We start from the raw sequence: 124591 nt of genomic DNA, 5'->3' as shown, positions 1-124591 counted from the left end.
CAAATGTGCTTTTGCATACCTCAGGCGACTCTGTTTGTGGCGTGCTTGCAGAAACGGCTTCTTTCACATCACTCTCCCATACAGCTTCTCCTTGTGCAAAGTGCGCTGTATTGTTGACCGATGCACAGTGACACCATCTGCAGCAAGATGATGCTGCAGGTCTTTGGAGGTGGTCTGTGGATTGTCTTTGACTGTTCTCACCATTCTTCTTCTCTGCCTTTCTGATATTTTTCTTGGCCTGCCACTTCTGGGCTTAACAAGAACTGTACCTGTGTTCTTCCATTTCCTTACTATGTTCCTCACAGTGGAAACTGACAGGTTAAATCTCTGAGACAACTTTTTGTATCCTTCCCCTGAAAAGCTATGTTGAATAATCTTTGTTTTCAGATCATTTGAGAGTTGTTTTGAGGAGCCCATGATGCCACTCTTCATAGGAGAATCAAATAGGAGAACTACTTGCAAGTGGCCACCTTAAATACCTTTTCTCATGATTTGATACACCTGGCTATGAAGTTCAAAGCTCAATGAGGTTATAAAACCAATTTAGTGCTTCAGGAAGTCAGTAAAAAGTAGTTAGGAGTGTTCAAATCAAGAAAATGATAAGGGTGCCCATACTTTTGCACCGGTCAAATTTTGTTTAAATGCAGATTGCACATTTTCTGTTAGTACAATAAACCTCATTTGAATCCAGAAATATAACTGAGTCCATCAGTTATTAGATATATGAAACTGAAATACCTGTTGCAAAAACCAAAATTGTTATAAAGAAAAAAGGTTAACATTAATAGGGGTGCCCAAACTTTTACATATGACTGTATAATGCACAGCCCATAGCCCTATATGTAGTATAACGCACAGCCCATAGTGCTACAAGCAGTATAATGCACAACTCATTGTCCTCCATACAGTATAACGCACAGCTCATAGTCCTACATGTAGTATAATGGACAGCCCATAGTCCTCCTTATAGTATAATGTCCAGCCTATCCTGTCTCTTATCCTGATATATGTCCCCATCATGGTATAAGTCCTCCATCCTGGAATATGTCCCTCATCTTATATGGCCCCATTCTGGTACATGCTCCCCCATCCTGGTATATAGCCCCCATCCGGGTATATGGCCCCTCCATCTGGTTATATAGACTCCATCCTGATATGTCACCCATCCTGGTATATGTCACCAACCTATTATATGGCCCCACTGTTGTTCATTTGGCTGAAAAAAAAACGCTTCTACTGACCTTCCCAACATTCCGTTCCTGCGTGTCGTCCACTTCTGAAACTGGCAGCTGATTTTGTCATGTGGTAGAAGTGCATGATATTACTGCCATGCGCCCAGTCACTGTGCATGCCGACGTCAGCTGCTGGCCTCTGATTGGCCTGCAGTGTGTATTGCGGTGCACAGACCTGATGGATCCGTATGCTGTAATACACTACAGCTGAAAGTGCGTCTCAGGATGCACATTCAGCTGGAGTAGGTGCTGGCGTTAACGGGCCCCTAACCCACCGGGCCCAGTCACAGGAGCGACTGCTATCGTTGCTCCTCTGTCTATCACTCCAAAAAAGCATTCACATTTTTTGCTGGGTTAAATTTCTCAGCCATACAGTATTCTGTAGTCTGAGCTACATTTTTGTGCTCTTTAAAATTCCAAAAAAAAGCGTTTAAATAAAAATTTTGGTGGGTTAAATTTTTCAGCCATACAGTATTCTGTGGTTTGGGGTACATTTCTGTGATACATAGCACTACAAAAAAAATCAATTAAAAAATTTGTGTGAAAGATCTCACTCATAGTGTTCCGTGGTTTGGAGTACTTTTTTGTGATATACAACACTCCAAAAAAAGCATTTTTATATTTTCCTTTGTTAAATTTCTCAGCCACACACTATTTCGTGGTCTGGGGTACATTTCTGTGATATATAACACTCCAGAAAAGTGTTAAAATTTTTGCTGCATTCATTTAGTCATCCATACAGTGTAACTTGCTGAGTGAGCGACAAAGGAGGCTGAACCACACGAGACTCCCGAGGGAGTGACTGGAGGAATATTGGAGTCAGAGGAAGCTGGCACAACAGCAGAGGTAGCAGGAGCTTGTGGTCCAGATCCAGGCGATTACATGGAACCACCAAGGCCTGAACCTAGGCAGCATCTTTTACAGTTGGGGTTCTTGCAAACTTCAGATGGGAGAGCCAGGATTCAGGAACCGGTAAGCAGACTGTGGGGCCTAGGCTGGTCGGTAGAGACAAGGTGAGCCAGGACTAGGTCTGTAAAAATATTATCAAGCAAGCTAGCCGCAAGGTTCCAAGAGTTGGGTTTGATCGTTATTTACAACCGTCAGTGGAAGTGGGTCCATTGAAAAGTTTGGGACCCATCGTCACATCTTGTTCAACCATCGGGCAGTAGAGATTTATTTGTGGATTCAGTTAGTCATCCATACAGTTTAATATGGCTATTGGTACATTATAGTGGTATGTAAAACAAACAAAAAAAAAAGCAGCAAAAAATTTGGATGGGTTTAATTTCTCAATCATGCACTATTCCATGGTCTGGGATAAATGATATTTTACCCTCCAAAAAAGTTAACATTTTTTTCCTGTGTTAAACTTTTCACACATACACTATTCTGTGAAATATAACACTCACAAGTGTTAAAATTTTTTGCTAGGTTGACCCCTTTCTGCCATGAGACGTACTATCCCGTCCATGTGCCCTGGGACTTAATTCCCAGGGATGGGATAGTACGTCATAGCGATCAGCAGCGCTTACGTGGTGAGCGCCGCTGATCGAGGCCGGGTGTCAGCTGATTATCACAGCTGACACCCGGCACAATGTGTCAGAGGCGGTCACGGACCGCCCCCGACACGTTAACCCCTTGTACACCGCGATCAAACATGATTGCGGCGTACCGGGGGTTAAAGGGAAGCATCGGCAGGGAGGGGGCTCCCTCCGTGCTTCCCTGAGCCCCCCACGGCAGCGCAATGTGCAGCGCTGCTGCGGGGGGCTCTTTCTCTACTGGCCCCCGGATCCAAGATGGCGACGGGGACCTTCGGGGGCCTGTAGGGAGCTAACTTCCTCACTGCCTGCAAAGCGCAGGCATGAGGAAGTCTGCAGCAGTGCCTGTGACAGATCGCTGATCTGTGATGTGACAGATCAACGATCTGTCACAGGACAGTGATGTCCCGCCTGGGACAATGTAATAAAGTAAAAAAAAAAAAGTGTAAAAATAATTTTAAAAAAATCGCTAAATAAATTAGAAAAAAAAAAAATATTCCCCAATAAATTCATTTTTTGAAAATAAATAACAAAACAACAAAAAAGTACATATTTGGTATCTCCGCATCCGTAACGACCCGCCCTATAAATCTGTCCCATTAGTTAACCCCTTTAGCGAACCCCTTAAAAAATATAAAACGAAGCAAAAAATAATGATTTATTATCACACCACCGAACAAAAAGTGCAATAATGCGCGATCAAAAAGACGCATATAAATATCCATGGTACCGCTGAAAACGTCAGCTTGTCCCGCAAAAAACGAGCCGCCATACAGCGTCATCTGCAAAAAATAAAAAAGTTATAGCTCGCAGAATAAAGCGATGCAAAAATAATTATTTTTTATGTAAAATAGTTTTCATTGCATAAAAGCGCCAAAACATAAAAAAAGACCTAAATGAGGTATCGCTGTAACCGTACTGACCCGAAGAATAAAACCGCTCTATCAATTTTACCTCACACGGAACGGTGTAAGCGCACCGCCCCCAAAAGAAATTCATGAAACGCTGGTTTTTGTTCATTCTGCGTCCCAAAAATCAGAATAAAAAGCAATCAAAAAATGTCACGTGCCCGAAAATGGTACCAATAAAAACGTCAACTCGTTCCTCAAAGAATAATACCTCACATGACTCGGTGGGTCAAAATATGGAAAAATTATAGCTCTCAATATGTGGTGATGCAGAAACTAGAGTTGAACGAATTTTGTTTTTTTATGGTCGAGTTTCGTTTCGTGAAACCCGACTTTTCCAAAAGTCGGGTCGAGCAAGATCGGCCGATTCTAGGGAAAAGTCGGGGTCGTCCCGAAACACGAAACCCAATGTAAGTCAATGGGGAATAAAAGTCGGCAATGAGAGGACAGGAAACACACCTACAGTGCTCATTTGAATGCCAAAAGCATCAATTCTTCTTACTTAAGCTGGTCAACCTTAATTAACTTCATAATACAAGTTACGCACTGAAAAATGGGGGTTATTTGGCTAAAGTTGTGGGGGGGGGTAGGGCTGGCCCCAGGTTTTCATGTGCCCTGGGCGAAAGAGCGCCCCTTTAACACATACCACAACTCATCATGCTCCGATACGGCAGAGAAATAGCGGTATAGTACAATGAAAAATACTTCACTTTTTACATCTCATGACGAGGCCCATCTATTTCTCCATACAGAATCATTGGTCCCATATAATGTTTGAAACAGTATATGATGAGCTCCACATAATGCTACAGTATATGTTGGTCCCCATGGATGAAGCTCCACTGTCTTATGGGCCCAAATAATGCTCCAAACATAATGGGCCCCATTTCTAATGCTCTAGTGTATAATGGGCCCTGTAAATGCTGCTCCAGTGTCTGATGTCCACCTTTGGAATGTTCCAGTGTATGGTGGGCCCCATCTATCATTCTCCAGAGTATAGTGCTCCCCAAAAATTGCTGTCCCAACATTGAAAACAATCAAATAAGTCTCCTCGCTAGGGAATCCCTGTACTATTCTGGACTCCTCGTCTTCCCCATCTTCCATCTCACTGCACAGTATTTCAACCTTGCAAGTGCTGTGATCCTGAGCAAGCAGGGGGGGCCCACTCGTTGGCGACGGCACTGGCACAGGGCCCCTGATAGTACGGTGGTGTGTCTGATGGCGGGTGGGCCGAACCTGCACTTTCATCTGCAGCTTCCTCTTTGTCACCGTGTAAGATGGAACTGTATATGGGAAGGGTAACCTGAGTTTCATCAGGGTCAGATTCAGGCCGTGTAGCGTGCGAGGGGAATGTAGTGGTCTGGGTCAATGTACCTGCAGATTCATCGAGCAGTGGCTGGGCATCAGTGCACTTGTGTCGCCCCCAGGAGTACGGTCGCCACAGTGGCATTACCTTCCTCCTAGGGAGTGTGATGTCATGCTTGGGAGCAACGAAGGATCTCTCTAGCAGGTTAACTGATTGGGCGGCGTTATTCCCACGAGTCATGACCCTCCAAACAGCGTTCATGAAGGCAAAGTGTTTGTTTTACGTGGGCAGTATGGTTGCAAAGCTGAACCTTAAAGGAATGTCCAGAAGGGCACCACCAGGAGTGGAGCCTACGGCGTAATTTGACTCAACACGGGCAACCTCAACCATGCCAGCTACAGAACAGATGCACACATTGCAAGCTTAATTCCGTTAACGAACGAGACTCCGTCATGCCCCGCGGTCCGAGTCCGGCTTACTAGAGGGACACGTGAGGCTCTGGCACATGAGATTGGCCAATAACTGGTGTGTCATGCCCTTACATGTCCGTGGCTGCATGTGCGCTACACTGAAAAGGCCAGCGTTTGTCGCTTACAGGTGCAGATAACCCGCTGGACAACGTTAGTGATGGGGATCACTGATTACAATTATTACTCGCGAACGATGATTTCCCAGTAAGTGCAGGTCAACCGCAGTTCTGGAATTAGGCCTAACCGTCATTCCTGAAAAAAATGAAAAACTTACGTGTGCAAACCACAGGTGCTGTAGCTTGCTTAACAGCTCGCCAGCCGTTCTCACGCCCAGTATGGGTTACATGTGATTGCACAAAGGTGAGAAAGGGTACCGTATCCCCGGATAACATGTATGGATAGCGTACACATTCAAAAGATATGTCTATACATCAGGAGGCAGGCTCAGACGGTGTAAGGCCCAGTATGGCTTGCAAGTGATTGCACAAAGGTGAGAAAGGGTACCGTATCCCCGGATAACATGTATGGATAGCGTACACATTCAAAAGATATGTCTATACATCAGGAGGCAGGCTCAGACGGTGTCAGGCACAGTATGGCTTGCAAGTGATTGCACAAAGGTGAGAAAGGGTACCGTATCCCCGGATAACATGTATGGATAGCGTACACATTCAAAAGATATGTCTATACATCAGGAGGCAGGCTCAGATGGTGTAAGGCCCAGTATGGCTTGCAAGTGATTGCACAAAGGTGAGAAAGGGTACCGTATCTCCGGATAACATGTATGGATAGCGTACACATTCAAAAGATATGTCTATACATCAGGAGGCAGGCTCAGACGGTGTAAGGCCCAGTATGGCTTGCAAGTGATTGCACAAAGGTGAGAAAGGGTACCGTATCCCCGGATAACATGTATGGATAGCGTACACATTCAAAAGATATGTCTATACATCAGGAGGCAGGCTCAGACGGTGTCAGGCACAGTATGGCTTGCAAGTGATTGCACAAAGGTGAGAAAGGGTACCGTATCCCCGGATAACATGTATGGATAGCGTACAAATTCAAAAGATATGTCTATACATCAGGAGGCAGGCTCAGACGGTGTCAGGCACAGTATGGATTTGACGGCCCAGACTACACAGCGGAGGAGCAGGGAGAGGTAAAGATTGCAAATGCTGGGGCCCTGCCCAAGCAAGGGGGGCCCACTCGTGGGCGTCGGTACTGGCACTGGGCCCCTCATAGTACAGCGGTGTGTCTGACGGCGGGTGTGCACCACCACCGTCAGAGACACTTGATTACACTATGAGGGACCCTGTGCCAGTGCCCGCGCCCAAGAGTCGGCCTACCTACCTGTCCAGGGCAACGGCACTCGCACGGTGTCGTGCGCTAGGTGGTGACCCCGGCCATGGGGGGGGGAGGCAGCACAGTTAGGGAGTTTTAGAAAGTGGCATATGTTGATGTTGGACATTCAGCTGATGCAAAAGGCGAAATAGGTCAAGTCCCAGGAAGAGGTGGACCAAAGCAAGCCATTTTTCTGTCACCCTATGTGTCATCAGGGGAAGGTGGGACAAAATCCTTGGAAACCCATGCATGGTACATTTTAATGAAGGTTAGATCATCCACATTTTGGGTTGACAGACGGGTCCTTTTTTCTGTCAGGATTGATCCAGCTGCACTGAAGACTCTTTCCGATAGCACACTTGCAGCTGGGCAAGCGAGCTCCTGTAAGGCATATTGTGCCAATTCAGGCCAGGTGTCCAGTTTAGCAGCCCAATAGTCAAAGGGGAATGACCTGTGTGGGAGAACATCGATATGGGAGGAAAAGTAGTTTGTAACCATAGTTGACAACTGCTGTCTCCTGTCACTTTCCATCGATGCTGTATTACCAGTTGTGTGAGCGGTACTTGAAAAATCAGTCCACAACATTGTCATGAAACCCCTGTCTCCAACGCCACTTCTGCTGTGTGCACCATGAACACCTCTGCCAAGCTGCCCCCGGCCCGTACGGCTCGTGTGAGAACCATCACCGCTGCTGTGTGCTGGGAATGCCTCAAGCAACCGATTTACCAGAGTTGCTTGTTTATTAGCCAATATTAGGTCAAGGTTCTCCTGTGGCATGATGTTTTGCAATTTGCCTTTATAGCGTGGATCCAGGATGCTGGCCAACCAGTAGTCGTCATCGTTCATCATTTTGGCAATGCGGGGGTCCCTTTTTAGGATCCGCAAGGCATAATCTGACATGTGGGCCAATGTTCCCGGTGTCAATGATGCACTGCGAGTGTTGGTTGGAGGAGCACTTTCTGGCAAATCCACATCCCTCCAGTCACGCACAAACCCTGTACCAGACCTTGCCACGCCAACATTTTCACTTGCCCCACGAGATGCATCCTCCTCCCCTAAGTAATCATCCCCATCATCATCCTCCTCCTTTTCTTCCTCCAACTCGTCCAGGAGAGGTCCCTGAGCAGACAATGGCTGAATGTCATCAAGGATTCCCTCCACCTCTTCCTCCTCGTCAACATTGGCTGCAGACGCCTGCTCCTTAAGGTGCGTCAAAGTTTGCATGAGCAGACGCATAAGTGGGATGCTCATGCTTAGGATGGCGTCGTCTGCGCTTACCAGCCATGTGCATTCCTCAAAACACTGAAGGACTTTACAGAGGTCTTTCAGCTTCGACCACTGCACACCTGTCAACTCCATGTCTGCTCTCAAAGTGCCTGGCCGTGTATCCTCCCACAAATGCATTATGGCCTGCCTCTGCTCGCACAGCCGCTCCACCATGTGCAGGGTGGAGTTCCACCTTGTTGCAATGTCGATAATGAGGCGGTGGTTGGGAAGGTGGAGCAATCGCAGCTTCTGCATACGAACGGAGTGTACAGGCGACCGGCAGATGTGCGCGCACAGTCTTCGCACCTTATGGAGCAGGGCTGTTAACTCCGGATAATTTTTGAGGAAGCACTGCACCACCAGGTTCAAGGTGTGAGCCAAGCAAGGTATGTGGCTGAGTTTTTAAAGGGCTATGGCTGCCACAAAATTACGGCCGTTATCACTAACTACCTTGCCTGCCTCAAGATGTACACTGCCCAGCCATGACTCAGTTTGTCGCTTCAAGTACTCGGCCAGCACCTCGGCGGTGTGTCTGTCGCCCAAACACATCATCTGCAACACAGCCTGCTGACGCTTTCCACTAGCTGCTCGATAGGGGGACACCTTGTGTGCAACAGTGGCAGCTGCAGATGGAGTGCTCGTACGACTGCGCTCTGTGGACGAGCTTTCGCTTCTGCAGGAGGAGGGTGGAACGCCTACAGCCAACTGTTTCCTATACCGTGGGCTAGGCAGCACTGTCCCACCACCGCTGTCCCCTGTGGACCCTCTATCCACCACATTAACCCAGTGCGCAGTGATGGACACGTAACGGCCCTGGCCATGCCGACTTGGACCATGCATCAGTTGTGAGGTGCACTTTTCCACTCACTGACTGCTTGAGTGCATGGACAATGCGGTCTTTCACATGATGGTGGAGGGCTGGGATGGCTTTGCGAGAGAAGTGGCGACTGGGTAGGTCATAGCGTGGTACTGCATAGGCCATGAGTTCGCGGAAAGCTGCGCTTTCCACCAACCGATAGGGCATCATCTCAAACGAGATTAGTTTGGCAATGTGGGCGTTCAAACCCAGTGTACGTGGATGAGAGACTGAGTACTTTCTTGACCTACTCATAGTGTCTGGGAGGGTGAGCTGGACTTGAGAGCTGCATATGGTGGAAGTAGCGGTGGACAGGGCGGACTGAGAGAGGGTTGATGATGGTGATGGAGTTGGTGTTCTTTCTGATGGCCTAGATTCAGTATTTCGTTGATATAACAGTGGGATTCCCTGACTGCTGTGGCCTTGCAACGACACCTCAACATTTGCTGCTGTGCTAACCGGTGGGCTTACAGTGGGGGAAACAATGTAGCGTTGCTGACTACCTTCTTTGTGATCAGTTGCACATGTGGCACTTGAGGTTTGGTGTTGTGTCCACGCTTGCAAGTGCATGCTGGTTAAATGACTAAGCATGCAACTGGTATTCAAATTTTTCCCTCGGCTAAAGGTCTTTGCGCACTTCTTACAGATAACCTTGGCCTGATCATGAGGATTTTGTTCAAAAAAGTGCCACACTGCACTCTTCCTACTTTGGCAGACATTTTGCGGCCTAGCACGCTGTGATGTTTTGACCCTCTGGACAAGCTGTCCAGCAACTCTTTTGATTTTTGGAACCTGTCTTTGGAGTGCTCCGGGCCTGCCAGATAACAGCTGTTGCGATGTTGATGTCTGCTGTGGATGCTCCTCATCTGAGCTATTGGAAGCAGCACCCTCTTCCCCCAATGGATGCCAATCTGGGTCAACAACTGGGTCATCCATCACCTTCTCTTCAATGTCATGTGCACCTTCCTCTGTGTCACCGTGTATGGTGGTATAGTGTGTGGGAAGGGGCACCTGAGTCTCATCAGGGTCAGAATCTGGCTCTGTACACTGCGAGGACAATGTAGTGCTCTGAGTGAATGTACCAGCAGAATCATCTATCAGGGGCTGTGCATCAGTGCACTCCATGTCAGATTCATCTTGGCCTGGGTAATTCACCATTTCACTTGATAATCCAGGCATGGTATGTGAAAACAGCTCCATGGAGTAATCAGTAGTATGGCCTGCGTCATCCTTCAATCTTGGTTGTGGTGAAGGACACAAGGAAAGGTGTGGTTCATGAACATGAGCCTCCAATGACGACTCAGTGCTTTTACTTTTTACAACTTCAGAAGAGGAGGCGATAGAGCTGGAGGCTGAGTCAGCAATGTAAGACAAAACTTTTTCCTGATGCTCTGGCGTTAAAAGCGGTTTGCCAACTCCTAGAAAACTAAGCCTTCGAAGCCTTATGGAGCCAGATGATGATGCAGGCTCAACACCTCCTGCATTCGGGCCTATTTTGCTTTTGCCACTACCATCAGATCCACCACCAACACCATCATTACCAGCTGCCAACCCCCGCCCAATTCCACGGCCTCTTCCACCAGCCTTCCTCATTTTTGGTAGAAATGTAGACAAAATCCTACAAACTATATAGTAATGTAAAACAAGGTACAAGGTGTCTATAGGACAGGGGAGATTTAGATTTTCTGCAGACACTTGTGGACACTGGACACTTGGATTGTGTGAGGCCCACTGAATATCACAGCGCTATGTCACAGGCTCGATGGCACAGGTGTGAAAAAAGTGACTACAGGATAAGGGAGATTTTGAATTTCTGCAGACACTTGTGGACACTGGACACTTGGATTGTGTGAGGCTCACTGAATATCACAGTGCTATGTCACAGGCTCGATGGCACAGGTGTGAAAAAAGTGACTACAGGATAAGGGAGATTTTGAATTTCTGGGAGATTTTGAATTTCTGCAGACACTTGGATTGTGTGAGGCCCACTGAATATCACAGCGCTATGTCACAGGCTCGATGGCACAGGTGTGAAAAAAGTGACTACAGGATAAGGGAGATTTTAAATTTCTGCAGACACTTGTGGACACTTGGATTGTGTGAGGCCCACTGAATATCACAGCGCTATGTCACAGGCTCGATGGCACAGGTGTGAAAAAAGTGACTACAGGATAAGGGAGATTTTGAATTTCTGGGAGATTTTGAATTTCTGCAGACACTTGTGGACACTGGACACTTGGATTGTGTGAGGCCCACTGAATATCACAGCGCTATGTCACAGGCTCGATGGCACAGGTGTGAAAAAAGTGACTACAGGATAAGGATTTTAAATTTCTGCAGACACTTGTGGACACTGGACACTTGGATTGTGTGAGGCCCACTGAATATCACAGCGCTATGTCACAGGCTCGATGGCACAGGTGTGAAAAAAGTGACTACAGGATAAGGGAGATTTTGAATTTCTGCAGACACTTGTGGGCACTGGACACTTTTGGATTGTGTGAGGCCCAATGAATATCAGAGCGCTATGTCACAGGCTCGATGCATGTGTGAAAAAAGTGACTACAGGATAAGGGAGATTTTGAATTTCTGCTGACACTTGTGGACACTTTTGGATTGTGTGAGGCCCAATGAATATCAGAGCGCTATGTCACAGGCTCGATGCAGCAGGTGTGAAAAAAGTGACTACAGGATAAGGGAGATTTTGAATTTCTGCAGACACTGGACACTTTTGGATTGTGTGAGGCCCAATAAATATCAGAGCGCTATGTCACAGGCTCGATGCAGCAGGTGTGAAAAAATTGACTACAGGATAAGGGAGATTTTGAATTTCTGCAGACACTTGTGGACACTGGACACTTTTGGATTGTGTGAGGCTCACTGAATATCAGAGCGCTATGTCACAGGCTCGATGGCACAGGTGTGAAAAAAGTGAATTGTAGAATTGGGCAGAATAGGAATCTCCCTAGAGTGTAGGTCTGTAAGAACGGAACAAGTCCTCCACTTATCCTTCCACAGTGACACACAGATAGCTTCACTGTGGCTGTGATAACAGCCGTTACACGGTACTGTGTGAGGAGCGTACACCGCTGTATGGTGTGAATAAATGCACGCTCAGTACCTTAGCAGGACAAAAAAAAAATTGGGATTGCTTTTAAAAAAGCAGTTTGCAGAGCAGTGGGGAAACAGCAATGCAGCTGTCAGGAAGCCTTAGAAGGCAGCCTAACAACCAACACCGCTGATCCACCACAATATAGCCTCCCCTTGCACTGCACACACAGTGACTGGTGTGTTGCACAGGCAAAATCGCTAGCAGCAGAAGCAGTTTTTTTGTCTTCTTCCCTGCCTAACGCTTTCCCTACAGAATCAGCAACCTCTCCCTATGCTAAGATCGGCAGAAGTAAGATGGCAGTCGGCGTGCACGCCCTTTTATAACCCCTGTGACGCCCACCAAAGCAAGCCAATCACTTGCATGCCCTTCTGAAAGATGGTGGCGACCCCTGCCTATGTCATCACGTTGCCCACAGTGTCCGTGGATCCTGATTGGCTGAAAAAGAGCGCTAAACAAACTTTTGAAACGCGACCTCGTGGCCGACCTCATCCTAGGGTCTGGTTTCGTTTCACGAAACCCGACTTTGCCAAAAGTCGGCGACTTTTGAAATTGTTCGACCCGTTTCGCTCAACTCTAGCAAAAACTATTTTTTACAATAAAAAGCGTCTTTTAGCGTATGACAGCTGCCTAAAAATAAAAACCGCCATAAATAGTAAATCAAACCCCCCGTTATCACCTCCTTAGTTAGGGAAAAATAATAAAATTAAAAGAAAATGTATTTATTTCCATTTTCCCATAAGGGTTAGGGCTAGGGCTGAGATTAGGGTTAGGGGTGTGTTGGGGTTAGGATTGGAGTTAGAATTGGGGGGTTTCCACTGTTTGGGCACATCAGGTGCTCTCCAAATGCAACATGGCGTCTGATCTCAATTCCAGCCAATTCTGAGTTGAAAAAGTCAAATGGTGCTCCTTCCCTTCCAAGCTCTGCCATGCGCCCAGTGTTTTACCCCCACATGTAGGGTATCAGCCTACTCAGGACAAATTGCAAAACAACTTTTGGGGTCCAATTTCTCCTGTTACCCTTAGGAAAACAAAAAATTGGGGGCAAAAATATCATTTTTGTGGAAAAAAAATATTATTTTCACGCCCGAGCGTTATAAACTTCTGTGAAGCACTTGGGGGTTCAAAGTGCTCACCACACATCTAGATAAGTTCCATAGGGGGTCTAGTTTCCAAAATGGGGTCACTTGTGGGGTTTCAATAGTTTAGGTACATTAGGGGCTCTCCAAAAGCAACATGACACCCGCAGACCATTCCATCAAAGTCTGCATTCCAAAACGTCACCATTTCCCTTCCGAGCCCCGACGTGTGCCCATACAGTAGTTTTCTCCCACATATGAGGTATCAGCGTACTCAGGACAAATTGGACAACAACTTTTGGGGTCCAATTTCTCCTTGAACCCTTGGGAAAATAAAAAAATTGGTGACTAAAAGATCATGTTTGTGGAAAAATTACGATTTTTTTATTTTTAAGCCCGGGCGTTATAAACTTCTGTGAAGCACTGGGTGGGGTTCAAAGTGCTCACCACACATCTAGATAAGTTCCTTGGGGGGGGGGTCTAGTTTCCAAAATGGTGTCATTTGTGGGGGGTTTCTACTGTTTTGGTACATTAGGGGCTTTCCAAACGCGACATGGTGTCCGATCTCAATTCCAGCCAAAAACGTCAAATGGCGCTGCTTCCCTTCCGAGCTCTGCCATGCGCCCAAATAGTGGTTTACCCCCACATGTGGGGTATCAGCGTACTCAGGACAAATTGCACAATATCTTTTAGGGTCCTGTTACCCTTGGAAAAATAAGAATTGAGGGTGAAAAGATCATTTTTGTGGAAAAAATGATTTTTTTAATTGTACCGCTGTACGTTATAAACTTCTGTGAAGCCCTTGTGGGTTCAAAGTTCTCACCACATATCTAGATAAGTTCTTTGGGGGGTCTAGTTTCCAAAATGGGGTCACATGTAGGGGGGTTTCCACTGTTTGGGTACATCAGGGGCTTTCCAAACGTGACATGGCGTCCGATCTGAATTCCAGTCAATTTTGCATTGAAAAAGTCAAACGGCACTCCTTCCCTTCTGAGGTCTGCCATGCGCCGAAACAGTGGCTCCCCCCCCACATATCAGGTATCAGCGTACTCAGGACAAATTGCACAATAACTTTTGCAGTCCAATTTCTCCTGTTACCCTTGGTAAAATAAAAATTGACCCTGAAGTTTTTTTTTGTGAAAAGTTAAATGTTCATTTTTTTTTAAATATTAAAAAAAATTCCTGTGACGCACCTAAAGGGTTAATAAACTTCTTGAATGTGGTTTTGAGCACCTTAATGGGTGCCGTTTGTAGAATGGTGTCACTTTTGGGTATTTTCTATCATTTAGACCCCTCCAAGTGGCTTCAAATGTGATGTGGTCTGTAAAAATAAAATGGTGTTGCAAAAATGAGAAATCGCTGGTCAATTTTTAACCCTTACAACTTCCTAACAGAAAAAAAATTTTGGTTCCAAAATTGTGCTGATGTAAACATGTGGGAAAAGTTATTTATTAAGTTTTTTGTGTGCCGTATTTGTGATTTAAGGGCATAAAAATTCAAATTTGGAAACTTACGAAATTTTTGCCAAATTTCCGTTTTATTCACAAATAAACGCAAGTTATATGAATGAAATTTTACCACTAACATGAAGTACAATATGTCACGAGAAAACAATGTCAGAATCACTGGGATCCATGGAAGCATTTCAGAGTTATAACCTCATAAAGGGACAGTGGTCAGAATTGTAAAAATTGGCCCGGTCATGAACGTGCAAACCACCCTTGGGGCTTAAGGGGTTAAATTTCTTGGCCACACACTATTCCACGGTCAGGGGTAAATTTCTGTGATATGTAATCCTCAAAAAAAAAAGTTCAAAAATGTATCCGAATTCAGTTACTCATCCATAGTGTATTACACGTTCTGGGGTACATTTCGGTTGTATGTAACAATCCAAAAAAGCATCACAAATTTGTCTACTAGATTAAGGCCCGATGCTATCGCATTGGGAGGATAGTGACACCCTCTTGCCATGTTAACCTTCAACACACATACTCCTCTCACCATCTCTACTCTTGTCCCCCCCCCCCTTTCACTCCACATACGACCCTTTCTCTCACTCCGTCTCTCATATTGACGCCGACATCACCGCTGCTCCACGATCGCCGACATCTTCCGCCGGCGCCATCCTGGATCCAGACGTCGTCCACGCCGGCAACATGTTCTTGCGGCGACGCCGTCTGGATCCAGGATGGCGCCGGCGGAAGATGTCGAGGATCGTGGAGCAGCGGCGATGACGGCGTCAGTATGAGAGACGGGAGTGAGAAAGGTTCGTATGTGGAGTGAAAAAAGGGGGGGGGGGGATGGGGACGTGAGTGGAGCTGGTGAAAGGTGTGTGTTGAGGAGTGGTGTGTTGAGGGTTAACATGGCAAGAGGTGTGCTGTGACGTCACCAGTTACAACTGGACGGAAGTTGTTACAACCCGGAAGCTGCTTAGCATATTTGTCTTACTAGATTATGGCCCGATGCTAGCGCATCGGGAGGATGCGATAGCATCACACCTCTTGCCATGTTAAGCCTCAACACACACACCTTTCACCATCTCCCCTCACTCTTTCACTCCACATACGACCCCTTCTCTCATACTCACGCCGTCATCGCCGCTGCTCCACGATCCCCAATAGCTTCTTCCGCCGGCCCCATCCTGGATCCAGACGTTGTCCACGCCGGCGACATGTTCTTGCGGCGACGCCATCTTGAGTATCGTGAAATCCCGCGATACTCAAGATGGCGTCGCCGGAAGAACATGTCGCCGGCGTGGATGACGTCGGGATCCAAAATGGCATCGGCGAAATCTCACGAGTTTTCACCGACACCATTTTGGATCCCGACGTCTTCCTCGCCGGCGACATGTTCTTGCAGCGACGCCATCTTGAGTATCGCGGGATTTCGCCGATCCAAAATGGCGTCGCCGCAAGAACATGTCACCGGCGTGGAGGACGTCTGGATCCAGGATGGCGCCGGCGGAAGATGTCGGAGATCGTGGATCAGCGGCGATGACGGCGCGAGTATGAGAGAAAGGGTCGTATGTGGAGTGAAAGAGTGAGTGGAGATGGTGAAAGGTGAAGAGTGTGTGTTGAGGGTTAACATGGAAAGAGGTGTGCGGTGATGTCACCGGTTACAACCGGAAGCTGCTTAGTGCATTTATTATAGATATACTGTAGAACCCACTTTGTGTGACATTTTATTGGATTGAAACAAAACCCAAAAATGGCCTGCTTCAGGTGTACACTCTCAATATTTTAATTAGGCCTTCCAGTTGTTGACTTCAAGACAATGCTTGCAGTTTTTGGCAGGCTTTGCACTGTGCAGAACCTTTTTGAGTGGAGAAGTACCATAACACTACTTTGCGCACAATATTTGTATGAGGCACTACAGTTGGTGCCTTCAAGGGTGTATTGATTACCCCGCTGCTAATTTCTGGCAGGTTTTGCACTTAGTGCATAGCCTTTGAGTCTAGGAGTACCACTACATGATAATTTGAACAGAATGAGTATGAGGCCTTCCTTTATGTCTAAAACAGGGTGTATCCGAGTCCCTCTTACATCACATTTTGACAGTTTTTGGTTCCTTCATAAATTACAGTAACATTTATTTTTTTTTACTAAAAATGTCAATTAGTTTTCTTACATTGAAAATTTTTTTTTTTTTTTTTTTTTAAATTGTGCCTTATATAAAAGTCATTATACATGAAAGAACAGGCTATCAACGCTAAAGCAGTGGACCTCTCTAAGGCCTCAGTCACACATCAGTATTTTTGATCAGTATTTCATCAGTATTTGTATGCCAAAACCAGGAGTGTCTCCAAAACAAAGAACAGGAGTCAGTCTTTCAATAATATATTTTCTCGGTAAGTTATTATTATAGCACCATTTATTCCATAGCGCTTTACATGTAAGGGGGGGGTATACATAAAAACAAGTACAATAATGTTAAACAATACAAGTCATAACTGGTACAGGAGGAGAGAGGACCCTGCCCACGAAGGCTCACAAATCTACAAGTTCCATTCCTGGCTTTGGTACACAAACACTGACGCAAAATACTGACGTGTGAATGAGCCTTAAGAGATACATTATTTCCTTTAAAAAAATTGCACTAGTTCTTCACAATAACGAATTTGTGGTTTTCAATATTATCTATTTATGCACTTCAGTACAATGTAATTTCTGCAGTTTTGTATTCTGCACCTAATATTCTGTCATTTAATAAAATTATTTTTTTTAATTGTCAAGCATCACCCATTTAACACTGTAGATTTTCCTAGCTTGAGTAAGGCACATTTTACTTCCCATGCACTACTTCTGAACATGAGGTCCAATTAATTTAGACTGGTATTGCACATCAGTCTTAATACTGTATGTAGTGGAGAACACACCTGGACGATTTTCCATTTTTTTTTACCCACATAACTGTATGAGAGCTTGTTATTTACAGGACAAGTTGTACTTTTGAAAGACATCATTTTATCATGCGTTAAGAAATTCTCATCTTGTTGGTGTGTCCAATGAGGCAGATGTGACATGAAGGAAACTTGTGCAGCCATATAAACAATATATTGGCAGGGAGCATTAGGACGCAGTGATGAGCAGAGGCTGAGTATGCATTGTTTATTAGTTTACCACTGACTTGTGCAATATTTTATGTAACTTTGACAACCCCTTTGTTTTTAAAGAAAAAAAACCCTCACCAACTGACCATAAAGTGTTACATTTATTGTAAAGATACAGGTATCCAAGAGATGATTTTAGTAAACAACTTTCCCCTTATGGTTTCCCAAATACCTTTTTTCGTGTAACATACGTTTATTAAAGTACAAACTGTGGCTCTCTAGTTACTACAATATACCCTTCTCACAACAATTTTCATTCACTGTGGTTGAAATAATCACAGTGTAATAACTAAAATCAATCAACCCATCCAAGTAGATCCCTTACAACACATCTAAAACAGCAAAAAAGGAATGGTTAACATTTATTGAAAATAAGCAAAACATTTATATTTCAATAGAAAAAAAAAAACCCCCTCTAACCCTCCAAAGCTTAAAAAATTCCCAGCCGTTGCAATGCAGAACTGGCTTCTTTGAAGCCAAAACGCAAAACTGGTTACAATCCTAATGCCGGGCTGTAACTCAGATGGGAAGTCAAGCAGATTCCAGAGACGTGAAGTTCACATCCATGTTTGATGGTTCAGTTAGACAACCTTCTGTTGTTCTTTCTTGCCAATCAAGGATTTATGAATATGAGGAATGACACCTACAAGGAAAGCAATTAAATGGATGTTTAGTAACCGCAACACATTTAGGCCAGCGATCACTGTTACTGACCAAGCCATCAGTATGATATATAATACAATAGTTAACAGTTTATAATTTTAATTGATCAAATTAGTCATAGCAGAGGATTTTACAATACATAAAAATGAATGGAACTGTACTCAAGCATACATGCTACTTTAATTGTGTGGAGGTCATAGAGCTTGGACCATCAGCACATAGATATATCCCCTTTGCCTGCAGATTTTTCCCTCTCCAGCAACAACTAGATCCCATGATGAGTTTTTGGTGAGTGTAATGGTATCGCCGCGTCCATAACGACCCGCTCTATAAAACTGTCCCATTAGTTCCGTGGGGGGGGGGGGGTCTAGTTTCCAAAATGGGGTCACTTGTGGGGAGTTTCAATAGTTTAGGTACATCAGAGGCTCTCCAAACGCGACATGACACCCGCAAACCATTCCATCAAAGTCTGCATTCCAAAACGTCACTACTTCCCTTCCGAGCCCCGATGTGTGCCCATACAGTAGTTTTCTCCCACATATGGGGTATCGGCCTACTCAGGACAAAATGGACAACAACTTTTGGGGGCCAATTTCTCCTGGTACCCTTGGGAAAATAACAAAAATTGGTGACTAAAAGATCATGTTTGTGGAAAAAAAAAAAAAAAATACGAATTTTTTATTTTCACGCCCGGGCGTTATAAACTTCTGTGAAGCACTGGGGGGTTCAAGTGCTCACCACACACCTAGATAAGTTCCTTGGGGGGGGGGTTCCACTGTTTTGGTACATCAGGGGTTTTCCAATCGTGACATGGTGTCCGATCTCAATTCCGACCAAAAACGTCAAATGGCGCTGCTTCCCTTCCGAGCTCTGCCATGCGCCCAAATAATGGTTTACCCCCACGTGTGGGGTATCCGCGTACTCAGGACAAATTGCACAATAACTTTTAGGGTCCTGTTACCCTTGGGAAAATAAAAATTGGGGGTGAAAAGATCATTTTTGTGGAAAAAAAATATGATTTTTTTTTTTTTTTTTAATTGTACCGCTGTACATTATAAACTTCTGTGAAGCCCTTGTGGGTTCAAAGTTCTCACCACATATCTACAGTCATGGCCAAAAGTTTAGAGAATGACACAAATATTATATTTTCACATGATCTGCCTCCCTCTGGTTTTTATGTGTATTTGTCAGATGTTTTTATCACATACAGAAATATAATTGCAAATCATATTCTGAGTAACAAAAGGTTATATTGACAGTTAGAATGAGTTAATGCAACAAGTTAATATTTGCAGTGTTGACCCTTCATGATCTCAGCAATTCTCCCTGGCATGCTCTCAATCAACTTCTGGATCAAATCCTGACTGATAGTCAATTCTTGCAAAATCAATGCTTTTATTTTGTCTGAATTTGAAGGTTTTTGTTTGTCCACCCGTCTCTTGATGATTGACCACAAGTTCTCAATGGGATTAAGATCTGGGGAGTTTCCAGGCCATGGTCCCAAAATCTCTATGTTTTGTTCCCTGAGCCATTTAGTTATCACCTTTGCTTTATGGCAAGGTGCTCCATCATGTTGAAAAAGGCATTGTTGATCGCCAAACTGCTCTTGGACGGTTGGGAGAAGTTGCTCTTTGAGGACATTCTGGTACCATTCTTTATTCATGGCTGTGTTTTTAGGCAAGACTGAGAGAGAGCCCATTCCCTTGGCTGAGAAGCAACCCCACACATGAATGGTTTCACGATGCTTGACAGTTGGCATGAGACAAGACTGGTGGTACGCTCACCTGGTCTTCTCCGAATAAGCAGTTTTCCAGATGTCCCAAACAATCGAAAAGGGGATTCATCAGAGAAAATGACTTTACCCCAGTCCTCAGCAGTCCACTCCCTGTACCTCTTGCAGAATATCAGTCTGTCCATGATGTTTTTTCTGGAGAGAAGTGGCTTCTTTGCTGCCCTCCTTGAGACCAGGCCTTGCTCCAAGAGTCTCCGCCTCACAGTGCGTGCAGATGCACTCACACCTGCCTGCTGCCATTCCTGAGCAAGCTCTGCACTGCTGGTAGCCCGATCCCGCAGCTGAAACACTTTTAAGAGACGGTCCTGGCGCTTGCTGGTCTTTCTTGGGCGCCCTGGAGCCTTTTTGGCAACAAGAGAACCTCTCTCCTTGAAGTTCTTGATGATGCGATAGATTGTTGACTGAGGTGCAATCTTTCTAGCTGCGATACTCTTCCCTGTTAGGCCATTTTTGTGCAGTGCAATGATGACTGCACGTGTTTCTTTAGAGATAACCATGGTTAACAGAAGAGAAACAATGATGCCAAGCACCAGCCTCCTTTTAAAGTGTCCAGTGGTGTCATTCTTACTTGACAGATTGATCTCCAGCCCTGTCCTCATCAACACCCACACCTGTGTTAATGGAGCAATCACTGAAACGATGTTAGTTGGTCCTTTTAAGGCAGGGCTGCAATGATGTTGAAATGTGTTTTGGGGGGATAAAGTTGGTTTTCTAGGCAAATATTGACTTTGCAAGTAATTGCTATTAAGCTGATCACTCTTAACATTCTGGAGTATATGCAAATTGCCATTAGAAAAAATGAAGCAGTAGACTTTGTAAAATTAATATTTGTGTCATTCTCTAAACTTTGGGCCATGACTGTAGATAAGTTCCTTGGGGGGGGGGGGGGGGGGTCTAGTTTCCAAAATGGGGTCACTTGTGGGGGGTTTCCACTGTTTAGGTACATCAGGGGCTCTCCAAACGTGACATGGCGTCCAATCTGAATTCCAGCCAATTTTACATTGAAAAAGTCAAACGGCGCTCCTTCCCTTCTGAGCTCTGCCATGCGCCACAACAGTGGTTCCCCCCCACATATCAGGTATCAGCGTACTCAGGACAAATTGCACAATAACTTTTGCAGTCCAATTTCTCCTGTTACCCTTGGTAAAATAAAATTGAACCTGAAGTTTTTTTTTTGTGAAAAAAAGTTAGATGTTCATTTTTTTTTAGGGTAACAGGACCCTAAAAGTTATTGTGCAATTTGTCCTGAGTACACTAATACCCCATATGTGGGTGTAAATGACTATTTGGGCGCATAGCAGAGCTCGGAAGGGAAGCAGCGCCATTTGACGGTTTTGGCTAGAATTGAGATCTGACACCATGTCGCGATTGGAAAACCCCTGATGTACCAAAACACTAGAAACCCCACACAAATGACACCATTTTGGAAACTAGACCCCCCAAGGAACTTATCTAGATGTGTGGTGAGCACTTTGAACCCCCCAGTGCTTCACTGAAGTTTATAACGTCCGGGCGTGAAAATAAAAAAAAAATCGTATTTTTTCCACAAACATCATCTTTTAGTCCTCATTTTTTTATTTTCCCAAGGGTAACAGGAAAAATTGGACCCCAAAAGTTGTTGTCCAATTTGTCCTGAGTATGCTGACACCCCATATGTGGGAGAAAACTACTGTATGGACACACGTCAGGGCTCGGAAGGGAAGTAGTGACGTTTTGGAATGCAGACTTTGATGGAATGGTCTGTGGGTGTCATGTTGCCTTTGGAGAGCCCCTAATGTACCTAAAAGGTAAAAACCCCCCACAAATGATCCCATTTTGGAAACTAGACCCCCTGAGGAACTTATCTAGATGTGTGGTGAGCACTTTGAACCCCCAAGGGCTTCACAGAAGTTTATAATGCCCAGGCATGAAAATAAAAATATCGTTTTTCCACAAACATGATCAATTAGTCCCCAATTTTTTTATTTTCCCAAGGGTAACAGGAGAAATTGGACCCCAAAAGTTGTTGTCCAATTTGGCCTGAGTACGCTGATACCTCATATGTGGGAGAAAACTACTGTATGGGCACACGTCGGGGCTCGGAAGGGAAGTAGTGACGTTTTGGAATGCAGACTTTGATGGATTGGTCTGCGGGTGTCATGTGCGTTTGGAGAGCCCCTGATGTACCTAAACTATTGAAACTCCCCACAAGTGACCCCATTTTGGAAACTAGACCCCCCCACGGAGCTTATCTAGATGTGTGGAGAGCACTTTGAACCCCCAAGTGCTTCACAGAAGTTTATAACGCCTGGGCGTGAAAATAAAAAAAACATTTTTTTCCGCAAAATTATATTTTTGCCCCCAATTTTTTATTTTCCTAAGGGTAACAGGAGAAATTGGACCCCAAAAGTTGTTTTGCAATTTTTCCTGAGTAGGCTGATACCCTACATGTGGGGGTAAAACACTGTTTGGGCGCATGGCAGAGCTTGGAAGGGAAGGAGCACCATTTGACTTTTTCAACGCAGAATTGGCTGGAATTGAGATCAGACGCCATGTTGCCTTTGGAGAGCACCTGATGTGCCCAAACAGTGGAAACCCCCCAATTATAACTCCAACCCTAACCTCAACACACCCCTAACCCTAATCTGAGCCCTAGCCCTAACCCTAGCGGGAAAATGGAAATAAATACATTTTCTTTTAGTTTTATTATTTTTCCCTAACTAAGGGGGTGATAACGGGGGTTTGATTTACTATTTATGGCGGTTTTTATGTTTGGCGGCTGTCGCACGCTAAAAGACGCTTTTTATTGTAAAAATAGTTTTTGCATCACCACATATTGAGAGCTATAATTTTTCCGTATTTTGACCCACCGAGTCATGTGAGGTCTTATTTTTTGCCGGACGAGTTGACGTTTTTATTGGTACCATTTTCGGGCACGTGACATTTTTTGATCGCCTTTTATTCCGATTTTTGGGACGCAGAATAAACAAAAACCATCATTTCATGAATTTCTTTTGGGGGGGTGCGTTTACACCGTTCCGCGTGCGGTAAAATTGATAAAGCGGTTTTATTCTTCGGGTCAGTACGCTTACAGCGATACCTCATTTAGGTCGTTTTTTTATGTTTTGTCGGTTTTTTGCAATGAAAACAATTTTATATAAAAAAATAATTATTTCTGCGAGCTATAACTTTTTTATTTTTTGCGGATGACGCTGTATGGCAGCTCGTTTTTTGCGGGACAAGATGACGTTTTCAGCGGTACCATGGATATTTATATGTGTCTTTTTGATCGCGCGTTATTGCACTTTTTGTTCGGTGGTATGATAATAAATCATTATTTTTTGCTTCGTTTTTTATTTTTATTTTTTAAGGGGTTCGCTAAAGGGGTTAACTAATGGGACAGTTTTATAGGGCAGGTCATTACGGACGCGGCGATACCAAATATGTGTACTTTTATTGTTTTTGGGTTTTTTTATTTTGAAAAAATGGATTTATTGGGGAATATTTTTTTTTTTACTAATTTATTTAGCGATTTTTTTTTAATTATTTTTAACACTTTTTTTTTTACTTTATTACCTTGTCCCAGGTGGGACATCACTGTCCTGTGACAGATCGCTGATCTGTCACATCACAGATCACTGTGACAGATCAGCGATCTGTCACAGGCATTGCTGCAGACTTCCTCATGCCTGCGCTTTGCAGGCACTGAGGAAGCCAGCTTCCTCAGGCCCCCGTCGCCATCTTGGATTCGGGGCCTGGAGGAAAGGAGCCCCCCGCAGCAGCGCTGCACATTGCGCTGCTGTGGGGGGCTCAGGGAAGCACGGAGGGAGCCCCCTCCCTGCCGATGCTTCCCTTTAACCCCCGGTACACCGCGATCGCGTTTGATCGCGGTGTGCAAGGGGTTAACGTGTCGGGGGCGGTCCGTGACCGCCCCTGACACATTGTGCCGGATGTCAGCTGTGATAATCAGCTGACACCCGGCCGCGATCAGCGGCGCTCACCACGTGGGCGCCGCTGATCATGGTGACGTAATATTCCGTCCATGGTAATTAGGTCCATGGTCACATGGACGGAATATTACGTCAATTGTAGGTAAGGGGTTAAATATTCAAAAAATTCCTGTGACGCACCTAAAGGGTTAATAAACTTCTTGAATTTGGTTTTGAGCACCTTAAGGGGGTACAGTTTAGAATGGTGTCACTTGGGTATTTTCGATCATATATACCCCTCAAAGTGGCTTCAAATGTAATGTGGTCCGTAAGAATAAAATGGTGTTGCGAAGATGAGAAATCGCTGGTCAATTTTTAACCCTTATAACTTCCTAACAAAAAAAAAAAAAATGTTGGTTCCAAAATTGTGCTGATGTAATGTAAACATGTGGGAAATGTTTTTTGTGTGCCGTATCTCTGTGATTTAAGGGCATAAAAATTCAAAGTTGGAGAATTGCGAAATTTTCAACATTTTCGCCAAATTTCCGCTTTTTTCACAAATAAACGCAAGTTATTTGAATGAAATTTTACCACTAACATGAAGTACAATATGTCACGAGAAAACAATGTCAGAATCACCGGGATCCATGGAAGCGTTCCAGAGTTAGGACCTCATAAAGGGACAGTGGTCAGAATTATAAAAATTGGCCCGGTCATGAACGTGCAAACCACCCTTGGGGGTGAAGGGGTTAAAGCTTGGGCATCAAGGGAGCTCCATAATGACAAACATGGAGGTCTTCAACAGACCACCTGCTGTCACATCACAGGACTCCCGTTGGTCGCATTGAATGACGTACCACCATGCTGGTGTTTGTTAATGCTACATGTATGTACGGCAGATGTCGGTATGTGATTAGTGGGTGCAGAAAAACTGCAACATTAAAAAAACAAAAAAAAAAACAAAAAACAAAACACCTCATCAAAAACTCATCATGGGAACATAGCTTGGTAGAGTTTTAAGAAAATTTCTACTTGTCTACTCAGCTCAGTATACTATAGAAATAATGGTCAAAGGGGAAAACTAAAGAGGACTAGAGAAAAGAATTGTTGGGATATTGTTTGGAGGTACAGTGCTCCAGTCTGCGAGCATACTGTTTCAGTGGTAGGTCATTTTTTGGTACCATTCCACAGTTACTATCTACAAAGCTAATCCCTCATAGTAATCTGCTGTAGACCTGCAAGGAAACATCAGCGTACTTACCACCACCAGCAATAGTAGCCTTAATGAGGGCATCCAGTTCTTCATCCCCTCTTATGGCGAGCTGCAAGTGACGTGGTGTAATACGCTTCACTTTGAGATCTTTTGAAGCGTTTCCTGCCAATTCAAGTACCTTAAAGTGAAGAGCAAAAAATGTCAAACCATGTATCTGTACGACTCAACAAAATCAGCATGCCTTGTAGAAAGTGTATATTTCTTTTTGAACTTCACATTCCACCTGGTTGGAGTGAGCCATAGAAATAAATAGTGCAGATTCTCTTATCACTTGTGCACAGACACCTTTCTGTCCAAAAAGACTATGCACCAACAAAAACAATCTTACTTAGGAAAGGTGTCCAATACCACAGGAAATGTGTCCCATAACAGTAGTAATTGCACTGCACAACAAATGCCATCAATAACTGGTCTCAGACACATACAGCACTATTTCTACCATATTGTTCATCTGAACTAAGATTGCGCAGTGGGCTAGTCATCACTGACCAGTTATCAGTCACTAACCAACATCACAAAACTGCATTGTAATAGCTTTAAAAGTAGTATTCTCCCCCCCCCCCATTCTGTAGTGAAGACTAAGAGACAATGTTTCTCCTTGAGGAGAGCGACATACCGGCTCTGAAGTGCCAAGGAAACGAGGATTTTTTGCCGTGCAATGCTCCTCTGGGAAACTTAATATGCAAACTGCCTCTTCAGAGAGGAAGAGGACTTGAACTCTATAGCACCATCTGTTAGAAGCAGTAATCCTACAAGTCACTATTGACCTTTTAACGGGCCTTGAAGTTTGACCTGTAGCATTGCTGCTTCCAACAAGTGGCGCTATAGAGTTCAAGTCCTCTTCCTCTCTGAAGAGGCAGTTTGTGTAGTGATTACGATTTACTTGCAGATATACACTGTTACTCTGCAGGTAGAAAGTGTTAAAATGCTCCCTGCCGCCTTATGGAAAGATACAGGGAGGAAATGAATTTATAGCCTCCTGGGAGTGGCTCGCCTTCAGTCACAGGTGCACAAGAGCAGCTACAGACACTGCTCAGTACTCAGTATACTGTAAGTGGCAGCCATCATCACTCCCTGCCACTGACTGCTCTGGAGGATGTGTGCGGAGCAATATGTCAAACAAAGGTATTGGGGAATGATTTTTTTGCTACTGCACACAGTATACTAAGCAGTGACAGGTGTATGCACAGAGTATCTAGAGTGCCAAAGTCAACCGCTGCCTGGAGGATAAACGCATTTCCTTACAGTAGCTTTCAGTAAAGTGGCAAGGGAGCATTGTACTACCACCTACATGCAGATTAACCTTATATCTGCAAGTAAATCACATTTTTAGAGTACAACAGGCTCCCCTTAAGTGGAATAGAAAGGAGGGAAAGTCCTTTAAGGCTTACCTCAGCAGTAAGATACTCCAGGATTGCTGCTGTGTAAACTGCAGCCGTTCCACCAACACGTCCATGACTGGTAGTTCTATTTTTCATAAGACGATGGATACGACCCACTGGAAACTAAAGATCAAAAGTAAAATCAGATGTCTAGGTAAACAAGTATAAAACATTTTCAAAGATATGCGGGACAGCGTAACCAACCTCAGACTGATATTTGCTTAATTTAATACCAGAAATAGATGTAAATTAAGTTATAGTAAAATATTACAGTAGCTGGACTCTTAAGCAAGCTTCTGCCAATATTTGAAGATTTGTTTACCATCATCTAGTAAAAGTTACTATTTACTGATAAATAGATTTTGGCACTTTAAGGGTACGTGCACACGCTGCGGAATCCGCTGCGGATTAATCCGCACGGATTTTGCAAAAACCGCAGATAATCCGCAGGTCCAAAGACCTGCGGATTATCTGCGGTTTTGTCCTGCGGATTCACTATCTCCACAATGGTGGAGATAGGAACCCGCAGCGGTTTCCGCAGAAAGAATTGACATGCAATTCTTTCTGCGGATTCAAAACCGCAGCAAATCCGCACGGTTTTTTCCGCAGCGTCGGCACAGCGTTTTTTTTTTCCCATTCAAATGAATGGTACTGTACACCGCAGCTAAAACTGCTGCGTGTCCGCAGCGGCCAAAACCGCTGCGGAAACGCAGCGGAATCCGCAGCGTGTGCACACAGCCTAAAGTATTCAGATAAAACGGATTGAACTGACTCACTATCACGGGGATAAGGTGACAGAGGGCGCATAAGGCCATGGAGTCTGGTTTCATGCTCTCCTGCATTGGTTAGAAGTACTTCACTATTGTATCAAACAGTGCATTTTTTCCCTTTTTAGCAGTCCAAGGGTTAGTCTGTTCAGTTGAAGCTCCTGGAGGGTTCCTACCTGGATTGTCTCAGCTGTTCAGTGTTGGCCACTCCCCTCTGGCATTTAGGGATTGCGAGTGTTCGTTCTAAGGGCCCCGTTACACGCTTCAATGTCGCAGCGATCCCAGCAACGATCCGACGTGGATTGGATCGCTGGGACATAGCTAATCGCTGCTGATTTGTCACAGAGACTCACAAGCGATCAGGAAGCAAGCTGGTATCCAAGGTAAACAGTGGGTATCTAAGAGCCGCGCGGCTTGGATACCAGCTCCCAGCGTCGCCGATCATTGGTCTCTCGCAGCGATGCGCGCTGGCCAGCGGGAGGACCAACGATCAAAAAATGGCCCAGGACATTCCTGCACGATCAGCGATACCCGTCAGGAAAACTGGAAGAGTTGGGGGGGGGGGGGGGTTGTGTGTGTCTTATACGCCGGAAAATATGGTATATTTACTGCGGCAATGCCCGGCAGCCAAAAGATACACCAAATTCATTAGTGAAAGTCCGTCTCTTAATTAACTGTGCGCACCAATAGGATGCACCAAATTCATTAAGACTGGCATGCAAGACACTAATCTTGATGCCCCAGAGTTCATATTTATATATATCTTATACTGAAGCACAAATGTCCAACAGATAGTTGCAGGTCCCAGAGATTAGGATCTATCTGTGAAATTAGGTACAATGCTGCTGCTTGGTTATTTCCATAATTCCCATAGCTGTTAAAACCAAAAGAATTAATTGATGAATTTTTTGGGTCAATATGGCCATGTGATGGAGTTTCTTGCGGGACAAGTTGTACTTTTGAACACCACCTTTGGTTTTTAACACATCGTGTACTGGAAAACGGGAAAAAAATATGCCATTTTCAGATACCCATAGCGTCTCCATTTTTCGTGATCTGGGGTTGGGCGAGGACTTATTTATTCTGCACCAAGCTGACGTTTATAATGATACCATTTTGGTGCAGTTACGATCTTTTGATCACCCGTTATTGCATTTTAATGCAATGTCGCGGCGACCAGCGAAACAATTCTGGCGTTTTGACCTTTTTTTCCCCCGCTACGCCGTTTAGCGACCAGGTTAATCCTATTTTTAATTGATAGATCGGGCGATTCTAAAACGTGGTGATACCAATTATGTACATGTTTGATTTTTTATTTTTTTGAATGGGGACAGAAGATGGGGGGGGGGGGGGGGGGTTTTGGAGAGATTTGAACTTACATTTTTTTGTGTTTTTATCATGCTTCAATCTCCTAGTCTCCATGGGAGGCTAGAAGCTGCCATAACCCAATCAGCTCTGCTACGTGGCGAAGATCAGATCGACTGTATGTAGCAGAATTGCTATGAGTGGCGACCGGGTGGCGCTCATAGCAATCCAGCAGTGACAACCATAGAGGTCTCCCCGAGACTTCTGGTAGTCGTGCCAACCCATCGGTGACTCGCGATCATGTGACAGGGGGTGGTCACTGATGGGCTGCTTTCCAGCCGATGGCAAGAAGCACGAGTAAAATGCCGCTAAGTTTGACAGCGGCATTTAACGGGTTATTAGCCGCAGATGGAATCCACCCGCGGCTACTCCGGGCACACATCAGCTGTTCAAAACAGCTGACATGTCCCAGGAAAGACTGCCAGAGCCTGCAAAGGGAGGAAAGTCTGACATTGGTGTAAATTTATACCCGATGTCGGAAAGGGGTTAATAAGCAACATAAAAAACCTGCACTCACCAGGTTAAGGCCAAGTTCACACTGAGAGCTTTTTTAAGGCCAATTTCAGCTGCATTTGACAGTACCAGCTATGTGTATTAGATTTCAGAAGTCTCATCCACGCAACTTTTTTTTTTTTTTTTTATCATCAGCATTTTGTGGTTTGCTTGGTTGTTTGGACAGAGCATGGTCACGTGTCTTTTTTCACCCAATGAATTGACTGGAGAAAAACGCATGAAAAAAAAAAAACAAAAAAAACCAAACACGCAGCAAAAATACCTAGTATTAACTTAAGAACCCTTACTTATTAGACATTTCTGGTATAAGGATATATTGGCATATTCTTATGGATACAAAACTAAACCACTCAAGACAGTTTAATTCCAAAACAGGAAATGTAAATATGTATACATACTGTGAGGTAGCGCTGTCATAAGTAGGGGATCACTCGCTTGGCAGCCACAAAATAAGATCCAGCACAGGTTTTCCATAAACCAGTATAGTCCATGCGGTTTATTAAACATCATAAACCATGACCAGCAATATATAAACGGCATAGCGTCCATGACAGAGCTTCACTCTGTTAGCAATGTCCAATATGCAGGCTTTTCAGCCACACAGTTATATCTCACCCAGTCAGGGTTCTCTCATGGCTGCTTCTCCATACTCCCTCCAGGGAACTCTCAGGCACCTGCAGCCATTACAGCGTCCACACAAGCCGTCAGGCAGGAAGCCCCATCTCAGCGGGACCTTTCACACTGGACCAACCGGGTCCAAGCATTCACCACGTGACCTACCCTGGCCACTATATATGGTTCATAGCCACATGACTGATCTCATCACAGGTCCTTCAAGCACTTACACACTCTTTACAACAGTGTTCTTGAAACACACCCCCTGGGTGGGTTTGTAGGCAACTGGCCCACCCATCTCCCTAGTTACCTGGAGACTTCTCCCTGTCACATTAAAGCAGCACCTCAGCAGTATCACTGCTGATCAACACAAGTCTCCATGTCAAAGCCACCCACTTTGAGATAGGATTAATGGCCATTCATACTTTCTCCTGGGACATCCACACAGCGCCCCCTAGCGGACACAGTGGTCATTACACCACAATACACAGTTATTTCAAGAGAAAGGTGTTAACCATTGCTTACCTGAAGTCCTGCTCTTGAAGAGCGAGTAACAGAAGTCGCTTTGGATTTGCCAGAATCTTTACCAGCTTTGCCACCAGCCTATAAAACAAAAAAAAAAATAAAAAAAATCCACCAGTTAATGTAAAGTTTCAGTACATTTAGTTGCAATGTTAGTGGCATTTGATAATACAGCTATTGTTCTGCAGACTAATATGTAATTATATTCATAGGACTATTATAAGCAACTGCTGAAGGGAGGCATTGTTATAGCACAACATTAGGGTCATACATGGGGGTGACCGGCATGTGAGAAACCTGTAGGACGGGTCACTGGATGCCAGAACCGACATTTACTATGTATCGTAAATATACTCCAAGAGTTTGGTAAATCTCTAACATAGCATAGTCATTCAGCAGATATGGAGAACACAATACAGCGCACTTGTGTGAACACCCAGCAAGAAAGGTATATTAACCCAAGTCCCCACTGTGTATGGAGGTCTGCAGACCAGAGGCTCCTTCATTATAGCTACTGGTTTCATTCCCCATATTACTGCAAATGCTGAACTTGTTTACTCAGCAATTTTTTTCTTTTAACGCAAAAAAAAATAAATATCACAATAATAAAATGCAAAGCAGCGTGGTGCCCTGATGCGTGTTTATACAGCTACATGTATATTGGCATGATGGTGGTGCAAGTTTAGTGGACCCATATTATTTAACCCCCCCTTAACTGCTTGTTGACCACAGACATTTGATGGTTGGCGGTCTTGCAGTGCTTAAGGACCCCCCAAACACGTCCAAGTGTTGGGAATATGGTGCAGAAATGTAGTTGTGCACCAACGATATCAAGAGCCGATTGGCTTGGGACCTAATTATGGTAATCTTTTGTTATCTTCTAGATGCTGTTATCAATATAATGATCATTGTGAAGAGAAAGAAAAAAAAAATAGGATGGCACTCACCATTCATGTGAATCAAATCACTTTATTTTACATAGACAAGGCATCGGCATAGGCACGGGAGCAATGTGCTGGAAGATGGACAACCGCCGTTTCGCGCTCAATACGCTTCAACAGGTTCTGTTTTTTCAACATGTGATTGAGCACCCCTTCCAAGTGGGATTAAGGTGTCTTTTTATTAATGTGAAAAATATATGTGCAGACATCCAGGGTATTTTTCCACACAACGGTGCCGGATATCTATTTTCTCAATTTGTGGACAATATAATGATCACGACCTCTATGGTTGCTGATGCTGGATTGCTATGAGCACCACCCTGTGGTCAGCGCTCATAGCAATGCTGTAATTCTGCTACATACAGGCGATCTGAGCATCTCTTGTATTTAGCAGAGGCAATCAAGTTGTGGCAGCTTCTATCCTCCCATGGAGGCTATTGAAGCATGCCAAAATAAAATTTTAACCCCTTCATGACCCAGCCTATTTTGACCTGGCCATTTTTTTTTTTTTTAATTCTGACCAGTGTCCCTTAATGAGGTAATAACTCGGGAACGCTTCAACGGATCTTAGGCCTGTTTCACACAGTTTTTTTGTGTCAGTTAAAATCCGCAAAAATGGTGGAAAGCGGATCTGTTGTTAACTGACGTGAACGGATGCCACCGGACCGTTTTTTTTGACGGATCCGCCAAATGAAGAATTTTAAAGGAACCGCTGGGAGAGGGAGATAATTTTTTTCTGTCCGCCAGAAATGATTTCAGGGTTAAATTTCCACCTGACTTCATTCCTCCGGGCATGCGCACTATAAAAATGCGGATCCTGCAGCACAAAAAACGTTACATGGTCCGTCCAGGCATCTCGGCGGAAACAAAAAAAATTAACGGATCCGCCAATAAAATGGATCCAACGAATGGCCATCCGTCAAGATCCGCCGGTAATGCAAATCAATGGGGAAAAAACAGATCCGCAAAAAAAAAAAAAAAAAAAAATGGCGGATCCGTTTTTTTGCAAAAACGGTGGATTTTGACCGATTGTCAAAAACGGAAGTATGAAACAGGCATTAGCGATTCTGAGATTACTACAAAGAAACTGGCTCACATGAGGACCGCCCCAGGAAAGGAAGACCAAGAGTCACCTCTGCTGCGGAGGATAAGTTCATCCGAGTCACCATCCTCAGAAATCGCATGTTAACAGCAGCTCAGATTAGACACCAGGTCAATGCCACACAGAGTTCTAGCAGCAGACACATCTCTACAACAACTGTCAAGAGGAGACTTTGTGCAGCAGGCCTTCATGGTAAAATAGCTGCTAGGAAACCACTGCTAAGGACAGGCAACAAGCAGAAGAGACTTGTTTGGGCTAAAGATCACTAGGAATGGACAATAGACCAGTGGAAATCTGTGCTTTGGTCTGATGAGTCCAAATTTGAGATATTTGGTTCCAACCACCATGTCTTTGTGTGACACAGAAAAGGTGAACGGATGGACTCTACATGCCTGGTTCCCACCGTGAAGCATGGAGGAGGTGTGATGGTGTGGGGGTGCTTTATTCAAAATTTAAGGCATAGGCCTGTTTCACACTTCCGTTTTTTCAAATCCGTCAAAATCCGTTGTTTTCCGTAAAAAAACGGATCCGCCATTTTTTGCAGGATCCGTTTTTTTTGTCCCATAGACTTCCATTACGGTTACCGCGGATCCGTCAAAAAAACGGATCCGTTTTAAAAAAAACGGATCCGTTTGCATCAGTTTCCGTCAAAAAAACGGAAACGGATCCGTTTGGCGGACACAAACGGAAGTGTGAAACAGGCCATACTGAACCAGCATGGCTACCACAGCATCTTGCAGCGGCATGCTATTCCATCCAGTTTGTGTTTAGCTGGACCATCTCATTTATTTTTCTACAGGACAACGACGCCAAACACACCTCCAGGCTGTATAAGGGCTATTTACCAATAAGGAGAGTGATGGGGTGCTACGCCAGATGACCTGGCCTCCACAGTCACCAGACCTGAACCCAATCGAGATGGTTTGGGGTGAGCTGGACCGCAGCGTGAAGACAAAAGGGCCAACAAGTGCTAAGCATCTCTGGGAACTCCTTCAAGACTGTTGGAAGACCATTTCCAGTAACTACCTCTTGAAGCTCATCAAGAGAATGCCAAGAGTGTGCAAAGCAGTAATCAAAGCAAAAGGTGGCTACTTTGAAGAACCTAGAATATAAGCCATATTTTCAGTTGTTTCACACTTTTGTTAATTATATAATGCCACATGTATTAATTCATAGTTTTGATGGCTTCAGAGTGAATCTACAATTTTCATAGTCATGAAAATAAAGAAAACTCTTTGAATGAGAAGGTGTGTCCAAACTTTTGGTCTGTACCGTATGTAATCGATATTATACAGTGTATTACATATTTACAATTTCTTAGTTTTTTGTGTTCTAAAGTTGTATTCCAATAAATAGATATTATGTTCTAAATATCTTGATTATTGAATCATAGAAATTATTAAATGTCTGATGTTCACATTGTACTACAATAAATTTTTCACTTAAATATAAGCAATATATGTGGGAGTCGGAGTCGCAGGTTTGGCTTACCGACTCCACAGCCCTGGTTTGGGCACACGTCGTGGCTCGGAATGGAGGGAGCACTGTTTTGACTGCAAAATTGGCTAGAATCAATGGTGGCGCAATGTCGCGTTTGGAGACCCCCTGATGTGCCTAAATAGTGGAAACCCCTCAATTCTATCTCAACTAAAACCCCAACTCTAACCCTAGCCACAAGCCTAACCCCAATATAACATTTTTTCTTTGTTACCATTTCTCCCTACCTATGGGGGTGATAAACGGGGGGAGTGGAGGGCAGGGCAAATACTGACGGTGGCAGCAGATCGCTGCTGTCAGTCGGTGGGGGTCAGATAGAGGTTTCCAGCCATGGTCGATGATATTGCAGCATTGGCTATGGCTAGATTGTATATTTCACCAAATTTCATTGGTGAAATATTACAATTGCTCTGATTGGCTGTTTCACTTTTAACAGTCAGAGCGATCGTAGCCACGGGGTGCCAAGCCATACAAAGGGTTTTGTACCTGCGGGTCGGGTGACCTTTCAGTGACCCCGGTCACTCGACCCTCAGGAACGCGATCAATTCATGCCGTCACATAGGCGTCACAGGCCGGATTGGCACGACTTTCCATGACGCCTACGTGGCAAAGGTCGGGAAGGGTTAAAAACCCAACCCGAGATCACAACATGCGGATCTTGGAAAATGACTTTTTTTTTTTTTTTTTAAGCAAACATTGGACTTTTTTTTCCTTCTTGACATAAAAATAAAGTTATGACTCTGGGAAGAAGGGGGGTGAAATACGCAAAACTGGAAAAAGCTCCGGTCATTAAGGGGTTAAAAAGTACACAGAATGTAGTGATGCAAAATTTCTCTCTTCTAATAAGTTGTATAAAAGCCAAACAAAATAGCTGTAGTGGCACCAACTCGGAGAATCAAATCATTTAATCACTTCTTCTAAATGGTGAAAGGCATGAAAAAATAAAACCAAGTTCTTCACCTGCTATTGATTTGTTCATTCTGCCTCTCAAACCGCAGTGAGGCTCAGCACACATTTATCCTGCGCTCACAGGTTTTCATGTACATCTCTGAAATACGTGATCAAAGCTGTACCCTCGGTGGAAGGTTCCCTATAATGAGGCAGATGGAGGCACTGTGGACGCCGTCTGACCTGTGATCCGTCGGTGTCCGTCTTTTTAGGATTGAAGAAAAGTGCCATCAGCCACAGTTTTGTGCATTTCTGAAAAGGGTAGCACTGAACAGAGGCCAGACAGAGAGCATCCAGAGTAACTCTGCTGCCTCACTGTAGTGAATGGATGGGTTCATCTGAATCACATCACTGATTTAGATGGAAACCTTGATGAAAGTGATCAGTAATTAAAATCCAAATGGTTAGGTCGAATGTTCCCAATAGAAGACCCAACTCAAGCCATTGAAAAAAAAAAAAATAATTCTAAATATATATTCTGATGAAAATCACTTCAAATGTGATAAAGCCCCTTAAACAAATTATTAACCTTTACTTGCTTCCCACCACCCCACAATCCCCGCACAGGGCCCGGCACAGTTCCCGCTCTCTGCTCTCCATTCCAGGAGGCCGCATGTTCTGCTCTACGTGTCTCCTTCAGAATAAATGAACGCTCGTCTCCCCCCGTGATCCCAGCAGCACAAACCCCTGCGAGCTGCCTGTGTTTGGGCAACAACCCGCCAAGAAAGCGCCACAAAGAAAGCAAAAGCCCTGAGCACATGGGGGAGGGGAGCGGGCTGGAAAGAAAGGGGCGAGCAGAGGGCTTCCTTCTCCAGCAGCTGAGGAGGGGCCCAGGGGCTCCTATTACATGGCCGGATCACACACTGAGTGCGGCCATGGCTGCTCTGCACAGGGAAGGCTGGAAAGCATCATGTACACTGCGGAAACCTACAGCAAGACTTTCCCTCAGGCGGGAAACATGGCGAGAAATGACGCGGGGAAGACACAAGGCTGCGCGCTCCCACCCAGGCCTGCAGGAGGCCGCACACTCACCATGACTGGAGCTCACACGATCCACAAAGCCTCGTGCGCTCACTGCCACCATTTATAGGGAGTTCCACACATTCAGGAACTGGAGCTCAGAGGCGACCAATGGCGGGCGGCCTCATTGTTTGGAGGCGGAGAGGAATGGGGCGGGGGGAGCAGGAGAAAGAGGCCCGGGAAACCGAACGGCCCCGCAGCAAAGGCCGGCACGGTTACCACACCGCCAGTGCCGTCCTTCAATAAAATGGATGGTGATGGCCGAGAAACACCTTTGGTAACATGGTCACTGTGAGGCGGCCATGTGCATCCACCTCACACACACACACAAGTGAGTGGGGGCTTCCACCGTCATCCCCAAACCGCATGTGGGAATGTGAACAGTGGCATCACGCCTTGGCCTCATCCCACACGGCCATGTCCACACAGGGGCAGCGGGGACTGGAAAAGAGAAAATCAGACCACACAAGTCTAGTTTCATAGGCATAGATGTAGGAGGATGAAAGGTCCTGGTTACTATACAACCTGGACATCGTTTATTAAATGCATGTCCAAGGCGTGGACCCCAGAGTTGCCATCATGTCTCTTGGCCACCAGCCATCTCTCCCATACATAGTGCTATACTCAGATCCTGTGTAGTGTTGAGCGATACCATCCGATACCCTAAAATATCGGATCGGATGGCATCGGCCCGATACGAAAAAAGGATCGGGTATCGCCGATTCCGATACCGGAAGTCCCATTCAAGTCTATGGAACTTCCGGTATCGGAATAAGAAAAACCCTTTTCTGTCCTTGTAAGCCTCTCGGGGGGTGTACAGACCTTCCGGGGGTCTGTGCCGGCCTGCCGGGGGTCTGTACCGACTGTCCAGGGGTCTGTGCAGGCTGCGGGGGTCTGTACCGGCCTGCCTGTGGTCTATACTGACTGCCCAGGGGTCTGTACCGGCCTGCCGGGGGGCTGTGCCGGCCTGCCCGTGGTCTATACTGACTGTCCAGGGGTCTGTGCAGGCTGCGGGGGTCTGTACCGGCGTGCCGGTGGTCTATACTGACTGTCCGGGGGTCTGTGCAGGCATCGTCCGATGGGACTACAAGTCCCATCGGGCGATGCCTGCTACCATGACGGTGATTGACACATTAGCCAATGATGGGACAGTAGTAGTCCCATCATCCGGCCTATGTGTTGAATGTACAAAAAAAAAAAAAAAAATACATACATACTACATATATACTACATGCATGCAACATACATTCTACATATATACCACATATACAGTGCCTACAAGTAGTATTCAACCCCCTGCAGATTTAGCAGGTTTGATAAGATGCAAATAAGTTAGAGCCTTCAAACTTCACACAAGAGCAGGATTTATTAACAGATGCATAAATCTTACAAACCAAAAAGTTATGTTGCTCAGTTAAATTTTAATAAATTTTAAACATAAAAGTGTTTGTGGAATAACCCTTGTTTGCAATTACAGCTAATAATCGTCTTTTATAAGACCTGATCAGGCCGGCACAGGTCTCTGGAGTTATCTTGGCCCACTCCTCCATGCAGATCTTCTCCAAGTTATCTAGGTTCTTTGGGTGTCTCATGTGGACTTTAATCTTGAGCTCCTTCCACAAGTTTTCAATTGGGTTAAGGTCAGGAGACTGACTAGGCCACTCCAACACCTTGATTTTTTGCCTCTTGAACCAGGCCTTGGTTTTCTTGGCTGTGTGCTTTGGGTCGTTGTCTTGTTGGAAGATGAAATGACGACCCATCTTAAGATCCTTGATGGAGGAGCGGAGGTTCTTGGCCAAAATCTCCAGGTAGGCCGTGCTATCCATCTTCCCATGGATGCGGACCAGATGGCCAGGCCCCTTGGCTGAGAAACAGCCCCACTGCATGATGCTGCCACCACCATGCTTGACTGTAGGGATGGTATTCTTGGGGTCGTATGCAGTGCCATCCAGTCTCCAAACGTCACGTGTGTGGTTGGCACCAAAGATCTCGATCTTGGTCTCATCAGACCAGAGAACCTTGAACCAGTCTGTCTCAGAGTCCTCCAAGTGATCATGAGCAAACTGTAGACGAGCCTTGACATGACGCTTTGAAAGTAAAGGAACCTTACAAGCTCGTCTGGAACGAAGACCATTGCGGTGGAGTACGTTACTTATGGTATTGACTGAAACCAATGTCCCCACTGCCATGAGATCTTCCCGGAGCTCCTTCCTTGTTGTCCTTGGGTTAGCCTTGACTCTTCGGACAAGCCTGCCCTCGGCACGGGAGGAAACTTTCAAAGGCTGTCCAGGCCGTGGAAGGCTAACAGTAGTTCCATAAGCCTTCCACTTCCGGATGATGCTCCCAACAGTGGAGACAGGTAGGCCCAACTCCTTGGAAAGGGTTTTGTACCCCTTGCCAGCCTTGTGACCCTCCACGATCTTGTCTCTGATGGCCTTGGAATGCTCCTTTGTCTTTCCCATGTTGACCATGTATGAGTGCTGTTCACAAGTTTGGGGAGGGTCTTAAATAGTCAGAAAAGGCTGGAAAAAGAGATAATTAATCCAAACATGTGAAGCTCATTGTTCTTTGTGCCTGAAATACTTCTTAATACTTTACGGGAACCAAACAGAATTCTGGTGGTTTGAGGGGTTGAATAATAAATGACCCTCTGAATAAACTTTTCACAATTTAAAAAAAAATTAAACAAAGAAATAACATTCTTTTTTGCTGCAGTGCATTTCACACTTCCAGGCTGATCTACAGTCCAAATGTCACAATGCCAAGTTAATTCCGAATGTGTAAACCTGCTAAATCTGCAGGGGGTTGAATACTACTTGTAGGCACTGTATACTACATGCATGCAACATACATTCTACATATATACCACATATATACTACATGCATGCAACATACATACCACATATATACTACATGCATGCAACATACATACTACATATATACCACATATATACTACATGCATGCAACATACATATATACTACATGCATGCAACATACATATATACCACATATATACTACATGCATGCAACATACATATATACATGCAACATACATACTACATATATACTACATGCATGCAACATACATACTACATATATATACTACATGCATGCAACATACTACATATATACCACATGCATGCAACATGCATACTACATATACCAAATGCATGCAACATGCATACTACATATATACCACATATATACTACATGCATGCAACATACATACTACATATATACTACATGCATGCAACATACATACTACATGCATGCAACATACATACTACATATATACTACATGCATGCAACATACATACTACATATATACCACATGCATGCAACATACATATATACTACATGCAACATACATACTACATATATACTACATGCATGCAACATACATACTACATGCATGCAACATACATACTACATATATACCACATATATACTACATGCATGCAACATACATATATACTACATGCATGCAACATACATACAACATATATACTACATGCATGCAACATACATATATACTACATGCAACATACATATATACTACATGCAACATGCATGCAACATACATACTACATGCATGCAACATACTACATATATACCACATATATACTACATATATACCACATGCATGCAACATACATACTACATATATACCACATACATACTACATATATACTACATATATACCACATGCATGCAACATACATACTACATATATACCACATGCATGCAACATACATACTACATATATACCACATGCAACATACATACTACATATATACTACATGCAACATACATACTACATATATACTACATGCAACATACATACTGTATATACTACATGCAACATACATACTACATACATGCAACATACATACTACATATATACTACATGCAACATACATACTACATATATACTACATGCAACATACATACTACATACTGTATATACTACATGCAACATACATACTACATACTGTATATACTACATGCAACATACATACTACATATATACCACATGCAACATACATACTACATATATACCACATGCAACATACATACTACATATATACCACATGCAACATACATACTACATATATACCACATATATACTACATGCATGCAACATACATATATACTACATGCAACATGCATACTACATATATACCACATGCATGCAACATACATATATACTACATATATACTACATGCATGCAACATACATATATACTACATATATACTACATGCAACATACATATATACTACATATATACTACATGCAACATACATATATACTACATATATACTACATGCAACATACATACTACATATATACTACATGCATGCAACATACAGTGCCTACAAAGTAGTATTCAACCCCCTGCAGATTTAGCAGGTTTACACATTCGGAATTAACTTGGCATTGTGACACTTGGACTGTACATCAGCCTGGAAGTGTGAAATGCACTGCAGCAAAAAAGAATGTTATTTCTTTGTTTAATTTTTTTTTAAATTGTGAAAAGTTTATTCAGAGGGTCATTTATTATTCAACCCCTCAAACCACCAGAATTCTGTTTGGTTCCCCTAAAGTATTAAGAAGTATTTCAGACACAAAGAACAATGAGCTTCACATGTTTGGATTAATTATCTCTTTTTCCAGCCTTTTCTATTTAAGACCCTCCCCAAACTTGTGAACAGCACTCATACATGGTCAACATGGGAAAGACAAAGGAGCATTCCAAGGCCATCAGAGACAAGATCGTGGAGGGTCACAAGGCTGGCAAGGGGTACAAAACCCTTTCCAAGGAGTTGGGCCTACCTGTCTCCACTGTTGGGAGCATCATCCAGAAGTGGAAGGCTTATGGAACTACTGTTAGCCTTCCACGGCCTGGACAGCCTTTGAAAGTTTCCTCCCGTGCCGAGGCCAGGCTTGTCCGAAGAGTCAAGGCTAACCCAAGGACAACAAGGAAGGAGCTCCGGGAAGATCTCATGGCAGTGGGGACATTGGTTTCAGTCAATACCATAAGTAACGTACTCCACCGCAATGGTCTCCGTTCCAGACGAGCCCGTAAGGTACCTTTACTTTCAAAGCGTCATGTCAAGGCTCGTCTACAGTTTGCTCATGATCACTTGGAGGACTCTGAGACAGACTGGTTCAAGGTTCTCTGGTCTGATGAGACCAAGATCAAGATCTTTGGTGCCAACCACACACATGACGTTTGGAGACTGGATGGCACTGCATACGACCCCAAGAATACCATCCCTACAGTCAAGCATGGTGGTGGCAGCATCATGCTGTGGGGCTGTTTCTCAGCCAAGGGGCCTGGCCATCTGGTCCGCATCCATGGGAAGATGGATAGCACGGCCTACCTGGAGATTTTGGCCAAGAAACTCCGCTCCTCCATCAAGGATCTTAAGATGGGTCGTCATTTCATCTTTCAACAAGACAACGACCCAAAGCACACAGCCAAGAAAACCAAGGCCTGGTTCAAGAGGCAAAATATCAAGGTGTTGGAGTGGCCTAGTCAGTCTCCTGACCTTAACCCAATTGAAAACTTGTGGAAGGAGCTCAAGATTAAAGTCCACATGAGACACCCAAAGAACCTAGATAACTTGGAGAAGATCTGCATGGAGGAGTGGGCCAAGATAACTCCAGAGACCTGTGCCGGCCTGATCAGGTCTTATAAAAGACGATTATTAGCTGTAATTGCAAACAAGGGTTATTCCACAAAATATTAAACCTAGGGGTTGAATAATAATTGACCCACACTTGTATGTTTAAAATTTATTAAAATTTAACTGAGCAACATAACTTTTTGGTTTGTAAGATTTATGCATCTGTTAATAAATCCTGCTCTTGTGTGAAGTTTGAAGGCTCTAACTTATTTGCATCTTATCAAACCTGCTACATCTGCAGGGGGTTGAATACTACTTCTAGGCACTGTATACTACATGCATACTACATATATACCACATGCATGCAACATACATATACAACATATATACTACATGCAACATACATACAACATATATACTACATGCATGTTGAATACTACTTGTAGGCACTGTACATATATACTACATATATACTACATGCATGCAACATATATATATATACTACATGCATGCAACATACATACTACATATATACTACATGCAACATACATACTACATATATATACTACATGCATGCAACATACATATATACTACATGCAACATGCATACTACATATATACTACATGCATGCAACATACATATATACTACATGCAACATGCATACTACATATATACCACATGCATGCAACATACATATATACTACATGCAACATACATACTACATATATACCACATGCATGCAACATACATATATACTACATGCAACATACTACATATATACTACATGCATGCAACATACATATATACAACATATATACTACATGCATACTACATATATACTACATGCAACATGCATACTACATATATACTACATGCATGCAACATACATACTACATATATACCACATATATACTACATGCATGTAACATACTACATATATACCACATGCATGCAACATGCATACTACATATACCACATGCATGCAACATGCATGCAACATACATACTACATGCATGCAACATGCATACTACATGCATGCAACATGCATACTACATATACCACATGCATGCAACATGCATACTACATGCATGCAACATACATACTACATGCATGCAACATACATACTACATGCATGCAACATACATACATACCACATGCATGCAACATGCATACTACATATATACCACATGCATGCAACATGTATACTACATATATACCACATATATAATACATGCATGCAACATACATACTACATATATACTACATGCAACATACATACTACATGCATGCAACATGCATACCATATATATACTACAGTGTTGTTCAAAAGTCCTGCATAGGCGTGAAGAAAACTATACGTTTCATACTTCTGCATCTCTACAGTGAAACTGGTGGAACATATGTTTTTGTAATCCCTCATTGTATGCCATACTCATTTTTGAATGTCCCAAGTGTATAAATTGTTATGGTATGCGCATTTTTGATAATTTTTTTTACAGCATAACCATACCTACACCAGTACAGTGTGTAGAATGGTGAACAGGTTTCTAATTTCATTAACTTCCAATGCAAGTTCACACAGACTTAAATTTTACTTTTTAAGATTTATTATTTTTTATTTAATTCAGAGCCCTGAGAAGGGCCTTTTGAGTGCATCTTTAGCTTCTAATACTTTTTTGGCCAGCCTTTGCTCTTGAGCACCAGCTTGCATCTCTGTGGCATTGAGTGAACAAGCTTCTGCAGATGTTCACGAGTGATGATGTGGTTCCAGGCCTGTATCAGAGCCTCAATCAACTCACTCTTGGTCCTTGGCTATTTTCTAGATATCTCTAATGATACCTTGTGCCACAAATTTTCAATTGGATTGAGGTCCGGGGACTGAGCTGGCCAGTCAATAGTAGCCACCTTGTTCTTTGTTTTCCATTCCGTTACTGTCTTAGCTCTGTGACAAGGAGCATCATCCTGGAAGATATAATCCCCTGAAAACAGGTGTTGAGCAGAAGGCAGCATTTTCTTATTAAGGATGTCTATGTATTTTTTTGCATTAACCATACCCTCCACAATATGAAGCCTTCCAACACCATTGGCTGCCATACAGCCCCAGACCATTACTTTCATCAGATGTTTCACAGAGAAGCTCAAACACTCTGGCTTGTACTCTTCATGTGGGAACCTTCTCACATAAGACTTGCCATCATTTCCTAAAACGCAAAAAGTGCCTTCATCACTAAATAGCACTTTTTCCCACTCCTCCTTCCACCATTTTAAATATTTCAATGCCCACCGTTTTCGCCTTTGTCTTTGTATGGCTGTCATCAATGGCTTCTTTCGGGCCTTGCACCCTCGCAATCCTGCTTCCAAACATCTCTTCCTAACAGTTGATGTTGCTACCTCAATATTGCACTTTCCTTGCCATTCTCGCAGAAGCTGAGGAGAGGTGAGCTTTCGATTGACAAGGGATGTTCTTATCAGTACTCTAGCCTCCCTTTTAGTAGACTTTCTGAGCCGACCAGATTTCAATTCCCATATTGTTGCAATAAATTCAGGCAAAACTGCTTCAAAAGCTAAAAATATTACAGGGAGAGAATGCAAAATTGTATTCTGAACAAAACCATATATAATATGTCATATTAGCATCGAAGATATTCGACAGAAAACCTTTAAAACTTGAAAAATCAATTTATCCTATGCAGGACTTTTGACCACCACTGTACATGCATACTACATATATACCACATGCATGCAACATACATACATACTACATATATACCACATGCATGCAACATACATACATACTACATATATACCACATGCATGCAACATGCATACTATATATATATACACCACATACATACTACATGCATGCAACATACATATATACTACATACATGCATACTACATATATACAACATATATACTACATGCATGCATACTACATACAGTGGGGCAAAAAAGTATTTAGTCAGTCAGCAATAGTGCAAGTTCCACCACTTAAAAAGATGAGAGGCGTCTGTAATTTACATCATAGGTAGACCTCAACTATGGGAGACAAACTGAGAAAAAAAAAATCCAGAAAATCACACTGTCTGTTTTTTTTTCATTTTATTTGCATATTATGGTGGAAAATAAGTATTTGGTCAGAAACAAAATTTCATCTCAATACTTTGTGAAATATCCTTTGTTGGCAATGACAGAGGTCAAACGTTTTCTGTAGGTCTTCACAAGGTTGCCACACACTGTTGTTGGTATGTTGGCCCATTCCTCCATGCAGATCTCCTCTAGAGCAGTGATGTTTTTGGCTTTTCGCTTGGCAACACGGACTTTCAACTCCCTCCAAAGGTTTTCTATAGGGTTGAGATCTGGAGACTGGCTAGGCCACTCCAGGACCTTGAAATGCTTCTTACGAAGCCACTCCTTCGTTGCCCTGGCGGTGTGCTTTGGATCATTGTCATGTTGAAAGACCCAGCCACGTTTCATATTCAATGCCCTTGCTGATGGAAGGAGGTTTGCACTCAAAATCTCACGATACATGGCCCCATTCATTCTTTCATGTACCCGGATCAGTCGTCCTGGCCCCTTTGCAGAGAAACAGCCCCAAAGCATGATGTTTCCACCACCATGCTTTACAGTAGGTATGGTGTTTGATGGATGCAACTCAGTATTCTTTTTCCTCCAAACACGACAAGTTGTGTTTCTACCAAACAGTTCGTTTGGTTTCATCAGACCATAGGACATTCTCCCAAAACTCCTCTGGATCATCCAAATGCTCTCTAGCAAGCTTCAGACGGGCCCGGACATGTACAGGCTTAAGCAGTGGGACACGTCTGGCACTGCAGGATCTGAGTCCATGGTGGCGTAGTGTGTTACTTATGGTAGGCCTTGTTACATTGGTCCCAGCTCTCTGCAGTTCATTCACTAGGTCCCCCCGTGTGGTTCTGGGATTTTTGCTCACCGTTCTTGTGATCATTCTGACCCCACGGGGTGGGATTTTGCGTGGAGCACCAGATCGAGGGAGATTATCAGTGGTCTTGTATGTCTTCCATTTTCTAATTATTGCTCCCACAGTTGATTTCTTCACTCCAAGTTGGTTGGCTATTGCAGATTCAGTCTTCCCAGCCTGGTGCAGGGCTACAATTTTGTTTCTGGTGTCCTTTGACAGCTCTTTGGTCTTCACCATAGTGGAGTTTGGAGTCAGACTGTTTGAGGGTGTGCACAGGTGTCTTTTTATACTGATAACAAGTTTAAACAGGTGCCATTACTACAGGTAATGAGTGGAGGAAAGAGGAGACTCTTAAAGAAGAAGTTACAGGTCTGTGAGAGCCAGAAATCTTGATTGCTTGTTTCTGACCAAATACTTATTTTCCACCATAATATGCAAATAAAATGAAAAAAAAACAGACAATGTGATTTTCTGGATTTTTTTTTCTCAGTTTGTCTCCCATAGTTGAGGTCTACCTATGATGTAAATTACAGACGCCTCATCTTTTTAAGTGGTGGAACTTGCACTATTGCTGACTGACTAAATACTTTTTTGCCCCACTGTATATACAACATACATACAACATATATACGACATGCATGCAACATACATACTACATATATACTACATGCATGCAACATACATACTACATGCATACTACATATATACCACATGCATGCAACATGCATACTACATATATACCACATATATACTACATAGTGTTGAGCATTCCGATACTGCAAATATCGGGTATCGGCCGATATTCGCTGTATCGGAATTCCAATACCGAGTACCGATATTTTTTCAATATCGGAATCGGAAGTTCCCATAATGCAAAGAGCCACTGCTGTGGCTCTGATTGGCTGCCGAAATGACGTCATCATGATGCGCGGTCTGTATGTTGCATGCATGTAGTATATATGTTGTATGTATGTATGTTGCATGCATGTGGTATATATGTTGTATATATGCATGTTGCACGCATCTAGTATATATGTTGTATATATGTATGTTGCATGCATGTGGTATATATGTAGTATGCATGTAGTATATATGTGGTATATATGTAGTATGTTGCATGCATGTAGTATATATGTAGTATGCATGTTGCATGCATGTAGTATATATGTTGCATGTGGTATATATGTAGTATATATGTATGTTGCATGCATGTAGTATATATGTGGTATATATCTAGTATGCATGTAGTATATATGTATGTTGCATGCATGTGGTATATATGTAGTATATATGTAGTATGTATGTTACATGCATGTAGTATATATGTATGTTGCATGCATGTAGTATATATGTAGTATGTATGTTGCATGTAATATATATGTAGTATATATGTATGTTGCATGCATGTAGTATTTATGTAGTATGTATGTTGCATGCATGTAGTATGCATGTATGTTGCATGCATGTAGTATATATGTATGTAGTATATATGTTGTATGTATGTTGCATGCATGTAGTATATGTGGTATATATGTAGTATGCATGTTGCATGCATGTGGTATATATGTTGTATGTATGTTGCATGCATGTAGTATATATGTAGTATGCATGTAGTATATATGTATGTTGCATGCATGTAGTATATGTTGTATGTATGTTGCATGCATATAGTATATATGTAGTATGTTGCATGTAGTATATATGTATGTTGCATGCATGTAGTATATATGTAGTTTGCATGTGGTATATATAGTATGTATGTTGCATGCATGTAGTATGTATGTTGCATGCATGTAGTATATATGTAGTATGTATGCTGCATGTAGTATATATATGTTGCATGCATGTAGTATATATGTGGTATATATGTAGTATGCATGTTGCATGCATGTGGTATATATGTAGTATGTTGCATGCTGCATGTAGTAGATATGTATGTTGCATGCATGTAGTATATATATGTAGTATGCATGTTGCATGCATGTAGTATGCATGTTGCATGCATGTAGTATATATGTTGTATGTATGTTGCATGTAGTATATATGTTGTATATGTATGTTGCATGCATGTGGTATATATGTAGTATGCATGTAGTATACAGTGCCTAGAAGTAGTATTCAACCCCCTGCAGATGTAGCAGGTTTGATAAGATGCAAATAAGTTAGAGCCTTCAAACTTCACACAAGAGCAGGATTTATTAACAGATGCATAAATCTTACAAACCAAAAAGTTATGTTGCTCAGTTAAATTTTAATAAATTTTAAACATACAAGTGTGGGTCAATTATTATTCAACCCCTAGGTTTAATATTTTGTGGAATAACCCTTGTTTGCAATTACAGCTAATAATCGTCTTTTATAAGACCTGATCAGGCCGGCACAGGTCTCTGGAGTTATCTTGGCCCACTCCTCCATGCAGATCTTCTCCAAGTTATCTAGGTTCTTTGGGTGTCTCATGTGGACTTTAATCTTGAGCTCCTTCCACAAGTTTTCAATTGGGTTAAGGTCAGGAGACTGACTAGGCCACTCCAACACCTTGATTTTTTGCCTCTTGAACCAGGCCTTGGTTTTCTTGGCTGTGTGCTTTGGGTCGTTGTCTTGTTGGAAGATGAAATGACGACCCATCTTAAGATCCTTGATGGAGGAGCGGAGGTTCTTGGCCAAAATCTCCAGGTAGGCCGTGCTATCCATCTTCCCATGGATGCGGACCAGATAGGCAGGCCCCTTGGCTGAGAAACAGCCCCACAGCATGATGCTGCCACCACCATGCTTGACTGTAGGGATGGTATTCTTGTGGTCGTATGCAGTGCCATCCAGTCTCCAAACGTCACGTGTGTGGTTGGCACCAAAGATCTCGATCTTGGTCTCATCAGACCAGAGAACCTTGAACCAGTCTGTCTCAGAGTCCTCCAAGTGATCATGAGCAAACTGTAGACGAGCCTTGACATGACGCTTTGAAAGTAAAGGTACCTTACGGGCTCGTCTGGAACGGAGACCATTGCGGTGGAGTACGTTACTTATGGTATTGACTGAAACCAATGTCCCCACTGCCATGAGATCTTCCCGGAGCTCCTTCCTTGTTGTCCTTGGGTTAGCCTTGACTCTTCGGACAAGCCTGGCCTCGGCACGGGAAGAAACTTTCAAAGGCTGTCCAGGCCGTGGAAGGCTAACAGTAGTTCCATAAGCCTTCCACTTCCGGATGATGCTCCCAACAGTGGAGACAGGTAGGCCCAACTCCTTGGAAAGGGTTTTGTACCCCTTGCCAGCCTTGTGACCCTCCACGATCTTGTCTCTGATGGCCTTGGAATGCTCCTTTGTCTTTCCCATGTTGACCATGTATGAGTGCTGTTCACAAGTTTGGGGAGGGTCTTAAATAGTCAGAAAAGGCTGGAAAAAGAGATAATTAATCCAAACATGTGAAGCTCATTGTTCTTTGTGCCTGAAATACTTCTTAATACTTTAGGGGAACCAAACAGAATTCTGGTGGTTTGAGGGGTTGAATAATAAATGACCCTCTGAATAAACTTTTCACAATTTAAAAAAAAATTAAACAAAGAAATAACATTCTTTTTTGCTGCAGTGCATTTCACACTTCCAGGCTGATCTACAGTCCAAATGTCACAATGCCAAGTTAATTCCGAATGTGTAAACCGGCTAAATCTGCAGGGGGTTGAATACTACTTGTAGGCACTGTATATGTGGTATATATGTAGTTTGCATGTTGCATGCATTTGGTATATATGTAGTATGTATGTTGCATGTATGTTGCAACACTACTGTTTTCTATGGGAGCCGCTGCTATACTCCACTGGTGGGATCAGCGGCAGCAATGAGCGAGCATGCTTGGGAGTTAACCGAGTGACTTTGGCGAGCTCGAATAGCCTATGTGTTAAGCAATCCCCACGTGTTGTGGCAGTCGAACAGCCACGGAGGGGTGGGGACTCAATCACTTTTCGAGCACACCGCAGACACTCGCTTAGCACTGGAGGATGCTCGGATAACACTTTACCTAAGAACATTCACTCATCACTAATCAGCAGGCTGCCATACCAAAAGAGGCAGGTTCAGACAATGTGAGTCTATGACTGTATGGGGGTGTCTGTCGATCTGGAAGACATTACTGTAGAGGTGAGGTGGGGCATTGTTCCTTTCCTCCGCTCTTGTGGGTGAAAATGGGAAACTGAGGTCAGATCAGTGATTTACATCAGTGTAACATAAGCAGAGAACACGCAGAGGGGAAGATGGGCTTGGATCTGAACCTTGTTTTGAGTTCTGTAAGTTTAATGATGGAAAATTATCACGTATATTAAGTGGGCCTTATTGTTCCCCCTAGTAATTTTGTACTCTCTGATAACCCCTACTGTGAAATACATATGCAATTTTATAGTTAAAGCTTTATATAAAAGCATGTGTGGAATATTAACCTCTTTACCCCCCAGGGTGGTTTGCACGTTCATGACCGGGCCAATTTTTACAATTCTGACCACTGTCCCTTTATGAGGTAATAACTCTGGAACGCTTCCATGGATCCCGGTGCTTCTGACATTGTTTTCTCGTGACATATTGTACTTCATGTTAGTGGTAAAATTTCATTCTTATAACTTGCGTTTATTTGCGAAAAAAACGGAAATTTGGCGAACATTTTGAAAATTTCGCAATTTTTCATCTTTGAATTTTTATGCCCTTAAATCAGAGATACGGCACACAAAAAACTTAATAAATAACATTTCCCACATGTTTATTTTACATCAGCACAATTTTGGAACCAAAATTTTTTTTTGTTAGCAAGTTATAAGGGTTAAAAGTTGACCAGCGATTTCTCATTTTTGCAACACCATTTTAGTTTTACGGACCACATCACATTTGAAGCCACTTTGAGGGGTCTATATGATAGAAAATCCCCAAAAGTGACACCATTCTAAAAACTGCACACCTCAAGGTGCTCAAAACCACATTCAAGAAGTTTATTAACCCTTCAGGTGCTTCACAAGAATTTTTGAAATGTTTAAAAAAAAAAAATGAACATTTAACTTTTTTTCACAAAAAAAATTACTTCAGGTCCAATTTTTTTATTTTACCAAGGGTAACAGGAGAAATTAGACTGCAAAAGTTATTGTGCAATTTCTCCTGAGTACGCTGATACCTGATATGTGGGGGGAACGACTGTTTCGGCGCATGGCAGAGCTCAGAAGGGAAGGAGCGCCGTTTGACTTTTTCAATGCAAAATTGGCTGCAATTCAGATCGGACGCCATGTCATGTTTGGAGAGTCCCTGATGTACCTAAACAGTGGAGACCCCCCACAAGTGACCCCATTTTGGAAACTAGACACCCCAAGGAACTTACCTAGATGTGTGGTGAGAACTTTGAACTCACAAGGGCTTCACAGAAGTTTATAACGTACAGCCGTACAATTAAAAAAATCATATTTTTTCCTCAAAAATGATCTTTTCACCCCCAATTTTTATTTTCCCAAGGGTAACAGGACCCTAAAAGTTATTGTGCAATTTGTCCTGAGTACGCTGATACCCCACATGTGGGGGTAACGACTATTTGGGCGCATCACAGATCACTGTGACAGATCAGCGATCTGTCACAGGCATAGACGCAGACTTCCTCATGCCTGCGCTTTGCAGGCACTGAGGAAGCCAGCTCCCTGCAGGCCCCCGTCGCCATCTTGGATTCGGGGACCTGCATGGATGGAGCCCCCTGCCGCAGCGCTGCACATTGCACTGCTGTGGGGGGCTCAGGAAAGCTTCCCTTTAACCCCTGGTACACCGCGATCATGTTTGATCTCGGTGTGCAAGGGGTTAACGTGTCGGGGGCGGTCCGTGACCGCTCCTGACACAGTGTCGGGTGTCAGCTGTGATAATCAGCTGACACCCGGCCGCGATCAGCTGCGCTCCCCCCGTGAGCGCAGCTGATCGCGCTAAACGTACTATCTCGTCCATAGGCATAGGGGCCCGGGTCCCATGGACGGGATAGTACGTCTGATGTCAGAAAGGGGTTAAATAAATTACACAATTGCAAATAATGTTCCAGTAAGGACAGCATAGGTGATCACTTCTTCACCGACAGAGCGGAGGTCTTTTATCCAGTTAGTATGAAGCAGCAATGTGCATGCTTGACCCTTAGGCCAAGTGAACACGATGCGGATTCTGCTGCGGATCCGCAGTGTTTCAGGCTCTGCGGGTCTGCAGCAGATTTAGATGTGTTGTACAGTATCATTGTTTTCAATGGTAAACTGAAAAACGCTGTGCACATGCTGCGGGTTCAAATCCGCAGCCTGTCAATTCTTTGTGCGGAATCCACAGCGGTTTCACACCTTCTCCATTGTACAGGTGTGAAACCGCCGGGCTAATCCGCAGGTTAATCCGCAGGTCTTTTGACCTGAGAATTTACCTGCAGATTTTTTCAAATCCGCATGTAAAAATCCGCAGCACCTAAAACTACGTGTGCACATAGCCTTATTTACTCCATTCAGTTGTTACCTATCCTATACATAGGTAATAAGGGGTGTTCTCTGGTGACTGCAGGCGCAGTTACACTGGAAATTCAATAAATCAGTTTGGAACAGTCACAAAGGCTGCAGAGTTTTGTTTTCTACAGGTAATGTACTTATGTCAGACATAAGAAAAATCACAGCAGGAGGTGAGAAAAACAGATCTATTCAGATGTAACTGAGCCACAGAGGATGAACTGAATAGAACAAATTGTAAATTGATACAGCATTGTATATATGCTGTGCGCAAAAAAAAGCTTGCAGCTACTAAGTGCACAAATGTCAGAATGAGTAACAAATACCCTATCCCTTTAGTTTACCATAGCTTTTTCACTGAGGAGACAGGCAGGACTGAATTAAGAGGCTGGTAGGTTTGTAAAAAGTCACCCTGAGGTTACATTCCCAGGATCAGTGTTTCTAGCATTCTGTTCTGCACGCTACATACTGTACTTTCGTACTTTCACTGCCTTTTAGGGTATGTGCACACTTTGCGGTTTCTGCTGCGTTTCCGCAACGTTTTTGGCTCTGCAGAAACGCAGCAGATTCTGCTGCGTTGTACAGTACCTTTATTTCCTATGGAAATAAAAAAGAAGCTGTGCACATGCTGCGTTTTTTTCCGCGCGGTTTTGCTGCGGTTTTCAAAACGCAGCATGTCAATTGTTTGGTGCAGAAACGCTGCAGTTTTACACCTCATCCATTATGAAGTGTAAACCGCAGGGCAAAACCGCAGAAAAAGCGCAGATAAACCGCAGAAAAACCGCAGCACTTTGTCCTGCGGATTTCCTGCAGTTTTCTCAACAAAATCCGCAGAGACAAAAAACTATGTGTGCACATACCCTTACAGTACAAGCAAAATGGATGGTATTAACATAAATCACATGCCCACTAAGCTGTATTACGCTGCATAAACTTGCCTGCGATGCATTTTTCCAAGACGCATGTCAACTTCTCTTGCGGGTACTCTGAAGTCTTCTGTGTAGAGAGTGAATTTGATTGGGTCCCTGCTTATTCGGCAAGCTATAGTGCTTACCGAATAAACTGCAGAGGGAACCCGGATACATAGAGTGCGCCGGCTGATCAGCTGTTCGGTGCCGTATCTGCATGTGTAGCGCCTGTGTCAGTCACAACACATGCATGGGGTGCCCAACACACAGGCTATCCATGCATGCATTGTGACTGTGACACAGCCCGCGACACATACAGCTGCGAAGCTGAGCAGCTGATCAGCCAGCACGCTCCATGTATCCAAGTTCCCTCTGCAGTTTATTCGATAAGCGCTATAGCTTGCCGAATAAGCAGGGACCAGATCAGATTTGCTCATCTCTATTCCTGACGTCACAGAAATCACCAAGTCTCACGTGATGTTTGCACACACCGATTCAGGGATGTTGTCCTACGCCTCCATACAGATGATGTCCCGATCTTTGAGGTTTCGGGACTGTCACTGGGCAACATTTGTGTTTCAGCTTTTCCAAAGATTTTCTATTGGGTTCAGGTCTGGAGACTGGCTAGGCCACTAGAAGACTGAGCCACAACCCATCTTCAATGCCTTTAATGAGGGAAGGAAGTGTTGGCCGATATATCACAAAACATAACCCCATCCATCCTCCCTTCATTACAGTGCAGTCATCCTGTCCCCTTTGCAGAAATGCTCCCTCAAGATATGATGCTTCCCCCACGGTTGGGACGGTGTTATTGGGGTTGTACTTCTTCCAAACACGGCGAGTGGAGTTGATACCGAAAAGTTCTATTTTGGTCTCATCTGACCACCTTCTCCCATGCTTCCTCTGGGTCATCCAGATGGTCATTGGCAAACTTGGATATGTGCTGCCTTGATTTTAATTCATGACTGAGTCGTGTGTTACTAACGGTAATGTTTGAGTCTGTGGTCCCAGCTCTCTTCAGGTCATTGACCAGGTCCTCCTGTGTAGTTCTGGGCTGATTTGTGTCCTTTGTCAGAATCATCCTTACCTTACGAGGCGAGATCTTGTATGGAGCCCCAGACCAAGGAAGATTGATAGCCATCTTCTGTTTCTTCAATTTTCTAATAATTGTGCCAACAGTTGTTTCCCTCTCACCAAGCTGCGTGCCTATTGTCCTGTAGCCCATCCCAGCCTTGTGCAGGTCTACAATTTTGTTCCTGGTGCAATTAATACAGTTAATGAGTGCAGAGTAAAAGGGCTTCTTATTGAAAAACTAATAGGTCTATGAGAATCTGAATACTTGCTGGTTAGTAGTTGATCAAATAATCTCATACAATAAAATACAATTTAATTAAGTATTTAAAAATCATACTGTGATTTTCTGTTTTTTTTTTTTTAGATTCTGTCTCACAGTTGAAGTGTTCTTTTGATACATACAGCTCTGGTAAAAATTAAGAGACCACTGAAAATTTTCAGTTTGTCTGATTTTTCTCTTTATAGGTATATTTTTGAGTAAAATGTAAACTGCTCTTTTATTCTATTGACATGTCTTCGAATTTCCAAGCACTAAATTTTATATTTATTTTCAGAAAATGAGAAATGGTCAAAAAGATCAAAAAAAAAATTCAGTGCTTGCCGACCTCAAATAGTGCTAAGAAAACAAGTTCATAATCATTTAGAAACAACAATACTAATGTTTTAACTCAGGACTAGTTCAAAAATCAATATTTTGTGGAATAACCATGATTTTCACTGCTTTCATAAGTCTTGGCATGCTTTCCACCAGTCTTTCACACTGCTTTTGGGTGACCTTATCCCACGCCTGATACAAAAATGTAAGCAGTTCTTGGTTTGATGGCTTGTGACTATCCATCTTCTTCTTCATTACATTCCAGAGGTTTTTAATGGGGTTCAGGTCTGGAGATTGGACTGGCCATGACAGGGATTTGATGTGGTGGTCCTTCATCCACACATTGAATGACCTAGCTGTGTGGCATGGCGCATTGTCCTGCTGGAAAAACCAGCCTTCTGATTTGGGGAACATTGCCTGAGCAGAAGGAATCAACTGTTTTTTACAGGATAACCTTGTATGCAGCTTGATTCATACATCCTTCGCAAAGTTTAACCTGCCCAATTCCAGCCTGGCTGAAGCATCCCCAGGTCATCACCGATCCTCCACCAAATTTCACAGGGGGTGCAAGACACTGTGGCTTGTATGCCTCTTCAGGTCTCCACCTAACCATTAGACAACCAGGTGTTGGGCAAAGCTGAAAATTAGACTCAGCAGAGAAGATTACCTTACTCCAGTCCGCTATAGTCCTATCCTTATGGTCTTTGGCAAACTTCAGCCTGGCTCCCTTTGCTTCTCATTGAAAGGCTTTTTTCTAGCTTTAAATGACTTGAGCACTGCCTCTATGAGCCTGTTACGAACTGTTCTTGCCATATACTTCACCCCCAGCTGCCATTTGCCATTCATTTTGAGGGTCACTTGATGTCATCCTGCAGTTGCCGAGTGACATTCGAATAAGATGACGGTCATCCCGGTCAGGGGAGAATCGTTTTCGCCCTCTGCCGGTCTGTAGCTTTGTTGTCCCCAATGTCTGCTGCTTGACCTTGACCTCGTGGTAATGGACTGCTGTCTTAGAAATTTTAAGAATGGAGGCAACATGACGCTCACTGTATCCCTCTGCTAGTAAAGCCAGAATTGAGCCCTTCTTTTCCTTACTCAAGACTATTCTTTTCAATTCCTTTGGCATGGTTAAAAGTTTTTTTTCATTCCTGTTACTTTTGCGATATTACTAGCACTTGTTTTGCCATCCAGCTTGTCCTATTGCAAGAGGATTGTGAACACCACAGCAGGGTTTTTTTTATACTTTCCTTCGTTAAATAAGATTTGGTTCAGGTGATCACCTAATCAGAAGCACATTAAGTAGAATGAGGTGTACTCTGGTTAGAATTCAACTGACACTGGAATGGAAGCCAGACATGTAGAGAAGCTGATTTTTATAAAATTGTGCAGAAGTCTCTAAATTTTTGTCAGAGCTGTATTTCAGATCTCTCCATTCTTGGTAGGTGGGAAAACTTGTAAAATCAGAAGTGTATCAAATACTTACACTACTGTTGAAAAGCTTAGGGTCACACAGAAATTTTCTTATTTTTGAAAAAAAAGCACATTAATTAAATTTTTCAGTTCAGACTCCAGTTTTTTATTAATTTCATTGTGCATTCTGTACATATATGGGTGTGACCGCCCTCTTTATGAGCTGGGAAAACCATCCTGTCTGGCCTAAGCTTTTACTAGTGGTTCAGTCGCTCGATCCTTGTTCACATTCACGTCACTTGGCAAGTGAAAAGGTTTTAACCCCTTAATGTCCAATGACGGACACAGTCCGTCATCAGACATTTCCCCTGCTTTGATGAGGGCTCCGGCGCTGAGCCCGCATCAAAGCCGGGACATGTCAGCTGTTATGAACAGCTGACATGTGCCCGCAATAGGCGCGAGCGGAATCGCCGTCCGCCCGCGCCTATTAACTAGTTAAATGCCGCTGTCAAAGCTGACAGCGTGCATTTAAATAGCATTTCCGGCCGCCGGGCCGGAAATGACGTCACCGCCGACCCCCGTCACGTGATCGGGGGTCGGCGTCATGTTGCCTGGACAACCAGAGGTCTCTATGAGACCTCTATGGTTGTTCCAGGCATATGGCTTTCAGCACCAACCGGTGGTCGGCGCTGAAAGCACAGCAGTAAATCTGCCACATATGGGCGATCTGCTCATCGCCCATATGTAGCAGAGCCGATCGGGTTGCGCAAGCTTCTAGCCTCCTATGGAGGCTATTGAAGCATGCCAAAAGTAAAAAAAAAAAAATGTTTAAAAATAAAAAAAAATTAAAAAAAAACTAAAAGTTCAAATCACCCCCCTTTCGCCCCAATCAAAATAAAACAGTAAAAAAAAAATCCCACATACACATATTAGGTATCGCCGCGTTCAGAATCGCCCGATCTATCAATAAAAAAAAAGCATTAACCCGATCGCTAAACGGCGTAGCGAGAAAAAAATTAAAAACGCCAGAATTACGTTTTTTTGGTCACCAAGACATTGCGTTAAAATGCAATAACGGGCGATCAAAAGAACGTATCTGCACAAAAGTGGTATCATTAAAAACGTCAGTCCGGCACGGAAAAAATAAGCCCTCACCCGACCCCAGATCATGAAAAATGGAGACGCAACGGGTCTCGGAAAATTGCGCAATTTTTTTTTTTTAGCAAACTTTGGAATTTTTTTTCACCACTTAGATAAAAGAGGACATAGACATGTTTGGTGTCTATGAACTCGTAATGACCTGGAGAATCATAATGGCAGGTGAGATTTAGCATCTAGTGAACCTAACAAAAAAGCCAAGCAAAAAACAAGTGTGGGATTGCACTTTTTTTGCAATTTCACCGGACTTGGAATTTTTTTTCCCGTTTTCGAGTACACGATATGGTAAAACCAATGATGTCATTTAAAAGTACAACTCGTCCCGCAAAAAATAAGCCCTCACATGGCCATATAAACGGAAAAATAAAAAAGTTATGGCTCTGGAAAGAAGGGGAGGGAAAAATGAAAATGTAAAACCAAAAATACCCCTGGTCATTAAGGGGTTAAATACTAGAGTAGGACTGTCCCACAAGGGTTGCCGTGACGTGGCGGGATGGCTTGTACATTATTTTGATCAAAATTATGTGCGCAGGCACCAGGAAAGGTCAGAAAGGCCCAGCGCCTGCGCACTGCAGTACTTTGCTCTGCCCTCAACAGGGCAGATCAGTACGCCTGCTCAGGAGCATGGCACGAAGCAAGCAGGATGATGACATCGCATGAAGATGGGAGGCGCCGGACACGGGACCTGCGACACCCATCGGACCGGGTGAGTATAATAAAACTTGATTTTCATCTCTTTCAGGTCAGACCGGGGACTTATCTACAGCATTACAGAATGCTGTAGATAAGCCTCAAAAGGGCAGTGGCCGCATCTTATAGCGGCAAAACGAAGTGACAGGTTCCCTTTAAAAGCATTAGAACATTAAAGGAAAAAGGGATATCAATAAGGACACTCCATTCAGCCTAAAAGTCCCCATGCACATTAGTTGTACATTAAGCCAACTACCCCATTCACACGAAGGCTCCAGTTGGCAGAGTGCTTCCGTGTTTTCTGAAGGTCCGTTTACACGTACAGATGGGATGCATGATATGACCCCTGATCGGTAAACCTTTAACAATTGACGATCATTTATTAGCCTGTTTACGCAGGCAGGCCGATTTTGTGACGCAGCAGCGATATCACTAGCGATCTCGCTACATGTGACACTTACCTCCGACCGGCTCCCCCTCTGGCTATCGCTGATCGCGCGAAATCGACCTGGTCCATTTCTCGTCGTCGGCTTCCTGCTGGCGCCGACGAGCGAGTCATGGACGCAGGCGGAAGACGGTCACCCTCGCCGCGTCTTACAGGTGAGTACGACCGCTGCTGCATTGCTAGTGAGATCAACCTGTCTGGCAGCTCACTAGCGACCATTTAGCGATGCACCAGCGATCCTGACAGGGTCAAATCGTGGTCGGGATCGCTGGTGCATCGCTAAATGTAACGGGGCCTATAGACTCTGCCATAGTTCGACAGAGTTCCGTTTACAAAGGACGACTCACTGCCGAGAACGATGATCTTTTGCGCTTCAGCCTATTTACAATAAAAGGGAATCGTTGAAATGAGTGTTACTGAGAACAATCTTTAGCCATTATCTTTCAGTGTGAATTCAGCTTAAAAAGGTGTTGTCTGGTGTAAAAGGTACTTGTGAATTTGCACACTGCGTGTATTGCGAGCTGTGAGGATTCTCCGATGCTGGCGCCAGTAGTGAGTGCTCATGTGAAGGCAAATATGCAATATGCATACTACTGGTCACATTCCGACTTGCTGCGGGGTACATGCTCATTTTGTTTTTAGCTTAGAAACAAATTTACTGACAAGACTCATCATGTAGCTTGTATACCAACTTAGATTCAGGCTCATTTTTTTTTATTTTAGTCAGAGTGAGTACAGACTTATACAGTGGAGAAAAAAGTATTTAGTCAGACACCAAATGTGTAAGTTCTCCCACTTAAAAAGATGAGAAACACCAGTAATTGACGACATATTTAGACATCTATGAGAGTCATAATGAGAAAACAAATCCAGAAAATCACCTGGTCTGATATGGCAAGATTTATTTTGCATATTATGGTGGAAAATAAGTATTTGGTCACCTAAAAACATGCAAGATTTCTGGCTCTCACAGACCTGTAACTTCTTCTTTAAGAGGCTCCTCTGTCCTCCACTCATTACCTGTAGTAATGGCACCTGTTTGAACTTGTTATCAGTATAAAAGACACCTGTCCACAACCTCAAACAGTCACACTCCAAACTCCACTATGGTGAAGACCAAAGAGCTGTCAAAGGACACCAGAAAGAAAATTGTAGCCATGCACCAGGTTGGGAAGACTGAATCTGCAATAGGCAAGCAGCTTGGTGTGAGGAAATCAACAGTGGGAGCAATAATAAGAAAATGGAAGATATACAAGACCACTGATAATCTCTCTCGATCTGGGGCTCCACGCAAGGTCTCACCCCGTGAGGTCAAAATGATCCCCCTTGGCAGCAGAGGGAATGGCGCCTCAATCGCCATGTCTTCAGGGACACAATAGCTCTATGGGGGGCAACCTCAAGTAGACATGTTTGCCACGAGAGAGAACAGACAAGATAAAACATTCGCCTCCCTGTCCTTGATGGATCATCCAGACATACTAGATGGCACAATGCTGGTATGGGCAGGATGCCGGGATCGTGGAGTCTGCTGAGCAGGATCCACTGCGGATGGAAAGGAATGGGAGACCAATGATTGCGGATTCCCGCTGTGCAGCGCCTGGAACCCGATGCCTATCAGTTTCAATAGGTTATAAACCTAGCATATGCCTTCCCTCCGATAATCCTCCTACCACTGGTCATTCGGAAGATCAGAGAGGACAGGGCAAGGATAATTTTGATAGCATCGTTCTGGCCCAAGAAACCGTGGCTCTTATGGCTACGAACCATGTCCATATCAGATCCCTGGGTCCTGCCGTCAATCCCCAACCTACTCTCCCAAGGCCCTTTTTCTCCACCCCCAAGTGGACAGCCTACACTTGTCGGCGTGGAATTTGAGAGGCAGCTACTAAAAAACAAGAAGGTTTTCTGAGACACTAATTGCTACGCTTCTACAGAATAGGAAGCAGTCTACTACTCAGATTTATACAAAAATATGGAAAAAAATTTTCTGCAGTTCCATACAGCCTCTCACTCCACGGAAATTCCGATAGTTCCTATCCTGGAATTTCTACAAAAAGGTAAAGAACGGGGTCTAGCAGTAAATACACTAAAGGTTCGAGTGTCTGCATTAGGAGCACTCTACGGCCATAATATAGCCGGAATAGGTGGGTGTCCCGATTTATTACAGCTTGTGAACGAATGACCCCTGTTCACATACCTAGAATCCCTTCCTGGATTTAAATTTGGTTCTAGACGCCCTAACGGAAGGCCCTTTTGAACCAATAGACAATACTTCTCCTAAATACTTGTCACTCAAACGGGCCCCTTAGTAGCACTAACATCCGCTAGGAGAGTTAGCGACATTCAAGCCTTATCCATAGATCCACCCTTCCTACAAGAGGATCAGGATAGGTTGATCAAAAAACCAGATCCCTTATACCTTCCTAAGGTATCAGCAAAAGTCCATGGGTCACAAGAGATACTTCTCCCCACTTTTTTCAGGGATCCCTCCACTCCTGAAGAACAGAAATTTCACCTTAGACGTTAAAAGAACGGTCTTAAAATACATCAAAAGGTCCAGGAGCTGGAGGCAGTGTAGGGCTCTGTTCATATCTTTTCAGGGCTGAAAAAAAGGGGTACGGAGCCACGAAGCGCACCTTATCCCGATGGATCAGGGATGCCATCCAATTAGCTTACTCCGCGAGAAATGAAGATCCTCTGGAGAACATCAGAGCTCATTCTACTAAAGCAACGGCATCATCTTGGGCCAAGAGGGGAGACGTTCCAATCGAAGCCATGTGTAAGGCGGCAATTTGGTCAACCTCTTCTACTTTCTATAATCACTATAGACGTGACCTCTCATCAAGCTGTCCGACCTAAGCTTTGGCAGGACTGTCCTTGGCACGGTGGTCCCACCCAGGTGATGGTCTCTGGAATCTCTCCAGTGGGTGCTGTCGTGGCGAAGGGTAAAAAGCCGGATTACTTACGGTAATGCTCTTTTAATGAGTCCACGACAGCGCCCGCTCACTACCCTCCCTATAAAGATAACAGCGATAGATACACCATGTATTAATAGAGTGTATTCCCTAAATATGAAGTAAATAGGTTAAACTTAAAGTGCAATAACTTTGCCTAACTATTGGCGGTTCTCCTGATACTCTGAAATACAACTGAGGAGGAGAAGCGGACTGCCCCCTTTTATGTCTCTGTAGGATTCCTGTTCCTTTGGGGCGGATCCCGCTACCTCCAGTGGGTGCTGTCGTGGACTCATTACAAGAGCATTACCGGTAAGTAATCCGGCTTATTTATAGTGTGTGTGTGTATATATACACACACATGTGAATTAGACCTTTTAAAAGGGTCCTAGAGTCATTTCTGCATGTAACAATATCACATCTTATTCACCACCCATAATCGCATGTTCAACTGTATCGACATCCTGGATGCCAGTACAGTTGAAAGCAATGATGAAAAAGGGAGAATCAGTTGATGCTTCCTCCCCCATCATTCTTCCCCGGAGTCTGATGTCTCAGCATAGCGGGCATGATGACGTCACTACATGGTGCCCCCTGAACTGAGATGTGCGATGCTTCAGAACGCTTGCTGCAAAGACTGGAGCAGTGGAAGAACGAGGAGGAGAGGTTTTTTTTTTTTTTTAAATCAGTGAAAATGTTGCAGTGGCCATAATAATATATGGAGGACTATGAGGAGTAGATTATACTATACGGAGGACTTTGGGGAGTACTTAATACTATATGGAAGGCTAGGTAAGAGCCTTTATACTGTATGCAAGAAATTATAGTGTGAAGGTTTGTGTGGGGTCCATTATACAGTGTGGGGCTATTATACTGCATGGAGGGCTGTGTGGATGTCATAGTTTGGAGACCATATTGTGTTGGTGTCACGATACTTTTCTGCAGGAATTGAGGGGTGGTGTACAATAGGGACATCATACTGTGTGTGGTACCTTACAGAGTTTGTAAGGAGGTGGTGGAGAAATTAATTTCTCCTTCTAATCTGTTGCCAGCGTTTATCACACTGCACTTGAATGATATCCGAGTGCAGTGCGATGTTTCATTCGCACCCATATAAATCTGAGTGAGCCAAGTCTCGTTGCCAATTGCAGCATGCTACGATTGTGCTCTCATGCCGAATCGGCATGAGAAAATAATTGCAGATCTGAGCTGCCCCACAGAATAACACTGGGTCGAGTGCTATGCAATGTTTTGTCACCTAGCACTCGACCATGTAAGGCTATGTGCGCACGTTGCGTATTTGATGTGTTTTCCTGCGCGTAAATGGTCCAAAAAATACAATGGAATACTTATGCAAGCCTATTCAATTACAATAATGAAGTATTGTGCATATGATCAGTAAATTTCCACGCGCATTAGCAGTGCGCTTTTTTTTTTTCTGCAGCTTGTCAATTCATTTTGAGTTTTTGCTTGCGTTTTTAACCCATTGAATGCACAGGAAAAATGCATGCAAAAATGCGGCATATTTTTCCGCAGCGTTTTTGCTGCCAAGAGATGCAGAAACTTTGCAGAAATTTCTGCAAGGAAATACACAACGTGCACACATAGCCTTATATGTTAGTGTGACTCCGGCATTAACATCATACTTTAAGTGCAATGAAAGGGCAGCCTATGGCTCTAGTAGAAGGAAGATTACTTTGTAAAGGCCACAAAGTTGTGAGATATGCTCTTCTGTGAGACCCTGCCAAATGTTTTTTTTTTCTTCTATTGGGCAGGGGCATTGCTTCTGCTAAGGGACCCCCTTGAATTCTATTAAACCCCTCCCCCCGGATTATTTGGAATAGTAATGGAATTTTCCCTCTTAAAAATACATTGCTTCTGGTTCGAGGGGGTCTTTGCCTTCCTCTGGATAGGAGTCCCTGTATACATTCAGTTAAACGTGCAGATATTGATGGCATCAGTGGACCGTCTAAAGCAATGGTTCCCAAACTCCAGTCCTTGCGGACCCCAATAGGTCATGTTTTCATTTCAGGATTTCCTTAGTATTTCACAGGTGATGGAAGTATCATCAAGGCATTAGGAATTCTCTCACATGTGTAACACTATGGAAATCCTGAAAACATGACCTGTTGGGGTCCACGAGGACTGGAGTTTGGGAAGCGCTGGTCTAAAGTGTATGTGAGCTTCCTGAGAGTGAATGATTGTGACAGCTGATCTTCAGAATTTACTTGTGTTCTCCATGAAGATAAGCTGCTGCTAGAGGAGTCTATTAAAGGGATAGCCTGATCTAAAGTTACAGTGGGTAAAAAAGTACTGTATATACTGGAGTATAAGCCGACCCGAGTATAAGCCGAGGCCCCTAATTTTGCCACAAGAAAACTGGGAAAACTTATTGACTCGAGTATAAGCCTAGGGTGGAAAATGCAGCAGCTACTGGTAAATTTCAAAAATAAAAATAGACAACCCCTTAAAGGAAATCTGTCACCAGGTTTCTGCTACCTCATTTAAGAGCAGTCTTATGTAGACAAAGAGAAGCTGACTCCAATGAAGTATAACTAAGGCTAGTTTCACATTAGCGTTTTTTTGCGCAGCGCATCGGGCGCATAAAAAACGCAAAGAAAAACGAAAAACAAACGCGCGTTTTTTTAACGTCATGCGCATGCTGATGCGTAAAAAAAACCGCAGCGTTGCTTGCGTTTTACATGCGTTTGCGTTTTTTTATGCACATGCGTTTTTAGGTGTGACATTTTTTCCATTGTCTAGAGAACATTCTAGACTTGTTTAACTCAAAAACGCATGCGCAAAAAAAGCAACCGTGCGCAAGACCATGCGCACGCATGCGTTCCCATAGACTTCAATGTGTTGTTTTTGCGCATTCCGTGCGCAAGCGTGCACATGCGTTTTTTTGCCAAGACAGGGCGCACCAAAAAATGCAACATGTTGCGTCTGGCGCGAAAGACAAAAAAACGCATGTGCACGAAAACGCAAGTGTGCGCAAGACTATGCGCACGTCATGTTAAACATAGGTGCACGGGTGCGCACGATGCGCTGCGCACAAAAGCGCAAATGTGAAACCAGCTTTAGATTACTGTTGTCACACAGAGTTTTTAGATTTAGCAATGAAGCAGAGGTCAGAGAGCTAACCCTGCCCACACGAGGCTCTCCATATACAATGTCCATAGACAGTGAGCAGCCTGTCACAGGAGGGGGCAGAGTCAGACCAGGAACCTGGAGCTACTGTGTCCCAGCAGTGATATACTCCTTGTGCTAAAACAATAATAATAAATAATAATAAATTTTATTTCTATAGCGCTGACATATTCCGCAGCACTTTACATTTCAGAGGGGACTTGTACAGACAATATACATTACAGCATAACAATAATCACATAGATCATAACAGATACCAAGAGGAATGAGGGCCCTGCTCGCAAGCTTACAATCTATGGGGAAAAAGGTAGACACGAAAGGTGGGTGGTAACAGTTGCCCTGATTGTATGGACCAGCCATAATGTTAAGTGTGTAACAGTACGGATGCAGAGGGCTAATGGATGCATAAAGCATGTGGGAACATGACGCGGGGAACCTGGTTATGGTAAAACTTTTGGCTGTGCCACCCAGGGATAGATTAGGTTAATATGTTGAGGCGGTAGGCCAGTCTGAATAAATGCGTTTTCAGGGCACGCTTAAAATTGTGGGGGTTGGGGACTAATCATATTGACCTGGGAAGTGCATTGCAAAGAATTGGCGCAGCACGTGTATAGTCTTGAAGACGGGAGTGGGATGTTCTGATTATTGAGGATGCTAACCTCAGGTCATCAGCAGAATGGAGGGCGCGGGTAGGGTGGTATACTGAAACAAGGGAGGAGATGTAGGGTGGTGCTGAGCCATGGAGGGCTTTGTGGGTGAGGGTAATAAGTTTGTACTGGATTCTGGAGTGGATGGGTAGCCAGTGTAATGACTGGCACAAGGTAGAGGCATCGGTGTAACGATTGGCGAGGAATATGATCCTGGCAGCTGCATTCAAGACAGATTGGAGGGGGGAGAGTTTGGTAAGAGGGAGACCAATTAGAAGGGAGTTACAATAGTCGAGACGAGAATGAATAAGAGAAACTAAGAGTTTTTGCAGAGTCAAAAGTAAGAAAAGGTCGAATTCTAGAAATGTTTTTGAGGTGCAGATAACAAGAGAGAGTCAGTGATCGGATGTGGGGGACAAAGGAAAGCTCAGAGTCAAGTATGATCCCAAGATAGCGGGCATGTTCCTGGGGAGTAATAGTAGAACCACACACGGAAATGGCAATGTCGGGTATAGGTACATTAGTATCAGGAGGAAACACAAGGAGTTCAGTCTTTGACAGGTTCAGTTTCAGATATAGTGAGGACATGATGTTAGACACAGCATTTAGACAATCGCCGGTGTTTTCTAGAAAGGCTGACGTGATGTCAGGAGAAGAAGCATATAATTGGGTGTCGTCAGCATAGAGATGGTACTGGAAACCAAATCTACTGATTGTTTGACCAATAGGGGCAGTATACAAAGAGAAGAGGAGGGGGCCTAGGACTGATCCTTGAGGAACCCCAACAGTAAGGGGAAGATGAGAGGAGGAGGAGCCAGCAAAAGATACAGTAAAGGAGCGGTCAGAGAGATAGGAGGAGAACCAGGAGAGGATCTGAGTCCTTGGAGGCGTAGTGTGTTACTGATGGTAGCTTTTGTTACAGTGGCCCAAGCTCTATGTAGGTCATTCACTAGGTCCCCCCATGTGGTTCTGGGATTTTTGCTCACCATTCTTGTGATCATTTTGACCCCACGGGGTGAGATCTTGCGTACAGCCCCAAGATCAAGGGAGATTATCAGTGGTCTTTTTATTGCTCCCACAGTTTATTTCGTCACACTAAGCTGTTTGCCTATTGCAGATTCAGTCTTCCCAGCCTGGTGCAGGGCTACAATTTTGTTTCTGGTGTCCTTTGACAGCTCTTTGGTCTTCACCAGAGAGGAGTTTGGAGTGTGACTGTTTGAGGTTGTGGACAGGTGTCTTTTATACTGATAACAAGTTCAAACAGGTGCCATTACTACAGGTAATGAGTGGAGGACAGAGGAGCCTCTTAAAGAAGAAGTTACAGATCTGTGAGAGCCAGAAATCTTGCATGTTTTTAGGTGACCAAATACTTATTTTCTACCATAATTTGCAAAATAAATCTTGCCAAATCAGACAAGGTGATTTTCTGGATTTGTTTTCTTATTTTGACTCTCATCGTTGTGGTCTACCTATTATGTCAAATACAGGCCTCTCTCATCTTTTTAAGTGGGAGAAATTGCACAATTGGTGGTTGACTAAATACTTTTTTCCCCACTGTAATTATACACACAAAACAGATTTCAGGGATGTCTCAATAATCAAGCGCTGTGGTTGTGTTTGCCTGCAATGATTGTTTTAGCACAAGGAGTATATCACTGCTGGGACAGAGCAGCTCCAGGTTCCTGGTCTGACTCTGCCCCCTCCTGTGACAGGCTGCTCACTGTCTAAGGACATTGTATATGGAGAGCCTCGTGTGGGCAGGGTTAGCTCTCTGACCTCTGCTTGATTGCTAAATCTAGAAACTCTGTGTGAAAACAGTAATCTAAGTTATACTTCATTGGAGTCAGCTTCTCTTTGTCTACATAAGACTGCTCTTAAATGAGGTAGCAGAAACCTGGTGACAGATTTCCTTTAAGGCCTGTTTCACACTTCCGTTTTTGTGTCCGCCAAACGGATCCGTTTCCGTTTTTTTGACGGAAACTGATGCAAACGGATCCGGTTTTTTAAAAACGGATCCGTTTTTTTGACGGATCCGCGGTAACCGTAATGGAAGTCTATGGGACAAAAAAAACGGATCCTGCAAAAAATGGCGGATCCTTTTTTTTACGGAAAACAACGGATTTTGACGGATTTGAAAAAACGGAAGTGTGAAACAGGCCTAAGGGGTTGTCCAGTAGTGGTTTATCCCATACACTAAACACCATATGGTGGTTAGGAGAAAGACAGAATTCCAGTTTGTCACATTAATTATTTTTGTTAGAGTTAAAAAAGTCATAAGTACCCCAAAATGGATGGTCATGGATGGATGATACTGTTTTACTTATTACCAGGTCCATCTCTGAGTCTCTGACTACTGTTCCAGTCTCCAATATTTGGCGGCAGTGATGACATCATTTCACCATAGCTTCATGCCCATAGCCACTCAGCTGAGTGATTGGCTGCATTGATGATGCCACAGACATCACTGCAGCCAAATAGAGAAAGAGGCGCCGATATTATGCTGGACCCCAAGATGGCAAGTAAAGCACAGTTTGTTTTTTACTAAAGAACAGTGTACATATAGGGTTAAAAAGTTTTCTGAATGGGGACAACCCCTCAAGTGTTCCACATACCCTACCAATGTTCTTATGCTAGGCCACATTTGCTGAAACATCACTAAATCACACTACTCGGCCGCGGCCAAAGCTTGGATTAAATCAGTTCCACTTCACCCAAAATATTGATCCCTGCCAGTGTTCCCTAAATGACCACGTCCATTGTGTTTTTATTTTCTTTCTTCCCTAAAGCTTAGTGTATATTAGATCTTGCACTGTAGTGATCTTTCCTCAGTGGACTTATTTCACTGCATCTAAATGACTGCCTAGTTTGGGGATTGGCAGTTGTTCTAGCACACTTAGGCTGGAGTCACACTAACCTGCGCAAAATGCGGTCAGTATTTTACATGTGTAATACGGATGACAGACCCCTAAACAGTGCTCCGTATGTCATCCGTAATCAAGGTGTGGTCGCGTATTTTGCGCATGTCAGCATCCGTATGTAATCCGTATGGCGAGATTTTCTCGCCGGCTTGCAAAATGGACATATAATGGAGCCCTATGACAGTTTTAATAAAGAAATGAAAGAATAGATATACACACATAGAATGCATATATATATATATATATATATATATATATATGTATTCTATGTGTGTATATCTATTCTTTCATTTCTTTATTAAAACTGTCAGTGTGAGTTTACTGTATAGCGCACTGAATTGCCGGCTTTGCTAAAAGACACCTGGTGCGTATTTCTCGCAAGTCACATGTGTGGTCCGTGTGTAATCTATATTTTTTGCGCACCCATAGACTTGCATTGGCGTATTACGGGCGTAGTACGCTGACAATCGCAGCATGCTGCGAGTGGCACGGAGCGTAGGATACTGAGGAGAAATATACGCCTGGTGCGAGTGACCCCATAGAGAATCATTGGTCCGTGTCTAATGCGTGCTTTTTGCGCCTCTCACTCTCCCATATTCCTCGCCAGTGTGACCCCGGCCTTACACAGACCGATCTGGCTTCAGATGAGCCCCGAACCATCTGCAATAGATCGTTCATTGCCCATAGGCTGCCATTCTTCTGGGCACATTGTGTCTTGTTTACACCATACGATGCCCGGATGAGAATCAAGCTGTGTACCCATGTAAGCGGTTTTTCCGCTTTTAAGCGTTTTTTACCAGCAGAAACGCTTAAATAACGCTTACAAGAAGCTTCCCGTTCATTTTAATGAATTCCGCACTTTTTGTGCATATTGATGTTTTTTTTTCCACAAAAAAACGCATCGCGGTAAAAAAACGCAGCATGCTCATTAATTTTGTGGAAAAATCCGCATTTCTAACTATATTCTATGAGGAGGATGCTCCTGTCAAAAACGCATAAAAATCGCACAAAAAAAACGCGCGTTTTTCCTGGGAAGGAGTCCGTTTTTTCTGCATACGTGGGTGCATAGCCTAAGGATCTTTTATGCAGCATAAAAAAAAACATTTCACCAGACAAATTGTGAGTTTTTCTCCTTTCATCAGGTGGTCGGCAGCCTGTTTAGACAGGCTTTCTAATAGACATTGTGGAAAAGAGAACTCAAAATTTGATTAAAGGGAATCTGTCACTACCCTGGACGTATATGACCTATTAACCCCCTTTCCGACATCGGGCACAATAGTACGCCGATGTCGGACACCCTCCCTTTGAGGTTAACAGCCACAAGTGGAATTGTGATCCACCCGCGGCTGTTAACCCGTTAAATGCTGCTGTCAAACTCTGACAGTGGCATTTAACTCTGGCTTCCGGCAAGCACGCTGGAAATCCTGCCCATTGGTGACCCCCGTCATGTGATCGCGGGTCACTGATGGGTTGGCATGACAACTAGAGGTCTCCTGCAAACCTCTATGGTTGTCATAGCCGGATTGCTTAGAGCACCACCCAGTGGTCAGCGCTCATAGCAGGTGAGTAATTCTGCTACATACAGGCGATCTGATCATCGCCTGTATGTAGCAGAGCCGATCGGAAAAGTGAAGCTTCTAGTCTCCCATGGAGACTATTGAAGCATGCATGAAGAAAAAAAAAAAAAAAAAATATAAGAAAAACTTTTTTCAAGATCTCAATCTACACATGTGCCACATTTTCCTGGAGACCAATGCATTACAGCAATGGAAGTGTGAGGGCTCCGGGCTTTCACAAAATGTTGGCGGAGCCCCCGTACCACCGAGCATCTCCAAAACTGCCGCGCACCAGCCTGGGATGGATGTGTGGGGGCTCCGGGATTTCACAAAATGTCTGCAGAGTCCCTGCACCACCGAGCATCAGCAAAACTGTCACGCATCAGCATGGGATGAGACTCCTGGTAAGTACATTCGGACTATAAAATGCACCCCCACATTTTTGGGGAAAAAAGTGCTTCTTATAGTCAGAAAAATACAGTATATAATGAGGATGTTCGCGAGCAGCAATGTATGTGATTTGTCTGAAGGAGGGGAGAGAAGTCAGCACTGATTGTTATGTCATGTGACCCCTGCGGCCAATGCTACGGGGTTCCCAGGAGAGCCAGTGCCGATTCCGCTGGACCGGCGTTGGAGGAGAGTACAAGTATTATTTTATAAGGTGTTGTCAGAGTTGTAGACATTTGCTAAAATAGTAGTCGGCTCATTGAGTTAGCTACAGAAGCTGAAACAGGTCCTCAGGGTGACTGCTTTTACAGTACATTTAGGGTATATGCACAAGTTGAGGATTTGTCTTCGGATCCGCAGCAGTTTTCTAAGGGATGTACAGTACCATGTTATCCTATGGAAAACAAACCGCTGTGCACATGCTGCGGAAAAATCTGGATTCCGCAGTGTTTTTACACCTATTCCATTCTAGGAATCTGCAGGTGTAAAAACGCACTAAATGCGCAGGTAAAACGCAGGCATTTTGACCTCCGGATTCTAAGCGGAAAAATCCGCAGACGAATCCGCAACGTGTACACATACCCTTATTCTATTAGATGTGATAATTTATGTGGCCAGTAGATGTCACTGCAGAACTTATTTTAGGATGTTCCGAGGTTGCAGGTTTAAATCTAGCTTCACACTAGCGATTGGCAGGGCTGCGAATGGCAGCCTACTTCCTTTTTTCTTCCTCTGTTAAGCCCTGCCCACTGCCGCACCTCTTCCTCCAGCTCCGCCTACGTCCCCTATCTTTAACATTGGGGAACGCAGGCCACGTGGATGTATGCTGATGCATCTGCATGCGCCGTTTTGACGGGCCCGCCGAGCGCAACAAAGTGCAACTTGTTGCGTTTAGTGCAGCTCGGCGCAGCGTCAAAACGACGCATGCGGATGCGTCAGCATACATCCACGTGGCCTCTGTACCCAATGTTAAAGATAGGGTACGCAGGCAGAGCTGAAGAGATGCAGCAGTGGGCGGGGCTTAACGGAGGAAGAAAGAAGGAAGTAGGCTGCCATCTGCAGCGCTACACAACATTAGTGTGAAGCTAGCCTTATGTGATTGCCGCTAGATGTTCTCAGTGTGGTTGTTTTTAATCGGCTCTAAAACTTACCGTATTTCCAGAAATAAAAACGTCCAAAGCATTTACTCTAAGACAGGGCATATCAGCGTTTTGGACGCAGTGTATTTTGGCTCCCTCAAAAAAGCTGCATTCCAGTCACGCAGTTACTTAGCGAACTATAACGCATCTAATGATTGGCTATGGGGGAAACTATGCAGGGAAGACTAGCGTCTCCGCTGTCAAAATTAACATGCTGTGGCTTGTACATCCACACAGCGGGTGAGTTTACGCAGTGGGCACAGGATTTCTATGAATCACATCCACTATGCTTCTAAAGTAGAAACACAAATGTGTTGTGTCCAAAACGCTGCTATTCCTGATCGTGTGCACGCAGTTTAAATAGACAAAAAAGGGTGGCAGACTAAGAGTCAGCTATACATGTACCATACTTCTCACAAAATTAGAATATCATCAAAAAGTTAATTTCAGTTCTTCAATACAAAAAGTGAAACTCATATACAGAGTCATTACAAACCGAGTGATCTATTTCATATGTTTATTTCTGTTAATGTTGATGATTATGGAATACAGCCAATGAAAAACACAAAAGTCATTATTCCAGTAAATTAGAATACTTTATAACAGCAGCTTGAAAAATTATTTTAAAATCCAAAATGTTGGTCTACTGAAATGTATGTTCAGTAAATGCACTCAATACTTGGTCGGGGCTTCTTTTGCATCAGTTACTGCATCAATGTGGCGTGGCATGGAGGCGATCAGCATGTGACACTGCTGAGGTGTTCAAAAAGCATTAAATAGATCACTCTGTCTGTTATGACTCTATATAATATACGAGTTTCATTTTTTGTATTGTAGAACTAAAATAATTAATTTTGTGAGAGTTTCTAATTTTGTGGGAAGCACCTGTATATGATCCAAAAGATACATTATTCAAAGAGTAGCCATCAAGCAATATCTAACCGCATATAAATGGCTTAAAGCAACGCCAAAGACGTATCAGCAGAAGGGAGGACACAAGGGGTTAATGCTTAACTCCTTTCCGACATCGGGTGTACATTTACACCAATGTCGGACTTCCTCCCTTTGATATGGGCTCCAGCGGTGAGCCCACATATTTCCCGGGACATGTCTGCTGTTTTGAACAGCTGACATGTGCCCGCAATAGCCGCGGGTGGAATTACGATTCACCCGCGGCTATTAACCTGACAGTGGCATTTAACAAGCGCTTCCAGCAATCACGCCAGAAATACGCACACCGGTGACCAGTGTCTTGTGATCGCAGGTCACCGGTGTGTCGGCATGATGATCGGAGGTTTCCTGGAGACCTCTATGGTTGTCAGTGCCGGATTGCTAAGAGCGCCACCCAGTGATCAGCGCTCATAGCAAGTGAGCAATTCTACTACATAGAGGTGATCTGACCATCGCCTCTATGTAGCAAAGCCGATCAGGTTGTGGCAGCGTCTAGACTCCCATGGAGACTCTTGAAGAATGCAGAAGTTAAAAAAAAGTGTTTAAAAATATAAAAGTTCAAATCACCCCCCTTTCGCCCCATTCAAAATAAAACAATAAAAATAAACACACACATTCAATATCGCCGCGTTCAGAATCGCCTGATCAATAAAAAAAAAAAAAAAAAAAAAGGATTAACCTGATCGCTAAACGGCGTAGTGAGAAAAAAAGTCAAAATGCCAGAATTACATTTTTTTGGACTCCGTTACATTGCATTAAAATGCAATAACGGGCGATCAAAAGATCGTATCTGCACCGAAATGGCATCATTAAAAAATGTCAGCCTGGCACACAAAAAATAAGGTCTCACCTAACCCAAGATCACGGAAAATGGAGACGCTACGGGCATCATAAAATTTCTCAATTTTTTTTTTTTTTTTTAGTAAAGTTTGTAATTTTTCTTTACCACTTACATAAAAAAGAACCTAGACATGTTTGGTGTCTATGAACTTGTAATGACCCAGAGAATCATAATTGCAGGTCAGTTTTAGCATTTTGTTAACCTAGTACAAAAGCCAAAACAAAAAAGTGTGGGATTGCACTTTTTTTGCAATTTCACCGCATTTGGAATTTTTTTTCCCCGTTTTCTAGTACACGACATGGTAAAACCAATGGTGTCGTTTAAAAGTACAACACATCCCGCAAAAAATAAGCCCTCACATGGCCATATTGACGGAAAAATAAAAAAAGTTATGGCTCTGGGAAGGAGGGGAGCGAAAAAAGCTCTGGGGGTTAAATTGGAAACTCTATTGAAATACTGTAGATTATCCAAGTGAAAAACTTATAAAATAGTTTAAAAACAGAGGAAAGGTTGTATAATAAGGTGAATCCCTGGTCTGGATCTCCCTCTGATGAAACATTATACTTAGATTGGGAAGCGCGCATTGGGGGACCTCTTTGAGGTGGTTCTGATCATTGGCACTTCGGGTATGAACCCATGACATCCATGTTGGTCTTTCCCTCTGGTAGCTGAAGCACTCTTAGCACTTTAAACATAACACCCTTCACAGACGCCATGTAGAGGAGAGGATTACACCATATTGGTGCTTGTTTATGTGCAGTACTGAGATTGTGGTATATACTACTGTAGTCACGCTTGTAGCTATGTATATCTGTACACGATTTATAGCCATCAGTGGATACGATGCACCTTATACCAACTTTCCTGTTTTTTTTAAAAAAAAAAATTGTTTTCTATATTTTTCACTTGGATAATCTACAGTATTGATTCTGCTAAGAGAGTAAGCCTGAAAAGTAGATCGAAAAGTACAATGATGCGGAACTATGATACCAGTCTTATTGCCATCTAGAACTTTCGCTTCACTAAAGCCCTAATCACAACATCCATTCCCCTAGCAGACTAAAGCACCACTGACCCAGCAGCTCCAAATGTAACCACGCTCCGCATCTGTGCTGCCATATTACAGCACATAAGTCACCCAAACCAGGTGAATCATTTCACATCAAAGAACATCTAATGTGCCAAAGGAGGTATGTTATATGCCTGCTAGATCGTCCATGTCAACGACAGTACGTTGGCAGGATTCTAAAAATGCTACATGGCAGACTAGATAAACATCATACACCCATCGATCATACGTGTGCATACAATAGATCTGAGATCCTGAAAAACAAAGTAAGTCTTCAGGATGGTTAAACTCTGCACTTTATAACCACAAGGACGAAACACAACCCGAGGTCATTCCATAGTTCAATCACATGGATAAGGATTGAAGGATTTATTGCATCAAATCAGCTAAAAGGACTATGCCGAGGACCTCTAGTGGCAGGAATGCTGGAACTACACCTGTCGAACACCCCATTATATGGACTCCTCCATACCCAGCTCATCCATCAGTCACCATCATTTGGACACAGCAAGGACAATAATGCTCATCGTTCAAAATCATAATGCCTTCTTATACTGTGCATCCCGTTTAACAAGTAACTATTGGTAAAACTATATATCGTCCAGATGATCATTTATAATTTAGACTTTAATTTTTTACACTTCCATTTAGTCATGCTCTGCAAGAGCAGTATTATTTAAATGGAATGTATCATAAAAAAAGTATTGTTTAAATTTTTTGAATTTTTTTTTTTAAATAATTGTACTATATATGAGAAATTTAAAAAGGTTTGGGATTTTTAACTTGAACATTAAGGGCAGCAGCTGCTGACATCTGACATGAAAATTTAGTATAATGCAAGTGAATACGAATCAGTGTCTCGCGCCACTCCGGCTCCTAATCTGGGAGTTTGCTAAAGGTGGGGAGGTAAGAGGGGGGATAAAGATTTGGATCATAGTGTAGGGTCATTTTGCTGGTGACTAAAATGTGAGAGTGACATGTAGACAGTGTAATACAGGACTGTTGGCTGGGGGCGGATTTAGCCTTTTCTAGCAGAGACAGACACTGAAATGGTGTCTCCCCACAGTGCAATAAAAGCATGCAGTAAAGCAATTTCTTATTTTAAATGGAGTGCATTGTATGGTAATAATGACCTGATAAGCAAGGCTGTGGAGTCAGTAAGCCAAACCTCCAACTCCTCAATTTCCATGACTCCAACTCCATAGCCCTGCCTCACTACTGAGCATGCACATAAAGTGCAGCACAGATTTATCTCACCTGAAAGCAGAGATCCTTAGATCAGGAAAGGAACACAGACATTTATAGGATAATTCATAACTTCTTACCAAATTCTTATGAAAACATTTCATTTACAGCCCATCCTGCATTGCAATACTGTGTGTGTGTGTGTGTGTGTATATATATATATATATACACACACACACACATATATATATATTGATGCAGTGACCCCTGTGACAGCTAGGGGGGCGCTGTATGGGCTCCCCAGGACATGCATGCAGGCGTTTCCTTTATTGTGATGGGGAAAGGGTGAGCGGTAGGATTGTAAATCGCCGATATGTATCACAAGGGTGGGTGCCTTGTGATGGAAGCTGGAACGTGTATTGATCAGCAGAGTAACTGCTGAGGGTTTGTTAGTGTGTATCAGGAAAGCTTCCAGGTGACTTGGTGAGATGGGTGAACCAGTCACCTTTCCAACCCACCCAGGGGCATGTGTCTGAACGCCTAATGTAAAGCATGTATGTGTGTGGCTGTGTGTGGAATAGGACCTGTAGTGAGGTCATGACCATGTGATCCATACCTCACCTGTGGGTGTGGTTATGTACCATATAATGTGCCTGAGGACTGGTCACATGGAGAGTGTGTACCTTAATGGTTCAGGGTGCAAGGTCCTGGAGGGTCAGTGTTGGGAGAAGGATCGGATCCTTGGACCTGGTGAGGCGTGAGTGTTGGACGGTCTCAGGAGAGGACGGACGTCCTGGAAAGCACCCGCTGAGGCCCTGGACCTGGTGGCCGGTGTGTTGGGAGACCCTGGGAGGAGGGTTGGATCCCTGAATAGCACCCGGTGAGGCCTGTGTGTTGGACGGTTCCAAAGTGGGGACGGACGTCCTGAATAGCACACAGACAGGCCACGTGTGTTTGCAGAGTCAGTGACGGCACTGCATTGGGGGAGCTACTGTCCGTCTGTGGATCTGGACTGTCAGGTGGCCTGGTGAGCGAGGCGTTGTCCGGGATGGTGATCCCAGTTCAGCAGCTTCCCTAGGAGAGAGAGTACTGACGATTCCATGTGCGGAGCAGGAGCTCCTAAGAGGTATCCCCGGACAGGGGGGGAAATAACAGTTGGTGCTTTTGAGGTTCTATGAACATTAATGAACTGTTTGGCGTGCGGTCGCCCACGATCACTGGACAGAGAGGTCCAGCATGCTTAGGGACTGCAAGGAAAAGCCATAACCTGTAAATGATCTGGACGATGTGTTAAGCCTGTGAAGTGTAACATGTCTTACAGCGGTTTATGATGCTTGAATAAACAAAAATGGACTGTTTATGTGAAAAAAACCTGTCCCTGACCCTATTAATCTGCTGCCAAGTGAGTGTCCCCCAACACTAACAATAAGCTACTTTACTATATATATATATATATATATATATATATATAGAGAGAGAGAGAGAGCGCTGTGTGTGTCAAGCCACGTCCACTTCACAAAAGCCCCACCAACTCCATAGCCAATGGAGAGTGGCGGTGGATTGGAAGGGGCCGGGACTGACCATGGGGGTATTTCGGGTGACAGTTGACATAGGAATGGTGGATTTGGTGCTCGGGCGGTGGAGGACAGAGTGGGAGTCGGGCACAGGTGATCATCGCACAGGGGGGCCGTTGAGGGGGCAGTGGGAGCTCCAAGGCAGGAGGCAGCAGCCGCAGACAGGAGGGAATGGGGGCACAGACCACTTCTCCGTGTCCTCCCCCTCTCACAAAGCGCAGGTAATCACCGCACAGGGGGCCATAGAGAGGGCAGCAGGAGCTCCGAGGGAGGAGGCAGCAGCCGCGGACGGGAGCGCAGACCACTTCTCTGCATCCTCCCTCTCTCACCGAACGCACTCTCCCCATGTCCTCACATGACTCCGCTGCCCTCAGCCTGTCACAGCCCTGTCATGGGCTCTCATTCTCTTCTACCCCTGATGAAGTCACGACGGTGACAATACGCGTCGGGTTAAGGGAGCGATACTATGCCCCTCCATACTAATCTATGCATAATGGCTACCTATACTGAATGACTGACTATCTCCTATTTCAGCTTGCTGGGGTGGTAAAGTATTCTAGGAAGGGTTGCTAATTTTATTGCTACTGGCGCTATTTTTTAGCCTTTGGTACCGTATATTGATTTATTTATTGGATACTGGTTGGTGTTCCAACCTCCACCCTAATGGACTGTTATTTGGTGCCTTAACCCTATCCCCACTAGCCATAGCTGTGATTCTTTGCTTCAGCAATTTTGTACACTTTATCTGCATATTATCATCGGCTGCAGCAAGGAATTTAGGCTCACACTCTGGTGCAAAAATACTCTGCAGTTTATTTGTATAGGTCATTTTATTGTATTTCTTGTGTATATAAATCATATTTACAACTAGGAATTTCTCCTGTACTTTAACACAAGACCTCTTCTTATTATAATGGTATATATTGCGGACATGCTGCATGTGACATTCTGTGCATAATTAGTGGATTTTGTATAGGGCTTGTGTTCGCTCCCATATATACAGCTTATGGTTATTAACCACTGTATATTTTAAATGTTTTTAGCATCTTTTTGTGCTTTGTGTGTTCTAAGAATTAAATTTGTGATTGTTTTCATGGTGATCCCTGCTGTTTGTGTATGTCTTCTTTGCCTCTGGTTGTGTACTATTTAATTAAGACATACGGTGGTTGGATCCCTCTCCATTGGTTTGACTTCTTGATGGTGCCCTCCGTGTTTCTGTAATACAACAGCTCTGTCATGGCTGGCACGCAAGCTGGGCTCACAATACATGGGGGGGGGGGGGTGTCTCAACACAGAAGGGGTCTCACACTGCAAGGGAAGGGTGCATAAAATACGCGGGGGGGGGGGGGGGTTTCTCGCAATACACAGGGGTTTTCACACTGCAAGGGAAGGGGTACTCAAAATACACAGGGGGTCTCACACTGCACAGGGGGTGTATGCCCGGCTAGTGTATTCTATATTTTAGGAGTCGGTCTATTTTATTCCGACTCCACAACTCTGATGGTAACAGGATTCTCCTGGTCAATGTGATGCTGGTAATACCAAACTTGTACAGATTTTTATTTTTTATTGTAAAAATTTATATAATACTCAGAAATGTGTAAAAATAAATGTGGTAAATAGCAGCTTTGTGGCAATTTCTCATGTACAGCACCATGGAATCAATGGTGCTATATAAATAATAATAATAATAATATGTTCCAAAACCTATGGAGTTTTTATTTTTCCATCAATTGAGCTCACCTCGCCCCCTATCTGTCAGAGTCCCTCAAGGTTCAGTCCTAGGGCCCCTGTGCTTCTCCATTTACACCTTCGGCCTCGGACAGCTCATAGAATCTCAAGACTTTCAGCATCATCTCTATGCTGATGACACACAGATCTACAGTACATTTCTGGACCAGATATCACCTCCCTACTAAACAGAATCCCACAATGTCTGTCTGCAATTTGATCCTTGGGCTATGTGCACATGCTGCGGTTTAACTGCAGCACTTCTGCAGACAGTGTACAGTAGCATGTTATCCTATGGGATTTACATTCTGCTGTGCATATGCTGCAGATTTTTAACTGCGGAAAAGCTGCGGTTTTAAATCCGCAGAAAGAATTGACATGTCAATTCTTTCTGCGTATTCTGCTGCGGTTTGCCACCTATTCCATTGTCCAGGTGGCAAACCGCAGGCCAATCCGCAGGTAAAACCGCAGGTCATTTTACCTGCGGTTCCGCATATAAAAATCCGCAGACCAATCCGCAGCGTGTGCACATAGCCTTATTTCTAAAACTTAATATAGATAAACCAGAATTCATCATCTTTCCCCCATCTTACTCGACCCCCCCCCCCAAACGAACCTATCAACTAAAATAAATGGCTGCTCACTCACCCCAGTCTCACAAGCTCGCTGCCTCGGTTTAATTCTTCACTGATCTCTACTTCAAGCCACATAACCAAGCCCTTTCCACTTCCTGCAGACTTCAACTTCAAAACCCCAAGCATGGCATACAAAGCCATCCACAACCTGTGTCCTTCATAAACTGTGACCTTGTCTCCGGGTACTTACCTGCACGCAACCTCCGATCCTCACAAGACCTCCTTCTCGACTCCCATCTTATCTCCTCTTCCCACAATGCCATACCAGATTTCTCCTGCGCATCACCCCTACTCTGGAACTCTCTACCACAGCATATCAGAAACTCGCCTACCGTGGAAACCTTCAAAAAGAACCTGAAGATAAAACGATTTAAGCTCCCACTACCCTTGCCTTAGTTGATTGCAGATTAGGAAGACCGCCTAGTCGTTCCCTTTTCCTCTTACATGGAGAGGTCAAAGAAAGTAGATGACCCTCCGCTAGTTGGAATAAGCAATCTTCCACCTCCTTCAAGGGTTTGGATCTGGTTTTCCCCCCGTGATTTATGTACGCCACTGACACGTGACTGAGAAGATTCCGACATGATGACCCTGTAGGGATACCTTGTTTCCTTACTGCACGCCCTACTGCTAGTAATTCTTTTGAGTATGATGGAAGTGTCTTGTTCCCTGTCCAGACCCCCTGGACCATTATATCCATTAGATGAGCTCCCCCACCCCCTGGAACTAGCATCTGTGATGACCACCTGCATAACTTTATTTACCCAGGGAACCCCTTTGGACAAATTTTATACATTAGCCACCAATGGAGGAACTGCATTTTCCTTAGGGTTAACATCATTCTCCCTTCCAAGAGCCCCTTAAGTGAAATCTCGCTCTCCAAAACATCCCATTGCAAGACTCTGGAATGGAAGTTGGCCTTCAGGACAGCAGAATTGCACAAGGTCAAAATAACTTCGGAGGGACATTGCGCTTCTAACGGACATGGCGTGGACTTAAAGGCTTCTGAAATAGGATGCTCTCTATTTTGTTTTCTGGGAGATAACACTTCTGCACCCTGAGGTATTTTTGGTGATCCAGGTGTATGGGCACATGACAGTATAAGCATCTTTCAGATCCAAGACTACCATGAAGCAATCTGGGAAGAGCATCTTTATTGTTGGCTTAATATGTTACAATTTGAATGATAGAATTTGCAAGAATTTATTTAGGCCTTTCAGATTATAGCCCTAAAAAGAATTGTCTGGCTTTTTTTTTTTATTAGCGAGGAGTCAAAGCACTTTCCCCCATTGGAACTTCCAGGAGGACTGCCTTCAAAATCAGATCCAAGACTTCAGCTTCTAGGTCCCATCGCTTTCTCGACGAAGACCGAGGGGAATCAAAATGAACTTCCTTTGTGGGATTGGCTGGAATTATAACTTTAATCCAGATCTTATCAGAATAAGAATCCAGCTGCTATCAGCTATTCTTTCCCAGGCAGGGAAGAAGGTGGAAAGCCTTCCCCCACCTGAGACAGGAGTCATTGGCCTGGTTTTTTGGCAGCCTGTGAGGAGATTCCAAAACGTGAAGCCTCTAGATTTACTTTCAGTCCTCCCATCCATCCTGCTCCCTGGAGGGTTTCCTTTGGTTAACCTTCTCTTCCAGAGAAAATCGCTTGTAGGCTGGGACAGATAATTAGGGAATCCCTTCTTAATATTGCTTTGAATGAAATTCTGGAGAAAGATGGCAGCGTTAAACAGATATATTCTCTTTCACATGGAATGGCACACAGCCTTGCTCTCACCTGAATATCTCCTGGCCAGCACTTCAACCACAAAGCCCTAATAGGCATGTCTGAAAGGGCTGCCGAGCTTTCCACGAATCGTCAGCTGAGGCATCCAATAGAAAAGCTGCTGCTGCACCTCCTCCTCGCATAAGCAGGATAGTGGCCAAAATATTGTCCCTTGACACCTTGTCCTTCAACTAGGCTTCTAGATGATGCAGCTAGATTAAAGATCTAGCTGTACAAGTTGTTGCCACTGCAGGTTTTAGGGCTCCGGTTGACGACTCCCACATACCTCTGAAAATATCTAATTTCTATAGAGGGGATCTTTCAGTATCCCCATGTCAAAGAAGAGTGAAGATTTCTAAGAAGCTTTTTTTTTTTTTTTACAGCCACAACGAGTTTTCGGGCTTTATCCCAGCTAGAAAAGAAAGGCTTATCAAAAGGATATTTCCTCTTTAATGACGGGGGAAGAGAACCTCTCTTGTCTTTCCATTCCTTCTGGACTAGTGCCTGGATCTTTTCATTTAATGGAAATGTCCTAGGTTCTTTTAATCTAAGCCCCCCAAACAATGTCTTGCACCGACCTCTCTGGTTTGGAATCCACTATCCCCATCGTGGCTCTCACAGCTTTTTAGTTTATCAGTCTTTTCCATAGGGAAACAGACGCCCTGTGTTGCCGTCTGAAGAGGCTAATGAGCAGGAATCAGAGGAATCGTCATCGCTATCTGATTTACTAGCGTCTGACACTGGGGATAACTGCATAGCCCTTCTATCCTTTCTTTTATGAAGCCCTTTTTGAGAGAAGGACCTTAGGCATTGTTTGACTTCTGCCCCGATGATGGATATCAAATCAGTGGCGAAGTTACCGTCCAGGCTGAGAACTACTGGTGAATGAGCTGCTGCGAATGCGGCGTCAGTGACTGGGAGTGACGTCGAGGTTACCTCCGGTCACAGACTCTATACCCAGCCGGGTTATTCTCACGGTGCTAGCAGGGATCTCACCGAGGTCACGGCCGTTCAGCCCGGCAGGAAACGCAGCATTAGTGACCAGTGGTAACCTCGATGAAATCACCAGCAGTCACTGACGCCGCGCTCGCAGTTCAGTTACCAGTGGTTCTCAGCCTGGACGGTCACATCTTGGCACCATCCAAGATTGAAAAACGTTTATCCCCCAGACATGGATTATGGCCTGGGACAAAACGACAGACAGGTATGGTATATTGTTTTATTTTTGGTTTATTACTGGAGAACGAGGTGTTTGGTGAGTAGAACTGTTGTTTTTAAATAAAAATGGAAAACTGTGTTTTTTTTTTATTTCTAATAAAAGACTTTATTCTGGCTGTGTTTATTTACCATGTAACTATAGGCTTAGTGATCGGTGTCTTATAGATGCTTCTCCCTTACTAATCCATGGGCTTGATGTCACCTGACAATACCAAGGTGACATGAACTCCACAAATATGAACCCCACTTGCCACCACTATAGGGCAAGTGGAAAGAGCCGGGCAAAGAGACAGAATTGGCGCATCTAACAGATGTGCCATTTCTGGGCAGCTGCAGGCTGCTATTTTTAGGCTGTGGGGGCCCCAATATCCATGGCCCCTTACCAGCCTGAGAATACCATTCCTCAGCTGTCTGCTTTAGCAAGGCTGGTTATCAAAAATACTGGGTGACCCACGCCAGGTGTTAAATTATTTATATACAGAGCAGGAGCGGCTGATGAATACTCCCATCAGCCGCTCCTGCTGTCACTGTTATTATCGGCTGCAGGTGTCAGATGATGGGAGCGGTAGTCCCATCAGCTGACCGCAGAGACCGGAGGTAAACTTTATACCTCTGATTACAGCTGAGCGCTCACCGTAGCTCTCTGGCCGGTGGGGATGATTTCACCGCCGATCAGAAGCGGTATTTGCCGCGCTGTTATGCACATAACAGCATGGCAAACACTGGATGTTCGGGCACTGTTCTAGTACCTGAATTTTTTTACCGTTCGGATGAATCCGCTGGACCCGAACATCCAGAAGTCCGGCCATCTCTAATCTCTAACCCATAAACTTGCATAGTGGATATTGATATGTGACACGAATCAAAACGGAGCACGTCTTTATACTATTTTCTTTGTGCAAACATGGTACAAAGAAAATAAAAAGTAAAAACACAGACACGTTAGCAGCACCATTGACTATAAATATGCGTTTCATCCATGAAAACCATGGATACATGCGTCAAAACCAAATGTCTGAATGAGGCCTAAAATTTAACATCATTGTGCACCTTAAACTACAAGACAATGAAAATGTCAACTAACCAGAAGGGACCTCCCCACACTTTTCATTATAGCTAAAAAGTCAGTTATCCCTCCGGATACAAGGAGATGGGGCCAGAATCAAAGCTTACACAGCAGAATTATGGCCTAAAAGCTTTGCAAAAAAAGGGAGCAAAATTTAGGTGCAATTTGGTGTCACAAAAATGTGGGCACGTTTTCACACCAGTTTCTTCCACCTCTGACAAAATAGGCAGAGCTGGGTTGGACAGGCTTGTGTGTGATTGCCGTTTGTCAAATTCATGATGAACGTTTGCTATACCACAAATCTTACTCCAGCATGGGAGAGGCGCACACAGGTGTACACCGGTCGTCCAACAGTCCTGAATCATGAAGAGGCAAGGAGCGCCTGACTCCAGCATGCTTCCTCATTAAGACGGGCATGAATGACTGTTTTGATAACTCCGGCCCATGGTGTAAAACGAATCCGTCACCAGGTTCTTGCTACCTGATCTGAGAACAGCATAATGTAAGGGGAAGAGACACCAATTCCAGTAATTTGTCCCCTATTTTATCTTAAAAAATTAAGATAGGTCATTATTATATATTTCTTTAAAGGAGTGCACCGCTCCCCTGAGCCAGCTTGCTGGAGGCAATGTTTTCCTGCAGATTGATAGTTTGGAACAGCAGAACGAGCGCACTATGGGTCCAAATTGAGCAACCTCATGTCAGCATAGGAAATGTTGCCTCTGCAGCATCAGAGAAGCTTAGGGGACTTAAGCTGACCAATTAAGCAAGCTTTAGAGCAGTACTTACAGTCATTAAAGAAGAGAGACTTCAAGCAGCATATGCTCCTTGCCAGTCACAGTGACAGTGCCCTCTGTTGCCGACTTTTCATTTCTAATTAGACTCGGTGAGGGAGCGTAATGTCACTGTGCACGGAGAAGAATTTTGCACTGCAAGAAGGGAACAGGTACTGAACATACGTCGGGATTGACAACCGATGCATCCTCAGTAGAGCACGGACTAGCCCAAGCCCCGAAACAGGTGTCAATAATCACTCTTCGTTTAAGGGTGGGGATAGAGGCTGTGGCAGTGACCACAGCCACTGACCGCAGATGACGTCTTGTTGGGTATCCCAGCAAAAAAAAAAAAAAAAAAAAAAATGTTAAACAAGAATTAATTCAATCAGTAAGGTTAGAGAGGGAAGAATATGGACTTTATAATTAAACCACATTAATAAAACTATTAAAATGGAGAGACATTTGAGATGGAAAAGCAATATTAGTCTCAGAGCACCCCTTTCACCAGTCAGCCGATGACTGTTCCTGTTGAAGCCAGATGGAATCAATATACGAGTCAGAACTCTGCAGCTCCATATATTGTTTAGTGACCCATTCATATAATTAGATGGGATGCCAAGTGTCAGACTGCCACTAATCTCATATTGATAACTTACCCTACAAAAGTCATAAATGGTAGTTCAGGACAAAACCTTTAATATCTAGCCAACCTGGATGTTGGCCACACATCCTTAAAATGCCCAATATTGGATTCAATTTTGCGGCAAGTGTAAAATAGAGAGTAAAATTGAGATAAAATGGACCCGCTTGGAAGTGTGAACAAAGCCAAAAAGGTACTCACCCTCCCAGTGTTCACGCTGCCACTGCTCTGGATATTGTCTACAGCAGTGACATGTTGACATCACACATTACGCCTGCAGCCAATTGCAGAGCTCAGCAGCATTTAGGGTCAACTTCCCCAAAAGCGGAAAACACCTTTAAATGGGCACTAATAGATATTTAGATTAAAATTTATTTGACCTTTGGACCACCCCTTTAAGGCCACGTCTGTGTTTCATGCACTAGTTCTGTCTGACTTTCAGTGACAGAGCACATACCCATTATAGGCTATGAAGCTGTTTTTTTTTGTTTTTTTTTTTTAAATCAGGATCACCGATGAAGAGAACCAAACTAATTTATTGCTCTGTGAAAAGTCACGAGCGGCAACAGGGTGCAGTCTACGATTAACATTGTAATAGGAGAGGCTTTTTGTAGCTTATTTATCAATATGGGAGAAAAATCACTGATATTAAAAACAGACACTAACCAAACACTAAAGGAACACATTTTGTTTACATGAAAAATCACAAGTCTGAAACAATCTGACATTTACAGTTACAAGATTGTGACACCACTGATAACGGACGTGTGTGTGACCACACACACAATGCAAGTCCGTTATCAGTGGTGCCACACACACACAATGCCGGTCCGTTATCAGTGGTGCCACACACACACAATGCCGGTCCGTTATCAGTGGTGCCACACACACACAATGCCGGTCCGTTATCAGTGGTGCCACACACACACAATGCCGGTCCGTTATCAGTGGTGCCACACACACACAATGCCGGTCCGTTATCAGTGGTGCCACACACACACAATGCCGGTCCGTTATCAGTGGTGCCACACACAATGCAGGTCCGTTATCAGTGGTGTCACACACAATGCAAGTCCGTTATCAGTGGTGTCACACACACACACAATGCAGGTTCGTTATCAGTGGTGTCACACACACACACAAAATGCAGGTCCGTTATCAGTGGTGCCACACACAATGCAGGTCCGTTATCAGTGGTGTCACACACACACACAATGCAGGTCCGTTATCAGCGGTGTCACACACACAATGCCGGTCCGTTATCAGTGGTGTCACACACAATGCAAGTCCGTTATCAGTGGTGTCACACACACAATGCAGGTCCGTTATCAGTGGTGTCACACACACAATGCAGGTCCGTTATCAGTGGTGTCACACACACACGTCCGTTATCAGTGGTGTCACACACACACAATGCACGTCCGTTATCAGTGGTGTCACACACACAATGCAGGTCCGTTATCAGTGGTGTCACACACACACACACACAATGCAGGTCCGTTATCAGTGGTGTCAAACACACAATGCAGGTCCGTTATCAGTGGTGTCACACACACACGTCCGTTATCAGTGGTGTCACACACACACACACACACACAATGCAGGTCCGTTATCAGTGGTGTCACACACACACACACGTCCGTTATCAGTGGTGACACACACAATGCAGGTCCGTTATCAGTGGTGTCACACACACACACACACAATGCAGGTCCGTTATCAGTGGTGTCACACACACACACACACACACGTCTGTTATCAGTGGTGTCACACACAATGCAGGTCCGTTATCAGTGGTGTCACACACACACACGTCTGTTATCAGTGGTGTCACACACAATGCAGGTCCGTTATCAGTGGTGTCACACACACAATGCAGGTCCGTTATCAGTGGTGTCACACACACAATGCAGGTCCGTTATCAGTGGTGTCACACACACACGTCCGTTATCAGTGGTGTCACACACACACACACGTCCGTTATCAGTGGTGTCACACACAATGCAGGTCCGTTATCAGTGGTGTCACACACACACAATGCAGGTCCGTTATCAGTGGTGTCACACACACACAATGCCGGTCCGTTATCAGTGGTGTCACACACACACACACAATGCCGGTCCGTTATCAGTGGTGTCACACACACACACACACAATGCCGGTCCGTTATCAGTGGTGTCACACACACACAATGCCGGTCCGTTATCAGTGGTGTCACACACACAATGCCGGTCCGTTATCAGTGGTGTCACACACACAATGCAGGTCCGTTATCAGTGGTCACACACACAATACAGGTCCGTTATCAGTGGTGTCACACACACACACGTCCGTCATCAGTGGTGTCACACACACACACACACGTCCGTCATCAGTGGTGTCACACACCATGCAGGTCCGTTATCAGTGGTGTCACACACACACACACAATGCAGGTCCGTTATCAGTGGTGTCACACACAAAATGCAGGTCCGTTATCAGTGGTGTCACACACACAATGCAGGTCCGTTATCAGTGGTGTCACACACACAATGCAGGTCCGTTATCAGTGGTGTCATACACACACAATGCCGGTCCGTTATCAGTGGTGTCACACACACGTCCGTTATCAGTGGTGTCACACACACACACACACGTCCGTTATCAGTGGTGTCACACACACAATGCAGGTCCGTTATCAGTGGTGTCATACACACACAATGCAGGTCCGTTATCAGTGGTGTCATACACACACAATGCAGGTCCGTTATCAGTGGTGTCACACACACACACGTCCGTTATCAGTGGTGTCACACACACACACACACACGTCCGTTATCAGTGGTGTCACACACACAATGCAGGTCCGTTATCAGTGGTGTCATACACACACAATGCCGGTCCGTTATCAGTGGTGTCACACACACGTCCGTTAGCAGTGGTGTCACACACACACACACGTCCGTTATCAGTGGTGTCACACACACAATGCAGGTCCGTTATCAGTGGTGTCATACACACACAATGCAGGTCCGTTATCAGTGGTGTCACACACACACACACGTCCGTTATCAGTGGTGTCACACACACACACACGTCCGTTATCAGTGGTGTCACACACACACACACACAATGCAGGTCCGTTATCAGTGGTGTCACACACACAGGTCCGTTATCAGTGGTGTCACACACACACGTCCGTTATCAGTGGTGTCACACACACACACACACACACACACACACACACACACACAATGCAGGTCCGTTATCAGTGGTGTCACACACACACACACAATGCAGGTCCGTTATCAGTGGTGTCACACACACACACAATGCAGGTCCGTTATCAGTGGTGTCACACACACAATGCCGTTATCAGTGGTGTCACACACACAATGCCGGTCCGTTATCAGTGGTGTCACACACACAATGCCGGTCCGTTATCAGTGGTGTCACACACACAATGCCGGTCCGTTATCAGTGGTGTCACACACACAATGCAGGTCCGTTATCAGTGGTGTCACACACACACGTCCGTTATCAGTGGTGTCACACACACACACACAATGCAGGTCCGTTATCAGTGGTGTCACACACACACGTCCGTTATCAGTGGTGTCACACACACGTCCGTTATCAGTGGTGTCACACACACACAATGCAGGTCCGTTATCAGTGGTGTCACACACACACAATGCAGGTCCGTTATCAGTGGTGTCACACACAATGTCGGTCCGTTATCAGTGGTGTCACACACACACACACACACACACACACAATGCAGGTCCGTTATCAGTGGTGTCACACACATACACAATGCAGGTCCGTTATCAGTGGTGTCACACACATACACAATGCAGGTCCGTTATCAGTGGTGTCACACACAAAATGCAGGTCCGTTATCAGTGGTGTCACACACAAAATGCAGGTCTGTTATCAGTGGTCACACACAAAATGCAGGTCCGTTATCAGTGGTGTCACACACAAAATGCAGGTCCGTTATCAGTGGTGTCACACACACAATGCAGGTCCGTTATCAGTGGTGTCACACACACAATGCCGGTCCGTTATCAGTGGTGTCACACACACAATGCCGGTCCGTTATCAGTGGTGTCACACACACAATGCCGGTCCGTTATCAGTGGTGTCACACACACAATGCCGGTCCGTTATCAGTGGTGTCACACACAAAATGCAGGTCTGTTATCAGTGGTGTCACACACACACACACACACACATGTCCGTTATCAGTGGTGTCACACACACAATGCAGGTCCGTTATCAGTGGTGTCACACACACACACACATCCGTTATCAGTGGTGTCACACACACAATGCAGGTCCGTTATCAGTGGTGTCACACACACACACACAATGCAAGTCCGTTATCAGTGGTGACACACACACAATGCAGGTCCGTTATCAGTGGTGACACACACACAATGCAGGTCCGTTATCAGTGGTGTCACACACACACAATGCAGGTCCGTTATCAGTGGTGTCACACACACAATGCAGGTCCGTTATCAGTGGTGTCACACACACAATGCAGGTCCGTTATCAGTGGTGTCACACACACAATGCAGGTCCGTTATCAGTGGTGTCACACACACACACACTGCAGGTCCGTTATCAGTGGTGTCACACACACAATGCAGGTCCGTTATCAGTGGTGTCACACACACACACACACACACACACACTGCAGGCCCGTTATCAGTGGTGTCACACACACAATGCAGGTCCGTTATCAGTGGTGTCACACACACAATGCAGGTCCGTTATCAGTGGTGTCACACACACAATGCAGGTCCGTTATCAGTGGTGTCACACACACAATGCAGGTCCGTTATCAGTGGTGTCACACACACAATGCAGGTCCGTTATCAGTGGTGTCACACACACAATGCAGGTCCGTTATCAGTGGTGTCACACACACAATGCAGGTCCGTTATCAGTGGTGTCACACACAAAATGCAGGTCTGTTATCAGTGGTGTCACACACATGTCCGTTATCAGTGGTGTCACACACACAATGCAGGTCCGTTATCAGTGGTGTCACACACACACACACAATGCAGGTCCGTTATCAGTGGTGTCACACACACAATGCAGGTCCGTTATCAGTGGTGTCACACACACACACACACACAATGCAGGTCCGTTATCAGTGGTGTCACACACACAATGCAGGTCCGTTATCAGTGGTGTCACACACACACACACAATGCAGGTCCGTTATCAGTGGTGTCACACACACACACAATGCAGGTCCGTTATCAGTGGTGTCACACACACACACGTCCGTTATCAGTGGTGTCACACACACACACACACACAATGCAGGTCCGTTATCAGTGGTGTCACACACACACACGTCCGTTATCAGTGGTGTCACACACACAATGCAGGTCCGTTATCAGTGGTGTCACACACACAATGCAGGTCCGTTATCAGTGGTGTCACACACACAATGCAGGTCCGTTATCAGTGGTGTCACACACACAATGCAGGTCCGTTATCAGTGGTGTCACACACACACACGTCCGTTATCAGTGGTGTCACACACACAATGCAGGTCCGTTATCAGTGGTGTCACACACACAATGCAGGTCCGTTATCAGTGGTGTCACACACACAATGCAGGTCCGTTATCAGTGGTGTCACACACACACACGTCCGTTATCAGTGGTGTCACACACACAATGCAGGTCCGTTATCAGTGGTGTCACACACACACACACACAATGCAGGTCCGTTATCAGTGGTGTCACACACACAATGCAGGTCCGTTATCAGCGGTGTCACACACACACACGTCCGTTATCAGTGGTGTCACACACACAATGCAGGTCCGTTATCAGTGGTGTCACACACACACAATGCAGGTCCGTTATCAGTGGTGTCACACACACACACGTCCGTTATCAGTGGTGTCACACACACAATGCAGGTCCGTTATCAGTGGTGTCACACACACACACACAATGCAGGTCCGTTATCAGTGGTGTCACACACACAATGCAGGTCCGTTATCAGCGGTGTCACACACACACAATGCAGGTCCGTTATCAGTGGTGTCACACACACAATGCAGGTCCGTTATCAGTGGTCACACACACGTCTAATGAAAGCCTGCTACCACCGCTCATACACATATCATGTCGCCCGCTTACCATTGGTGGCAGTGATGTGAACAGCTAGGTCAGAAGCGCGGGTTGAAATATGGTTATGGCTGCTTTCAATGAGGGTCACGCGACGATCGGGTGTTACGTCATCACATAGTCGTATGCTTCTCTAACGCTGTGCACGTCGCCTCGTCCATCTTGGTGTAGTCCAAGGAGGTCGCCATGTTGTTGGTGACTGGGGGCTGTTACTTCCTATGCTCTCTAATTGAGTCGGTAGTGGGCGGCCATTTTTATGAAGACCAGTAAAGAAAGCCGTCTTAAGTATATAAGGTTCTCATGTAATTGTGACGGTAGTGGTGGCCATTTTCTTGAAAACCATGGAGGTTGCCATGTATGTATGGCTGCACGCATAATAGAAAGGTTGCGGCAGTGGATGGATAGGAGGAGCGTCTCTGCCGTCGGTGATCCTGCCTGTACTGCACGCTAGAATGGAGTGGTCTTCCTGTCTATGAGATGACTTCCCATCCCCTCAGTGGCAGCCATTTTGAGCTTAGTGACTGAGCCCCATGTTATCAGTTTTTGTGGTAATAGCTCTGTGAAGCTTTTAGATGGCTCCCTGATTCTGACATTTCTTTCCCACGTTGTGCTTTATGGTACTGGTAACTTTAGGTTGCTATGTTTTATGGTTTGTTAGGAAATTTGTAATTTTACAAAAATGTAGGAAAATTGTCAGTTTTCAAACTCTGAATGTTTTACACCTCTAATGCGGTTGTGTGAAAAGTAATAGCCAACCTAATGCTGAATGTCTGACTAAGGCCCCTTTCACACTTCAGTTTTTTTAAAAGGAATCTGTCACCCTTTTTTTCCCCTATTAGCTGCCGGCATAGACATCGGGGGCTAATCTCCAGCAATCTGTAATGCTGTAGATAAGTCTCCGATTTAACCTGAAAGAGAAGAAAAACACATATTATACTCACCGAGGTGGGCGGTCCGGTCCGATGGGTGTTGCGGTCCTGTCCGGTGCCTCCCTTCATGCGATGACGTCCTCTTCTCCCGTCCTGAAATGGCTCCGGCGCAGGCGTATTGCTCTGCCCTGTTGAGGGCAGAGCAGAATTCTGCAGTGCGCAGGCGCCAGACCTCTCCCGACGCCTGCGCACTGCAGGACTCTGCTCTGCCCTCAACAGGGCAGAGCAATACGCCTGCGCCGGAGCCATTTCAGGACGGGAGAAGAGGACGTCATCGCATGAAGAAGGGAGGTGTCAGACAGGACGACGACACCCATCGGACCGGACCGCCCACCTCCGTGAGTATAATATAACGTGTTTTTCTTCTCTTTCAGGTTACATCGGAGGCTTATCTACAGCATGACAGAATGCTGTAGATAAGCCCCCGATGTCTATGTCGGCAGGTGAAAGGCCAAAAAAAGAGTGACATTCCCTTTAAGGTCAGTCACAATCCGTCAGCTCACCGGATCCGTCGCATCATTTTTTTTCATCCATTTCTTCCATTTTTCGATGGATCCGTTTTTTAAAAGCCGGCACTTCAGTGCGCTGTACAGTAAAGTCATACTGGCATGAATAGAAAGAATAGATATATTCACATAGAATATATATATATATATATATATATATAGTTCATCGAGTTCTACATAGAAAATCAATTGCCAGCTTCAGTAAAATCATTCCCGAACCCGACATGATATGACACATGGTTTACATATAGTAAATCATGTCATATCAAAATGATTTATATATGTCAGTGTTTAATCAATTTAGTAGTTTGTGTTAGGAAAAATGTGGAACTCTACGGGTTAAATGTAAGGCTATAATCGCGAAAAAAAATAGCGTGGGCTCCCGTGCATTTTTCTCTGCCAGAGATCCTGGTCTCGGTCTGCTCAAGCACCTGTGATCTGTCATGTTTGCCGGCAGTCTGGTCACCTTGCCAACCAGTGCCCACAGCGGTCGGGAAAACGCTCGCTTCTAGTGAACATAGGAGAGAGTTCACTAGAATCAGTGGCGTTTTCCTCCAAGCTGACCTTTAAGGGAACTCTTGAGGTCGGTTCATCCACTCTGGCGGTGGAGGTTTGCGTGGACTCCGGAGCGGAGGGCAATTTCATGTCTTCTGCCTTTGCTCAACGGCACGCAATACCTCTGGTCATGATGGCCAAGCCAGTCACCGTCAGGGTGGTGAACGGTGCAACTCTACCCTCACAAATTACCTACCAGACCGCCCCGTTGATACTCTTGGTGTCTTCATCTCATCAGGAGACGATATCCCTCCTCGTCATGCCCGAGGGTATCGATGAGGTCCTTTTAGGGGTTCCCTGGTTGCAGTTCCACTCTCCCCATATTGAGTGATCCTCGGGGAGGATTCTCAGTTGGGGTAAAGCCTGTGAGGGTAGATGTCAGAGGGAGGGCGTTCAGGTTGCTTCCACCAAAGTCCCCGCAGATCTTTCCTCTCTCCCCAAACACTATCAACAGTACGCAGACGTGTTCTCCAAGAAGGCAGCGGAGACCCTTCCGCCGCACCGCCCCTATGACTATCCTATTGACGTCTTGCCTGGTGCTGAGCCTCCCCGGGGTCGAGTCTATCCCCTATCTCTCCTGGAGACAGAGGCCATGTCTCAATACATCAGGGAGAATCTGGCAAGAGGATTCATTAGGAAGTCAGTGTCACCAGTGGGGGCGGGATTCTTCTTCGTCCAAAAGAAGAATGGGGAATTACGTCCCTGCATCGATTACATGGGTCTTAACGCCATCACCGTTAAGAATAAGTATCCTCTTCCCCTGATATCGGAGCTGTTTGATAGGCTACGGAGAGCGAGAGTGTTTACCAAACTTGATCTGCGGGGGGCTTACAACCTGATTAGCATCCGTGAGGGGACGAATGGAAGACGGCATTTAACACCAGGGATGGGCACTATGAATACCTGGTGATGCCCTTCTGGCTCTGTAATGCCCCGGCCGTTTTCCAAGACTTTGTGAACGATATCTTCTGGGATAAGCTTACCACCTCGGTAGTAGTCTATATGGATGATATCCTCATCTATTCCCCAGATATTGACTCCCACCAGAGAGATGTTTGCAAAGTTTTCGACCTCCTGTGGGCAAACTCCCTCTATGCCAAGTTGGAGAAGTGTGTGTTTGAGCAGGAGTCCTTGCCTTTCCTGGGCTATATCATCTCCGCCCAGGGATTGGCCATGGATCCTGCCAAGCTACAAGCGGTGATGGATTGGCAGGAACCCCATTCTCTCAAAACGGTGAAGCGCTTTATGGGGTCATAAATTACTATCGCTAATTCATCCCCCACTTCTCGACTTTGGTAGCCCCCTTGGTAGCCCTCACCAAGAAGGGTGCAAACCCCAAGTTGTGGTCGGAACCTGTCTCCAAGGCCTTCTCCTCTATTAAGTCCCATTTTGCTAGCGCTCCCATTCTACATCGCCCCAATGTGGATAAACCCTTCATTCTGGAGGTGGATGCCTCTTCCGTCGATGCTGGAGCGGTCCTGTTCCATAAGGACTCGCAAGGCCGGCGTTAGCACCCGGCGTACCTGCGCAAGTGCCAGGGCCCTGGTGAGATGGGGGGCCCACTCGGCACCTGAACAAGTGTTTTTTTTTTTTTTGTTTTTTTTTTATTCATAAGTCCGGGGTTGGTCCCCCGCCCTCCGCAAAACATCATACTCACCACTATCTTTTATCCTGTGAGAGCGCGCAGTCCACATGTTACCGCTCATTAAGGTAATGAATATGGACGCCACTCCTCTCCCATAGGCGTGACGCCCATATTCATGACCTTAATGAGCGGTATCACGTGACCGCACACTCTCACAAGGAAAAGTTACCGGCGCCTGGACTCAGGTGAGCGGCGTTGAGAATGTGAGGGGGGGGATGAGTCCAGCGGGGGAGATGAGAGTGAGTGGGGAGGGAATGAGCCCAGCGGAGATGAGAAGGAACCCAGCAGGGGAGATGAGCCCCTTATTCTCTATGGGGCATTATATGGGGCCCATTCTATATGTATGGAGCATTATATGGGGCCCATTCTATATGTATGGAGCATTATATGGGGCCCATTATCCAGTATGGAGCATTATATGGGGCCCATTATCCTGTTTGGTGCATTATATGGGGTCCATTATCCTGTTTGGAGCATTATATGGGGCCCATTATCCCAATTGGAGCATTACATGGGGCCCATTATCCTGTATGGAGCATTATATGGGGCCCATTCTGTATGAAGTATATGTTGTCCATTTTTCTGTATAGAGCATTATATGGGGCCCATTATTCTGTATGGATCATTATATGGGGGCTCATTATTCTGTATGGAGCATTATATTGGGCCCGTTATTCTGTATGGAGCTTTATATTGGGCCCGATATTCTGTATGGAGCATTATATTGGGTCCGTTATACTGTATGGAGCATTATATAGGGCCCATCCGGTATGAAGTATTATATGTTGTCCATTATTCTGTATGGATCATTATATTGGGCCCATTATTCTGTATGGATCATTATATTGGGCCCGTTATTCTGTATGGATCATTATATTGGGCCCGTTATTCTGTATGGATCATTATATTGGGCCCGTTATTCTGTATGGATCATTATATTGGGCCCGTTGTTCTGTATGGATCATTATATTGGGCCCGTTATTCTGTATGGATCATTATATTGGGCCCGTTATTCTGTATGGAGCATTATATTGGGCCCGTTGTTCTGTATGGAGCATTATATTGGGCCCGTTGTTCTGTATGGAGCATTATATTGGGCCCGTTGTTCTGTATGGAGCATTATATTGGGCCCGTTGTTCTGTATGGAGCATTATGAGGCCCATTTTCTGTATGGAGTTCTGTATGGAGCATTGTATGGGGCCCATTATTCTGTATAGAGCATTATATGATGCCCGTTATTATGTAAGGAGCATTATATGAGGACCCTTTTTCTGTGTGAAGCAATATATGAGGCTCATTATATTGTATGGAGCAATATTTGGGGCTCATTATTCTGTATGAAGCAATATTTGGGGCTCATTATTCTGTATGGAGCATTATATGAGGCTCATTAATCTGTATGAAGCAATATATGGGTCCCAATAAACTGTATGGAAGACTATGTGATGCCCAGAGTACTGTATGGAGTTCTATACTGTCCGGTCTTAAATGAAAACTTTTGAATCCCCACTAGGGCACGCACTGTGCTCTGCGAGGATTTGCTGGTTTCTGAGCTACTGTAGAATTTACAATAGAGATCACTCATGTAATGTAAGAAGTAAGTGATATCTTTGGCATTGTACTATACCCAGGGCCGGTTTTAGGCAAAGTGGGGCCCTAGGCAAAGTTTAAAATGGGGCCCCAAATGCTAACATATTGCACATCACTGAAGCATTTCGATTGTATTTACATGCGCTGAGTTCAGGCCGCTAAATGAGTGTGATCGACAAAATTGAAGAAGTCGTTCAACACTTGTTTCCCGGCCTCTTTCCACCGTCTGAGAAAGAATGATGGGAACAGAACGATCACTAATGGATCACTAAGGGTGTGTACACTTGCGGTTTTTGCTGTGCATCCGCAGCGGATTTGGTCCTGCAGATCCGCAGCAGTTTCCATGCGGTTTACAGTACCGTGTAAACCTATGGAAAACCAAATCTGCCGTGCACATGCTGCGGAAAATTCTGCGCAGATTTGCTGCGGTTTATTTTTCGCAGCATGTTACTACTTTTTTGCGGAACCGCAGCTGAAGTGTTCCTTCCGGGACATACAAATCAATCAATCTCTCATTTGCACTATAGAATATAATGTAAAATGTACCCCCCATGGTATATAACACAGCCGCATAGTATATAGTCCAGCACCACATGGTATATAGTCCAGCACCACATGGTATATACCCCAGCCCATCATGGTATACAGCCCACCATGGTATACAGGCTGTATGCCATGCTGGGCTGTATAATACAGCCCAGCATGGTATAACACAGCCCAGCATGGTATAATACAGCCCAGCATGGTATATAGCCCCCCCAGAATGGTATAATACAGCCCATCACAGTTTAATCCAGCCCAGCATGGTATATAGCCCCCCAGAATGGTATAATACAGCCCATCACAGTTTAATCCAACCCAGCATGGTATATAGCCCCCCAAAATGGTATAATACAGCCCAGCACAGTATAATACAGCCCAGCATGGTATAATACAGGCCATCACGGTATAATACAGCCAAGCATGGTATATAGCCCCCCAGAATGGTATAACACAGTCCAACATGGTATAATACAACCCAGCATGGTATATAGCCCCTCCAAAATGGTATAATACAGCCCAGCACAGTATAATACAGGCCATCACGGTATAATACAGCCAAGCATGGTATATAGCCCCCCAGAATGGTATAACACAGTCCAACATGGTATAATACAACCCAGCATGGTATATAGCCCCTCCAAAATGGTATAATACAGCCCAGCATGGTATAATACAGCCAAGCATGGTATATAGCCCCCCAGCATGGTATAATACAGCCCAGCACGGTATAATACAGCCCAGCACGGTATAATACAGCCCAGCATGGTATAATACAGCCCAGCATGGTATATAGCCCCCCCAGAATGGTATAATACTGCCCATCATGGTATAATACAGCCCAGCATGGTATATAGCCCACCCAAAATGGTATAATACATCCCAGCACACTATAATACAGCTCAGCATGATATAACACAGCCCATCACGGTATAATACAGCCCAACATGGTATACAGCCACCCCAGAATAATATAATACAACCCAGCATGGTATAATACAGCCCAGGATAGTATAATACAGCCCATCATGGTATAGTAACATAGTTTTGAAGGCTGAAGGAAGACCTTATGTCCATCTAGTTCAGCCTATTTAGTGCAGCTGTTCTGCATTGTTGATCCTGGGGAAGGCAAAAAACCCACAGAGTAGAAGCCAATTTTCTCCATAGGGAAAAAAATTCCTTCCCCTACGCTGGGTCAACCATCTACCTATAATATTCTGTTATTCATAACCTTCTATACTGTTACTCACAAGAAAAGCATCCATTCCTTTCTTAAATTCATTCAGTGAGTTGGCCATCACCACTTCCTCAGGAAGAGAATTCCAGAGCCTCACTGCTCTAACCGTGAAGAACCCTCTTCTATGCTGGTGCAGAAATTGTCTTTCCTCCAAACGAAGAGAATGACCCCTGATTCTTTTGACAGTCCTTGGTACAAACAGTTCATTGGACAGATCTCTGTATTGCCCTCTGATATACTCGTACATATATATTAAGTATTCTCTTTTCTAGAGTAAATAGACCTAGTTTTGATAACCTTTCTGGGTATTGTAGTGAACCAACTCCATTTATCATTTTAGTAGCCTGGCTTTGAACCCTTTCAAGTTCAGTAATGTCTTTCTTGGGCAACGGCGTCCAAAATTGCACACAATACTCCAAGTGTGGTCTGACGAGTGATTTGTACAGAGGGAGAATTATGTTTTCATCTCGTGTCCCCAGACCTCTTCTAATGCATCCCATGACCCTATTTGCTGCCTGACACTGGGCACTCCAATTTAGCTTCTTATTGACTAAGATGCCTAAGTCTTTTTCCATGTCTGATTTCCCCAGCAGTTTCCCATTTAGTAAGTAATTATAGCATCTGTTTCTCCTTCCCATGTGCATAACCTTACACTTATCTGTGTTAAACCTAATTTGCCATTTTTCAGCCCAATTCTCCAATTTATGCAAATCTGTCTGTAGTTGCAAACTGTCCTCCTTTGTGTTAACTACCTTACATAGTTTTGTATCATCTGCAAATACTGATATTTTACTGTGTAAGCCATCCACTAGATCATTAATAAATATATTAAATAGTAGGGGGCCCAATACAGAACCCTGTGGTACCCCACTAGTAACCCTGGCCCAATCTGAGTATGCACCATTAATAACCACTCTTTGTTTTCTATCACTAAGCCAGCTACCTACCCATCTACACACATTTTCCCCTAGCCCAAGCTTTCTCATCTTACTTACCAATCTTTTATGTTGGACAGTGTCAAATGCTTTAGAGAAGTCGAGATAAATGACATCCAATGATTCTCCTTGGTCCATTTGAGAGCTTACATCCTCATAGAAGCTGATCAGGTTAGTTTGACAGGAGCGATCCTTCATAAATCCATGTTGATATGGAGTTAAACATTTATTAACATTGAGATATTCCAAAATGGTATCCCTTAGAAACCCTTAAAAAATTTTACCCACAACAGATGTTAAGCTTACCGGCCTATAGTTTCCAGGTTCCCTTTTACACCCCTTTTTGAATATTGGTACCACATTTGCTTGCCGCCAATCAAAAGAAACAGACCCTGCTTCTATAAAGTCTTTAAATATAAGGAATAGAGGCCTGTCTATCACATTACTTAACTCCCTTAATACCCGAGGGTGAATGCCATCAGGGCCTGGTGATTTGTCAATTTTAATCTTACAAAGGCGGTTCTGCACTTCTTCCTGGGTTAGGCAGGTAATACTTAATGGGGAGTTTACATTATCACTCTGCATTTCCCCTGGCAAATCCTTTTCCTGTGTGAACACTGTTGAGAAAAAAGTATTTAAAATATTTGCTTTTCCCACATCGCTCTCTATGATTTCACCCTCATTGTTCTTTAAAGGGCCGACACCATCAATTTTAATCTTTTTACTGTTTATATAATTAAAGAATAGTTTGGGGTTTGTTTTACTTTCCTTAGCAATGCGTCTCTCAGTTTCCACTTTTGCTAAATGTTTTTGTTTTTTACACATTTTATTTTTTCTCTATAACCTTTTAATGCTTCTTCATTGCCTTCTTGTTTTAGCTTCCTAAATGCCTTGTTCTTGTTATTTATTGCCCTTTTTACATCCTTATTAGCCACATTGATGTTCTCCTGTTCCTAGCCCTTTTATTTCTGTACGGTATGGCTAGCTCGCAGTGGGTGTGTAAAACTGATTTAAATATTTCCCATTTATTTTCTGTGCTCCTATTTTTGAGGACCTTGTCCCAATCAATTTGGCGAAGGTCCTCTCTAAGCTGATCAAACTTTGCTTTCCTGAAATTCAGCGTTTTCGTAACCCCCTTCCAGGGCACCTTACTGAAGGACAAGTGGAATTGTATTATATTGTGGTCACTGTTCCCTAGGTGCCCATCGACTCGTACTTCTGTTATTCTATCTGGCCTGTTGCTTAAAATTACAGTGCCTACAAGTAGTATTCAACCCCCTGCAGATTTAGCAGGTTTGATAAGATGCAAATAAGTTAGAGCCTTCAAACTTCACACAAGAGCAGGATTTATTAACAGATGCATAAATCTTACAAACCAAAAAGTTATGTTGCTCAGTTAAATTTTAATAAATTTTAAACATACAAGTGTGGGTCAATTATTATTCAACCCCTAGGTTTAATATTTTTTGGAATAACCCTTGTTTGCAATTACAGCTAATAATCGTCTTTTATAAGACCTGATCAGGCCGGCACAGGTCTCTGGAGTTATCTTGGCCCACTCCTCCATGCAGATCTTCTCCATGTTATCTAGGTTCTTTGGGTGTCTCATGTGGACTTTAATCTTGAGCTCCTTCCACAAGTTTTCAATTGGGTTAAGGTCAGGAGACTGACTAGGCCACTCCAACACCTTGATATTTTGCCTCTTGAACCAGGCCTTGGTTTTCTTGGCTGTGTGCTTTGGGTCGTTGTCTTGTTGAAAGATGAAATGACGACCCATCTTAAGATCCTTGATGGAGGAGCGGAGGTTCTTGGCCAAAATCTCCAGGTAGGCCGTGCTATCCATCTTCCCATGGATGCGGACCAGATGGCCAGGCCCCTTGGCTGAGAAACAGCCCCACAGCATGATGCTGCCACCACCATGCTTGACTGTAGGGATGGTATTCTTGGGGTCGTATGCAGTGCCATCCAGTCTCCAAACGTCACGTGTGTGGTTGGCACCAAAGATCTCGATCTTGGTCTCATCAGACCAGAGAACCTTGAACCAGTCTGTCTCAGAGTCCTCCAAGTGATCATGAGCAAACTGTAGACGAGCCTTGACATGACGCTTTGAAAGTAAAGGTACCTTACGGGCTCGTCTGGAACGGAGACCATTGCGGTGGAGTACGTTACTTATGGTATTGACTGAAACCAATGTCCCCACTGCCATGAGATCTTCCCGGAGCTCCTTCCTTGTTGTCCTTGGGTTAGCCTTGACTCTTCGGACAAGCCTGGCCTCGGCACGGGAGGAAACTTTCAAAGGCTGTCCAGGCCGTGGAAGGCTAACAGTAGTTCCATAAGCCTTCCACTTCTGGATGATGCTCCCAACAGTGGAGACAGGTAGGCCCAACTCCTTGGAAAGGGTTTTGTACCCCTTGCCAGCCTTGTGACCCTCCACGATCTTGTCTCTGATGGCCTTGGAATGCTCCTTTGTCTTTCCCATGTTGACCATGTATGAGTGCTGTTCACAAGTTTGGGGAGGGTCTTAAATAGAAAAGGCTGGAAAAAGAGATAATTAATCCAAACATGTGAAGCTCATTGTTCTTTGTGTCTGAAATACTTCTTAATACTTTAGGGGAACCAAACAGAATTCTGGTGGTTTGAGGGGTTGAATAATAAATGACCCTCTGAATAAACTTTTCACAATTTAAAAAAAAATTAAACAAAGAAATAACATTCTTTTTTGCTGCAGTGCATTTCACACTTCCAGGCTGATCTACAGTCCAAATGTCACAATGCCAAGTTAATTACGAATGTGTAAACCTGCTAAATCTGCAGGGGGTTGAATACTACTTTGTAGGCACTGTAAGTCCAGAAGGGCTGTCCCTCTAGTTGGGCCCTGCACAAGCTGTGACAGATAATTATCCTTGGTCACTGACAGAAATTGGTTTCCTTTCTGAGATATGCAGGTTTCAGTTTCCCAGTCTATGTCAGGGTAGTTGAAGTCCCCCATAATAATCACCTCATTGTGATTTGCTGCTTTGTCTATTTGTTTCAATAATACATTTTCAGTGGTTTCTGTTATATTTAGTGGCTTATAACAAACCCCTATGAGGATTTTATTACTTTTCTCTCCTTGTATCTCCACCCATAGAGACTCCACCTCTTCATTTCCCTCTTGTATATCTTCTCTTAGTGTGGGCTTTAAAGTGGACTTTATATATAGACAGACTCCACCCCCTTTCCTTTTTTTACGATCCCTCCTAAACAAATCATATCCTTGCAAGTTAGCCGCCCAGTAATAGCTGTCGTCTAACCATGTCTCAGTTACTCCTTCTATGTCACACCTGATTGTCTTTAGCTGCACATATATTCACCACCATAGGTCTGCTCCAGACGTAGTTGGCTCCATCAATTTCGAAGTATGCATTGCTGAATTTCCACCACTTTCTCATGCTCCTGAATGCCCTATGTGAACTGCATTGTATTTTATATGGTATGCATAGCTTACCCATCTTCTTGTATCATAATTGTACTCCATCTTGTTATCTTTGCCACACATCTAAGTGGTCTGTATAACCCCTTCCCCCTTTTATGACCTCTGCTTAACTCTGTGCATTTGGCCTGGGCAGTCACACCCCACTTTCACTCACACCTGATTGTCTTTAGCTGCACATATATTCACCACCATGGGTCTGCTCCAGACGTAGTCGGCTCCATCAATTTCAAAGTACTAATTTCTAAGTACTTTGAATTAGACTTGAATTGGACTGGAATTGACTGAAAGGTAACGGACTATAACACCACAACAATGTTTCGCCTTTTTACTATCACCCCCATACTACTCTATTTCTCCCTAACTCCTGCAATCCCTCCACCCAGTAAGGAACTTGTCATTTCCCCCTCCGTCCTTCCCTGCCATCTCACCTCTTCGTCACAACTGTTCCTCCACATACAATCCTTTTTCTCCAGACCCACACGGCCACCTTCTATTGCTCTGTCTACTACTCCTTATTGCTGGCGAGGTATCCCCAAATCCTGGCCCTCCTCAACACCTCCCTACACTCACTTCTACCACCCTGCCACGATCCTCTACACGTCTTCGCAACCATGATAACCTCATACACATTCATCCAGCCCCCACTCCCTCAATCCCCTTACCTGGAGCCCTATGGCATGCACGCTGTGTCTGCAACAAGCTATCATTTATCCATGACCTCTTTATCACCAACACACTCTCCTTCCTCGCCATCACTGAAACCTGGCTCACTCTCTCTGACACAGCCTCTCCAGCTGCGCTTTCCTATGGCAGATTCCATCTCTCTCACACCCCTCGCCCCAGCAACAAACGTGGTGGAGGAGTTGGCTTGCTCCTGTCTGATACCTGCTCCTTTACCCCAATTCCTTTGCCACTCTCTGTTACTCTTCCCTCATTCGAGGTGCACTCCATCCGCATCTATTCCCTCTCCAACCTCCAACTGGCTGTCATCTACCGCCCCCCAGAACTAGCCATCTCCACCTTTCTCGACCACTTCACCACCTGGCTACTCCATTTCCTTTCTGCTGACATCCCCACCATCATCATGGGCGACTTCAACATCCCCATTGACACTTCCACCCCGGCTGCCTCTAAACTTCTATCACTCATGGCTTCCCTCGGCCTCACTCAATGGTCCTCTGCGGCCACTCACAAAGATGGTCACACGCTGGACCTTATCTTCACCCGACTCTGTTCCCTCACTAATCTCAATAACTCACCCCTCCCCCTGTCTGACCACAACCTACTGACATTCTCCTCCCTCTCCTCTCCTACTACGCAACCCCCGCTCCATAAACTCACTCACCCTCGCAGGAATCTCAAACACCTCAATTTACAATCACTCTCTGAATCCCTTCTCCCTCTTACAGACATAGCTTCCCTTCATGACTCAGATGCTGCTGCCATCTTATATAACACCACAATAACAGCAACGCTTGATTCGGCTGCCCCCCTCATGCAGAGCAAAACTCGAACAATCAACAGGCAGCCCTGGCTCACCAGCCTGACCAAAGAACTGAGACGGGTTTCCAGGGCCGCTGAGCAGAGATGGAAGAGAACCCATTTTACTGAGCACTTCAACGCATACAAGCAGTCCCTTGCCAGCTTTAAGTCCACGCTCTCTGCCACAAAACAAACTTACTTCGCATCTCTCATATCCTCCCTGTCTCACAACCCTAAACAGCTCTTCAACACTTTCAATTCTCTACTCCGTCCCACAGCACCTCCTCCCCCTCCTCTCATTTCTGCCGAAGACTTTGCCTCCTTCTTTAAGCAGAAGATCGACATGATCAGACAAAACTTTGGCCCTCAATGCCCCTCTTAGCCGCTCAGCCCTGTCCTGCAAAAGCCAGCTTCTCCACCATGACAGAAGATCAGCTCTCCACCCTTCTGTCAAGATCACACCTCACCACTTGTGCCCTCGATCCACTCCCGTCTCACCTCATCCCTAACTTGGCCAGTCCTCATCCCATCTCTAGCACACATTTTCAATCTTTCACTTACAAATGGTGTCTTTCCCTCATCCTTCAAACATGCCTCAATCACACCCATTCTCAAAAAGCCCTCCCTTGACCAATCCTCTGTGTCTAACTATCGCCCAATATCTCTTCTCCCTTACGCCTTAAAACTACTGGAACAGCATGTATATCTTGAACTGTCCTCCCACCTCTCCTCCTGTTCCCTCTTTGACCGGTTACCATCTGGCTTCCGACCGCATCACACAACTGAAACTGCCCTAACTAAAGTCACTAACGACTTACTAACCGCTAAGAGAAAGCGACACTACTCTGTCCTCCTTCTCCTGGACCTGTCCTCTGCATTCGACACCGTAGACCATTCCCTCCTGCTACAGACTCTCTCATCTCTTGGCATCACAGACCTGGCCCTATCCTGGATCTCATGATACCTAACAGACCGAACATTTAGTGTCTCCCTCTCACACACCACCTCCTCACCTCGCCCCCTGTCTGTCGGTGTTCCCCAAGGCTCTGTCCTAGGACCCCTACTATTCTCCATCTATACCTTCGGCTTGGGACGGCTCATAGAATCCCACGGTTTGCAGTATCACCTCTATGCCGATGACACGCAGATCTACCTATCTGGACCCGACCTCGCCTCCTTACTGACTGAAATCCCACAATGTCTGTCTGATATCTCAGCCTTCTTCTCTGCTCGCTTTCTCAAACTGAACATGGACAAAACAGAATTCATCATCTTTCCCCCATCTCACTCTACCCCTCCACCAGACCTATCCATAAATGTCAACGGCTGCTCTCTTTCCCCAGTCCCGTGTGCTCGGTGCCATGGGGTGATCCTCGACTCTGTGCTCTCTTTCAAACCACATATTCAAGCCCTCGCCTCCTCCTGCCGCCTCAAACTCAAAAATATTTCCCGGATCCGCTCATTCCTCCACCATGAAACCACAAAAACACTAGTGCATGCTCTTATCATCTCCCGCCTCGACTACTGCAACCTCCTACTCTCTGGCCTCCCCTTTAGCACTCTGGCTTCGCTCCAGTCCATCCTACACGCTGCTGCCCGACTAATCCACCTGTCTCCCCGCTATTCCCCAGCCTCCCCCCTATGCCAGGCCCTTCACTGGCTTCCTATCGCCCAGAGGCTCCAATTCAAAACCCTAACCATGACATACAAAGCCATCCACAACTTGTCTCCTCCATACATCTGTGACATGGTCTCTAGATCTCCTTCTCTACTCCCCCCTTATCTCTTCTTCCCACAACCACATATAAGACTTCTCCCGTGCTTCCCCCATACTCTGGAACTCCCTGCCGCAACACATCAGACTCTCACCATCAACGGAAACCTTCAAGAAGAACCTGAAGACCCACCTGTTCCGACAAGCCTACAGCCTGCAATGATCCTCGGTCTACTGAACCACAGCATGACCTGCTCTACCCTCTCCTGCTGTATCCTCACCCATCCCTGTAGACTGTGAGCCCTCGCGGGCAGGGTCCCCTCTCCTTATGTACCTGTGTGTCCCTTGTCTTACACATGTTTACTATACTTGTCTATATTTCCCCTTTTCACATGTAAAGCCCCATGGAGGTAATATGTCGTATTTTTTCCTCATACATTACCAACTCCAGATCTTCAATCTTATTGGTCAGGCTTCTTGCGTTGGTCAGCATGCATAAAGAAGTTTTGCTTCATTTTTCTTAGCTTCCTTCTGAGTACCCTGTCATGGGTCCGCTTTACCACATCTAGTATCCTTGATTAGTTTGTCCTTCTGCTGCATGTTGTTGTCTGCTGTTTTTCCTCCCATCCCCTCTTCTTCTAGTTTAAAGCCCTCCTGATGAGTGTGGCAAGTCTTCTGGCGAATGTGTGTTTCCCAGGTTTTGTGAGGTGTATCCCATCTCTTGCGAGAAGTCCATCGTAGAGGTAATTCACGCCATGGTCCAAGAATCCAAATCCTTGCTGCCTGCACCACTGTCGTAGCCAGTTGTTCGCCTCTAGTATCCTATTCCATCTTCTGATGCCATGGCCATCGACTGGGAGGATTGATGAGAAAACAACCTGTACGTTCCGTTCCTTTATTTTCTTCCCCAGAATTTCAAAGTCTTCGCAGATAGTTGGTAGGTCATTTCTTGCTGTGTCGTTTGTGCCTACATGTATCAGTTGGAAAGGGCAGTCGTCCTTGGATTTGAGGATAGTTGGTATCCTGTTGGCCACATCCTTGATTTTTGCTCCTGGGAGGCAGCATACTTCTCGTGCGGTTATGTCCGGCCTGCAGATAGCTGCCTCCGTGCCTCTTAGTAGTGAGTCACCCACAACTACCACTCTTCTTTTCTTGCCGGACGCACTGCTTGTTGCTCGTGAGTGTTTTTGAGTGTCATTTGTTTCCGCTTTTGTTGACAGAGTAACTTTTGTTGATAGTGTGTCTTCTCTTGTAGATACAGTATCATCCTGAGCTGTGCCATTTTCGTTCTCCAGCATGAGGGCTTCATATTGGTTGCTAAGCTGTGTGGGTGGTGATGACCACTTGATCCTTTTGCTTCTTTTCGTCAACATGGCTCCACTTTTCAGCCTCTGTATGTGCTTTGAAGCTTTTCTCACTTTCCAAATCCTGAATGGTTGCTTCTGCTTCATCCAAGAAGTCCTCATGTTCTTTAATTACCTTCAGTGTTGCTATTTCTTCCAGTCCCTGCACCTTTTCCTCTAAGAGGGCAACAAGTTTGCACTTCTGACAGGTAAAGTTGAGTTTTTGGGCCGGAAGATCCGTAAACATGTAGCATGTGTTGCAGGTGACCATGTGGATTTTCTTCTCTTCCATATTGCTGATACAGGCTATGATGGGTGGAAACGGCGCGCGGTTTTGCGATGTCCTCAAACAGCGAGACCCGGCAAGTCCCAGCGATCGATCAGCTTAAGGCGACTCTTCTCTTCCCAGAATGCACTGGAAATATGCAGATGAGCTTCCTGCTTCTCCAATCCAATCTGTATCAAGGAATATGGGGAATACATTAAATTAAGAACTATGGGGTGCATTATGCTATGGGAAGTGAATTGTACTATGTGGGTGACTATGGCGGTGCATTATACTATATGGAGAACTATGAGGAGTGTATTATACTATATAAAGGACTATGGGGCAGATTATATTATTTGGAGGACTATGGGGTGTAAACTGTGTGCTGCTGATAACATGATACTGTATGGTGATCTGTTAGGGTGTTTGCACACGTTGCGGAATAGTCTGTTGCTTTTTCTGCAGAGAATCCATATCTCTTGGCAGAAACCGCAGGGTAAAACACATGCATTTTTCCTGCGGATTCCCAGCATGTGTACAGCGGATTTGATCCAGGTTCTAGTGCGGTTTGGCAGTGCGGATGAGAGATTGATTGATTGATTTGTATGTCCCTGAAGGAACACTGCAGCTGCGGTTCCGCGAAAAAGAAGTAACATGCTGCGAAAAATAAACCGCAGCAAATCTGCGCGGAATTTTCCGCAGCATGTGCACGGCGGATTTGGTTTTCCATAGGTTTACATGGTACTGTAAACCGCATGGAAACTGCTGCGGATCTGCAGGACCAAATCCGCTGCGGATCCGCAGCAAAAACCGCAATGTGTGCACACACCCTTAGTGATCCATTAGTGATCGTTCTGTTCCCATCATTCTTTCTCAGACGGTGGAAAGAGGCCTGGAAACAAGTGTTGAACGACTTCTTCAATTTTGTCGATCACACTCATTTAGCGGCCTGAACTCAGCGCATGTAAATACAATCGAAATGCTTCTGTGATGTGCAATATGTTAGCATTTGTATCCCCATTTTAAACTTTGCCTAGTGCCCCACTTTGCCTAAAACCGGCCCTGGGTATAGCACAATGCCAAAGATATCACTTACTTCTTACATTACATGAATGATCTCTATTGTAAATTCTACAATAGCTCAGAAACCAGCAAATCCTCGCAGAGCACAGTGCGTGCCCTAGTGGGGATTCAAAAATTTTCAATTAAGACCGGACAGTATAGAACTGCATACAGTACTCTGGGCATCACATAGTCTTCCATACAGTTTATTGGGCCCCATATATTGCTTCATACAGAATGAGCCCCAAATATTGCTTCATACAGAATAATGAGCCCCAAATATTGCTCCATACAATATAATGAGCCCCATATATTGCTTCATACAGAAAAAGGGTCCTCATATAATGCTCCTTACATAATAACGGGCATCATATACTGCTCTATACAGAATAATGGGCCCCATACAGTGCTCCATACAGAACTCCATACAGAAAATGGGCCTCATATAATGCTCCATACAGAATAATGGAAACCATAAAATGCTCCATACAGAATAACGGGCCCAATATAATGCTCCATACAGAATAACGGGCCCAATATAATGCTCCATACAGAATAACGGGCCCAATATAATGCTCCATACAGAATAATGGGCCCAATATAATGATCCATATAGAATAATGGGCCCAATATAATGATCCATACAGAATAATGGACAACAAATAATACTTCATACCGGATGGGCCCCATGTAATGCTCCATACAGTATAATGGGCCCAATATAATGCTCCATACAGAATAACGGGCCCAATATAATGCTTCATACAGAATAATGGGCCCAATATAATGCTTCATACAGAATAATGGGCCCAATATAATGCTCCATACAGAATAATGGACAATATATAATACTTCATACATCATGGGCCCCATATAATGCTCCATACAGGATAATAGGCCCCGTATAATGCTCCAAACAGGATAATGGGCCCCATATAATGCTCCAAACAGGATAATGAGCCCATATAATGCTCCATACTGGATAATGGGACCCATATAATGCTCCATACATATAGAATGGGCCCCATATAATGCACCATAGAGAATAATGGGCTCATCTCCCCTGCTAGGTTCATTCTCATCTCAGCTGGGTTCATTTCCCCCCCTCACTCTCATCTCCCCCGGGGCTGTGCTCATTCTTCCCTCATCCCCGCTGCCGCTCATTCTCAATGCCGCTCACCTGATTCCCAGGTGCCGGTAACTTTTTCCTGTGAGAGTGCGCGGTCACGTGGTACCACTCATTAAGGTCATGAATATGGGCGTCACGCCTATGGGAGAGGAGTGGAGTCCATATTCATGACCTTAATGAGCGGTAACATGTGGACCGCGCACTCTCACAGGAATAAAGATAGTGGTGAGTATGATGTTTTGCGGGGGACCAACCCCAGACTTATAAATTAAAAAAAAAAACTTGTTCAGGTGCCGAGTGGGCCCCCCCGTCTCGCCAGGCACTTGCCCAGGTACACCGGGTGCTGACACCGGCCCTGCTCCCGGCGACTTGGTGTGGCTATCCGCCCGTAACATCAGGCTGCGGGTCGAGTCCACTAAGTTCACGCCTCGCTTTATTGGCCCTTTCAAGGTCCTCGAGCAGGTTAACCCTGTGGTCTACCGTCTGGCTCTTCTCCACACCTGGGTATCACTGACACCTTCCACGTGTCCCTCCTTATGCCCATTCACATGTCACGGTTTTCGGAGTCACCTACTGGAACATCAAGCTTGTCCTCGGACAAACATAAAAATACTCTTCCATAGCGTGTCCACATCGGACGTTGTCTGCTTGAATCCTGCTTATACATGTACTATTCACATGATCAGGGTTTTAAATACATCAGTTAGGACTACTCTAAGATGGGTATAATTTGACATTTGGTAGAGCGGCTTTGTATACTGTACATTGTTTGCAAAAAACATGTCAGCTAAATACCCTGTTTTATCATTTTTTTACTAGCACTTGCTGTTTACTGTTACTTTTTACAACAGAGTATTTTTACGCTTGTTTTACTGTATTTTTCTGTGCTTCAGTCTTTTGGTGTTGTGAACACTGTCATACAGACTTGTTGGCAGTGTGCATGGCCCATGTGTGTTTTTGTGTCAAATTGGTTTCTTGCTATTGCAAGTCTGGGGAGGTTCCACCCCTCTCTTATGGGCCGTGCACACAAAAGCCGTCTTCTATAGCGTGTCCACATCGGACGTTGCCTGCTTGAATCCTGCTTATACAGGTACTATTCACATGATCAGGCTTTTAAATACATCAGTTAGGACTGCTCTAAGATGGGTATACCTTGACGTTTGGTAGAGCGGCTTAGTATACATTTTGTGCAATAAAGGTATCAACTAAATACCCTGTTTTATCATCTTTTTACTAGCTCTTGCTGTTTACTGTTACTTTTTTACAACAGATTATTTTAACGTTTGTTTTACTGTATTTTTCTGTGCTTGTCTTTTGGTGATGTGAACACTGTCATACAGACTTGTTTGCAGTGTGCATGGCCCATGTGTGTTTTTGTGTCAAGTAGGATTAATAATGGATAGGTGTCTTATTAACACCTCTCCTTTATTAACCCGGCTTAATGTCACCTTTCAGTAGCAAGGTGACTTTAACCCATTATTATTAACACATGAGCCACCTGTTGTGAATTCCCTTGCTCGGACTTCTGAGCTGGAGCTCCCTCTGCTCCCTCTGGTGGTTACTGGGAGTAGTGGAGCTGGCCAGGTTGATGGAAGTTTCCCACCTGACGACGATAATTGGGAATCTGGCATTACTGGCTGGGAGCATATAATTGAGCAGGCTTCCCTTGGTGGTTGCTGGTGATTTCCTCCTTGTGCATTTGGAGTTCTTTTGTCTCCTGCCTGATCTGCATGGTTCAGTTAAGTGATTATTTTGCTAATCCTTTGCATCTAATCTGGTTGTGCCTTTTTTTTTGCTAGCTGCTTTGTTGCTAGGGTTCAGCGTACTCCCTGCTGGGGGCAGTGCAGGGCCCCACTCATATGTTAAAGCTTGTGTCAGTTTGTTCAGTCCCTTGTTATGTTAGTATCTTTTGCTTTGCTTCCAGTTCATACCAGAGTGCTGATCTAGCGGGGCGGGGGTGAGATCGTGTGGCCTCAGGTTTTTTGTATATCAGATGTGTTGGATTTTTTAGGGTTTTGTGCGTGATTGCAGACAGTATCTTTTCTGTCCTGTCCTGTCCTGTCCTGTCTAGACAGCTTGGGCCCACCGTTTGCTCAGTCTATTCTCTGCCTGTGTTTGTGTCTCATCTTGTCTCACCGGCAATATATGTTTGGGGGCTGTCTATTCCTTTGGGGATCTGCTCCGGGGCAGTTTAGATTTCACCTTTCTGGTTTTAGGCTTAGTTAGTTCTCCGGCTGTGCCGAGGCATATAGGGCATTGTAGGAACGCTCCACGGCTACTGCTAGTTTGTGTTGATAGGATCAGGGATCTGCAATCCGCTTAGTTACCAACCTCTCTGGTTTTCTGGTGGCTTAGCCTGTTCCTGCCATCCTCCTCGGTGACCCATTCATAATAGAATCACCAGCCCAAACTGTAGACTCTAGGGTACTCAAAAGAAGGAAAGAATTGTGAAAAAAAAAAAAAGTGTCAGAATTTTTTTTATATATTTTTTCCTCTTTTTCTCTGGGGTCGTAGGAGGATTTTTTCTTTAATGGAGACTAAACAAATGTTCAATTGTGTTGAGCAGCTCGCCGCTGAAGTGCGGGGAATTTCTGCCTATCTCGCTCAATCATCTGCTGTAGAACCAAAGATCACTACTCCTGATGTGTTTTCCGGGGATCGGTCAAAATTTTTGAATTTCAGGAATAATAATAATAATAATAAATTTTATTTCTATAGCGCCGACATATTCCGCAGCACTTTACATTTCAGGGGGAATTTGTACAGACAATAGACATTACAGCATAACAATAATCACATAAATTATAACAAATATCAAGAGGAATGAGGGCCCTGCTCGCAAGCTTACAGTCTATGAGGAAAGAGGTAGACACGAAAGGTGGGTGGTAACAGTTGCCCTGATTGTATGGACCAGCCATAACAGTTGCCCTGATTGTATGGACCAGCCATAATGTTAAGTGTGTAACAGTACAGACACAGAGGGCTAATGGATGCATAAAGCATGTGGGAACATGATGCGGGGAACCTGGTTATGGTAAAACTTTTGGCTGTGCCACACAGGGATAGTTAGGTTAATGTGTTGAGGCGGTAGGCCAGTCTGAATAAATGCGTTTTCAGGACACGCTTAAAATTGTGGAGATTGGGGACTAATTGTATTGACCTGGGAAGTGCATTCCAAAGAATTGGCACAGCACGTGTAAAGTCTTGGAGACGGGAGTGGGAGGTTCTGATTATTGAGGATGCTAACCTCAGGTTATGGATAAGGCTATGTGCACACGTAGCGGAACTCTCGCGGAAGTTACCGTGAGAATTCCGGAATTCCATTCTGCGGGAAAATCGCATTTTGAATTCCCGCGATTTTCCCGTGGAAAAACTAGCGATTTGCAAGCGTAATTAGCTTGCAAAATGCTAGCGTTTTCCAAGCGATCTGGAGCATCGCTTGGAGAACTGATTGACTGGTTGATCACACTCGTTAAACTTAGTGTTTGACTAGTGTGACCAACTTTTTACTACTGAGGCTGCCTATGCAGCCTCAGTAGTAAAAGATAAAATGTAAAAAATAATTAAAAAAATAAAAAATATTGTTATTCTCACCTTCCGGCGTCCCGTGCAGCCTTCCCGCCTCTCTCCACGCTCCCGGTCCCATTTTTCCGTATGTGCGCTGTTCAGATTTAGTGTTAGGGACTCACAAAATCTGGGGACCCTTGACGTTGGGTTGTGAGCTAATCTACTTTGGCCAAAATAGTAACTAATACCCCATATCTTTTTATCTTTTTGCACTTTTTATCATTTTGATGCATATATACAGTGCTGAGCAGCCCGCCTGCTAATACTATGGGTGTCATTAATAGGCTGTTCGGACACTTTGCACCACACTTATCTGTGTGACTTATGTCCTATGCAAGCCCTATTTGTGTGCATTTTTTTCCACTAGGCAGCCAGACCATATTGGGTTACTGGCTGTTCTCATCAGTGGTTTTGCACCTGTGCTGCCCCAGCCTTTATTAATGGAGGTCTGCTGCATCCTGCTAGTGCACTAGTCAGGGTTTTGGTGAGTTAACCTTTCAAATGTGTTTTTTTACTATATGTAAACCATGTGTCTATCATGTCGGGTTCGGGAATGATTTTACTGAAGCCGGCAATTGATTTAGCAGCTACTATGCTATGTACAACTCTATGAATTATAAATATGTATATATATATGTGTGTGTCTCAATGACTTGTATATATACAGTGCCTTGCAAAAGTATTCAGCCCCCTGGAACTTTTCAACCTTTTCCCACATATCATGCTTCAAACATAAAGATACCAAATGTAAATTTTTGGTGAAGAATCAACAACAAGTGGAACACAATTGTGAAGTTGAACGAAATTTATTGTTTTTTTTTTAAACTTTTGTGGAAAGTCAAAAATTGAAAAGTGGGGCGTGCAATATTATTTGGCCCCTTTAACTTAATACTTTGTTGTGCCACCTTTTGCTGCGATTACAGCTGCAAGTCGCTTGGGGTATTTCTCAGTTTTGTACATCGAGAGACTGAAATTCTTACCCATTCTTCCTTGGCAAACAGCTCGGGCTCAGTGTGGTTTGATGGAGATCGTTTGTGAACAGCAGTTTTCAGCTCTTTCCACAGATTCTCAAGTGGATTCAGGTCTGGACTTTGACTTGGCCATTCTAACACCTGGATAAGATTATTTGTGAACCATTCCATTGTAGATTTTGCTTTATGTTTGGGATCATTGTCTTGTCGGACGACAAATCTACGTCCCAGTCTCAGTTTTTTTGCAGACTCCAACAGGTTTTCTTCAAGAATGATCCTGTATTTTGCTTCATCCATCTTCCCATCAACTTTAACCATCTTCCCTGTCCCTGCTGAAGAAAAGCAGCCCCAAACCATGATGCTGCCACCACCATGTTTGCCAGTGGGGATGGTGTGTTGCCTTTAAGCCAAACATATCGTTTGGCATTGTTGCCAAAAAAAAGTTCGATTTTGGTTTCATCTGACCAGAGCACCTTCTTCCACATGTTTGGTGTGTCTGCCAGGTGGCTTGTTGCAAACTTTAAATGACACTTTTTATGAATATCTTTGAGAAATGTCTTTCTTCTTGCCACTCTTCCATAAAGGCCAGATTTGTGCAGTGCCATGACTGATTGTTGTCCTATGGACAAACTGTCCCAGCTCAGCCGTAGATCTCTGCAGTTCATCCAGAGTGATCATGGGCCTCTTGGCTGCATCTCTGATCAGTCTTCTCCTTGTTTGAAATGAAAGTTTAGAGGGATGGCTGGGTCTTGGTATATCATACTCCTTCCATTTCAATATGATCGCTTGCACAGTGCTCCTTGGGATGATTAAAGTTTTGGAAATCATTTTGTATCCAAATCCGGCTTTAAACTTCTCCACAAAAGTATCACGGACCTGCCTGTTGTGTTGCTTGGTCTTCATGATGCTCTCTGTGCTTCAAACAGAACCCTGAGACTATCACAGAGCAGGTGCATGTATACGGAGACTTGATTACACACAGGTGGATTATATTTATCATCATTCGTCATTTAGGACAACATTGGATCATTCGGAGATCCACAATGAACTTCTGGAGTGAGTTTGCTGCACTGAAAGTAAAGGGGCCAAATAATATTGCACGCCCCACTTTTCAGTTTTTGACTTTCCACAAAAATTTAAAATAACCAATAAATTTTGTTCAACTTTTTACAATTGTGTCCCACTTGTTGATTCTTCAGCAAAAATTTACATTTGGTATTAGTTTGAAGCATGATATGTGGGAGAAGGTTGAAAAGTTCCAGGGGGCTGAATACCTTCGCAAGGCACTGTATATATGTATTCTTTGTGTATATACAGTTGTGGCCAAAAGTATTGACACCCCTGCAATTCTGTCAGATAATACTCAGTTTCTTCCTGAAAATGATTGCAAACACAAATTCTTTGGTATTATTATCTTCATTTAATTTGTCTTAAATGGAAAAACACAAAAAGAATTGTCCTAAAGCCAAATTGGATATAATTACACACCAAACATAAAAAAGAGGGTGGACAAAAGTATTGGCACTGTTCGAAAAATCATGTGATGCTTCTCTAATTTGTGTAATTAACAGCACCCGTAACTTACCTGTGGCACCTAACAGGTGTTGGCAATAACTAAATCACACTTGCAGCCAGTTGACATGGATTAAAGTTGACTCAACCTCTGTCCTGTGTCCTTGTGTGTACCACATTGAGCATGGAGAAAAGAAAGAAGACCAAAGAACTGTCTGAGGACTTGAGAAACCAAATTGTGAGGAAGCATGAGCAATCTCAAGGCTACAAGTCCATCTCCAAAGACCTGAATGTTCCTGTGTCTACCGTGCGCAGTGTCATCAAGAAGTTTAAAGCCCATGGCACTGTGGCTAACCTCCCTAGATGTGGACGGAAAAGAAAAATTGACAAGAGATTTCAACACAAGATTGTGCGGATGTTGGATAAAGAACCTCGACTAATATCCAAAGAAATTCAAGCTGCCCTGCAGTCCGAGGGTACAACAGTGTCAACCCGTACTATCCGTCGGCGTCTGAATGAAAAGAGACTGTATGGTAGGAGACCCAGGAAGACCCCACTTCTTACCCCGAGACATAAAAAAGCCAGGCTGGAGTTTGCCAAAACTTACCTGAAAAAGCCTACAACGTTTTGGAAGAATGTTCTCTGGTCAGATGAGACAAAAGTAGAGCTTTTTGGGCAAAGGCATCAACATAGAGTTTACAGGAGAAAAAAAGAGGCATTCAAAGAAAAGAACACGGTCCCTACAGTCAAACATGGCGGATGTTGCCTGATGTTTTGGGGTTGCTTTGCTGCCTCTGGCACTGGACTGCTTGACCGTGTGCATGGCATTATGAAGTCAGAAGACTACCAACAAATTTCGCAGCATAATGTAGGGCCCAGTGTGAGAAAGCTGGGTCTCCCTCAGAGGTCAAGGGTCTTCCAGCAGGACAATGACCCAAAACACACTTCAAAAAGCACTAGAAAATGGTTTGAGAGAAAGCACTGGAGACTTCTAAGGTGGCCAGCAATGAGCCCAGACCAGAATCCCATAGAACACATGTGGAGAGATCTAAAAATGGCAGTTTGGAGAAGGCACCCTTCAAATATCAGGGACCTGGAGCAGTTTGCCAAAGAAGAATGGTCTAAAATTCCAGCAGAGCATTGTAAGAAACTCATTGATGGTTACCGGAAGCAGTTGGTCGCAGTTATTTTGGCTAAAGGTTGTGCAACCAAGTATTAGGCTGAGGGTGCCAATACTTTTGTCTGGCCCATTTTTGGAGTTTTGTGTGAAATGATCAATGTTTTGCTTTTTGCTTCATTCTTTTTTGTGTTTTTTAATTTAAGACAAATTAAATGAAGATAATAATACCAAAGAAAAGAGTATTATCTGACAGAATTGCAGGGGTGTCAATACTTTTGGCCACAACTGTATGTATTCTTTCTTTTGTGTTTTAACCTGTCAAGAGCATGCTCAGTTAAAAAAAAAAGGATCCGTCGCCGGCATATGTCATTTGACGGATGACAACGGATCCTGCGCCCATAGGCTTTCATTCTAGCAAGCGACGGATCCGTTGCTGTCCATTTTTTCGACGGACACAAAAACGTTGCCTTGTGCATTGTCTCCGGCTGCCGGACAAAAAAATTTCAACGGATCCGGCGAACGATGGACGAAACCTGAGGCCATCCATCGCAATCCGTCGCTAATACAAGTCTATGAGAAAAAAACGGATCCAACGGCGTCAGTCGGCAGATCCGTTTTTAAAAAAACTACGGATTGTGAGTGATGTAAAAAACTGATATGTGAAGGCAGCCTAAGGCTATTTTTAGATTTCCGGATTTTAAATCTTCCATTAATCTACAGCTGCTTTTTCCTCCCTGAAATGGGACGTCATCATTGCACACTGCACAGGTGCTGCCATTAAATCAACAGATGCTTTTTCCTCCCTGAAATGGGACGTCATCATTGGACGGGTGCTGCCATTGATCTACAGCTGCTTTTTCCTCCCTGAAATGGGACGTCATCATTGCACGGGTGCTGCCATTAATCTACAGCTGCTTTTTCCTCCCTGAAATGGGACGTCATCATTGCACGGGTGCTGCCATTAATCCACAGCTGCTTTTTCCTCCCTGAAATGGGACGTCATCATTGGACAGGTGCTGCCATTGATCTACAGCTGCTTTTTCCTCCCTGAAATGGGACGTCATCATTGGACGGGTGCTGCCATTAATCTACAGCTGCTTTTTCCTCCCTGAAATGGGATGTCATTAGTGACATCCATTTCAAAGACTTGTTTTGTCACTGCTGTACTGAGCATGTGCAGATTGTTAATTCAGACGCCTGCTCAGTACACTCTTACCTGCTCGCTGTACCCACTGCCATTCAATGCACACTAGGAGCTCACTGACCAGTTCGTCCTTTCCCTTTAGAGCAGCCAGGGAGTACACTGCCAGTTCGCATTGAAAGGGTGGTCAGGTCTTAAACTACAAGTCTGTAGTCACTCTGCGACCGGAGACTTATCATGGGAAACACCTATGAGTTAGATATTGTCACAACACCCCTATATGCATTCCTTGAGGGGTTTAGTGTCCAAAATGGGGTCACTTGTGGGTTTCTTCTTTTTGAGTACCTCAGGGGCTCTGCAATTGCAACATGGCTGGATAATCTTCTTTATAACATTGGGACATGAAAACAATAACCATTTTTTTCCCAGGAAAATGTTGTTGCTGTAGTACCAAGTTTGTCTTTTTCACAAGGAATAATAGGGGGTAATATACACCACAATTTATTACACAAGTTCTCCTGAATGCGCTGATATCCCATGTGTGGTCAAAAACTAATGTTTGTGCACACTGCTGGGCTAGGTAAGAAAATGGCGCTATTTGATTTTTAGAGGGCAAACATGGCTGGAATAGATTGTGGATGTTGCATTTGCAGAACAATTGAGGTACCAAAACATCAGAAACTCTCCTCAAGTGACGACATTTTGGATGCTAAAATCAAGGAATTCATCTAGGGATTTTATGACCATTTTTTAACACATAGGTGTTTCCCACAATTTTCTAAGATCGCGATGTGAAAATTAAAAAATACTTTAGCTCTGTTAATATGTTAATTTAGCCTCAAATATTACATTCTCACAAGAAGTAATTGGAGAAAATGGACCCCGTAATTTATTATGCATTTTCTAGTGAATGTGGCAATACCACATACGGTCATGGCAAAAAGTGTTCGCACCCTTGAAAATGTTCCAGAAAATGAAGTATTTTTCCTAGAAAATTGTTGGAAGAAGGTGCCTTCAAATATGAAGCCTGGAGCAGTTTGCAAAGGAAGAGTGGTCCAAAATTCCACTTGAGAGCTGCAAGAAGCTTGTTGATGGTTATAGGAAGCAATTGATTGCAGTTATTTATTCATAAGGGTGTGCAGGGAAATATTAACCCTCTCACTACCTTTTGATTTTCCATTTTTGCGCTTTCGTTTTTTGCTCCCCTTCTTCCCACGGCCATACCTTTTTTATTTTTCCATCCACATGGCCATTTGAGGGCTCAATTCTTATTGGATTAGTTGTACATTTGAATTATACCATTGATTTTACCATATTTTGCAAGCCTCCCAACCGTCCCGGATCTAGAGGGACAGTCCCGATTTTGACCGCCTGCCCCGCTGTCCCGGGCGGGAGCTTATTTTTACCGCACTGCACTGAGCCGCAAGGCCCCCCATGCACCGACCCCATCCATTCCTCGCCCTCCCAGAGAGACCCGCCACCGCAGCCCCTCACTGATAAATCCCAGCAATGACATTCCTAAGCTGCTCTGTGCGCTTAGGACCTGTGATGAGGTCACAGGAGGGGAGGAGTCAGGGGCCACTTGATCAGGGGCCTCGGTGTTTGCAGGACTCTACTGTTCTGGTTGTCAGGGTGCTGGATGAGGGGAAGTTTGTGTGGGGTCTGGAGGGGTTTACAGGGTGTACGGAGCAGAGCCGTGTGTGTACAGGGTGTACGGAGCAGAGCCGTGTGTGTACGAGGTGTAAGGAGCAGAGCCGTGTGTGTACGAGGTGTGCGGAGCGGAGCCGTGTGTGTACGAGGTGTGCGGAGCGGAGCCGTGTGTGTACGAGGTGTGCGGAGCGGAGCCGTGTGTGTACGAGGTGTGCGGAACGGAGCCGTGTGTGTACGAGGTGTACGGAGCGGAGCCGTGTGTGTACGAGGTGTACGGAGCGGAGCCGTGTGTGTACGAGGTGTGCGGAGCGGAGCCGTGTGTGTACGAGGTGTGCGGAGCGGAGCCGTGTGTGTACGAGGTGTGCGGAGCGGAGCCGTGTGTGTACGAGGTGTGCGGAACGGAGCCGTGTGTGTACGAGGTGTATGGAGCGGAGCCGTGTGTGTGTACGAGGTGTACGGAGTGGAGCCGTGTGTGTACGAGGTGTACGGAGCGGAGCCGTGTGTGTACGGGGTGTACGGAGCGGAGCCACACCTGTATGAGGTGAGCGGAGCTGAGCCATGTGTATGGAGCGGAACAGAGCCGCATGTGTACGAGGTTTACGGCATGGAGCCATGTGTGTACTGAGTGGAGCCATGTGTGTGCGAGGTGTACGGAGCAGAGCCATGTGTGTACAAAGCAGAACTGTGTATGTATGAGGTGTGCGGAGCCGTGCGTGTACAAGGTGTATGGTGGGGAGCATTCATACCTCCGAACCGTCCTGGATCCAGTGGAACAGTCGCGATTTTGAGATCCTGCCCCGCTGTCCCAGACGGGAGCTTACTTTTCCTGCGGACACAGGAGTACACGGCAGAGCCCCGAGGAGCACTTTAAAAACTCGCACGTGACGTTCCACTGGAAGTGATGTGCTGGAAGCCTACTGGAAATTAGGTAATTTCTGGAGGAGATTGTGACAGAACCATGGAGGCACTTCAGGGAATGCTTCAGATCCATCACCATGTCCTCCCGTGGACAGCGGGATTGTCTTGGAATCGGGGATGCCAGCCATGTAAGTGGATCATGTAACTTGTAACTTGATTGGGGCTGTTTATCCACCCTCTAGACTATTCTGCATTTCAACGCTTCAGCAATTTTTCTCTTCTGTAAGCGTCCAGGGAGATTAGCTACAGTACCGTCGGTTGTAACCTTGGACAAATGAACATCCAGATATCTGGAGATGGACTTGTAACCTTAAGATTGTTGATATTGTTCAACAATTTTGGTTCTAAGGTCCTCAGACAGTTCTCTTATCTTCTTTCTGTTCTCCGTGTTTACTGTTGAAAAACACAACACAGATGCAAAGATTGAGAAAACGTCTCCCCTTTTTATCTTGTTTCAGGTGTGATTTTCATATTGCCCACACCTGTTACTTACCACAGATGAGTTTCAACGTTTCAACGACCATCACATGCTTGAAACAAAATCGTTTACCCGCAATTTTGGAAAAGTGCCAACTATTTTGTCTGGTCCATTCTTTGTGTTTTTTGTGAAATTATGTCCAATTTGCCTTTTATTCTCTGTTTTTTTTCGTGTTTTTCCAATACATACAAAAGTAATAAACGTGTGTATAGGAAATCATGTAATTGCAATAAATTTCTGGGAGAAATACTTCATATTCTGAAACAATTTCAAGGGTGCCAACACTTTCGGTCATTACTGTATAAGTCAGTCTTCTTTGAAGCTCAGCATAAAGTATCAAGATGGCAGCAACAGAAGCCTTGAGCAAGCCTTCTGTTGCCTTAGCAACCCATTGGCGCCCCGCTATCAAGTCACAGGGTGCAGAAGAGAGCTGGTAAGTGCGAGTTGCGATGCACGTACGATTTAAATGCTGCTGGTTGACAGAGCCAATTAAATAGTCAATATGATTTGATACTGCATTAAGTGGATGTAAAGCAGTGAGGGGGGATCATATGCGTGGGTCGATATGTGTTCCCAGGATGTGGACGGAGTCCTATTGAACCCGCTGGAGGGCTTTGTGTTCACAGCAGGATGCCTGTGAGTCACAAGGCAAAATAAAATAAATAGTGGATTGGGTCCAAGTAGTGACTCAGTCAGAATTTTAGTTAAACTCGTTAAAGGCTTTTATTTTTAGAGGGCTTTGCAGGTTTGGTAGTGGGGAGAATCCCTCTCTCCAAGCCGGGTGTTGGAAGCAGCTCTATGGCCACGATTCCATTTAAATCTGTCAGTTTTGCCTTGGGTGGGTCAGTTTGGAGTTTGCAAGCTGCAGAGAAGCAGGCTCTTTGCAACCCAGGTCTGTGTGGATTTAGCACAGAGCCTGGGGCTTCAAGGCGCCTGATGCACCCAAGAGACACAGCGGTGTCATTGTCCACAACAAGGGGTTTTGAACACAGACTGTATATTTGGAAACCCGGCTGCGATCCGGAGGATATCACGCCTGTATGTAAGGCTGCAAATAAAGACACTGTTTATGTAGAACTTTCTGTGGTCCCTGCCTGTTTGTCGCACTGCACTAACCCCGCTGCACTACAGAGGGTTAAAGGGAACCTGTCACCAGTTCTGCCGATATAAGTTACAGCCATCACTTTTCAGGGCTGATATACAGCATTCTAAAATGCTGTATATCTGTCCCCAACCCGACCTGTAAGAGAAGAAAAATAACTTTTATTATACTCCCCTGCAGGGTGGTCCGGACCGATGGGTGTCTTCTTGGTCCAGCGCCTCCCATCTTCTTGTGATGCCGCCCTTCTTCTTGATTCATGCGGATGATGCATCCCTGCGTCATCCACAAAAAAACAAAACCAACCTATCACCACCCAACCACAAACACACAAAAAAATAGCTGAATAGCCAATAGAGTATATATGTCTTTGAGGAAAAAAGTACCTGCTCCTAAATTGAAGCAGTGTGAACTATTTAGGAGCAGGTGCTTTTTTCCTCAAAGCCATATAAACTCTATTGGCTATTCAGCTATTTTTTTGTGTGTTTGTGGTTGGGTGGTGATAGGTTGTTTTTTTTTTTTTTGTAATGTACTATTTATTAACCATGTCGTCTTTGTAGCCCTTTATTGCAATAGGACTACTTTTATATATTTTTGTCAAGTAAAAATATTATTTCAATTGGTATTCAAGAGGGCTTATATTTGATATTCCCCTCTTTTTCTGAGATGATGTGTACCGTTTTTTCAAAACCTACCTTGGTCTAGGTGCTTTCAGCTACAGTATATTTGTCTACATATATTTACTCTATTGTATCAAAAAAAAATTTTTTTAAACAGGTCTTGGGTTTTCTTTATGGTGGTTCAACTGAGTATACCCATATATTAGCAAATGCTTTAGGTGTTCCTGGTGGCCATGGTGGCCTTTTTGAAGTAGGCCATTTTGGATCCAACTTTATTTTTTCCAATGGGAAGAGGGTCATGTGACACATCAAACTTATTTAGAATTTCACAAGAAAAACACTTGTGTGCTTGGTTCTAATGTAACTTTATTCTTTATTTACAAGTTTATGACCACTTATGAAATGTGTAGAAAGTGCTGCCCATTGTGTTGGATTGTCAATGCAACCCTCTTCTCCCACTCTTGACACACTGATAGCAACACCCAGGAAGAAATGCTAGCACAGGCTTCCAGTATCCGGTATTTCAGATGCTGCACATCTCGTATCTTCACAGCATATGTAGACATAACATTTACGATATTTATTAACTTTTTTGTGTGGTATAACAAACTGGTTTAAGGGCATACAAATTTAAAGGTTGAAAATTGCTAAACTTTCTATTTTTTTGTCAAATTTTCGCCATTTTCATAAATGTACGCAAATCATGTCGACCAAAATTTACTATTAACATTAAGTACATGTCACAAAAAAACTTTCTCAGAATCAGTGGGATCTGCTGAAGCGTTCGAGTCATAACCGTATAAACAATGGTCAAATTTAAAAAATTTGACCTGGTCATTAAGGTCAAAAGTGGCTGTCACTAAAGGGTTAAACAAACTGCAGTGATTGACAAGGGTTTTCTGAAAACGCTCTTGACAGCAAAAACACTTGAAAATACAAGTCATTCACGCCTAGATATGTATATGTCACAAGTAAAACAGTTCACATTCGCACTGGGGTCTGAGTTGGAGGCTGATGTGTTGATTCTTCTAATCATAATGAATAATCAGTATTATTTTTTTCTATTATGCATATTTATAAGCTGTGGACTTATTATGAAATAATAACTTTGAGTCTCTGACATTATGAACAATATCTGGCTTTTTGTTTATGCATCAAAAATATATGCATATACTTTTACTGAGCCTACTGCGCCACCTTCTGGACATTTTTCTGTAACGCATTAGTATATTATGATGCCTCAGTCTTCCATTAGCTTGCTTCCTCCTAAATTTTAATTTGGTTTTAAGCTTTGTGTAATTCTGAGATCAATAAATTAAATACTGTTAATATATTTAGTATTTGTTCATTATTATCATTTGTTCATTGTGCAACAAATTGTCACCTATTAACACTTGTGGACCTGACAAATTTGCAGCAAATACAAAAAAATAAATTTTTACCACTAAAATGTCATATTTCCATGTCTCAATGTTATAAAATTCTGTGAGGCGCCTATGGGTTCAAAATACTCAGTACGCCCCTAGATGAATTCTCTGAGGGGTCCAGTTTCCAAAATGATGTCACTTGTTGGTTGTTTCTACTGTCTTCAAATGGCAAGGGCTCTTCAAATGTGACATGGCATTTACAATCTATCTGTCATGGGTTTACCACGACAGAGAGGAGCCAGAAGACCGCAACGTCTAATTTCCCCTACTCCTGCACTGATTAGAAGCACCTCATATTAAACAGTGCAAGTTTCTTTTAGCAGTGCAGGGGTTAATCTGCTTATATGAGAGATCCTGGAAGCTTTCCTCTGGTAAGGCTCTCAGCTGTGCTCTGTTAGCCTTTCCCATCTATATAAACTAGGTCCTGGCTAGCACACATTGTCAGAAAGCTTTTGCTGCATGGCTGGTGGTTGCTGGTTGTTATTGAAGAAGGTGTTTGGTGGATTTATCTGTGACTGTTTCAAGGCTTTGAGTGTGTGATAATTCTCTTTTCGTACTTTGGTTTAACCCCATCCTCCACTCCCCGATGTTTCCTCTGTTGTTTGTGTGTGTGTATTTGTATGATTGGTATTTTCCTATACCCTGTTCATATTATCTTGTTAATCTGGTTAGTGTATTACGGTACACTACTACTCACCTCTTTCCTGAGTAGGGGAAGGGTACAGACTGAGCCCCTGCTCCTGGGACACCTGACAACAGAGTCATGATATTAGCTCTGATCGAAACCATTTTTTGATCCATTATGTATCCTCTCACTGGGCAACTGCAGCAGCTCAGCCTGGAGGTGGCAGATCTACACATTTTCATTTTCCAGCACCCTAACATATCAGGTTTGAAGATTGTGACTACCAGGCAACC

The 124591-nt window shown here is 44.2% G+C and overlaps 1 protein-coding gene and 1 non-coding gene across 3 annotated transcripts; both read right to left on the bottom strand.

Moving 5' to 3' along the window:
* Window positions 1-17796: 17796 nt before the first annotated feature.
* LOC141100716 (histone H2A.Z-like) lies at window positions 17797-90921 on the bottom strand. 2 transcript variants are annotated; one of them, XM_073589382.1, is made up of 5 exons: window positions 90773-90921; window positions 30518-30595; window positions 26742-26855; window positions 25339-25468; window positions 17797-18357 (listed from the first exon to the last, which is right to left on the bottom strand). In XM_073589382.1, the coding sequence occupies exons 1-5, from the start codon at window positions 90773-90775 to the stop codon at window positions 18296-18298; spliced, it is 387 nt and encodes a 128-aa protein (XP_073445483.1). In that variant the 5' UTR covers window positions 90776-90921; the 3' UTR covers window positions 17797-18295. The 2 variants fall into 2 exon arrangements, with proteins under 2 accessions (XP_073445483.1, XP_073445475.1); XM_073589374.1 differs by lacking the exon at window positions 90773-90921 and adding an exon at window positions 36035-36188.
* Window positions 25759-25841, bottom strand: LOC141054459 (small Cajal body-specific RNA 18). Its single transcript, XR_012221421.1, has one exon.
* Window positions 90922-124591: the final 33670 nt, after the last annotated feature.

This window comes from Dendrobates tinctorius, unplaced genomic scaffold (assembly GCF_039654945.1).
Source record: "Dendrobates tinctorius isolate UK_male_01 unplaced genomic scaffold, ASM3965494v1 ptg000011l, whole genome shotgun sequence".
In the NCBI taxonomy this organism is placed as follows: domain Eukaryota; kingdom Metazoa; phylum Chordata; class Amphibia; order Anura; family Dendrobatidae; genus Dendrobates; species Dendrobates tinctorius.
Note: the sequence above shows the minus strand (reverse complement) of the source record. Positions and strands in the feature narration are given on the sequence as shown.

What these genes read in the sequence shown, in the direction of transcription:
- LOC141100716 (XM_073589382.1), bottom strand. An exon ending in CTTCAAGAGCAGGACTTCAG is followed by an intron (nt 26,856 to 30,517) that starts GTAAGCAATGGT and finishes TTTGATCTTTAG; the next exon opens with TTTCCAGTGGGTCGTATCCA. An exon ending in TGGAGTATCTTACTGCTGAG is followed by an intron (nt 25,469 to 26,741) that starts GTAAGCCTTAAA and finishes CTTCACTTTAAG; the next exon opens with GTACTTGAATTGGCAGGAAA.